The 144,179-nt window shown below is 40.2% G+C and overlaps 2 protein-coding genes across 3 annotated transcripts; one reads left to right on the top strand and one right to left on the bottom strand.

Annotated features, from left to right (window-relative positions):
* The first annotated feature begins 58,470 nt into the window (after nt 1-58,470).
* On the top strand, nt 58,471-134,214 carry PTER (phosphotriesterase related). 2 transcript variants are annotated; one of them, XM_027559853.1, is made up of 6 exons: nt 58,471-58,593; nt 66,219-66,445; nt 97,601-98,071; nt 100,768-101,033; nt 125,565-125,705; nt 133,369-134,214. In XM_027559853.1, exons 3-6 carry the CDS (start codon nt 97,640-97,642, stop codon nt 133,577-133,579), a joined length of 1,050 nt encoding a protein of 349 aa, XP_027415654.1. In that variant the 5' UTR covers nt 58,471-58,593; nt 66,219-66,445; nt 97,601-97,639; the 3' UTR covers nt 133,580-134,214. The 2 variants fall into 2 exon arrangements, with proteins under 2 accessions (XP_027415654.1, XP_027415655.1); XM_027559854.1 differs by lacking the exon at nt 66,219-66,445 and having other exon boundaries at nt 58,474-58,593.
* Nucleotides 134,215-134,317: 103 nt separating this feature from the next.
* On the bottom strand, nt 134,318-143,604 carry C1QL3 (complement C1q like 3). Its single transcript, XM_027559855.1, has 2 exons — nt 142,778-143,604; nt 134,318-136,983 (listed from the first exon to the last, which is right to left on the bottom strand). Exons 1-2 carry the CDS (start codon nt 143,363-143,365, stop codon nt 136,804-136,806), a joined length of 768 nt encoding a protein of 255 aa, XP_027415656.1. The 5' UTR covers nt 143,366-143,604; the 3' UTR covers nt 134,318-136,803.
* Between the last annotated feature and the right edge of the window lie 575 nt (nt 143,605-144,179).

Raw genomic sequence — 144,179 nt, 5'->3', positions numbered from 1 at the left:
TCAGGTCTCTGCTTAAACTCCATTGTAATCTGACTTTGCTAACATCTGTTGGATCATAGAAAAAGCAAGGGGATTCCAGAAAAACATCTACCTCTGCTTCATTGACTACACTAAAGCTTTTGACTGTGTGGATCACCACAAACTGTGGAAAATTCTTAAAGAGATGGGAATACCACATGACCTAACTGCCTCCTGAGAAACCTGTATGCAGGTCAAGAACCAATCGTTAGAATCAAACATGGAACAGTGCACTAGTTCAAAACTGGGAAAGGAGTACGTCAAAGCTGTATACTGTCATCCTGCTTATTTAACTTCAATGCAGAGTACATCATGTGAAATGCTGGGCTGGATGAAGCACAAGCTGGAATCAAGATGGCCAGGAGAAATATCAACAACCTCAGTTGTGCAGATGACACCACCCTAATGATAGAAGGGAACTAAAGAGCCTCCTGATGAAGGTGAAAGAGGAGAATGAAAGGCTGGTTTAAAACTCAGCTTTCAAAAAACTAGGATCAGGGCATCCAGTCCCATCACTTCATGGCAAATAGATGGGGAAACAAAGGAAACAGTGACAGACTTTTTCTTTGGCTCCAAAATCACTGCAGATGGTGACTGCAGCCATGAAACTAAAAGACGCTTGCTTTTCAGAAGAAAAGCTATGACAAACCTAAACAGTGTTTGAAAAAAGCAGAGACACCAGTTTGCTGACAAAGGTCTATCTAATCAAAGCTATCGTCTTTCCAGTATTCATGTATGGATGTGAGAGTTGGACCACAAAGAAGGCTGAGCGCCAAAGAATTGATGTTTTGAAACTGTGGTGCTGGAGAAGACTCTTCAGAGCCCCTTGAGCAGCAAGGAGATCAAACCAGTCAATTCTAAAGGAAATCAACCCTGCATATTCATTGTAAGGACTGAAGCTGAAGCTCTAATTCTTTGGCAACCTGATGTGAAGAGACAACTCATTGGAAAAGACCCTGATACTAGGAAAGATTGAGGAGAAGAGGGCAACAGAGGATGAGATGGTTGGATGGCATCATTGACTCAATGGGCATGAATGTGAGCAAACTCTGGGAGATAGTGAAGGAGTGGTAGCTGGTACGCTGCAGATCATAGGGTCACAAAGAGTCAGCAACCACTGAGCGACTGAACAATAACAACACTGAAAAGACTAGAAAAGAGTGAAGCATAAATGTTGAGAGGCAAGTGGAATATATGTAGCATAACTTCTAATTCCTCCAATCCTTCTCACTGCCTCCCGTATTTGAATTTTTCAAAGCTGTACAGGTGAGAGAGTAGCATTGACATGTATGTGTAAAATATCATATGTAAAATAGATAGCTAGTGGGAACCTGTGGTATAGCACAGAGAGCTCAGCTAGGTGCTCTGTGATGACCTAGAGGGGTGGGATGGGGGTGGGTAGAGGGGAGGCTCAAGAGGAAGGGGATATGTATATACATATAGCTGATTCACTTAGCTGTAAAGTAGAAACTAACACAATACTGAAAAGCAGTTTTATCCCAATTAAAAAAAAAAAAAATCTGTACAGGTAATCCTGATGACCTTTAAGTGACTGGTTCACTGCATAAAGACTACCTCTCTGCACTGACCATCAACAGGTAAAATTTTTAATATGGACACAGACACAAATTTTATGAGGTTTTATTTGTAATTACTTTTTAATACTTATTTGTAGGTTCCATTCACCTAAGAATGTAAAAAAAAAAAAAAAAAAAACCCAACAACACTGAATATTTGTAATACATGCTTTCTGGAAATCTAAGGAAGCCATTACAAAGGTACTTCAGTGACTATTTGAACAGGAAGAAGAATTCAGCTTCCTGTTCTCTGAGAGTTAAGAAGCTTACTACCTTGGTTGTTACCCTTGAAGATTCCCAAGGGGAGCCCTGAAGGTCATAAGAAATCAGCAAGGTCAAGGTACTCAAGTGCTTAACAAATAAGATGAGGGAGTCATCAGTCATGGGCAGGGGCATCTTCCCATAAAGGGAGCAGCTATTGGGTTTAAGGGATCAGTTAATCTCAGTCATACTTTATCTTATTTCTGCAGAAGGAAGAGGTGGTCTAGGAATAAGTAAGAGGGGTCAACTCACTTCCCAGAGTTGTTCAATTGTTCCTTTCTTTATGCAGAGCCTTTTCGTAGATGAGAATCAAAAGAGGAGAGGAGAAAGGTACTTGCTCTCAGGTGTTAGGATAAAAAGTTCAAGACTTTTCCCTTATGGCAGGTCATGGGGCCTGCACCAGAACCCTCTAGATTAATTTCACTGACACAATAGAATAAGATGACCTTTTTGGTTATCCATTTTAAACACAGCGGTGTGTTCATGTTGATTTGAAACTCCCTAACTATCCCTTCTCTAAATTCTGCTCAGTGTTATGTGGCAGTCTGGATGGGAGGGGAGTTTGGGGAAGATGGATACATGTATATGTATGGCTGAGTCCCTTTGCTGTCCACCTGAAACTATCACAACACTGTTAATAGGCTATACTACAAAAATAAAACAAAAAGTTTTTTTAAAAAATAGAGTAAGATGAGAAAAATACAGCAAACTTCAACATCAGCACAGACACAATCACATTTTTACAGATTTTTTTTTTTTTGGTAGTAGAAAAAGCTGTGTTTTTAAAATACTTAAAAGGAAAAAATAGAACTGAAATTACAATATAAATTCTGTAAAGAATGCACTTCGAATGTATTTTTGTCTTGAATTCACGTAATAGCAGTATGATGCATACCTCATATGAGAAGACGTTACTAACACAGCTACAATGCTTCCCTTTCATTTAAATACCACACAAGTAGGCACATAACGCTTTTGTTTGGGAAGAGTACATAAATACGTTCATCCCCACAATGACACGAAATGTAAGCAAGATTTTGTATAAAATGACGTTTAAGTGTTTCTAATTTTTCCCACAATAAGACATCAATTTCACTTTTTTTTTTAAGAAGCGTCGGTATTATTAATTCCACCCTCTAATTTCTTTCTGTTCTTTTTGATCAGTATTTGACATAGTTCTACTATAAAGGATCTGTTCTCATAGACAAAGACTGCAAGCTACAAAGGGAAGCTGTGGAAGTTTCTGAGATCAGGGAGCCTGAATATGGGACCATAATTAACTGACATAGACAGATGTGTGGATCAGCTTCTACGAGGTCAATGCAGAGAAAGCAATTTCTGTCATGTGGCCATAAAGGATGTTTCCATAAAGTCATCTCTAGAACTCAGGAGGGGAATGAAAGTAATCATTTCCCTGTGGGTGCTTCACTCTGATTCAGTGTAGACCTGACTCTGACATTTGTGAGACAGAAGGTTAAGATGACAAATACAAACAAGGATTACATGTGTAGAAATATTTACCCATTAAAAATCAGCCTAAAAACTATGAAAACATATGACCACTTTAACAAATTACCTTTATAATGACAAAGTAGAAAAATGTATAGAAAGCTGTGGCTTTTATAACATTGCAAATCAGTAAAACAGCAAATGACTAAATTTAAATTTTTGTATAGATCAGGATGTTTTGTTGATGCATCAGTAAGTCACAAGACATATAATTTGTAAATTATAATTAATTCCATGAAGTTTATTTCTCATATGTTCCTTTCCACAAAATCAATAATTATGGTGTTATAATAAAGATACATATATATACATATATTTGCCCAATTATATCAGTAATCACCCAAAGAATTATTTACAGTAGAGATCAAGTGACTATATTTCATCCAAAATGTAAATGAATGTTTACACAAAAAATACAAAATCATTTTATATACTTTATAAAGATATTTTCTTCCATAATAGAGTTATTAATTAAAACAAAGGTAAAATACGAATTTCATTTAAGATTTACCAAAACTTTTATCAATTTAAGTTGCTGACTATAACTAAAATTAGACATCCATTTATTTTTTGAAAATTTAATTAAGTACAGAAATAAAACTATTTGTAAATCCAGGGCTCAATGTTCATCTAATTTCCAACATAAAGAATTGATACCATATTTTACACACCTAGACCTACATATTTACAAATAAGAGTGGGCTTCCTTGGTGACTCAGACAGTAAAGAATCCACCTGCAACTTGGGAGACGTGGGTTCGATCCCTGGGTTGGGAAGATCCCCTGGATCTGGCATGGCAACCCACTCTAGTATTCTTGCCAGGAGAATTCCATGGACAGAGGAGCCTGGTAGTCGGATACAACTGAGCTACTAAGTACAACTGAGCTACTAAGCACTGCACATGAACTATTTGATGTCACCAAATTTTCCTCTGCCAACACCTATAGCTATTGTGAATATTACAAAACTGTGTACTTCAAAAACCAGGGACTGGAAAAGGAAGGGGAAAATTGAAACTGAGTGGGACACCCTGGGGCTCCCAGGCAGGGAAGTCTTTCAAGCAGTTGCCTATCAGGAGAGGGAGGGGATGCAGAGATAAGGGAGGAGCAGTCAAGAACAACACTATAGCCTTGGGGCAGAGTCCCCCTCAAAGGATAAACACAATGTCTTTAAACTCTTCTGCAAAAATAAAACCCCCACCAAAGAGAAAACCTAGAGAGAAGGTCACAGTTTGATAACCTCAAAGCTCATCAGGAGATCACCTGTTCAGTTCAATTCAGTTGTGTCCAATTCTTTGCGACCCCATGGACTGCAGCACACCAGGCTTCCCTGTCCATCACCAACTCCCGGAGCTTGCTCTAACTCCTGTCCATCGAGTTGGTGATGCCATCCAACCATCTCAACTTCTGGTGTTCCCTTCTCCTTAAAGCCCCTTTACACACCCTGAGCCTTATCAGCAAGCCTGCCCTTGAACCATTGCTATAAAATTTCTCACCAAATTTCCCCAGGATGGGACAAACAGTTTCTCAGGGCATGAGCCACCTGTGTCATCCTTTACCTGGCAAAGCAATAAAGCTCTTTTCTGCTGCTGCTAAGTCGCTTCAGTTGTGTCTGACTCTGTGCGATCCCATAGATGGCAGCCCACCAGGCTCCCCTGTCCCTGGAATTCTCCAGGCAAGAACACTGGAGTGGGTTGCCATTTCCTTCTCCAATGTATGAAAGTGAAAAGTGAAAGTGAAGTTGCTCAGTTGTGTCCAACTCCTAGTGACCCCATGGACTGCAGCCCACCAGGCCCCTCCGTCCATGGGATTTTCCAGGCAAGAGTACTGGAGTGGGGTGCCATCACCTTCTCTGAAAGCTCTTTTCTACTTTACCCCAAATTTTGTCTCTGAGATTTAATTTGGCACTGATGCACAGAAGTCAAGTTTTTGGCATCAAAATGAGTGCAGGTTCTACTGGGAAATTCATGTTACACAAAATCTATTTCCATCTTAGAATAAAGATGTAACTTGTCTTGACTTTTAAAGTGTTAGTTGCTCAGTTGTGTCCGACTCTTTTGTGACCCCATGGTTGTCTATGGAATTCTCTGGGCAAGAATACTGGAGTGGGTTGCCATTCCCTTCTTGAGGGGAATCTTCCCAACTCAGGGATCCAACCAAGGTCTCCAGCATTGGAGGCAGGGTTTTTTTTTTTTTTTTCACCATCTGAGCTACCAGGGAAGCCCACTTAATTAAACGTCTCACACATCAAAAGTCCATTCCCAGCCCCCAGCTTTCTCCAACCCACTCCAAAGTCAGCAAACCTTCAAAACATTCAAATTTGATGATCTCTTTTCTTTCAAATTGGGAGAGCAGGAAACCCGGCTAAACCTTCCCTGGCGCCTCAAGTTTGTTGATCACCACTCTGGATGTTTAGGACCTTAAGTAAGTGTAGCTGTGGGGATGCCAAGCACCAGCGTTCATTTGTCGTAGGTTTTTGTGATTGTATGGGGCCCCCTAAAGCTCAGGGCAAGGATTAAGGCTAGAGGACTCCATCCCACTACCCCACCAGAAAAGCTGAAACTGTTTTGTTTCACTAAATTCACAACTTATTTTTTGTATGAAAGATCAGAGGTCGGAGAAACATGGGTGTTGGGTAAAGGCTAATCCAGTAGGGAAGGTGGAGCCTGTGAGAAATTAGAAAGGTCAGGACTACCTAAAGTACGTATTCAAACTCAAAGGCAATTTGTAAACACTTAAGGTTTACTCTAAAGTATTCTCAACACACACCAACAGACACCCACAAACACACACACAAGGTCACTATTGAGATTTGCTGTTGTTATTGTTTAGCCGCTAAGTCATGTCTGACTCTTTTGCAACCCCATGGATTGTAGCCCACCAGGCTCCTCTTTCCATGGAATTTTCCAGACAAGAATCCTGGAGTTGGTGGCTGTTCCCTTCTCCAGGGAATCTTCCTGACACAGGGATCAAACCCAGGTTTCCCACATTGCAGGTGAATTCTTTACTGTCTGAATCACCTGGGAAGCTCTATGTGAGATTATAGATGTGTAATAAACTTGATTGTGACAAGCATTTCACAATGTACACTTTTTTAAAATCATCACATTGTGCACCTTAAAAAAAAATCACATTGTACAAGCTAAATATATATACTTTTTAATCTGTCAATCATAACTCAGTAAAGCTAGAAACAGAATTTGGGGCCAAATTTGAAACCACTGTGATCCATCCTATGAGACTACAGCAAATTATATGAAATAATTTGTTCTACAACAACAAATATGTATGTTACAGATGTAATGCTTATAGGTGCTACTCAGGAAATGTCTTCCAGCCCCCACCCAATCCCAACTGAAAAAGCACAATTCGAGTAAACCCTGAAGCTTGAATTTTGAGATAAGAGTTTCCTTCTTTGTCTCAACAGATCTGTTTATATATATATCACACACAGAGATTTACTTTTTTTCTGAAACTAATTATATACACATATCATTCATAAATTGTATATCTAGATAATTAACTCCAGAAAAATTTGAAAAAAAAAAAAAAAAAACCAGTGGATCTTTTAAATCATTTGGTATATTTGACTTTAAGGGCATTACCCAGGGTCTATTACCTCTCATAGTCACTGTCCCTGAAATTCAGGAAGGTTAAGAATCTATCTGCCTGCAATGCGGGAGACCTGGGTTCGATTCCTCGGTTGGGAAGATCCCCTGGAGAAGGAAATGGCAATCCACTCCAGTATTCTTGCCTGGAAAATCCCATGTAGCCTGGCGGGCTACAGTCCATGTGGTCGCAAGAGTCAGACACGACTCAGTGACTAAACCACCACCACCACCACTATCAGGTGGGCAATAATGTCCAGCTTAGGACCCCATGTTCCAAACGGCACAACAGAGCAAATGGAATTTCAATGACCCTCAGTTCATCTAATACAGTAGAAGGCACTATTTAGGCTAAAATTTAAATTAAAAAATATATTTTTGACTCTTAGCAAGTTCTGCTTGTATTGACCTGTTTATATTTCCAGATATAGGGGAAAATTCCTTTTCTGATTTACTTTGAAACTTCTTTATTCAAGGATAACCAAGGTTTAGCTTAGATTAAATTTCACTTAGTGTTAATTAAAATGGTGTTTCTGCTACAGCTCGGGACTGAGTTGTACCTATTTCGTTTTTTTCCCCCACCTCTGAGAAGATCTTGAGTCGTACCCTTGACAGCTATTAAGCACCCTAAACAATCAAGAGGCTTTCATCTAGATTTTAAATATCAACAAAAGCAGACAGTGAATAATAACCACCCTCCAAAATGAAGTATTTAGTAATGGCACGTGCCAAGCATACTGCTAACATGTCCTACTGTGTAATTTCTCGGAACCACCCTACACAGCCGATGAGCATTGTGACTGTCACCTCCGTTTTACAAGGGAGAAGGTCCAGACAGAGAAAAGGGCCAGGTCAGTCAATGCCCAGGGTCACACAGCTAGTAAACAGCTTCACCAAGACTCCAGATCATATTTGCTAGATTCCAGAGCTCAATCTTCACCCACCCCACTCACTTTTTTTTTTGGTTTTGTTTTTGCTTGTTGGACTTATATGAGCCTTCTGTTCTCTACAACTCTTCATCCATTCAGAATATTTTTTGTCATTTTTAATATGATTACAATGCTTAAGCCTGTATGTTCAAACAAATATAGCTTTCTGTCTGATATAGACTGCTCTTGCAAAATAAATAAGATAATGATCTCTTTCTACATCCTAACATTTTCAGCATACACCAATGGAAATTAGCCAAGAATTTAAAACAGAGGTGTAAACATATTTCTCTACAGAAAAGCACTCATAACAATAGTTCACATCTTAAGAAAGCCAAGGAATGACTTGGAAGATTAACGGAATTCACTTTAAAGTAATGAAATTTTCATCAAATGGAGATTCTCATAAGGTGTAAAACAAACAAATATGATTTAATGAATTATTAGAAGTGAAACTTCAGGGCTATCTGAAATTACCCTCGTCCAAAGAATCCTTTGCAAAGAAATAGAAAATCACACTGAAAGAAAAAAACTTTACTGGGAAGCAGAAACTTTCAAGACCACAGCAAACTAATTTGACTTAATTGTTGATCGATTTTTTGACCTGTACATCACTTTCTGCAATTTGACACAACCAGTGGTTTAACCCAGATCACACGGTTGACCTTTATTTGAAAACTAAATAATCATCTACAGAAGTTCTTGATTCAGAAATGACTCACTGGTGCCCACAGTCCACAAGCACTGTCCCGTATGGACGGACCCCAGTTTCATGATTAACCTCTGCTACGGGCTCAGTTGACTTAGAGACTGAGCAAATGACTAATGAGTGAAAAATGTTTTTCCCTCTGCTACTTACAGTGTCTGCACCTAGACGGAATGCTATGGCAACCAGAACACAAAGAAGTGATGGAAGGATGTTGCCGAGTAATAAGAAAAGCATTTTTCTGGAAGTACTGAAGCTGGGTAAATGAATATGAAACAGAAATGAAGTCTTGGGAAGGAAAAAAATGAAACAGAATGAAAGGAGAGGGAAAACTCAAGAAATCTGGACCTTTAGGAGAAAGAATAAAACTTTACAGACATGGAACAAAATGAGAATAATTTTCTGGGTAAAAGGGAATAGAATCCACAACTCAAAGAGTTTTGAGGCCATCAACTAAAATTAGGTAATTTCTCAATCACATGTGAGCAGCTGTGATTTATTAATCACAAATGTCATAAACCATCACCATCATCTTCCACAAGCATCTAGTAAATGTAAATTGTGCATGACTTGTGGTTTTGGGGCAAGAAAATTTCATATTCTTAGTTTTTAACCTACCAAGTCCCTTTGGAACACATTAAGTACATGAAAGTTTGCTGGTTGTTGTGTTATGCTGACAAAAATGGTCATGTATAATATAGAATAGGGAAAAAATTAGAAATGGTCCAAATGTCACTGCATCTTGGCAACAAGAATTTTAGCATATATAATCAAGACAGCATCAAGCAGCCACTGAGTTTGAGATGAAATGGTGAGCTCAGTTCTTATCTCTGGGAGGCCTGAAGACAGGAGGGAATTAAAGAGCATTTCTAGAAATGGATGAAACAGCTCAGTGTCCAGGAGAGGGGGCTAGTCGGGAGGGCAGGCTCTAGGTAGAGCCTTGGCCAGTTTAAGTAGGTGTGTGAATGACCGAATCCTGATGTATGTATTGATATGGGTCTGAGATAAGCAGAAGCCATGCATGGGCCGAAGAATTGATGCTTTTGAAGTGTGGTGTTGGAGAAGACTCTTGAGAGTCCCTTGGACTGCAAGGAGATCCAACCAGTCCATTCTGAAGGAGACCAGCCCTGGGATTTCTTTGGAAGGAATGATGCTAAAGCTGAAACTCCAGTACTTTGGCCACCTCATGCGAAGAGTTGACTCATTGGAAAAGACTCTGATGCTGGGAGGGATTGGGGGCAGGAGGAGAAGGGGACGACAGAGGATGAGATGGCTGGATGGCATCGCTGACTCGATGGACGTGAATCTCAGTGAACTCTGGGAGTTGATGATGGACAGGGAGGCCTGGCGTGCTACGATTCATGGGGTCGCAAAGAGTCGGACACGACTGAGCGACTGATCTGATCTGATCTGATCTGATGCATGGGCTGAAGTGTAGAAAGTTATCAGCGCACTTTGCTGTATAGTGGAAATTGGCACAACATTGCAAATCAATAAAAAGAATGTATAAAAAAAGGAAAGCTATTAGGTAAGATGGAGATAAGATGACTGCAAAAATCCACAATGAGGAGAAAGGATACTGTGGCATGGTAGGTTAAAATATTTTGAATATGATGCTCTTCTTCCTTGTTGACAGTCATAGTTCCTTTCAGTGATAGAAAAAAAAATGTGAACATAGAAATCAGCATAGGTAGAACTATGTTAAGACTAGCCCAATCCACATTGCATTCTGAAAATCTGAGCAGAAAAGAATAGCAACCACTGCTGATCATCAAGTGCATTTGGGTGAAGCCAAAAAACTTGAGTATTACTTACTTACCCCCCTGCCCCAACTCTAATATGACCGCTCAGGTCAAGTCACTGACAACTTTTCCTTCAGGGCCCTTAAGTTCAGCACAGAACAGTGTGCACTCTAACAGCAGAGAAATTAATCGATCAATCAGGTCTTGAATCCACCCTGATATCACTCTCTGAAGATTGTTGTAGGAGCTCAAGGAGGGCTGTGGTGCCCAAATCCACAACGAACTTTCTGGAACAGGGCTGATTAGGTAATGGTCTGCAAAGAAAGGGCCCAGTTTCCAAAGGCCCACAATGAGCCTCATGAGTGGTGTGTTCCCACCGGCAGAACTGAGGGAGGGAGGGAATATGCTCTCCAGCTGGGCTGATGTCCCATAATTGGTCTCTAAGAAGCAACAATTACTTTTCAGGTGTCCTGTCAATGAAGCCCTAAATACATGCTGCACTCTAAAAATGTCCCAACTATGTGTTATCTGCAAATCCATTACTGGCAAAGAGCCTATCGCTTTTGGCCTAAAACCCTGCGATTCACCCCCTTCCTGCTGAATATCTCAAAAGGCAGGAAGAGGACAATGGAGCAGAGTGTGACTAACCCATCCGTCAGGTCACTCCTGTGACTATTTCTGCAGCCCCTTTGTCCCCTCTCAGTCAGTATTAACGATACAGTCCAATTAAACCTTGCGCTGGTTGTCCACAGGGATTCCTTTCATACAAAAATGCAATTCTCTCCCAGAGTCTCAGCATTACCTAATGGCCTGCATAGAATCAGTTGGATGGTCTCTGGCTGATTCCTGGGGGACAAATTGATCACCATGGCAATAATCAGAGGCTCTCACCCTATAGCAGGGCAAGGTAAAATCCACAGTGTCATGGAGGAGGCAGACCTGATTATTTCAGAAAGGCTGCTTCCTTGGAGTAGGCTGCTGCTGCCAATTACACAGACACACACACACAGGCACACACACACACACACTCACACTCACATACTCACACACATACACACAACCCCTGCCAGAATGTGGAAGCAGGCATATGGTTGTAAACTGAGTGGGGGAAACATGCCAACTTCTGATGCAGCCCAGCATCCTCTACTCAGGAGGTCTGGGTCAGCTCTCTGTGCATAAGACCCGCTCAGCCCCAGGAAAGAGCTCTGATAGATATTTGCAGAAATAGAACTGGACTGAATCCGGAAACCACTGCACCAACCATACAGGAGGAGGAGAAACAGTCAGGAAATGTGATCCCATGAGAACGTTTGAAAAAGTAACACAAGCCTACACCAAAACCCTTTGATAATTAAAAACTGTTTGATTTTACAAGTCCTTTGCCGAGACTATAATTACTACAAGAGGAACTACATCTAAATTCAATACTTTTTCTGCTCTATTGCCTTCAAATAGATTTGCATCTTTGGTGGAGACATCCTCTGAAAAGAATGGTTGCTGAAGTATAAATGAGGAGAGAAGTGTAAAAGAAAGTATACACAAGTACTGCATAAATTCTGTTGTATGTATGGGTTTGGCCAAAAAGTTCGTTCAGGTCTTTCCATAAAATGTTACAGATGAACTCGAATGAATTTTTTGGCCACTCTAGTGTAACAAATGCCTAGTGGGCCAAACAAGACCAAAAATCTAGTTTCCTACTCTTATGTGAAATTGGCATGTTTGCACTGCACAAAGCTGGGGAAAAAACTGTTCCAAGGAGAAGTTAATGTATGTAGAATTATAGTCGTGGTGGCGGAAGGATGAGGGCAACGGACACTTAGGGAGTTTGGGATGGACATGTACACACGTACACACTGCTGTATTTAAAATGGATAACCAACAAGGACCCACTGTGTAGCACAGGGAACTCTACTCGGTGTTATGTGGCAGCCTGGATGGGAGGGGAGTTTGCAGGAGAATGGATACATGTATATGCATGGCTGAGTCCCTTCACTGTTCACTTGAAACTATCATAATATTGTTAATCAACTATACCCCAACACAAAATGGAAAGTTTAAAAAGAAGTTAATGTATTCATTTTTTAAATTACCTATTGTAAGGCACATATGTACTTTTCCTTATTACTCTGTGCATTCCAAGGCCTTCAAAACATGCATGCACAACCTTTATTTTCTTTAGTGTTGAGAACAATCTAGGGACAGTTCTCTGAAGATAATCGAGCAAGAGAAATACTTGTGAAGCCCTCATGGAAAGTTCCCCTCTTTGTGAGGTCAGAGGCTGACACCTAGATCCCTATGACAAGGAAGATGTGAGCTAGCAGTCGGACTGCTTCTCAGGGGACTGCCTGCAATCAGCTCTGGGGAGAAAGATGGGCCTTTGCAGGACTTTAATGAGCTTGCTGAAAATCGCACTGAACCCAAACACCGAAGGATTCCACAATTAGAAGTTGGAATTGTCTGTTCTCCTACTTCTCTGTCACATTTTTCAACTGGGTGTTAATAGGTCCTTCATACTCTTTTTGACTAATCCCTTAAATAGGCTGCAATTAAAGAATCTCAGTGATGCCATACCATATAGGATAAATTATATTTCAGATCTGTGAAAACTCGTCTTTTTTTCTTGTTCAAGAAACCACTATCTTGCATTAATCTATGTTAAAATAAATGTAGATTTGACATGGCGTTTTGTACAAAGTTTCTTTAAATTGCTGCTATTTAAAATAAATAGCAGCCTCTTCTTTGCTGGGATAGTAGTAGAGAGTTAACCTATTGATCTCTGAGTCTCAGTTTCCTCAACTGGTGAAAAAATTGAGATTTCTGTGTCTATCCCTTGGGTTTGGGATGAAGATTACATACTTGGCATGTAAGAGTTTCTCAGAATAACAAGTTACTATTCTCTCCCATTTACTAACCATCTTTTCGTCAAGACTTTATGTTGAAAGTGAAAGTGTTAGTAGCTCAGTCATGTCTGACTTTTGTGACCCCATGGACTGTAGCCTGCCAGGCTTCTCCATCCATGGGATTTTCCAGGCAAGAATACTGAAGTGGGTTGCCATGCCCTCCTCCAGGGGACCTTCCTGACCCAGGGATGAAACCCAGGTCTCCCACATTGCAGGCAGACTACCATCTGAGCTACTAGGGAAGACTTTATGTTAAATATCCTTAAATAATAAAGTTCTATGTTCATTCTACTTGCTATTTCATAAAAAGAAAATTATAAATGTATATTTTAAAACCTCTGAAGCATAGTTTAGTGAATCTTGTGGAAATTAATTAGAGGAGCCGAGGCATAACATACCCATACATAAACCTCATCATAAATTTCTTTCGAATCAACTAAGTGTCCTTTCTCACTTCAAATGCCTTCATTCTTTTTATAGTCCTCAATTCAGGGTGTGCAGAGACCTCCTAAGATAAGATTTCACCAAAACCAAGCTGGGAGCCAGGGGTGCATCTCATTTGAAGAGGTCCACTGTTACTTAGTTCCTTAGGGGCAGGGGGTGCAACCTTTGGCATGGGCCAGAGCTGGTTCAAATTCCAGTTCTGCTGTATTTGGCTGGTTGGTCACCAGCAAAGGGTTCCAACTTGCTAAGTCTCAGTTTCCTCAGTGATGCCATGAGCCATACCCAGCTATCTTCAAGTGTTGTCAAAGACTCAGGTGGATTTATGGTAGAGCTAATTAAGCTCAACTTTCAGGACTGTTCACAGGCATAGGTGTCTTCAAGACTCTCTACCTAATAATGTATTTCTACTTTTTATTCCTTTTCTTAAGCATGTCTTCTCAATTTGTGTAAACATCAGGCTCCACAAATCCTGGATCTACCCTTGCATGATGGTTAAACAGGATAATAAACATACGATAACTGGTCCTTTGCAATTATGCAATAAATGGTATTATTGTCATCAGATTCACAGGCCAAGTGACTGGATTTGATATTAAGCCAATGCATAGGTTATGACATAATGATATTGCTTACAGGTTACACAAAGTTTAACCTAATAACCTAAATGGGAAAAGAATTTGAAAAAGAATAGATACATGTATATGTATAACTGAATCACTTTGCTGTACATCTGAAACGAACACAACATTGTTCATCAACTATACCCCAGTAGAAAGGGGTATAGATTTAAATATAAAGGGGTATAATATAAAGGGGTATAAAATTTTAAAAGAATCAGTAAATTCAAAAGAATGTTCATTGATTCAAGAGTCATTTCCCAAAATTTACTGGATACGAAGTTTTAGTACAATAAAAGCAAATACAAAATAAAACTGAAAAAAAAAATTTAACTCATCTTAAAATATGTCACACCAAACCTGGAGAGATGCTAGAACCAAGCTCTAGGGACATGCTTTGGTTAAACACTAATATTAAATGTGTAACCATATTTGGGTATATTAGGAAGTCAGGCTTTAAGTTAATACGTCACAGGATATATGTGCTAAGTCACTTCAGTTGCCTGATTTTTTCCGACGCACCAGGCTCCTCTGTCCATGGGATTCTCCAGGCAACAATACTGGAGTATGGTCAATTTAAATGATGAGGAAGCAAATGTAAAAGTCTTGAGTAAATGACTCACAGTGTTCTAGGTGGGAAAGCCCAGGCTATGCCTCTCCAGGGACTCAGTATGACATGGTTTGTCCACACATGGTCTGTCTTCCATCTGCATCATAACATTCTACGGAATCTCAATCAAAACACAACTTCCTTGACCCCAGGATTGCCCATGAAATCAGGACCTCTGCAGGAGAAATTCAGGATTCTGCCTTTTCATTTCTTTTTAAAATTTTTGCCCCCACTGTGAAACATGTGGGATCTTAGCTCCTTGACCAGGGATCAAACCTGTGCCCCTTGCACTGGAAGGGGGAGTCTTAGCCAATGGACTGCCAGGGAAGTCCCCAAATTAACCATTTTAAAAGTGAACAATTCAGTGGCATTTAGTCCATTCACAGTGTCGAGAACTCTTACTTCTATACTGTTCTAGATCATTTTCATCACTCCAAAGTAAAACCCTTTACCCAGTAAGCATTTTGTCCCTCCGCCTCCTCTCCTATCTCGCACCATCACTCAACTGCTCTGTCTCTGTGGACTTGCATATTCTAGATACTTTGTGTAAATGGAAACATACAATATGTGGCCTTTAGTGTCTAGCTTCTCTTACTTAACATAATGTTTTAAAGGTTCATTCACCGTGTGGCAGGTATCAGTTCTTCATCAGGAGTCTGCTTTTCTTAACCAGCTACCGCACCCCGGTGATAGTTTGACAACACTTGCTTACAGATTAAACATGAAATAGATAACTGATGGATATTTTTCAGGAGTCCATATATGGTTATGCCTGGCCCAGAAGACAAGAAATTTTCTACCGCCAGTATAATCCTTCTCTTCCACAGTAAGAGGCGAGTGGTTTGTACATTTTGTCTCTTGATGCATTGCCTTTGTGTGTGCTCAGTCCTGTCCGACTCTGTGTGACCCCATGGACTGTAGCTTGCCAGGCTCCTCTCTCCATGGCATTTTCCAGGCAAGAATACTGGAGTAGGTTCCCATTTTCTCCTCCAGGGGATCTTCCCAACTCAGAGATTGAACCTGTGTCTCCTGTGGCTCCTACATTGGCAGGCAGACTCTTTACCACTGAGCCACCTGGGAAGCCCTCTTTCTTGACAGGTCTACGGCAATTGTAGATAAAGAGCATGGGAAGTTTGCCATTGGCATCTAGCAACAGGTAGAGGACAGGGATGTTGCTAAGAGGACCCTTCCCCAAAGAAACAACTATCAGTCCGAAATGATAACAGTGCCAAAGTTGAGAAACTCAGGTTTTAGCCCCTAGAGGACGTGGCCCTGAACTTGTCATTGCTGAAAGATACCATGTTAAAAGCGAAACTTTCCTAACTCCATAATCTAATAGGATGTCATAGCTGTTTTCCCTGAAATAAACTGAAATCAAAAGTTTTTTTTAAAGAGCATGCCATCCAGATATAAATCATGATTTTCGTAAGACTAGGTATCTATATACTAAGATGGTTTAATGTTAGCTGAAATATGGATCTACTGCCCAGAGGAATAGAATCTTCCTGAAGATGGTAGATTAACAGCCACAAAAGCCTGAAACAAAGTTTCTAGAGGATGGACAAAATGCCTGATCTCTGGGGTTTTTCTGTTTCAACCTTGCTATCAATAACAGATGGAAACCTAAGAAGCATGCTTACAAATAGTTAGACAACACAAAAAATATGGAAGGAATAAATGCCTGGGACGGGATAATGATCAAGCTACAGAACAATCCAAACAGGACGGAATGTGAAACAAAAACAAATCAGATCATGGAACGGATGCCAGCACGAGTGAAAAGAAAACCAGGACTGTCTCAGGAGGGTATTTTGAATACAAGTTCTGTTCAAGTCAACAGGAAAATGCTGTTAATTTAATGCTGTTGCTGCTACTTTTCTATGTGCATGTATTTTTAGTGTTTGGCAGAAAATAGTTCTACTCTATTCTGTGCTGGTCAGACTGTTTTTTGGAACAGATTCATTTCTGGGCATAATATTTTAGGAGGAGAAATTTTCAAATTACTATGCAGGCAGAAGGGGGTTGGCTAGGACGGTGAAGTCTAGCACCTAATGTATACTCCATGTGATAATTTGAAGGGAAAATGGCCTGTCTTTCTTCAAATAAGGTATTGTCTGTAGACTTACTCTTTTAGTTGCTCTGTTGTGTCTGACTCTTTGCAACCCTGCAGACTGAAACCCACCAGGCTCCCCTGTCCATGGGATTCTTCAGGCAAGAATACTGGAGTAGGTTGCCATTCCCTTCTGCAGACTTACGCTGTTGGTGCTTCCAAAATCATGACTCTGTGATGGATGTAAGAAGGCATATTAATAGGACTTCCGTGCTAACTCAGTGGTTAAGAATCCGTCTGCCAATTCAGGAGACATGAGTTCTATCTCTGGTCTGGGAAGATCCCAAATACTACAGAACTAAGCTCATATGCCACAGCTATTGAACCTATGCTCTAGAGCCCACTGAAGGCTCACATGCCTAGAACCTAGGCTCCACAAGAGAAGTCACCGCAATGAGAAGTCTGTGCACCAAACTAGAGAGTAGCCCCCACTTGCTGCAACTAGAGAAAAGCCCACGCAGCAAGGAAGACCCAGGGCAGCAAAAATAAATAAATAGATAGATAAATAAAATTATTCTTTTTAAAAAAGAAGACATATTAAGTTTAGGAAAATACGATGAAACAGTTAAGTATCTCCCAAAAACTCAATGGAGAATCCAGAATGGAAGTAAGCTCCCTGTTGTGAAGGTAGTCAAAAACAGACTAAGCAATGACTGAGCCAGAATTGGTTAAAAAAAAAAAAAAAGGTTTCTTTCTCTTGATACTGTTTGGAAAGGAGAGTGGATAAATCTGAGAGGCTTCCAACTCCATAGCAAAGTTTCTATGATTTGCTTTATGTTAGCTAGCTCAGTGTTTGGGCTACAAGCTGAGACTGGAGAATGAGCAGAAAACAACTAGGAGCAGGGGGAATTAAAAAAAAAAAAACAAAACGGAATACAGACATTCAGTAAGTGTGTATGGAGCACACACTAGGTGCCATATCTTATTCCAGGTGATGGGGATACAGCAGGAGAAACATTCCAACCTCAGTTCCTGCCCTCATAGAGCGTATATTCTATTAAGAATAGAATATATGTATGAGAGGTGTTCAGCAATTTCCTCCTGCTATGAGAACACAAAATACAGTAAAAAGGACTGGGGAGCATAATTGTGCTAAGAGGGACTTACTTGAATGAATGCTTTTCTTTCTAAATAAATCCCAAGATTGCTTATCAATGAAATCTATCCCATATTAAGATTTTATTGGCTTCTCTGAAGCACTGTAGTCTGTTCATTTAGAGAGGGCACACTGGCTGCCCGCACTCGCCTTTTAAACATCCCCAAACGACCATCTGACTCTATCAATATTGATTTCTTTACAGGAGGTCACCACCTACCAGATATTACATCCATCACTACAAACAAGTTCCCCTTGACATATTGACTATTTCATTTTTCTTGTCTTTTGGTCAGAACCTCCCTTCTAATTAATGTATTCTTGGTTCCATCAGTGTGTACATATTTGATGTCCCCAAGACCCTATTGGCTACCTGCATCACCAGCTGCTTCATTCTTATAACTGCCATTTCTCTATCTCTGGCTTAGTGATCTTCTTGAAGCCTGGCTCTGTTTGCCTTGCATTTTATCTAATTCCAAATCCAAGACTGCTTTGGTGTACCTGCCTATTTTCTATGGTAGAGTCTCTCTTCACGACCCACAGGCATCACTGGCAGTGAATGACTTGAATTCTCAGAGTCTTCCATAATCAGATTAACCCCCTATTTGCTTTGATCTCTGCTTTGATTTCTGGTGTCTGCTCAGTTCTGTTCACCTTCAGGAACAGTGTTAGTTATTGGGCTCTGGAGGTCAATGGTGAGGGTGTTTGAGTTAATAACCTCCACAAGCTACGATGCATTGATCTGCAGCCTCCGAGTGCACTCATATTTCTCTCCCTGGAATTAGACACTCAGCTGTCTGCCAGGGTGCCTCTTGCCAGACAGTCTCAGATTTGAACTATCTGAAGATTCCTCATCAAGCTGTTCAGGGAGAGTAACAACCCACATAGTTCATGCTAGTGCTCCACTCCTAGGGAACTGCTGCAACCTGACCAACCAATCCACCCAATACCTCCATCATGGAAGATGAATGTCTCTTTGCTTCTATCCTTGAAGGGGGGGAAAGTAGCTAAATGTGATTCTCTCCTTCCTGAAGGCTTCTATGCAATAAGTGGCCGGGATTAAATTATATAATCATGTCATCTATCTGTTCAAAAGCCCTGTCACTCTTCTGCTGCATGTACCAGCTTGTCCCTTTAGCAGAGGGGCTCAATACTGTCAGCAGTGGAAAAGGGAGCATTATGATGCCGAGTAATATAATTCTAAATACCATCAAGGCCATAAAATGGGAAGTGATAAATAATTTATATTTATCAGAATGACTGAATCTTATTACAAGTTCAGCAATATGATATCCTCCCAGACAGCACAGACATGGATAGAGAAAGAGAGCAGAATTTCAATAGTGTGGGCCAGGGTCAGATGGAATTCTTGTTTAAAGCCCTACGAACCTGGTGTGAACCTGGTTCATCTTGTTTTCACTGGTCCCTAGAAACGAGGGTGCTAGTCTTAAAACAAGGAAAAAAAGAAATTCAACTAAACAAGATAATCTGGAATAGATAAGAAAATATAGCACTAAGTATTAGTGCTAAGATGCTATAGTGGTTTCCATTCTTCATTCTGAGTTTACCTTTATTAATTCATTTCTTCAAGCATTCATTCACTTTCTTAAACACTTAAGACTGTGCAAGATACTGTAATATTAATAAGAATTATGGAAGAGGTAACAGTAAAGAATAGATATGATTCTCACTTTCAAGTACTTTAGACTCAGATACAACATTCTGGAATAACCCTTGTGGGAAGCAGAACTCCACCTTTATAAAGAATAAGTGAGTGTATTTCTGAACTAAACACTAATATATTGTCTGTTTCATCATCCTTCTATTTTGATGGTAATTGTCTAAACCAGAGACTTGCCAGGTGGATGAATGGTAAAGAACCTGTCTGACCATGTAGGAGGCATGGGTTCAATCCCTGGTTTGGGAAGATCCCCTGGAAAAGAAAATGACAACCCACTCCAGTATTCTTTCCTGGAAAATCCCATGGACAGAGGAGCCTGGCGGGCTACAGTCCATATGGTTGCAGAGTTGAACACGACTAAGTGACTGAGCACGTGTGCCTAAACCAGAGCTGCTCACTCTTGAAAAGTTTTCTCCTGGAACCAGGTCCCTGGTTTGAAAAGCAAAAGTTCAAATACACTTGTATTTGCTAAATAGGATAATCAGAACAAAGCCATTTCTCAAATAATCAATCAGACTTAAAACTTTTTATTTTTGGTGGGATATCTCTCACCAATGAGCACAGTGTAAGGTACAGAGTGATTTCTGATCATGTGTTTGATCTAAAACACCTGTCCCTTTCGCATTTTCTGCTTGGAATGAGAGTAGCAGTTCACCTGTGTGCATCTTCCTCACCTGGTATCTGGCTCTTCTTTCAGAGTTAGCTCCCAGGCTTCATTTTCTGGTCCAAAAGAGTTGGTTAAATAAACTAACACTAACATCAAAATATATTTTGGGGACACTTCCCTGGCGGTCCAGTGGTTAAGACTGCCTTCTAGCGCAGGGAGTGAGGGTTTGATCCCTGGTCAGGGGGCTAAGATCCTACATGCCTCGTGACCAAAAACACCAAAATATGAAACAGAAGCAACATTATAACAAGTTCAATAAAGACTTTAAAAATGTGCTCAGTTGCTCAGTCACATTTGACTCTTTGCACCCTTTGGACTGTAGCCCTCCAGGCTCCTCTGTCCATGGGATTCTCCAGGCAAGAATACTGGAGTGGATTGCCATTTCCTCCCCCAGGGGATCTTCCCAACCCTGGGATTGAGCCCGAGTCTCCTGCCTTGCAGGTAGAATCTTTCACTGCCGAGCCACAGGGGACCTTAATGGTCCACGTTAAAAAAAAAGATACATTTTTTGGCAACCTTTCTCTGAATCCCCGCTTTTCTGCAAGCCACACCTGAGAGACAACCAAGGTGGGAAAACCAAGGGACCCAGTGCTGCCATGAGCCACCAAAGTTTGGCAACAGTGAGCAGAGGTGTTGGGCTAGTCCCCTCTTCTAGGGACGGTGAGAGAAAGTGAACTCGCTCAGTCATGTCCAACTTTGTGACCCCATGGACTGTAGCCTACCAGGCTCCTCTGTCCATGGAATTTTCCAGGCACAAGTACTGAAGTGGGTTGCCATTTCCTTCTCCAGGGAATCTTCCCGACCCAGGGATCGAACCCGGGTCTCCCTCATTGCTGCTGCTGCTGCTAAGTCACTTCAGTCATGTCTGACTCTGTGTGACCCCATAGACGGCAGCCCACCAGGCTCCCCCGTCCCTGGGATTCTCCAGGCAAGAACACTGGAGTGGGTTGCCATTTCCTTCTCCAATGCATGAAAGTGAAAAGTGAAAGGGAAGTCGCTCAGTCATGTCTGACTCTTAGCGACCTCATAGACTGCAGCCTACCAGGCTCCTCTGTCCATGGGATTCTCCAGGCAAGAGTACTGGAGTGGGCTGCCATTGCCTTCTCCCTCCCTCATTGCAGTCAGATGCTTTTACCGCCTGACCCACCAAGGAAGCCTTCTAGTGATGGTAGTGGCTTACAAACGTATCCTCTTCTCCACACACATTCCACCCCATTCTCTCCATTACCCTGCTTCAACAGAATCTCCACATTGGATTAACAAGTGAATCAGCAAATTCTCAACATTGCCCAAAATGCATCAAGCACTTCTGCGCCTCTGAGTCAGTTCCTGACTCCTCTCTCTTCCTGGCCTGGCCTTTCCTTCCCCAACCCTCTCCTGCCTCCAGAATACCAACTTATCCTTCAAAACCCAGTTCAGGGACTTCTCTGGTGGCACAGTGGATAAGGCTCCACCTGCCCATGCAGGAAATATGGGTTCAATCCCTGGTCGGGGAAGATCCCACATGCCATGGAGCAACTAAGTCCATCTGCCACAACTACTGAGTCCGTGCTCCACCACAAGACAAGCCACTGCAATGAGAAGCCACTCCACAACTAGAGAATGATCCCTATTTGCTACAACTACAGAAAGCCTGCACAGTGACAAGGACCCAGCACAACCAAAAGTAAACAAAATTAAAAAACCCAGTTCAGGAACCACTCCCTCAAGCTCCATTCTACCATCTTTCTAATCACAGAGGAATGAACTCTTCCCTCCTGTTGGTTGCCAATTGTTGCTGAAACCAGTTACCATCATTGGAGGGACATAATTCTAACTGATGATCTTACCGTTCTGCAGGTCAGAAGTCCTAAACATCAAGGTATCAGCCAGACTATCTTCCTTCTGCAGGCCAGAGGGGAGAATTCGTTTCTTCGCTTTCTCCATCTTCTAGAGTTGCTTGCACTTTCTGGCTCGTGGTCCCTCCCCCAAGCACTCTACTCTCTTCTTTCCTCCCATCCCCCTCTCTCTCAGGAGAACTCTTAAGGCACCTGATTCTCATTAGGATCTAATTACATGCAACCCACCTAGATAAGCTAGTCTACTCTCCTCAGTTCAGGATCCTTAATATTAAAAAAAAAATTTTTTTTTTTAATTGTAGTTGATTCACAATGTTGTTCCTGGGCATGTGGCATTAGCAGATGCAAACTAGTATGGTATAGGCTGGATTAACAACAAGGTCCTGCTGCGTAGCACAGGGAACTATATTCAATATCCTGAGATAAACCATAATGAAAAAGATCCTTAATATTATCATGACTGCAAAGACCCTTTTGCATATAAGGTAATGTACTCCCTTACATGCAAACAGAGGCCGAGATGGTTAGATGGCTTCACTGATTCAATGGACATGAATTTGAGCAAGCTCCAGGAGATGGTGATGGGCAAGGAAGCCTGGCATGCTGCAGTAGATGGGGTTGCAAAGAGTCGGACATGACTGAGAGAGTGAACAACAACAACAGTATATTCCCAGGTTCTGGGGATATATTACAAATGTATCCTCTTCTCCTCCACACATATTCCACCCCATTCTCTAAGTCCTGGGGATCAGGACTTAGACATCTTTGGAGGTGCAGTTATTCTGCATACAGCACGTCCTTTTAAAGCCTCACTCTCCGGTTCAAAATGTCCACATTAGCTGCATTATATTCCAGCGTATTTTGTTGATAAAAGTCACCCTAACAGTCTCCTGGAGGGTGCTTGGTCTTTTAAGTTGTTTCTCTAATGCCTAGAATTTTGCTTATTACTTAGCAGTTGTTCAATAAATTGAATTGAATGTTTGTAGAGAAGAAACTCAGTGGAAAAAATAGTAAGGACAATTTAACTGTAAGGTTATTATTTGACAAGAAAATATAATAAGCGAATTTTTGCATTGACAGGATGCCAAAATAAATGGTTTGGAAAACACAATCAATTCAGCATTTTGGCATAGTGTCTCATAGGTAATCACAGAACAAAACCCAAAAGGTCTCAATCAGGGGTACGCAAACAACAGCTCATGGCTACCTTTTATTTGTAAATAAAGTTTTATTGGGACACAGCTGTGTCCACTTGTTTATATATTGTTTGAGGCTGATTTTGTGAGTCAGGGGCAGAGGTGAGCAGTTGCTACAGACACTACATGCCCTGCAAGCTGAAAAGATTTAGTATTTGGCCCTTTATTGAAAACGTTTGCTGACTTCTGAGCTAGATAATAAGAAAGGTTAAATCAGAATTTTGTTCTAGGCAGGTTGGAATTTTGAAAGCCAGATTCACCCATTCAACTACCATGGCAGTTGAACATCCCACTGTTTAGCTGGACTCCATCTTATTGCTTAGATTAGTAGGCTGACATTCTAATCCAGTCATGACATTATAAAGCTGGTCAGTTGATATATTTTGAATATCTTAATGATAGCCAAGATAAGATAGTGTTATATCCATTTTTTATCCAATGATCAAACTTCCATCCTTATATAAATGTGGATTAAATTCTTACCCATGCTTAACATCCTTAGAAAATTAAATATTTAATATGCATCATTTCTACTTCCTACTTGCCTCTTTTGAATGCATTCACAGGCAATAAGGAGAAATAGCCACTCAATTCTCTTTGATAAAAATTAACCTGTTTCAAAAGAAAAAGAATGAGGATGAGAAGAAAACTCAGGAAGCTAAAAAAATATGTTTCTAAAATATTACCTTTTAACAAAGATGGCTTTGTAGTTTTAAACAAATGAATAAACAAGCCACTATTTGTGGTATTTGTATGAAATTAGAATTTTTCATATATTTGGTCTGAGAAAATATATTTATTGGCCATTTTTGCCATATCATTTTAAATGATAACCCTTTAATTTTAATTAAAAAAAATTAAGATTGAACATCAGCAAGCACTATTATAAAACTACTAATATTTACCCTACTTTCTCATTCTCAGGAACTGAAATTGGGAGTCTTAGGTCATGATTTCAGTTTTGCTGTTAACTCGCCATGCAAACTACAAGTCACATACATTTCCATGGTCTCAGCTTTCCTGTATGCAAAATTGTTATAAAAATATCTTCCTCACTTAATTCATAGCACTGCTGTTATGATAAAATGAGGTAATGTTGGTGAATTTGCACAAACTCTATACAAATGAAAAATATTATCATTATCTGATTATCACCTTAACATCTTCCCAAACTGTCTCTGATAGTAAAAATGTTGTGGTCATAAACATCTATAACGGTGCTCCACAGTTGACTATGAAATAATTCTCCTTGTGAATTTCATAGTTTAGATTTTATTTTGATGTAATAAACGAGCATAATTAACTTTTATTGTGCGCATTATTTGTGGGAATGTTTTAACACGTTAAGTATAGCCATCTATCTCAGCATTACCCAAGGATTACCAAGCTGAGAAGTGCTATCTTTAAAAATGGGGTGATTTCATTTGGAGATTTGAGTTTGGTTTTATTGTTGAGATTAATAAAATGTTGTTGTTTAAAATGAAACTGTTTTCTTTCCAGCACTTCATATTTTTTCTCGGTTAAAGAAACAGCAGTAACATGATTAGATGTCAGTAATTAAATATCTTTGCTGAACAGTATCTTAATAGCATATATTTAGAACGCAGCCATACCAAAACATTCAATTACATAGATACAGCTTTAATATTTAACAGCTTGTCTCTTAACTACCAACCTTCTGGTAAGCTGATGTTGACTGTGGATAAAGGCAAGGAAGCAGCTTAGTGTCAAATTATGGGAAGTGGAATATATTATAATGGTGCTTTTTATGTTTTGCTATTCTCACATTCAGCCAAGTATAATGTTTTTACTTAATATGTTTAACTATCGATTCATCTCTCTTATTTTTAGCAACAGGGGCCTTCAATTTTCTTTAAACACAATGAGGGCTTATCCAGGGATCAAAGAAAGAAAAAAAAAACCTCATTTAATTTAAGCATCATGGGGAAACTAACATGTATAAAAAACAATAGGCATTTCCAATAAAATTCCTGGAAAATAACAAGTTGAAACCACTGGAAAGGCATCTTAGGGAGCAGGGAAGAAAGCTGTCTTGTACTCTTTCTTAGAGATGGGAATAGCAGAGGAATTGGGCTTCTGTTAACTGCTTCTGTGTTCCTCTTTTACACCTAACGTTAAATGTGAATTTGTAAATAAATGGAATTATCCCTAATTTATTAATGGTGGACTCTGTTTTAGAAAAGAACCTCATGGGACCTCCCTGATGGTCCAGTGGCTTAGACTCCCACTCCCAATGCAGAGGACCTGGGTTCCATCCTTGGTTGGGGAACTAGATCCTGCATGTCGCAACTAAGATTTTGCATGCTACAGCTAAAGATCCCGTGTGCCACGACCACGATTGATGATCCCATGTGCTGCAACTAATATCTGGTGCAGTCAAAAAATAAACTAAATACAAGTAAATATTTAAAAAGAAAGAAACTAGTGTTTTTCCTAAATTTTGACTCTGATTCCAATTTCATGACTCCTTACTCTAAATCAGGGCTCAGTTCTTTTTTAATAAAAAAAAAAAAAAAAAAAACAAAGAGCTAGCCATTGACTCTAATAGGTAGGGTAAAAGGTAGGGTAATAGGTCAACAATCCATGAAGGTAGGGATGTGTCTTATACTAAATTCTAGGTCCCCATAGCAAAAATGACCAGGATGGTTCGGGAGCAAGATGTCCATCAAAGACTGACTCACTGTGAAACGTCATGTATGAAACGAGATGCCAGTCCAGGTTCAATGCACGATGCTGGATGCTTGGGGCTGGTGCACTGGGACGACCCAGAGGGATGGTGTGGGGAGGGAGGTCAAAGACTGACTCACGTCTCTGGTTGGGTAGCACATAAGCCAGGCTGCCAGTAGACACAACTGAGTCTGAAGTTAAACTACAGGGATTCAAAGTGGAGTACCACCTACCACCACTTATTCCCTGTGTGACCCTGTGCAGGTGGCTAACTGCCAAATCAGTCTCTTATCTGTGTGCATGGGTGGGTGCTAAGTAGCTTCAGTCGTGTCTGACTCTGTGACCCTATGGACTATAGCCTGCCAGTTTCCTCTGTCTATGGGATTCTCCAGGCAAGAACACTGGGGTGAGTTGCCATGCCTACTTCCAAAGGATCTCCCTGACTCAGGGATCTAACCCATACCCCTTATGTCTCCTGCATTGGCAGGTAGGTTCTTTACCACTAGTGCCAGCTGATGAGAGCTAATCACAGTACCTACTTTCTGGAAATGTCAGAATGTCTAAGCCAGGTGTGCAATTAGTGCTCAATAAATAAAACAACAAAGGTGAAACACTGCTAGAGAAAAGTGAAGCAAAGGGGAGACATTATATAGGAAGAGAGTGCCTGGGACTTCCTTGGTGTTCTAGTGGTTAATACTCCACACTTCCACTGCTGGGGCATGAGATTCTACAACCTGGGCCAGCAAAACTAAGATACCACATGCTGCAAAGCATACCTGCCCTGCCCCCCACCCCACAAAAAAAGTGAGAGGGTTTGTTTGGATTAGAGCAAGTCTTTAGGAGTGTACAGAGAGGTGACTTTTCAGTAGTTGAAAGGAAGAGCACGCCTCATCAGTGAATTCTGGCTCCTTCTTGTCAATTACAGTTCCTGGGGTTTGATCTTGACTTAAATGCCTTGCACTTCCTCTTTGACCTTTGATCCTTAAAATGTTGTTCACTGCTTCTGGCCTTTTGAACTTAATTACGATGACAATAACGATGGCTATATATCCAGAGCAGATTACACCCTTTGCAAGTGAACCATTGGACACAATCCTGCTTCAGTTCAGTTCAGTTGCTCAGTCACTCTTAAAATTCTCCTTACTCTGGCTATTAGTGAGCACTTAACAGATGTTTGTTGAGTAGCTGATTTTCCTGATAACCTTGTAACTGTTCTGCACTGTTAAAGCAGAGTATCAAGTACCTTGTATGGAGACGGTGGGGGTCAGAGGGTGCCTAACGTTCTTTCTGGCAAATGAGGGCACTGAGCCCCCCACCCCACTGTCCCGTGAGACGTGTGCCTTGTGAAGGCAGCTCCCCTCCGTCCTTCTGGTCTATTCTCCATCCAAGATCATAATCAATATCCTTTAGCAGTGAATAGCCTATCCATGGCTGAAATGGAGAGAAAAAAAAAAGAACTTTATTTCTGATTCATCTCTCAAGAACTGCAGTGGAGGGGATTTTGATAAAGAAGAGCGGTAAACATTCTCAACAAACACTGCTCTCCTTCAGTCTGTTAGGAAGGGAACTAAGACGCTGCCATAGAAGCAATATTTCTATGAAATCCTCCCTGATTATTTCCACCAGGGTCTGCCCAGCTTCAAAGCCGCACTATTTAAAAAGAAAGAAGAGCGGGCCTTGCTATGAATAATGGGGACACGTAAAGGGAAAAGCATGGGAGAATAGTCAGAGAGATAGCATTAAATGCCTTTTCATATTTGGCACAGAAGAAATCTTATCTTCCCCCCCAAAAAGCCTGATGAATATGTAAGCTGCTAATACTTCACTATATCTGAGTTTCTATCTTGGAGGGAAGAAGAATGATTTCATTGTGGCGTTTTGAAAAGAAACACACAGAGAATGAAGAGGAGGTGTCTCCCCTCAAAGACTGAATGGTGTGTATCAGATTCTGAGGACTTGTCTCCTGTCCCTAGCTAGAATAAAATCCCAGATTTCTATAGGATGTGACACAAAGCCGGGGGCAGGGTGGGGGTTGCAGAGAAAGCACCCCCTGTTCTACCGCTGGTTTAAAAACAATGGAAAGAGTGTTTCCACCGTCACGTAGCCAAGGGCTATGTTTAAGTTGTAGTTAGTTCAAAGTCATTAGAGTCGAAGGACATCCAGGGAAGAGAGATGACTAGAAACTTTGCACCTATAGCATAATAGTGAATCAGCTATCAACCTGTCAGAAATGAACAAGCTGAAAATTGTTTCATTCAGTTTGAAATAATTGAAATCAAACTCACTTGAAGTAATACAGTGAAAACTGTTGGCTTCACAAAGAAAAACCAGTGTAAGAAATGAGCTAGTGAAGCTGTATGTCCCACTCTGTTACCTTCAAAGTGCCCCAGCCCAAGGTTCTCACTATTGAGATCTGGGACCAGATAATTCTTGGTTTTGGGGGGCTGCCCTGTGCGCCATGGGATGCTCGGCTGCAAGCCTGGCCTCTAACCAGTAAGTGCAAGAAGGAAGCCCCCCAACTCCACATCTCTAGACATTTGCCAAGTGGTCGCAGGGCAGGGGGAACACAGGAAGGCAAATCATCCCAGTAGAAAACCACTGCCCTAAACCCAGTCTGTTTTTTAATTGATCCATAGTTTTCTCTCCACTCAGATATCCACATAAGACTCATCTGACATCATGACCAATTTCCCAATCATCACAGGTGAGAAGTGGAATATTCCCTGCCATATCAGTTTAAAAAAAAAAAGGGATGTCACAGTCCTCAGCGATTGAGTCACCACGAATGGCTGGGGAGCTGGTAAGCCTGAGGGAATTCAGGAAGAAAGGAATACCTGCCATCTAGCAGCCAACAGACTGCAGCCACTCCCTAGAGTGAGCCCTGAGGAAACTCTGGATGTGAAAACACAGGATACTGGCCTCAGACAGCTGAGGTGCACATCGAAGGAAGGATTTCAGTGAGCTCAGACTCTTGCATCTTTCTACATAGAAAAGTACTAAATTCCTAACTTGAGATATCTGGTTTTCCTTTCACTAACAGTTATCTTTTGATGTTCAGACTACCTGCTTTTCGTTGCAAAACTTCTATATAACCTGGCTCCCCACCCCAACCTCTCACCTCCTTGGAGCAGTTCTCTCAGGGTTACCTGAGATGTTGTCTCCCCAGCTTAAAGTCCTAAAAATTCTTGCAGAATAAGCTCTCAACTTTTAAGCTGTGAATATTTTTCAAGTAGACACAGGCCTCATTTCAAAATGTGCTAGCCCACTCTATCCTTAGCTCTCTACCCTTTATTTCCTCTTTAGAGGGCCCTTGTGCAGACCCCATTGCCTTCTTAGGCACTGGGCTAAATTGTTTTAAGGCCTTTAAAGGCACTTGTTGCAAAGCTGGTGAGCAGTGGGTTCAAAGTCTGCCTCTGCCACTTAGAAGCTGTGGGACCTTTGACAAGTCATTTTGTCTTCTGAATCTTGGCTCTCTCTCTCTCTCCATATATATTTATACACACACATATACTCAGAACAAAATTATATCTACCTGATAGCAATGCTGCTGATTAAATGATATAATATGTGAAGCCCCCATCAGCATCTGGATGTACTTATCTTATGATAGCTTACAAAACTGGAAATACATTGCTCAGACATAAAGAAACAATTTGAGGGTAACAACAGGAGGCCAGCTGGAGCTGACACAGTATTTGAACTTCCCAGGTAGCATAGCGGTAAAGAATCTGCCTACCAACGCAGGAGATTTGGATTTGATCCCTGGGCCTGGGGAAGGAAATAGCAACCCACTCCACTATTCTTGCCTGAGAAATCCCATAATAGAGGAGGCTGGTGGGCTACAGTCCATGGGGGCTACAATCCATGGGATAACAAAGAGTTGGACACAGCTGAGCACACATACACAGCGTAAGAATGAACCTCAGTGCCTTGGGAACGAAGGAGTGGTCAGAATAATAGGAACACAGATGGGTACAGATCACTGGGCATTTGCAAGCAACTTAATGATTATGAAGGTCAGGGCCAGGAAATACAAAATTATGGTGTACAAACATGGAAATGAAAATAGCTGTTGTGGAGAGAAAATACTACACATGCCTAAAGTTGATACAAACAAATCAAGGTGTACATTGGTGATCGGTCCCTTTTTTTGTTTGTTTCCTTGTGTTTCACTAGCCGACTATTTTCATCTCACTGATTTTCCAGATAATTTTGAAGTTGTTACCTGTTTGTAAAAGAAATCCCTATTTCCCTTAGATTAATTTTTACCTGCTCAGTGTTTCTCTGATTGATTCATCACATCAAAATCAAAACATGTTATTCATGAAATATGACATTTCTATAGAACCTACTTTTCTGCTGCGCCTGAAAATGCCTTACTTGCAAATAAAGTAATTCTAGTCTATATTTTTTATTTAAAAAATATTTATTTGGCTGCACCAGATCTTAGTTGTGGCATGTGGGCTCTTTCAGTTGTGCCTTGTGGGGTCTAGTTCCCCAACAGGGATTGAACCCAGGTCCCCAGCATTGGGAGTCTTAATTTTTAAAGGAAAGTAAGTTTCAAAACCCCAACTAGTTAAAAGAATTTCAGAAAAATAACATAAAATGAATTGCACTGTAAACCTCATTTGTAGTTTCTTTATGTACCGAATAGTACACTAGCAATAATTAGGAAGGTTTGAAGATAAACGCATTCACAATCTTCCCTTTAAATCCAATATAAGTAGAAAATTTCACTGTTGCTCAATTAGAGGCTGAGCTAGTAGGCCAATATTTCCTTGTAGGTAACAATAGTCATGAGAGAGATTATTGTATAGGATCAGAAAAAATACAGCAGTAGCTGACAATTGCATTTTTCTATCAGATACAGTCCTAATAGCTCTGTATACAACCACTGTTAGACCAAGCCCTAGCTAGCAGTGTCAGGAAAATTAAAACAGACAGCTACCTCTTTAAGGCACTTGGTACAATTTAGTGTGACTTAATAGGGTCTGTTTCAGGGAGTCTGAATAGAAACATAAACAGTTCCACCAAACTGTTCAGATCTTATTTGTGTTAGAATCATCAGTTGCTTTTGACCATGTTGATCATGGGGTCCTTTAATTTGACTTGCACAGAGGTTGGGTTCCTACCAGGTATTATCTTGGTTCTCTACATACTTCAATGATTCTATGCTTTTATTTCAGTCTAAACAAATGCACATCTGGCAAGAAACCAATGAAATAACAGGGTTCCTCAAGTTGGTATTCTGTGCACCTCTTTTCAGGCATGTCTTTTCAGTTACTATGTATGTCTCTCTGTATCCATTTTTAGGTGTCATGTATGTTATTGCTGTTGTTCTTGTTCAGTCACTCAGTCCTGTCCAACTCTTTGCAACTCCATGGACTGCAGCATCAGGCTTCCCTGCCCTTCACCATCTCCTGGAGCTTGCTCAGACTCATGTCCATCGAGTCAGTGATAATATCCAACAATTTCATCCTCTGTTGTCCCTTTCTCCTGCTTCAACCTTTCACAGCCTCAGGGTCTTTTCTAATGACTTGGTTCTTTGCATCAGGTGGCCAAAGTATTGGAGCTTCAGCTTCAGCATCAGTCCTTCCAATTTATATTCAGGACTGATTTCCTTTAGGATTAACTGCTTGGATCTCTTTGCAGTCCAAGGGACTCTCAAGAGTCTTCTCCAACTCCAGAGTTCAAAAGCATCAATTCTTCAGTGCTCAGCTTTCTTTATAGCCCAACTCTCACATCCATACATGACTACTGGAAAAACCAGAGCTTTGACTAGACGGACCTTTTCAAAGGCCCTGAAAGAAATCTTTCCTCTTTAAAAATTACAAATGGGGACAACATATTTTCCATCTGAATAGAAGAGAAATCCTATGACTTTTCCTATCATATGCTACCTCTGTTTCAAATGTTTAGAACAAAGATGAATTTCACTTTTACTGCACTGTCTCTTCAGCTGTTAAAAACAGTTTAGGGTACATATCCCGACTGGGAAGCTTTCCATAACAACAAGATATAAGAAAGGGCGTAGCTTTCTTTTGCATTTTCTAGGCTAAATGCATATGAGCTACTTGGATTCTGGGCTTTTAAATGCACCCCTGCAACATTCACAGATGACACAACACCCCAAATTTATTGTGTCTGCCTCTAAATCGACTGAGTCAATAATTTTTATTTTCAAACGATATTTTAATTATGACCAGTGTTAGACTGCAAGGAGATCTAACCAGTCAATCCTAAAGGAAATCAACCCTGAATATTCACTGGAAGGACTGATGCTGAAGCTGAAGCTCCAATACTTAGAGAAATGCAATGTGATTAAGGAAGGTAATCTCTCTCTATCTCAGTTTCTGTCTCTCTCTCTCATACGTACACCTATATGACCACCAGGATTTGAACCATTCTGTAATTTGGTGAGTAAAGGAAGCAGTGAGGTAGAGTGTGTGTATGTCAGGGAAAATAGAGGCCACTGTTGATGAGCCAAGTTGATTTCCCATGCTGGGATAAAGGTCACAAGTTCTAAAATCTCAGACCTCACTCCTGTTGGGTTATTTTCCCTCCCTCACTAGACATTTTATATCCTATGAGCTGAGAAGCCTCACCAACTATAGGAAGGGGATAATGACTAATTAAACATTTTCTAAAGCCTGAAAGGGCTTCTCTGGTGGCTCAGTGGTAAAGAATCCACCTGTGAATGCAGGAGACGTGGGTTCGATCCATGGGTTGAAAAGATCCCCTGGAGAAAAAAATGGCAACCCACTCCAGTACTTTGGCCTGGGAAATCCCATGGACAGAGGAGCCTGGAGGGCTGTAGTCCATAGGGTAGCAAAAGAGTCAGACACAATTTAGCTACTAAACAACAACAACAAAAGGCTGAAAAGTCACCTATCAACTAGCTGTAGACTCCTGGGTTCAACAGTGTGGCCAAGAAACCCAGATTCAATGCTCATACAACCTAGTGTTCTTTGGAAGAGTAATTCTCGAAAGGCAGAGCCTGGAAAACAATATTCTAAAAATGAGTAATTGTACTTATTATCAAGGAGATGGGAAAGAATAAGCCCTAATTTTCAGTATTTGTGAATCAAAGGAATGTGTGTTACTCCAAGGTAAGACGCTAATAATATCTCTAGAGAGTGATGCTTAAGAAATCTGGCACCAAATTTCTGTGTTTGCAGAAATGCATAACTTCCACAATCCACATTTATACAGTTCTGGTTTGGCCAAGGTGCCTATTACATATTTGTTGATGCTTTCTTACCTTGTGTTGTTGATGCTGTTTTGTTTTTTATGAAGGACTCCCAAAGTACAAGGTTCTGTTTCATGTTTCTCATGAAATATCTGTTTACTTAAACATGAAAGTCTGTTAAGAAATAGAGAAAGAACATGGAAACACCATACAATAGGGGAGAAAATTTTACTCTACACAGATATGCATGTTCTCAACTTAGTTTTAGCTGTTTTTATTAAACACTGAATGGATACAAAAATTTAATTACAATATGTGCATAAGGTAGAGTGATTTACAATAAAACTGATCACCATGTGCCCACCACTCAAAATAAGGAATATGGAGTGTTTGGGACACTTTTAAGGGCCTCTATGTATCACTCCATGATGTCATACTGCTCTTAGAAGGAACCACCACCCTGAATCTTGAATTATCCTTACCGTGCTTTGACACACATGTTGATATTCTCACACAGTGGGTGATTTAGTTTCGAATGTTCTGAGTTGATATAAATGGAATCACTGTCTGAATTCTTCTGCAACTTGATTTTTTCACTTAATAATATCTTCTGAGATGCATCCAAATTGGTGTGTGCAGTGATATTTTATTCTTTTCACTGATGTATAGTACTGTTACATTACTAATATTTAAAAAACATACAAGATGGAAAATTGGCTGTTAAAAAAATACATCTTCAGTATCCGATATTTGAGAGAACTTCTAGCTTTATTTCCATCTGGCCATTAACTCAACTTTATACTTCCCCTGGAGAAAAAGGAAGAATACATTATTTATTAGTGCTCACAGAGAATTAGAAATTATTTTGCTCAATTATCTCACTTTTTGTATGAGGTACCTGAACTCTAGGTAGATGAAGGGACTAATGCAAGATTACAGAACACTTGGGGGTTTGGGTATCTAACCTCGACCTCCATTTCATATCTCCTCAAAAGAAAAAAGGACTTACCCTCTGCCATTTTCTTTTACCTTCTCTTTTCTTCAGGAATAATTCATCAAGATACTAAAAGCGAGACTGCATCTAAGTGACCACAAATCCTGATTTTCAGAAAAAAATACAATGATTTTTCTACACTTTGCTAATCCTTACCATATGGAAATTGGTAGAACACAAAGCCCACTTGATACTATACGAGCCCAAATATCAAATATTCACTTTCACCACTTCCCTTGCAGCCAAGCCTTGGTACACAGGCATCTTTAATCTGTCGATACCTAAACTCTTAACTTTGAATTGGGAGAAAATGTCTTACATCTTTGATTGTTGGTGGCAACAACATCTAATTTTCAGAAGTGGTAAGGGCTGATTTTTGTTGTTGTTGAGAATTTGCTGTTTTGTCTGACTCTTTGCAACCCCATGGACTGTAGCCCGCCAGGCTCCACTGTCCATGGGATTTCCCAGGCAAGAATACTGGAGTGGGTTGCCATTTCCTTCTCCGGGGATCTTCCCCACCCAGGAATCGAACCCACATCTCCTACGCTGGCAGGCAGGTTCTTTACTACTGAGCCACCTGGGAAGCCCAATGGCAGATTAGCCCTATATATATATACACACAAATAAAAGAGAAACATGAGTTAACATGGCAAAAATTTCCATGTTAGCTGTCAGCTGTCATGTACAACTATCTCAAGTTCCACATGAATTCATGAGTATCTTTAGGGCCACAAATGAGAACATTTGAAGTGCAGCAAGGAAAAGGACGTTCAGCATTACTAAGAAATGTTATTTCCTGATGTAATGCTATATTTCCCCGATAGTATGTGAGAACTCTTGGACATGTTAATTTCGCTATTCTTACACCTAAGTTCTTTGGCTTCCCCAATTGTCCCTGGGCTCTGAAGCAATGTCTCTCGTGTTGGTAGGGATGCAACACACAAACTTCCACAGCCTTGGGAACAGGCAACTTTCGTTTCAAAGTAGAGAGCAAGAGATGTGAACAAGTACTTTCCCAGAGCCTAAAGAGTGTCAGATTCAGGAATGCATGTTTATGACTCCTACACTGCCAGCCCTGAGCACCAGATCCCATATATCAGGGATGCCTGGGCATTCTTTAACGTGTGTGTGTGTGTAGTAGGGGGTGGGGGGGAAGAAGTGGAGCCCTCTAAAGGGCAGGACCCGGGGCAGGGGTTGCTCTGTTGCTCTGGCTTGGATGTGAAGGCAGCCCTATTCACAACACTGTTGAGAGTATGGCAGCAGTTATATGAAAGGCCACTTGCCCGGGGCTTCCCTGGTGGCCCAGTGGTAAAGAACCCTCCTGCCAACGCAGGGGACAAGGGTTCAATTCCTGGTGCAAGAAGATCCCACATGCCATAGAGTCACTAAGCCTGTGCACCACAACTATTAAGCCTGTACTCTAGAGCCCGTGCTTCTCAACAAGAGAAGCCACTGCAGTGAGAAGCCCGTACACTAGAGAATAGCCATCATGCCCTGCAACTATGGCCTAAGAAGCAGCCGTGACTGTGATGCCCTTCCCAGACTGGCTCTGTGGTTCTGCTCACTGCTTAGTCCCCCTTTACCCTTTATTTATGGTCTTACACCCACCTTCCTTGTGGTTGGATATCCATTTCATAAACATGGAAACTTTTCTATGGGGTTGGCCAAAAGTTCATTCAGGTTTTTCGGCACAGCTTATAGAAAACCCACACGAACTTTCTGGCCAACCCAATACTGAAATCCACCAGGGTTTTGCACGGGTTTGATAAAATCCCAATGTTTTTCAGATGCTAGATGTACTTTTGAATTTCTAGATCACAAGGTCCAAGCAACAGGATTACTTGCTTGCAGGTTAGATTAGCTAGAAAGTTTCTGTTTCCTCCTGGTAAATAGGTGTGGAGAAAGAAGATTTCCCTGGAATTTTTCTTTGTTTCCACAGTCTTTCAAGGCTCTTCAGGGGATTTTGAAACATGGCCATTTGTCTAGTTAATTTCCCTGATCTGAAAGAGTACTAACTTCTCTTACCATCCCAGGTGGAACAAATAGTTACAACTCTAGTAGGTCCCCAGGCTAAGCCCAAGATGTCTTGAAGACAGGTCCCTAGATTTTTGCATTTCAAAGAGAAATGGCCCTCAGAAGGCATTAGATGCTCAACATCGCCAAATTATTAGAAGAATCGAAAACAAAACTATAATGAGATACCACCTCATACCAGTTAGAATGGTCATCATTAAAAAGTCTACAAATAACAAATGCTGGAGAGGGTGTGGAGAAAAGGGAACCCTCCTATCCTATTGGTTGGAATATAAGCTGGGGCAGCCACTATGGAGAACAGTATGAAGGTTCCTCAGAAAACTAAAAATAGAGCTACCATATAATTCAGCAATACCGCTCCTAGATACATATATATATATATACAGTTTCATATATCTGAATGAAACTGTAACTCAAAAAATATGCAGGCACCTCTACATTCAGGGCAGCACTATTCACAATAGCCAAGACATGGGAGCAACCTAAATGTCCGTCAACAGAAAATGAAAGTGAAAGTCACTCAGTCTTGTCCAGCTCTTTGTGAACCCATGCGGTAGCCTGCCAGGCTCCTCTGTCCATGGAATCCTCCAGGCAAGAATACTGGAGTGAGTAGTTGTTCCCTTCTTGAGCCGATCTTCTCAACCCAGGGATCAAACCCAGCTCTCCTGCATTGCAGGCAGTTCTTTACCATCTGAACAGATGAATGGATATATAGATGTGGTACATATATGTCACAAAAAGAACTGCCATAAAAAGGAATAAAATTATGCCATTTTCAGCAATATGGATGCAACCGGAGATTACCATACTAAGTGAAATAAGTCAGAAAGAGAATGACAATGATATCACTTATATGTGGAATTTCAAATTTGACACAAATGAACCTATCTATGAAACAGAAACAGAATCATAGACAAAGAGAACAGACTTGTGGTCACCAAGGGAGAGGGGGCTGGGTGAGGGCTGGAGTGGGAGGCTGGGCTTAGCAGATGAAAGCTTTTATAATATAAAACAGATAAACAAGGTCCTACTGTACAACAGAGAACTTGTTCAATATTTTGTGATAGGCCATAATGAAAAAGAATACACAAAAAAGAATGTATATATACTGAGTTACTTTGTTGTATAGCAGTAATTAACACATCACTGTAAATCAACTATACTTCAGTTAAAGAAAAAAGAGGAAGGGCCTCCAGAACATAGAGAATTCTTAAGGTCACAAAAGCCAGGACACCTAGTCTCTCAGGTTTCTGGAGGAATTTAATAACATACAAAAGGATGGAGTAGGTGGAGGGGGGATGGAGGTGGAGTGGGACCAGGGATCTCTCATCACTCATCACATCCCCTCACAGATGAGACTGCAACAAGAAGGATGGATGAAGTTACTATTTACTATGAGGTGTTTAATATGAAATTTCTCTCTGATTCAGAACACCTAATATGTTTATGCAGAATAAATTAGATAAGGATGAATATTAACAACCGAACTACGAGATCCAGGCAGGGTCTGTCACATGCCTTTTCAGACCCCCTACATCAAAATCACAAGGAGTAGGGGTGGTGGTGAAGGATAAGAGGAGTAGGAGTCATGATATTTAATTAGGAGCATTTTGAACCTTATCTCAAATCAATCAGAATTTCTTGGTAGGGGACCCTGAAATATGCATTTCAACTAATACTCACCTGCTTTCCCAGCAATTCTTTTGACCCCCCTTCCCCTGCAAAATGCTAAAAGGACAAGACTTTTAAGAAAAAAGTTTCTATGAAGACAGTGGTTCTCAACCTGTGATCTAGGACACTTGGTGTTCTCTGGGTCTCTTTCTGCAAGTTCATGAGGTCAAAACTCTTCTGATAAACATATTTCAATGCTATCTGCCTTTTCCTCTCTTATTCTCTTACAAGATTACAGTGGAGCTTTTCACATCACACAGCCACCTGCTGTGTGATGGCTTCACTGCTCTGACAGCTCACAGAAAATGTGTTAGGCATTCCTATGTCCTAAAAAATCCCCAGTTTTAATTTCTTAAGTATGAGACAAATAGCAACATTAATAAAGGCACGTTGGAGCCCTCAGTAAGGTTTAAGAATGTAAACGAATCCAAGACAAATAAACGTTTAAGAACCACACTTCTAAGCTGTGTTGGACCTAGAGGTTCATCCTAGCCCGAAGGCGTTTGCACTCAGATTAGCTGAACACAGTGAGTTTTTAATTCGTTAACATACTGGGAAACACTTTGCAAATTAGAACTGTTTAATGCCAGTGGGGAACAGGCAGACCTCATTTTATTTCACTGCATACATATTACATTTTTTATAAATTCATGGGTTGTGAGAACCTTGCAAGTCTATCCCTGTCATTTTCCCAACAGTATTACATTTTAATTAAGGTAAGTACATTTTTTTTGGACATAATGCTATTGTATACTTAATAGACCACAGTACAGTGTAAACATCATAACTCTTTTATATACTAGGAAACCAAGAAATTCCTGTGACTTACTTGATTGCAATATTGACTTTATTATGACATTTTGGAACCAAACCCAAAATATTTTCAAGATCTGCCTATACTCTGTCACCTCTTCACTTTCTATTGTCAAACAAAAGGATTAAAAACTTCTACACTCCTTTTCTGAAAGGTCACTATTTGCCTGGATCTGAGTGAATGTTCACTAAAAGTCACTGTGGTCAGTTTCAACGTGGTTGGTAATTTTTAACAATAAACCACTGATAACTTCTGTGTGTGTAACTCCAGGTTAAGCAGGAAACCTTTATATTTCAATCCTTATTATTGGCCATCTTTCCAAAATGTAGCAGCTTCTTTTCTTAGAAGGTAAACAAAATATCCTTTAGTTCTTTTTAATCTAAGTTCTGCCTGTGTTTCAGGACAAGTGTTTAGAACTCAGATCCCTCTTTTTTGGGGGGTTATAGCATGTGGCTTGTGGGATCTTAGTTCCCTGATCAGGGGTTGAAGCTATGCCCTGACAGTGAAAGCAAGGAGTCCTAACCATTGCACCACAGGGAAGTCCCAGAACTCCAATTCTTAAGCTGAAACATGACTGTAGAATACAAAGATGGGTTGGTGGTATACTGGCATGGAGCTGTAGTTTTATTCTGCTAAGTTTTTCTAAATAGAATAGCTTTCTCTCTTATAATTTCCCCCTAAAAACAATTTGAATTAGACTAATAGTAGTGGTCATGTATGGATGTGAGAGTTGGACTGTGAAGAAAGCTGAGCACCAGAGAATTGATGCTTTTGAACTGTGGTGTTGGAGAAGACTCTTGAGAGTCCCTTGGACTGCAAGGAGATCCAACCAGTCCATTCTAAAGGAGATAAGTCCTGGGTGTTCTTTGGAAGGACAGATGCTAAAGCTGAAACTCCAATACTTTGGCCACCTCATGCGAAGAGCTGACTCATTGGAAAAGACAGAGGATGAGATGGCTGGATAGCATCACTGACTTGATGGACGTGAGTCTGAGTGAACCCTGGGAGTTGGTGATGGACAGGGAGGCCTGGCGTGCTGCGATTCATGGGGTCGCAAAGAGTCGGACACGAATGAGTGACTGAACTGAACTTGACCCACCTTGTATATTTCCTATTTAAAATAATTTCACATTCCCTTCCCTAGTGGCTCAGGTGGTAAAGCGTCTGCCTACAATGCAGGAGACCCGGGTTCAGTCCCTGAGTCAGGAAGATCTCCTGGAGAAGGAAATGGCAATCCACTCCTGTATTCTTGCTTGGAAAATCCCAGGGCCGGAGGAGCCTGGTAGGCTACAGTCCATGGGGTCGCAAAGAGTCGGACACGACTGAGACTTCACTTTCACTTTCTTTCTTTCTTCATATTCTTATAACCCATAAAACTTACTATATGCCTAGAATATATTCCCATCTGCATGCATGCTCAGTTGTGTCCGATTCTTTACAACCCCATGGACTGTAGCCCACAAGGCTCCTCTATCCATGGGATCTCCAGGCAAGAATACTGGAGTGGGTTGCCATTTCCTCCTTCAGAGGACCTTCCTGACCCAGGGATTGAGCCCTCGTCTCCTGCATTGGCAGATTTTTTGCCACTGAGTCACTTGGGAGGATAAAGTGAGATTCAGTGGAGTTCATTAAAACTTTTAACTGGGTTCTATACATATTAAAGTTTAATTTTAATTTATAAAAACTATGTTTTGAAAGTTAAGCTATTTCTCCAATCTATTTTTATTAGTAATATTTGAAATTTCTGAACAATATTTTTTTTTTAAATCATGCTAAATGCTGCTGCTGCTGCTAAGTCGCTTCAGTCGTGTCCGACTCTGTGCGACCCCATAGACGGCAGCCCACCAGGCTCCCCCATCCCTGGGATTCTCCAGGCAAGAACACTGGAGTGGGTTGCCATTTCCTTCTCCAATGCATGAAAGTGAAAAGTGAAAGTCAAGTTGCTCAGTCGTGTCCGACTCTTCGCGATCCCATGGTCTGCAGCCTACCAGACTCCTCCGTCCATGGGGTTTTCCAGTCGAGAGTACTGGAGTGGGGTGCCATTGCTAAAGGCTAAGGAAATACAAATAAATATACTTTTTCCATTGATTTAGGACAGCTACTAAGATTCTAACGTGTATCTCTTTCTCTAATTCTTGTTTGTTTTTCACTTGTTTTTGTTCTGGTTTGCTTTTGGAGGACAATATCTTTCCCCCCAGATTCTCAAGCAATGTTCAAAACAAGTACTGTTGGATGGTGAATGCCTTTCTTCAGTAAATTATTATAGGGTTATTCCATTTATAAGACAATGTATACTCACTTTTCAGTAGAAATGATACAGCCTATAGTAACTTAAAGCATTTGTGCTTCTGTTAATGTTTCTCTGTCAAACTTCTTTCCAACTTAACTTACGGAAGAATAAAATGACTGACACGACCTCAAGCAAGGTTCAGATTCACCAGATGACACCAATCCCTTAGGTAAAGGGTTCCAGTGCATTCCAGACAGAGGGGGAATAATAAAGGGGTCCTAGGTGACAAGTGGCTCTGTCCCTAATCTTCCAAAAAGCATGGAAGAGAGATGTGATTTCCTGTGCACAGCCTCCATCCTAACCCTAGATAATTGAAGAAACTGCTCCAACCAAAAGTAAGCCATTTCATACCCACACAGACTTGGACAGTTTAACTTTGAAATGCAACTCGATTCCTTGAGAAGCTATCACCCCACCACTTACACAGCTTCTCCAACAGACCCAATGCATTGCAAGGAAAATATATTACATACCTCAGTTTTCCATTTACAGCAATGATTGCTGGTTCTACAGAGTTTGATTGGGTGGGAGTTTTATGCTCAAAGCAAGGATTCTTGCTATCACAGATTCCTTTAACCAAACGAACAGAAACGGTCAGTGTTCAGCAGGGCGAGACTAGATGAAGCCTGTCTTTCTGGCTACACACTTGATCCATTCCATGTCTTGGATGAGCTGCTGCAGAGGGTTTTGAAGATCTGTGATGATATAAGGACATGTGAATGATTCATTTGAATAGACTTAAACCAGAATTGGCCAGTTATTAAACTCAACTGGATAAGAAAACCAACTACTACCTATGGGTAGAGAAGACAGAAATTCACAGTGTGACTTTAGAAATATTGAAAGACTCTAATTCCAAAACATTCATACAAGGTGCTGCCGTGGTATCTGAAATTTACACCATCAAATGAATCACTACTTTGGTTTAAGGAAGTGTATCTCTAAGTGGGCTTCCCTGGTGGCTCAGACGGCAAAGAATCTACCTGCAATGCAGGAGACCCAGGTTTGATCCCTGAGTCTAAGTGTGTTTTCCATGGAGCATTAAGAGGTGTTATAGTGAGGGAAAAAATGCACATAGACTTATATGTTCATTAATGTTCATAAGTGTAGGAAAAAAACCTCAGGTTTAAATACATAGCTCTTTACTATAGAACTTACCCATGCTGGGAGAAACTACAAACTTCTGATCTCCAATGCTGCTAAGTCGCTTCAGTCGTGTCCAACTCTGTGCGACCCCATAGACAGCCTCCTACCAGGCTCCTCTGTCCCTGGGATTCTCCAGGCAGGAACACTGGAGTGGGTTGCCATTTCCTTCTCCAATGCATGAAAGTGAAAAGTGAAAAGGAAGTCACTCAGTCGTGTCCAACTCTTAGCGACCTCATGGACTGCAGCCTACCAGGCTCCTCCATCCATGGGATTTTCCAGGCAAGAATACTGGAGTGGGGTGCCATTGCCTTCTCCTGAATCTCCAATAATGGTACATAAATAATTAGTATTTTCCAACTCTACTGACCATGGGACACTTTTTTTTTTTTACAATATATCTTTATTAGATTGCTTTTTTCCCCCCTTAGACTAGAAAATGCATCTTCCCTAGCTGACTGCTAATAGCATGCGAATGCCCTAACTAGATGGACAACGTATGAACCCACACTATTCATGAATATCTGAGCCTGGATTTTTTTCCCATTAAATTAATTAGCTGATCTGCTAATCCAGGCTCAAATATTCATGAATGTTATGAGTTCATAAGTTGTCCATCTAGTTAGGACATTTGTTAATAGATATATGTAAAATCTAAAAAAATGGGACAGATGAATCTATTTGCAGGGCAGGAATAGAGATGCAGACATAGAGAATGGACTTGACACAGAGAGGCAGGGAAGAAGAGGGTGGGATGAATTCAGATATTGGGACTGACGTATATATACTACCATGTATAAAACAGCTACTGGGAACCTGTTGTATAGCACAGGGAGATCAGCTCGGGTCTCTGTGATGACCTAGAGAGGTGGGGGGAAGGCTCAAGAGGAAGGGGATGTATGTATACATATAGCTGATTCACACTGTTGTACAGCAGAAACTAACACAACATTGTAAAGCAACTATATCCCAATAAAATTAAAAAAAAATAAGAAGTGAGGATAATGTAAAACAATATTAATAATTGGATACAGAGAACAGTAACTTGCAGTAACAAGGAATTTACATTTTGAAGTGATTGAAAAAGCACAGGTAGCACCTAGAGGTGCTGGCGGCAGGGGAGGGGTCTTGCCGGGCAGGTAATCTCAGGTACAATAAGAATTATTCCAAATCCCAGAGTGAGCAACGAAAGCATAATGAGTCCAGAGAGCATAAGCAAGAATCACCAAACGGACTACAACAGAAGTGAACAGGGGAAACAGTGGGTGACATTAAAAGTGATTTTTGTTCAGGGAAATCTTTTGCCTAACTACCCTTGTTAGGAAACAAACATGTCACTATTTCTGATTTCTAGAGGCAGCCAGCTATGTGAGGTCCCCCTGCCTATAAGCCCTTTGAATGTAATTCTTCCTGCCGTCATCGATCAATAATTATAATTACAGTGAGCAGAGGAGTGGAGACCTTCAGGAATACAAAGTTAATGCCTATCAGTCAACATGCCGAGACTCTCCAAGGCTCTGGAGTTTAACATCACCTGCATCTGAACGCCCCACTTCTACGGAAAATGGGTTAACTTACTATTTTAAAATCATTCCTCAAAACCATATAATTTTAAATTCTGTATTTAGAATTTTCTCCTATCATGAGAGTTGAAGATTCACCTCATACCAGAAACATCTATCGTGGCTCCCAGTGAGATGTTAATTTCTACTGTAAAGTTCTGTTCAAGACTCTGAATTAACACATGAACACCATTCTAATTTTAAAATTAAATTTCTCAAATATTTGAAATGATGAAGACTTTGCTTGTGCCTAAAAACTCTTCTGTCGCCCCTCCTTACAACTGAAAATAGTTCAAAAGTCAGTCGTGATGGAGGTTTTATTTGGGGAAATGAGTATATCATGTTAGCCCCACATTCAATGAAGACATGATATCTGTTGGGACTGTTACTTTGAACTGCAGACTTTTCCTACTGAAGGAAAACTGTGTCTTGCCATAGCAAGTATTTTTCTTCCACCCACCTAATGTCATGTTTTCCATCTTAATACATTCAATGAAATATTTTTATGTGAGGTTTCTACTGCCTGTCAAAAGGTACAATCTGCCTGTTACATGATGGGCTAAGATATTTGTGTCTTATCAACTGTTAATTAGTGTGACAGCCTGCAACTTTTTTTTTTAATTCAGTGCAGTTCTGGGGTGTCTAGGCTTAGGTTAAAAGAGCAGGCTGACATAACTGCTCTCCCTTTACACTTACTCTGTGTTCTCTGGAAACCGACAGAAATATTTTTTATACTGATAAGTCAGGCTGTCCTGTTATCTGAAAGAGGAAAGAAGGCAAGCAAAAAAGTTAGGGAAATGAACACTTCCATGATTTCACTCAGGCCAGAAGGAAAGTAATAATCTCATCTCTGAGAGGTCTAAGTGAAATCTCATTCCCATATGATTTATTTTATTTTATTTACTTTAAAATATTAAATTTGCCTGATGTTCCTTAAACAGTATGTTGTTTTCTTTTTTAATTTATTTTTAATTGGAGGATAATTGCTTTACATTGTTGTGTTGGTTTCTGCCACACAACAACATGAGTCAGTCATAAGTGTACATATATCACCTTCTTCATGAGCCTCCCTCCCTCCCCACCCCCCACCCCACCCCTCTAGGGCATCACAGAGCACCAAGCTGAGCTCCCTGTGTTTTCTATTACTACAATAAATGATGTGATGAAGAGCAGCTTGCCTGGGTTTCCCTGATGGTCTAGTGGTTAAGCATCTGCCTGCCAATGCAGGAGATACGGGTTCGATCCCTAACCCAGGAAGATCCTACATGCCGCAGGGTAACTAAGCCCGAGCGCCACAACTACTGAGCCTATGCTCTAGAGTCCAGGAGCCACACTACTGAAGCCCACGCACCCTAGAGCCCTTGCTCCACAACAAAAGAAGCCACCCCAGTGAGAAACCAGCACACTGCAAAGCAGAGTAGCCCCTGCTAACACAACTAGAGACAGCCCAGGCAGCAACAAAGACCTAACACAGCCAAAAAAAAAAGAGAGAAAGAGAGAAGCTTGTCCTTTAAAGTAAGTCTCCGATTCCACCTTTTCCACTTTTTCCCTCTTTGCCTGTCTCACTGATTAGAATAATCAAATAAGGCTGGTTTAGGATCATAAACCTCAGCAGAACCACAGGGCCGGTGCATCTGCTAGGTCACGTGTGATCAGTGAAGAGCCAGACTAGGTTCTCAAGCAATCTGCAGGCAAGAAACAACTGCAGAACACAGCAAAGGAGTTCTATGCAACCTGCTGACCAGGCAGAGGAACAGCACATTCTCAGTAGTGCTAGGCTACTTTTATGCAAAGCACGACTTCAACAACTATCTTAGGGCCAGTGCCTAGAAACCCCTGCATCTCCATTCTGAAAACTTTGCCAGTGTCATCACTGGAATATGATTTCCAGAGCACACGACTGAAATCACATAGAAATGTACAAATGTGTGCTACAAAATAAGATACAACCAACATTACCTTTTTAGGCTTCCCTGGTGGCTCAATAGTAAAGAACCCGCTTGCCAATGCAGGAGACACAGGTTTGATCCCTAGGTTGGGAAGATCCCCTGGAGAACGAAATGGCAGCCCACTCTCGTATTCTTGCCTGGCAAATCCTATGGACAGAGAAGCTTGGTGGGCTACAGTCCATGGGGTTGCAAAGAGTCAGACACAGTGCCTAAACAACAACATTACCTGTTAGAGCACTGATACCAAAATACTGCTCCAATCAAAATAATGAAACAAGCTCATCAACATTGTTGCCTTTTGTGTATGTGTGGTGACTTTATTTTAGAAAGTTCCTAGATACTGCCTTGTTTCCCAATCCTTTTTGTCCCTCTCATCACCTTTTTTTTGAACAAAATTCAACGCCAGGAGCACTGTCTTACATGTCTTCTCACCTCTATTCCCACTCCATTCCTGACAAAGTCACAGCCTTCTCATCTCATATCATCATTGAGTCCAAATCTCTGGTTACAAACTCCTTTCTGTTGGATGACATAGTTTAGGACATTTAATCCGGACAGTCCAGGCAGCACGGAGATGGAGCACCTGCCATCTGTGTTATTCCTCGGGTACCACAGAATTAACTGGAGTCCAGCGTGACCTGTGGTGGATCTGAAGTCCTTCCTGGTTGCCCCTCCAGCCTCTCCAGAGCTGTCCCTGTCCTAATATCGGCAGAACTGCTCTTATCAACTTCTCATCCTCTCTGTCCAACTTCCCTGCCCCACACTGCACCTACAAAAAGGGAGTCTGTGAGAACAACCATGTACACATTCACCAGGAAAAGCTTGGGACCTCTGATTTAAAGAGCAGAAAAGTAAGCCAGTATGTCTTCACCCTCACCCAAAATCTGCCAAATACAAAACAGTCCTTCTTGCAAATACCTATTTTGTGACTCTGGTAAGCCTCTGTACACACTTGCTCTGAACATTAGAGAATTTTGAGTGTTAAGGAGAAGAGGGAAACAGAGGATGAGACAGTTGGATGGCATCTCTGACTCAATGGACGTGAGTTCAGGCTTCCCTGGTGGCTCAGACAGTAAAGAATCTGCCTGCAATGCAGGAGACCCAGGTTCGATCTCTGGGTCGGGAGATCCCCTGGTGAAGGAAATGGCAACCCACTCCAGTATTCTTGCCTGGGAAATCCCAAGGATAGAGGAGCCTGGCAGGCTATGGTCCATGGGGTCGCAAAGAGTCAGACATGACTTATTGACTGAACGACAACAACTGTGTTAAAACAGTCTTCTCAATATGTAACTATCTTGGACATTATTTCTTGGGGAATTCTAATCCCCCTAAGACTGAGACCAAGTCAAGCTCATTAATGGGTAACAGAATTTGACTTGCAGACGGTGTGTTTAAGTCTGCTGTTGGAGAGGATTTTTAAAGTCATTTCTGCCTGATTTTTTATGTCTGTGAGAAGCTAGTACCATTATTAACTAATTTTAGAAACAAGCTAAATTTGGGCAAAACTGTTAAGAAATGTGGCATTTGTTGTCACTTCACAACTCTGATTTTTAACAGTAATACTTTTCCTACTCTTTGGACTCCTATATCCAGGAAATGGTGATGGTGGAGGTGCCAGAAATGCTGGGCATCTCTGAGAACAGCAAGGGAGTAATTAACCTTAAATTCTGGAAAGTGGTTGTCCCTGGTTGGGGGTGGTGGGTAATAATATCAAAGAAGAGATTGCAAGGGACATCTATGGTATCAGTAATGCTGGATGGTAGGTCACAGATGTATATTTTATTATTATACTTTTTACTTTCTGTAATTTTTATTAAATATGTGAAGGGAAAGTTGCTTAGTCTCTTTGTGAACCCTTACAGTCCATGGGATTCTCCAGCCAGAATACTGGAGCAGGTAGCCCTTTCTTCTTCAGGGGTCTTCCCACAGCAGGGATCAAACCCAGGTCTCCTGCATTGCAGGCAGATACTTTACCAGCTGAGCTACCAGGGAAGTCCTTATTATATTCTGTGTCAATTAAAAATGCTGTGTGCCTAATATTCAAATAAGACTAGTACGTTAAAGCTTCCACGCAACAATGTTGTTGTTCAGTCGCCCAGTTATGTCCAACTTTTTGGGATCCCATGGACTGCAGCATGCCAAGCCTCCGTGTCCCTCACCATCTCCCGGAGTTTGCCCAAGTTCATGGTCATCACATTGGTGATGCCATCCAGCCATCTCATCCTCTGACGTCCTCTTCTCCTTCTGCCCTCAATCTTTCCCAGTATCAGGGACTTTTCCAATGAGTCATCTGTTTGCATCAGATGACCAAAATATTGGATCTTCAGCTTCAGCATCAGTCCTTCCAGTGAATATTCAGGGTTGATCTCCTGAATACTCTATGCAACTTTTGTTTAAAAATAGTTTTTTAATTTAAAATGACCACACCATCCTCATACCCTATTACCACCTACACATCAGAATAATGAAATGCTTGCCTGATGATTCAGCAGGTAAAGAACTCACCTGCAATACAGGAGACAAGAGGAGATGTGGGTTCAATCCTTGGGTTAGGAGGATGCCCTGCTGCTGCTGCTGCTAAGTCGCTTCAGTCGTGTCCGACTCTGTGCGACCCCATGGACGGCGGCCCACCAGGCTCCCCCGTCCCTGGGATTCTCCAGGCAAGTACACTGGAGTGGGTTGCCATTTCCTTCTCCAATGCATGAAAGGGAAAAGTGAAAGTGAAGTCACTCAGTCGTGTCCGACTCTTCACGACCCCATGGTCTGCAGCCTACCAGGCTCCTCCGTCCATGGGATTTTCCAGGCAAGAATACTGGAGTAGGGTGCCATTGCCTTCTCCAGGATGCCCTAGAGAAGGAAATGGCACCCCACTCCAGTATCCTTGCCTGAAAAATCCCTTGGAGAGAGGAGACTGGAGGACTCTAGTCCAAAGGGTCACAAAGAGTTGGACACGACTGAGCAATTAAGCCCAGCACAGCAAGAATAAGGATGCTAGCACCAAAAATAGAAGTTTTCTGATGACATGTGTTACTATTAACCCATATTCTAACATTAATCTCACACATATGCTGTGATTACAGAGTGCTTTCTGAATTGCTCTGCTTCTCTCAAGTTAAAACCTTCCTCTGGGACTTCAGATTCTTGGAGTTAAAGGCTCTTTTGAGTTTGCTGAGTTTTCTCAGCAGTGGGTGATTAAAAAAAAATCCCACTGAATGTCCCTTGCCTCCTTCCAAAAGAGAGGGGTAGATACTAGGCTTTAAAAATTTTTTTTAATTTATTTTTTGTTGAAGGATAATTGCTTTAGAGAATTTTGCTGTTTTCTGTCAAACCTCAACATGGATCAGCCATATGTATACATATATCCCCTCCCTTTTTTCTCTGGCTCTAAACATCTCTGATTCTGGGACAATCAAGGGAAGCATTAGCTTTTCATTTCCAGCTTCTCTGTTCTCGAAGAATCAGGTTCCTTTTCACATATGACTGAAGAAAAACAAGAGTGCTTGGAATTGGGAAGTACTTTGCTCCCTGACTTCTCACTTCGTTACCTTCTATGTGACTTATCTACGGAATACCCTATAGGTTGTCCCACCTCCCCAGTGCTCTCTCCTACACACACGTGTGCACACACACACACACACACAGACACACACACACACACACACATATGCAAACACACTGTATACAGGGCACCTAGGCTCACAGTCTCTCCAGCTCACATCTAATCCTGCTTCTACTGATCTGTGCCAAGTCTATACTCATTTCCTTGTCTGAATGATCACAACTAACATTTATTGATCCCTTTGCTAAGCCCTGTGCTAAGGATCTGACTTGGATGACCAGGTAGTTAATTCTTAGCCTTTGGATTTTGGAGCCAGCGAGTCCTAGATTTGAATCTCAGCATTGCCCTTCAATATTTATGAGACCTTGAGCAAAAAGACATCACATTTGTGAGCCTCAGTTTCCACATTTGTAAAATGGGGATTATGCAAATATAAAATCTTACAAATGGTTACCAAGGGCTACCAGAATAGAGACTGGCACACCAACTGTCAATAAAAGATGGCTATTTTTGTAACTATTATTAGCTTTATTCAGGGCCACTGTTTCTGTGTTCTTGCTCCTCAGCTTCTCACCCAAGGATCTGATGCTTGATTTTCCTGCCTTTAGCCTGAGTTCCAAATTTCCTCTCCTGACTCTGGTTCCTGAGCCTCTGTCTGATGCTCCTCACATGGTTGTTTCATAGAGGACTGTACCCTGAGGCCCCACCTACCCTCTTACCTGAAAACATACTATTAACTTCACTCTATTTACTGCTTTCCCCCCCCCTGCTTTTTCCACTTTTATTGAGGTATAACTGAAATATAGCACGGAATACGTCTAAGATGTACAGCATAATGATTTGACTTACATATATCATGATGATCACAAGAAGTTTAGTGAACATCTATCATCTCATACAGATACAAAATTAAAGAAACAGGAAAACATATTTTTCCTTGTGAAGAGAACTCAAGATTTACTCTTTTAACAACATTCACATATAACGTGGAGAAGGAAATGGCAAGCCACTCCAGTATTCTTGCCTGGAGAATTCCATGGACAGAGGAGCCTGGCAGGCCACAGTCTATGGGGTCACAAAGAGGTGGACACAATTGAGCGACTATCATTCACTCATTCATATATAACATACAGCAATGTCCATTATGTTAATCATGTCATATATTCTACCCCTAGTACTTATCTATTTTATAACTGAAAGTTTGTACCTTTGACTGCCTTCATCTGATTCCTCCTCTCCCCAACCCCTTTCCTCTGGTAACTACAATTCTGACCTCTTTTTCTATGACTTTGTTTGTTCTTGAAGTATCATTGACCTACAACACTACTTCTCTATTCTTAAACCATAATTACCTCTCCTGTCTAGCAAACTTCCCAGTCTTGCTGTGAAGCCTCCAGAAAAGACAACTTCATATAGCGCAGCACTTAATTCACACAGCAACCTATGAAGACACAAGGTCTCTGCCATCCTCAACACAGAAATTCTATCTCTAGTCTCAAGACAGCTTCTTCAATTTCCATTTTTTCCCAGTGGGAGGGGTCACAAATCAAATCTGCTAAGTCACATGGCCAAGCTTAGTTGCAAAAGAGGCAGTTAACATCTTTAAAGATTTTAACTTTCATAAGTTACTTAAAAAGGTGTCCATGAATCCTGCTAAAATATTAGTGTGAAAGCAAAGGAGAAAGGATCTAGGGACAGCCACCAGGCTGCCAGGGGGAGGTGATCATGTTTCCATTTCATATGAGGACAGTGTGGCTCAGGGATATGAAGAGGTCCCAGGAACTGAAGTCAGGTTTATCAGACTCCAGAGCTGCTTCTGAAGATACTAGTTGGTTCTACCTGGTTTTCTGTGTTCATGGAGGATAGAGCTGCCTCCAGCACACTCTGTCTAGAGATTCGTTTTAAAAGAAGGCCTGACATCCCCCACCCCTCTGATTTTATCTAGAAATGAAAGCAAACTCCTCTCTTCAGTTATTTTAGCTACAATATGATTTTTACATACCCCAGTATACCGTTACTTCTCTTAACAATATTTACTAAGTCAGACACAATTTTGCCAACTACTCACAGGAAAGAGTTCTTTAGCGTAAGGTTGCACAGGCTGTGTTCCTTACATAGCACAAAATATTTAAAACCAGTACTTAAACAAGGTTTCAGAAAAGCAATTTAAACTAAATCCATGGTAAAACACACACACACATTTTCAAGCTCTTGAAATGAAAACAAAGAAATTATCCATATTACTTAAAAGGAAAAAATAGTCAAGTTATTTGAATTATACATTCAAGTCATCCTTTTAATGTTTGCTTCAAATCCACATTGTTTTGTTTTTCAACACTGAGAAAACTACCATTTGGCATTCTTAACAGACACACATGCTTGTACTTACAGTTAACAAATAACTTCCTTGCAGAGTTGTTTTTTTTTGGGGGGGGGGCGGTTCTTTAACATCATTCTGTGTCTTTCAACACTGTATTTAATATTAGAGACCAATAATTATGTTATCATGTACTAACAGATGCCTCTAACACTTAAGTAATTTTCTCAAGAATTCAGAAGCCATCACAAAAGGCATTTAGTATTAGTTATTAACAACTGGCTAAAGAGGGTCATCTTCAATTTGCAAATGGAACCACCTCATTCTTCGACCAGGACAAATACTGTATTAATCAGGGTAGGCTCTCTGTGGTAACATATAATCCCATCTCAGTGGTTTAAGATATTAAAAGTACATTTTCCACTCATTTTCTGGTAGTTAAGGTTGGTAGGAGGGCTTTCCTTCACTTGGCCATTCAGACACAGCCTAATTCTCTCCTGTGGCTCCATGACCCAGGTTTGAGGAATTGTCTCCCTCCTGTCAAAGAGTGGAGAAGAAGTGGAAGATGTTTGGGGGGTGGGGAGTCTTTTTGATAGGTCAGTTCATAAAGGCACTTCTTCCACATCCTATTGGCTGGCACTCAGGGGCAGGACCATATCTAACTGCAAAGGAGCTTGGGAAATGCAGTGTCTTTATGTGCCCAGGAGGAGGAAGAGAAGAACATAGGTTTAGTGAGGACCTAGGCTTCCCATGTGGCTAAGTGGTAAAGAATTCACTTGCCAATGCAAGAGACAAGAGACATGGGTTTGATGCTTAGGCCAGGTTGGGAAGATTCCATAGAGAAGGAAATGGCAACCCACTTAGTATTCTTGCCTGGGAAATCCATGGACAGAGGAGCCTGGCAGACTACAGTCCATGGAATCATGAAAGTGTTGGACATGACTTTGTAATTAAATAAAAACAACAACAAACTACAAATACCATTGAGTCTCTGTTGCAAATACCAAAAGAAATTGCTAGGCCAGAAAAAAACAGAAACAAACAAACAAAACTCAACCAATCAAACAAAAAAAAACAAAAAAAAACAGACAATTCACTTTAAAAGTTGTTTCAAGTTAATGATGATGTAATTAAAAATTATGACCTTTTACTTATACTAGCAAATCTAGTGTAAGTAATAGGTGTTCGAAATTCAAGTTAACCTTCATAAGTTATTTACAGTTACCTAAAGTCAAATAGGAGAAGGCAATGGCACCCCACTCCAGTACTTTTGCCTAGAGAATCCCATGGACGGAGGAGCCTGGTAGGCTGCAGTCCATGGGGTCGCTAGAGTCGGACACGACTGAGCGACTTCACTTTCACTTTTCACTTTCATGAGTTGGAGAAGGAAATGGCACCCCACTCCAGTGTTCTTGCCTGGAGAATCCCAGGGATGGGAAGCCTGGTGGGCTGCCGTCTATGGGGTCGCACAGAGTCGGACACGACTAAAGCGACGCAGCAGCAGCAGCAAAGTCAAATAATTTTTATTGTGTTGAAATATTCAAAACATACAATTTATCATTTTAACTATTTTTAAGTGTCTAGTTCAGTGCATAAAGTATGCTCACTATCCACCTTTATAATTTTTTCATCTTCTCCAAGTTGAAAGCCAGCACTCATTAAACACTAACTCCCCATCCTCCTAATCCCAGTCTCTATTCTACTTCCTGTCTTTATGAATTAGACTATTCCCAGGCATCTTATGTAACTGAAATTATACAATATTTGTCATTTTGTGTGTCTGGCTTATTTCACTTAGCATAATGCCTTCACGGTTCATCCAAGCTGTAGCATTATCAGAATTTCATTCCTTTTTAATGCTAACTAATATTCCATTGTATATACAGACTATATTTTGTTTATCCATCCATCCATCAATGAACATGTGGGTTGTTTCCACCTTTTGGCTATTGTGAATAACACTACTATCAACACAGGCTACAAATATCTGTTTGGTTCTTTGCTTTCACTTCTTGGATTTACACCCAGTAGTGGAGTTGTTGGATCATTTGTTAACACTAGTTTTTGAGGAAATGCTCTACATCTCCAAAGTAGTTGTAAATCACAATAGCTTTTGAATACAAATCTGTGACTGGCTTCTACAAATGGCTTAATTACTCCTTTGTAAAAGTATAGTCCCTATTAAAAAGTTTTCTGATGTAAGTTGGTGTAGGCCCTATGGAAAACAGTGTGGAGGTTCGTCAGAAAACTAAAAATAGAATTACCATATGATCCAGCAATCCCAATACCACTCTTGGGCATATCTGAGATAATGTCACACCATGCTAAGTCGCTTTAGTTGTGTCTGACTCTGTGTGATCCCCATGGACTGTAGCACACCAGGCTCCTCTGTCCAAGGGATTCTTCAGGCAAGAATACTGGAGAGGGTTGTCATTTCTCTAGGGGATCTTCCTGACCCAGGGATCAAATCTGCATCTCTTAAGTCTCCTGCATTGGCAGGTGGGTTCTTTATCAGTAGCACAACTTGGGAAGCTTCACTGAGATAATACTATGATTCAAATAGATACATGTACCCCTATATTCAGAGTAGCACTATTCACAATAGCCAAGACATGGAAACAACCCAAATGTTCATCCATAGATGAATGGATAAAGAAGATGTGGTACATATACACAATGGAATACTACTCAGCCATAAAAAAGAACAAAACAATGTCATTGGCAGCAATATGGATTCAACTAGAGATTATCATACTACATGAAGTCAGAAAGACAAAGACAAATACCATACACTACCACTTATATGTGGAATCTAAAATATGGCATAAATGAACCTAACTACAAAACAGAAACAGACTCACAGACATAGAGAACAGACTTGTGGTTGCCAAGGGAGAGGGAAGGACTGGGGCTTTGGGATTAGCAGATGTAAAGTATCATATATAGGATGGATAGACCCAAGGTCCTACTGTTTAGCACAGGGAACTATATTCAGTGTCCTGTGGTAAACCATAATGGAAAAGAATATTTTTTAAAAATGTAAAAATAATTCCCTGGATGGGGATGAGGGTGGGGTTATGTTACTCTAGTTCTTTAGGAACTAGAATAGTTCTACTTTCACTTTTTCTTTGCCTCTAAATAATAAAATACATTGAATAGTTAGTTGTATTCTCTGAGAGGTAAAAAGAATAGGAGTTTGATGGAAAAATTGTGTGGAAAGCTCTGTCCTATCTCTCTTGTGACACTGGCATCTAACAGATTTCCTAGAAATGATGGGACTAGTTTATCACACCATGACCAAAAATTAAACTGAGAAAAATTTCTGTAGCAGTGTAAGTTTTAACTTCTAATTACCAGTTAAAACCTGACAGCAACACTCTTCAAGAATTGGTATCATTAACTGTGCTTTTTCCCTGCCACTCATGATAATTATCTGGATTACTTTTTATTTTGTCTTCTCCAGATTTTTTTCCTATAGTCTATTTCTGCATAAATGTTTAATATAGTTAACTAGGGTGATGAAAACCTGAGTGTCTTCTGGAAGTTGAACCCAAACAGCAAGGGGTACTGGATGTTTGGGTTGGATTCTATTCTCTTTGCCAATTTAGTGTTTCTCAGTATAGGTACTGTCAAAATTCAAAGATACTACGAAAATAAAAAGCAGGTACTGTGGAAATGAGAGTGTATTTGAACTAAACCCTTAACAGAGAGATTGATTTGGGAAGCTTTGGTTCCTTAATAATATGATTTTTAACTCAACTATTTCATCACAGAGAGATGATAGTACAGTGATATTCTAGGTTTCAAAAAATATCTCCAAGTTAAGCTTTTCCAGGAAGAAAGGCTGGAAAAAAATGACACTGGGTACAAGGCTTGATGGCAGATTACGATTTGTCACGGCAGGACATCAGAAAAGACCTCTTTCATCCATTCTTGCCTACCAGTCATCAGGGCTGGTAGATCTGGGCTCCAGTTCTAGAGCACGTTTATTTTCATTAGTTTTAAATAGGACCACATTTGGTGTTTCACTAACAATAGTGCTTACATCACATGTGACATGAAATGGAATTAGAGTCTATAAACTCAAATGCTACACACTATGAAGGGTTTTCACTGCTGTACATTGAATTTGCATGATTTCGCTCCCCGTGTTCAAACACACGTGTTCACGATAGTTTGAGAAATTTCCTGAAATAAAACTCCTACCTATTAATTTGAAGTTTCTTTGAAGCTGCTTCTTTCAAAACAAAGAGAAATAAAATCTAGAGCAATTTCTCTTTAACACTATCTTTTTAAGGTGTTAAGTCCTAGAAGGAAGAGCCTGCATGTGAAATCCATCACAAATCTTCCACCATGGGTGTAATGTGGGCAGTGGAGAATTTAGTAACTTCCATAAAGGAAAACTGGAGTCATTTTTTTAAACATGAATCTTGTGTATAATTTCATGTCTGGCAGTGTGGACTAGTGAAATACATAACATTATAAATAATGGACTTTTAGGCCTCTCCTTAACAACCACAGTCAGGTACACATTTATAGGGCGTCATGGCGATGATACAATCAGAGTGGTCGGCAGTACTGAAATCACTCCAGAGGCTTCCACTGATCCATCTATTCATCATATAATCTTCATATTATATGAGCCCCAGTCATTCCTGGTAATAGTCACCTCTCCAAGACTCATACCCCTGGAGTTCTTAACCTCAGCATTTTTATTCTTTCTTCTGCCACCCCTGGGTGCTATTTTTACCCCCTTCTTGGTTCCTAGGATGTAAAAAGCCTGCTCTCCCAGTATTTTCTCTCTGCCTGGCCCTCACCAACCAACTTCTTATACTTTTTACCCTCTTGATAAAACAAAAACACCCCTTGCCAAAACCCTTATTTTTTTTCTCCTCTTTTTCTCATTATATATATTTTCAAAAAAATTTTTGGTTATTTATTTAGGATGCACCAGGTCTTACTTGAAGAAGGCAGGATCTTCATTGATCATGCAGGCAGCATGTGTCAGATCCAGTTCCCTGACCAGGGATTGAACTTGGGCCCCCTGCATTGGGAGCATGGAGTCTTAGCCACTGAACCACCAGAGAAGTTCTTTCTCACTTAAATATATTAATGTATTTCCTAATGGCAACCCACTCCAGTATTCTTGCCTGGAGAATCCCAGGGACGGGAGAGCCGGGTGGGCTGCCGTCTATGGGGTTGCACAGAGTCGGACATGACTGTAGCGACGTAGCAGCAGCAGCAGCAGCAGCATATTGAAGTTCTCGGTCCTCTACTAAGAGGGCAGGTGCTAAGACATCACCAAACTGGGTTCTAGCCCTGACCTTGCACAAGGCACTTTTCTGTCTGCTTTCTTATCTGTAATCGGAGGAGAAATTGATCCTATCATGTAGACTGTTCTAAAAGTTAAGATAACAGACGGTCCTTAGAGTAGCAGAAGTGGCCTCAGGAAACATCTATTACTATGAATATTATTATCATTATTAATGTTTGCCTTCATTTCAAATGACACCTGGAGGTTCTTCCCATCTGAGTACTCATCCTTTTTTTTTTTCTCAGAATTCAGGATAAACATAAAGCAGTGCAAAGAGCAGTTACCACAGAGTAATACTGAAACTCTATCCAGTGGTAACTGCTCTCCGCACTGTTTCCTAGACTGACTCACAAGTATTCAGGAAGCCTGTTTGTCACATCAAGTGCCTGGCCAGAGCTCATGTGAGTCATTCAGTTGTGTCCCGTTCTTTGCCACTCCATGGACAGTAGCCTGCCAGGCAATAATACTGTTCTCCAGGCGAGAATACTGGAGTGGGTTCTCATTTCCTTTTCCAGGGAATCTTCCCCACCCAGGGATCGAAACTTGGTCTCCAGAACTGCAGGAAGATTCTTTTCCATCTGGGCCACGAGGGAAGCCTATCTGGTCACATCAAGTGCCTGGGCCAGTGCTCGCAGCATCACTCTCATTTTAAAGATGAGAAGCCTCAGGCCCAAGGACATGAAACAATGAAGGAATAAACTAATGTCAAACATCATGAATTTACTAAATGCCACCTAATTGTATGCTTTAAAGTAGTAAATGTTATGTATATTTTACCACAATTTAAAAAATCATTTGGGAGGGAAAAAGAAAAAAAGAAAGAAACTCAACGTTGTCCGTATTCAGGATGCTGATTCAAATTCTCTTCTTGCCATTAAACTGCCAGTGCACTCCCCCTGGCTTGCTGTCCTTGCAGGAAACTCAAAATAGCTTCTAGGGCCTCCACGTTCCAGACTTTGCCACGGAGAACTGGGATCTGGGGTAAATGCAACTGCTTCCTTTCTCCCTGAAGGCTCTAGTTCCTAATTCTTCAGACTCAGCCAAACTAGAAAGAGGAACCTCTCCTTCCAGAATATCTGGCAGATACAACAGACTCGCGCAGAGGAAGTGGGTTCTTAGCTCAGCAGTTGAGCTGATTCTCAGACTGTAAGGCTTCTGCCTGCTCAGGGGAAGGCCCAGCGTACAGAACTTGAGCTCAAATAGCCTGGAGGCGGGAGGGGCGGGGGCGGGGCCGAAGGCGGGAACCTTCGGGAGGAGGGGGCAGGAACCTGCTGGGCGTGGCCGAGTCAGGAGCGCGGCCCAACAGGAGCCCATTGCGAGTAGTCTAAGGTAGGGGGCGGGGCCGACGGACGCCCAGTGGGCGTGGCCGAGGGCAGGTGGGCGCGGTCAGGGCCGGAGGGCGGGGAGAAGACTAGACCGGAGGGTGAAGTGGGCGGGGATTGGGGACAAGTCAAAGACCCGGAAAGTTGGCCCTGCAGAGGGTCCTCAGGGAGAAGGCGGCGCGCAGCGAGTGGAGGGAAAGCACCCAGGAACCGGAGCGGGCGCGGGAGCTGTGGGCCCGGTAGGAAGGGTGCGGTCGCTGCACAGCTGGGCGCGTGAACTCCTGCAGGGAGTTGGCGAAGGTCCCGCCTGGGGAAGGAGTTCCTAAGGCTTTGGCTTCTTTCTGCCTTTCTCCTATCGCTCTCGGGGAAGTTGCAAAGACAGGGATCTTGAGGCTGCGGGAGGCCTGGGAGACTGGTCTAGGCTTGCCGGTGGCTTGTTGCCCCGAAGTCTGGTGGTGGTGGTTTAGTCGCGAATTCGTGTCCGACTCTTTGAATCCCATGGACTGTATATAGCCTGCCAGGCTTCTCTGTCCATCGGACTCTCCAGGCAAGAATACTGGAGTTTCCATTTCCTTCTTCAGTCCCGAAGTTTAAAGTCCTGCAGAGTCAAGCTTGAAACCCGAGATTCAGAGTCCTGCGCAGAACGAGGCCGAGGGCCCCTTGTGGCTCCAGCTCAGGGTTGGTGGGCAGAAGTGCTCTGGGGTCGTAGTTGGGCAGCTGTGCTGGCATCAGGGTTATCTATTCCACGCTTGTTCTCCTTATAAGCTTTGACATCATACCTCTAAGCCTTGGGCCTCAGCTTGCTGATTTATTTTACTGTCGTGGTCCTTCCATTGTAAAGATACTCCAGATACAATATGATCATGGTATTTACAGCCGCGATGTGATATTTTGAAGACTCCTCAGGTGCAGGCACACCTGGGGTGGGGAGACGTATAGAGAACTTCCTCCATGTGTAGACACACGAGTCTATTCATCTTTAAATCACTTCTCCAGTGGAGAAAACTGACAAGCATTGACTCCTATCCTAAAGGACCTGTCACATTCACTGTCATATAGAATGAATATCAGTAAGAAAAAAGCCCTAAGAAGTAGAACTCCTCCTTGGCCAGTTACATTTTATTTTATATTGGCAGAAGGGGTGTACAGCTCTTATCCTGAAGGCCTGATGTAATTCCAGAAATAACCAAGCCCCTTTGAAAAGAAATCTCAGTGCAAGAGGCAAAGAAAAAGAGATCAGACAGCTGACTGACTGTTGATAGCAAGATAGCAACTTAATTTTTAAAAGGATAAGAGTTCTACTTTATGAAATGCTGTGTTCATTTGTGGAGGCTAGATGCTGCTTTATTATTATAAAAGTGACTAAACTATATGTAATGTAGATTTTTTAAAGTAAATATTCTGTTCTTGTTCAGTCGCTAAGTCGTGTCCAACTCTGCGACCCCATGGATTGTAGCATGCCAGGCTTCCCTGTCCTCCATTATCTCCTGGAGTTTGCTCAGATTCATGTCCATTGAGCTGGTGATGCTATCCAACCATCTCATCATCTGCTACCCTCTTCTTTTGCCTTCAGTCTTTCCCACCCCACCATCAGGGTCTTTTCCAGTGAGTTGGCTCTTTGCCTCAGATGGCCAAAGTATTAGAGCGTCGGCTTCAGTATCAGTCCTTCCAAGAATATTCAGGGTTGATTTCCTTTAGGATTGACTGGTTTGATCTCCTTATACACTTTGCAGTGCGCATAGTTAAATTTTGACCCAGACAGGAGCAAAGAACAACAGATCATTTACAGTCTTGAAAAGTCTATCCCTGTGTATTTAATGCCTTCTTAGTCTTGTGCTTGGCCCTAAGATCCCTGGTATTGTAGTAGGTAGTGGACCCCTATGTAAGGCTTGTGGAAGTTGTTCTCAGAAATAAGCCTGAAGACAAAATAATGAACTACAGAGAATGGGAGGAGCTTTCTGACCTTAGAAAATATCCATTCTTGTTACCATATGCTTTAAAGTGTTACTATATGAGGAATCTTTCTTCTACATATCTTAAATACCTGAGTGAACCAAACAGTAACACTGCTGAGAAGTCCTTAAGCTGTGTACTGCCTATGAACATCACTGTTAATAGGAAAACCTGAGATGGTTGTTGAATACGTTTTTCATATACTGAACACGGCATCGTTCTGTTTCTCAGTGGTTCGTGTTTTTCTAAAAATGTTTCATTTAAAAAAAGCCTTCTCATTCATAGACTTTCCTCCCTCACTTAAAAAAAGGAAGACAAAAAATAAAATATCTGCTCCCACTTAGTCATCTGGCATAAACTGGCTCTGTGGTTCTGACGACCTGTTTCATGAAACCATTATCTCTCTGAGTACAACTGTCTCTGCCTGCTCAGCAGGGGAGTCCTAAGTGTTATCCATTTCTGTGTCCCCTTCCAATGAGGCATGGCCATGGAGTTGCTTTGGTTAATTAAATACAAGTGGAGTGACGTGTGTCACTCCCAGGTGGAAGCTTTAAAAGCCAGTGAGAGGCATACCCCACTCTCTTTCCCACTGCCAGAGTGACCACCGGTTTTCTAGACAATGGCTGTTCTATCAGCCTGGAACATAGAATGAAGACAACCAGCAGAATCCCCATCTCTCTGTGTTAGACACAGTGTGAGCCAGAAATGAGCTTCTGGTGGGTTTAGGCCCCAGGGTTTGGGGATTTGTTTGTTAAATCAACATAACCTAGCCTATCCTGACTAATACACTCAGGTAAGGTCTGAGCCACATGCCTCCAGGGATTACTGGTTTCCAGCTTATCAGATATCTTGGGAGCCTAAAAGAGGGAAGGTTCTGTAAGAAGTGTGCTACTGTGACCAGTGTTTCTTTAACTATCAGATGAGATAGCAGGTAGACTTATTTCCAGAACACTCAAGTCAACTTTGTGATTTTAATCAAAGGTGACGAAGATGGCATTTAGATGTTTAATCACATTCTCTAAGGGCAGCAGGTGTTAAAGTGTAAAGTACATAAAGGTTCAATGTCCGTGAGGGATAGGAATTAAGGCTGTCATTTTCATTTTGAAAAATGCGATTTATATATAAATATATAGGAAGCAACAGTTAGAACTGGACATGGAACAACAGACTGGTTCCAAATAGGAAAAGGAGTTCGTCAAGGCTGTATATTGTCACCCTGTTTATTTAACTTATATGCAGAGTACATCATGAGAAACACTGGGCTGGAAGAAACACAAACTGGAATCAAGATTGCCGGGAGAAATATCAATAACCTCAGATATGCAGATGACACCACCCTTAAGGCAGAAAGTGAAGAGGAACTCAAAAGCCTCTTGATGAAAGTGAAAGTGGAGAGTGAAAAAGTTGGCTTAAAGCTCAACATTCAGAAAACGAAGATCATGGCATCTGGTCCCATCACTTCATGGGAAATAGATGGGGAAACAGTGGAAACAGTGTCAGACTTTATTTTTCTGGGCTCCAAAATCACTGCAGATGGTGACTGCAGCCATAAAATTAAAAGACGCTTACTCCTTGGAAGGAAAGTTATGACCAACCTAGATAGCATGTTAAAAAGCAGAGACATTACTTTGCCAACAAAGGTTCGTCTAGTCAAGGCTATGGTTTTTCCTGTGGTCATGTATGGATGTGAGAGTTGGACTGTGAAGAAGGCTGAGCGCTGAAAAATTGATGCTTTTGAAGTGTGGTGTTGGAGAAGACTCTTGAGAGTCCCTCGGACTGCAAGGAGATCCAACCAGTCCATTCTGAAGGACATCAGCCCTGGGATTTCTTTGGAAGGAATGATGCTAAAGCTGAAACTCCAGTACTTTGGCCACCTCACGCAAAGAGTTGACTCATTGGAAAAGACTCTGATGCTGGGAGGGATTGGGGGCAGGAGAAGGGGACGACAGAGGATGAGATGGCTGGATGGCATCACTGACTCTATGGACCTGAATCTGAGTGAACTCCAGGAGTTGGTGATGGACAGGGAGGCCTGGCGTGCTGCAATTCATGGGGTCGCAAAGAGTCGGACACGACTGAGCGATTGATCTGATCTGATCTGATATCTATAGATACAGATATATTTATAAATACATAAAATATAAATATATTTTATATATTTAAAATATGTAATATAAAACGTATATTTATAATATATAAATATATCTTACATACTTATAAAATATAAATGTATTTTTCTATATAAATACATTATTTAAAATTTCAGCATTCTTCCCAAGTTTTCCGATATAGAGGAAGGTTCACAGATTCATTGTTAAGAGACAGTTCTTTCCAAATGTATTTGTATCAATAGATGCATTGCAGAAACTATTTTGTCACCAAGGGACACTTGAAATGAATCATCCCTACTTACCATTGACTACTTTCTAATTTTTTTTAAAGCAGCCTCGAACAAATACTTTAACTATCATTTCCTTGCTTCCTTATTTCAGATCCAAGAGGATCAGACCTAGACTTTGCTCTCCCCATGCAGGAAGCAATGTGTTCCCTCTTCTCCTCTGACTTAAACAGAAGCGAAGCAGGGAGCATTTTGCTTAGGGCAGAGCCATGCTGCCTTCTTAGGGATGTTGGCTATAAATCCAGTCTCCCTAGAGGTTAACAATCAAAGTTCTCCCCCTCTCTTACTCAGACAAATGATATGATGATGATAAATTGCTTGGACATGACTGCCCTGAGCACTGGTATGATGAATTATGTTGTTCAGGGCATGACCAAAGATCCTCCACTGTCAGTCAGTCACACTGAATATTGGCAGTTTTCATAAGTAGCTTTCTGCCAATTTTGGTCTCTGTTTTGCATATTAAATTCTCTGTTCTCACTGGTCATGGTTTTAAGTTCTTAATCGTCTCTGTCTTCCTCTGAATTCACTTAGCTAATCAACCTTTTGCTTTTTCTGTTCCCTGTTCACTAAAAGGCTGGTCTGTGTCTCACAGTTGTGTTCAGTAAACACTGAGTCTTTCTTCACAGAAACTGTTAAAATAAAAATTATTAGTCCTTTCCACTAAATCCAGAGTAATGACAGCTTATCTCGCAATGGCTTAATTGGGTAATTATTTAGTGTTTGAAAAACACTTTGAAGACTCTATTGGTAAATATTATTATGAATTTAATGTTCTGTGTGCAATTGAAAGTCCATTGCAACCACAAAATCCTTCGTATTTTTGTGTACCAAAAAAGGTGTCTTTCTTAATATTGCTTACTATTTTCAAACTTGTATATTATTGATTTTTGAAATATTTAAAATATTTTATTTCATACAATCTCAAAGTTATCACGTTTATCCTGTCACATTTCTAGGTCTCATCTACTACATTCCTTATGTCTCTGAAAAGTTAGATGTCATATTGTTGGTCTGTGAAAGTTTGTAGGAAATATGAAGTGGATTCCCTGGTTCAGGGGTATTTCACATTATACAGCTGCCACATCTGTTGTGTGTGGTATCTGCTTAACTTTTCAGCAAGCTTTTCTATTAAGCCCTGACAAATAACTGCAATAATGATTTATTTCCTCTCAGTCTATACACTGAGCTGTCACCTCATTGGCATCAACATTTGTCAAAAAGGATTAGATTATATTGCATATGCCTGGCCAGACTCTTGACAAATTTTCTACTCACTTGATAGACCCAGAGCCCCCTGGTGTAATTAAAGGCCACTTCCATGGCTTGGACTGCACGACCTCTATTACAGACTGTATTGGTTTGCTAGGGCTGCATAACAAAATATCACAGGCTGGGTGACTTAAACAAAAGAAATTGATTTTTTCATTTTTCTGGAGGCTAGAAGTCTGAAATCAAGGTTGTAGGTAGATTTGGTTTCTTTTGAAGCTTCTCTTTTTGGCTTGTTCATTACCCTGTCCTCCCTGTATCGTCACATGGTCTTCACTCTGTGTCTTAATCTTTTCTTCCAACTACACGAAATAGTCTGTTAGATTAGGACCTACTGTAACAAACTCTTTTTAATATAGTTACCTTTTTTAAAGACCCTGTGTCCAAATACTGTCACATCCTGAGATAGTGGGGGTTAGGACTTGAACCTAAGAATGTTTAGAGGGGGTACAATTCAGCCCATCAGACTAGCCTACAGTAATAATGGTCTGTGTGTGTGCATGTGTGATTAGTCGCTCAGTTGTGTCCAACTCTTTGTGACCCCATGGACTGTAGCCTGTGAGGCTCCTCTGTCCATGGAATTTTCCAGGTAAGAATACTGGAGTGGGTAGCCATTCCCTTCTCCAGGGGGTCTTCTTGACCCAGGGATCAAACTTGGGTCTCCTGCATTGCAGGTGGATTCTTTACTGTCTGAGCCTCCAGGGAAACCCAGTGGTCTCCAGAAACTACCATTTTTGGAGGGCTTAAAAAAAATTATCAAATTTGAACAATCAAGTGATAACTACAAATTTTTGGAGAGTCTACTCAGTTTAGGAACCTCTTAACATTACTTTGAGGAGAGCTTTATGTTTGTGACTTAAAAGATTGAACTGATGAAAATCAAAGCAACATGATTAGATAAATTCTACATAGTGTATTAAGCTATTAACCATAAAATGCATGTAAGCAAGTATATCTTGCTGTCTGAACTATCACCATCCAGATATTTGTGATGAAAACTAGCACATATTTTTAACCTAAAATATCCTCTCTGAATCAAAAACATGCCTTGACTAGTCTGGCATCAAAAAGGGTAACAGGATATAAAATACACTTTGGTCCTATCGCACATCTTTTCCCTAGAGGGTGACATCTTGTGCTCCTGCTGTAAGATGTGTTCTGAATCTCTGCCTCCTTATTATCAGCTGAAAATGTCCATGAAAGCAGAAGAGTCTCTGAAGAAAGATGATAAACCAAGAGGAAGTTAGATAAGCTCTTATATTTGAAGAAATATTGGGAACGTGAAAACCTCAAAGACGTCGACGTGCCCTGTCTGCATCAACCATGCATACTAGAGTTGATACTGGAGAACTTCACCATGTTCAGCTTCAGAACAGAATTATAGTTTTTTTTTGTTTTTTTTTTAAAGCTCTTTTTAAAAATGCCTTTTGCAGTAAACGGATAGCCAGAAATCCTTAGAGGATTGTTATGTGGGTTTATAAGAGTATGTTAGTAATATTTGGGATAATTGGTTGAATGGTTTTGCATGAGCTGTGAAACATTAGTTTTCCCTTCAAAAACTGTAGTTGGAATTACTGTTGAAGCTGCTACTGATGATACATAGGGGTTCATTACACTGCTCTTTCTACATTTGTAAACTTTTAAAATGTCCATATTAATAAGTTCAAATAAGAGAATTATATAATTATAATTACATATAATTATGTAATCACATAATATAATCATATGAATATATAATTCATTTCTTCTTTATATATAATTATATATACATAGATATATATCTCTCTCTCCTGTAATGCAAAATTTGATACCATCACATTTAGAGGGACAGATTAAATTTGAATGGTAAGGTATGCACGTTTACATAAGAGAATACACACGTGGGTAGAATGTGGTTTTCACTACCCGTTGCTCCATAGAAAAGTATTGTGAAACCTTTACCCAGGAAAGGCTACAAGGACGTCTTCGCTAGTTTTAGCCTAGATTATTTGACACATGTTCTTATTTATCACTCCCTGGTCTATGGCACGTCTATCATTTCATGAGTCAGTGCTTTTCTACAAGTTATAGAGTTTCCCAGGCTGCAGTTTCTCCAAGTTCAGTTTTTAACTTCCGCGCCTTCATTTGCTACTGCACAAATTCACATAACACAGGAATTTCAGAAGGGGCCGCTGGCCTCCAGTGCAGATCTAAGGCCTAAAACTGATTCCGTTTGGCTTCTGTGTTCTTTTGAACTTGCCCCAGTATCAACCAGGAAAGAAGAGTTTCCAAGTATTCTTCTTTCTCCTGTGGAACTAAATATCTGGGAGCAGCGGAGTGCATAAGTAGTGAAGATTCTGCTGTTTTAAGTACAGACAGGACGGAGACTCTGACCTTACAGCTGCATCTGCCCTGCTACGTGTCCAGGGAGATAGAAGATCCCAGCAGATCCAGTCGCGGTGTTTCTTCCTGATCTTCTTCATTCCTCCCAGGTATTGCCTTTTTAACTTTTTGTCTATCAGAGTATTTCAGTGGAAAAATTAAAATATGTCAAGCAAAGAGATTCAAGTTTAAACAGTCTCCATGCAGATTCTACATAGTTCTATATATTCTTGCCTACTGAATGTCATTGAATTGTTAGATTTAAAATATATACAAGAACATATACAGTTTCTAGCATTAGGGATATTTCATGGGCCTTTGCTAGTACGTATTCTTGCCACAGTGAGGTCAAAATGATTAGTTTCTAAATTATTTTGCTTTTAAAATCAGAATTGCAATTTTTTTTTAATGTGGAGTTTTCATAAAGCATTATGTAAGGATACTGTGTTATCTGATGAAGGTGTTTGCACTTACTTATTTTTATATTTTTTTTAGTAATACTTTGGCTAAAATAAGTTTTCGTTAAGAAAAGTGAAAGTGTTAGTCGCTCAGTCATGTCTGACTCTTTGCTACCCCATGGACTGTAGCTTGTCAGGCTCCTCTGTTCATGGGATTCTCCAGGCAAGAACAGTGGAGTGGATATCCATGCCCTTCTCCAAGGGATATTCCCAACCCAGGGATCGAACCCAGGTCTCCCACATTGCAGGCAGATTCTTTACTGTCTGAGCCACCAGGGAAGCCCAAGTTTTCAGGAATTATTCCCACATAATGTGATGATTTTACAACACTGTCACTAAAGGAGAGTTTATTTATATCTTGTCTCTCTAAAAAGAGTGATGTATTAAAACTTTAGAGTTTTACTCTGTAAAAATTGGAAAACTTACTAAGTAGTTGTACTATGTCTGACCACAACGTCTCGATCTATAGTTTTTTACACCATATAATATCACATTTATATTTTTATATCCACAGCATTTAAAATAATGTCAATTATAGGATCAATGAAAAGGTCTGAGAATTAAAACTGGATAATAACTTTCTCTGACTAATTAGAAGTCAAGATTATATTTCTGATGTGTTGTGGGGAACTAACAGGAGTTAGTTCCTTAGTAGGCCAGAAAAATTAAATGTGTTACAAGACATTGCAGAGATGTTAAATGTCATTTTAAAAATTTATTCATTTTCAGTTGGAGGATAATTGCTTTACAGTATTGTGCTGGTCTCTACCATACATCAACAGGAATCAGCCATAGGTATACATATGTCCCCTCCCTTTAGAACCTCTCTTCCACCCCATTGCACATGTCTAGGTTATCACAGAGTACCTGATTTGAACTCTCTGTGTATAATGTTCATCAGAGTGAATGAGTAAATTCATCATTCACTGGTATTCATCAAATTTGATTCACTCTCATATCATCTTTAAGAGTATTTGCCCAACAAGGACCTAATGTACAGCACAGGGAACTCTGCTTAATGTTATGTGGCAGCCTGGATGGGAGGGGGTTTGGGGGAGATGGATCCATGTATCTGTATGGCTGAGACCCTTCACTGTTCACCTGAAACTATCACAACATTGTATAAAATAAAAGGTTTAATTTTAAAAAGTTAAAAAAAGAAGAATGTTTGCTATGCCTATATACTAGCTTCACTACTAATGACAATATTTTTCTTTAAACCAACCCATTGTTTTTCTTTGGCCTCATCCTAAGCAAAAATGTCTGAAATCACAGGCTTGCAGTGTTTATTACTTTCTCCCCTAACATATGTTAAATAAGTAAATACTTTGTTTAAACATTTTAAAATGTCCATATATCACCTAAAATCAATTTGAACACCAGTGATGTATATATCACTTTCTGAAAACAGTGACAAAAAACAAGCAAATTGACTGTTTATACTTATCTCACTGCCCACTAAAAAGTAAAATAATTCTTAGTTGAGAAGTTAGCACACAGTCATTTTCAGAATAGTTTCTGCACCTGTACTGTGATGATTAGAAACTCCGAAAACAATAGAAAATGTAATTACCTATGTATGCATATGTATCTGTGTACACATATACTTAGATAATGGATCATTTTAACCGGTACTTGGGAAAAAGCCAAGTTTTCAGTTGCTTAGACAAGTAGTCCCCAACCTTTTTGGCACCAGGGACTGGTTTCATGGAAGACAATTTATCCATAGACCCAGGGTGGAGGTGGGGTGGGGTGAGTGGGGGATGGTTTCAGGATGATTCACATACAGTAGGGCGCATGCTCCTATGAGAGTCTAACACTGTCCCTGATCTAACAGGAGGCAGAGCTCAGGAGGTAATGTGAGTGATGGGAAATGGCTATAAATACAGATGAAGCTTTGCTTGCTCACCTGCCTCTCACCTCCTGCTCTGCAGCCCAGTTCTTACCTGGGGGTCCCAGTTTAGATAGTCAGCATCATTTATCTGAGGGCTAATCACCACCATTATTTTATACTAGTGCCTCTATTTACTCTTAGTCATAAGCAGTATAAAGGGTGACCGTAGAAAAGGAATCATCCAGGTAGCAAAATATTTTTCTTTCATTTGCTAGTAGTAATCTGAAGTTAACAGTAAATACTGTAGTATAATTTGTTATAGGATGGTTTGCCTTGGTGGGAAATCAGAAAAAGAACTAGAAAGATCAATGTTTTTCTGTTCCTTGCATAGCAATGTTTTGCCTGATTTTCTACTACATGTATGTCCCCATTTGTTTAACACCTAAACACAGTGAACTCTTGGAGGGGTGCCTACAAAACCAGTTTACAGGTCTTTGAATGTTACTTCACATAGAATCAGAGAAGTTGTATCTGAAAGGAATGTTAGAAATCACCTTGCTTATTCCTTTGTCTTATTAATGAGAAAACAGGCCCACAGACTAAGTGATTTACCCAAAGACACACTCTGAGCAGGTCAACTTTTTTTTTTTTTTGGTAATATGGATGTAGTTGGTAAATTTCTAGCTTGTCTTTCTCTTTGGGAAATTGTGATATTTTCATAAAGTAGTATGCTGTCCCATCTGTGTGTATTTTTCCACTTTTGGAATACAGCACGTTAGCATTAACTTTTGATGGCACTTAATATATTATATAGCTTCTAACTTTTAAAAAAATCAATGTATAGTTGATTTACAATGTTGTGTTACTTTCTGCTGTACAGCCAAGTGAATCAGTCATACATGTATATAAATTCTTTCTCATATTCTCTCCTATTATGGTTTATCCTAGGACATTGAATATAGTTTTCTGTGCTATACAGTAGGATCTTATTATCTGCCCTTCTATATATAATAGTTTGCATCTGTTAATCCAAAAGTCCTAGTCCATCCACCTGCCACACCCCCTCCCCCTTGGCTACCACAAGTCTGTGTGGTATGTTTCTATGACTCTATGTCTGTGAGTCTGTTTCTGCTTCACAGATATGTTCATATTTTAGATTCCACATATAAGTGATATCATGGAGCTTCTAACTTTTGTTTGTATCAAAAGATTAACCTATTGCATATTATCATGAATGATGTCTGTTGCCTTCAATACATTTGAACAAGAGAGGGAAACTGGTATTTTTTAAGCAGCATCAAGATTTCAATATATTTCCCATGATAAATAAAATTTCTGTTCTTATGGTTAGTGCTCTTGGATTCAAATCTCCCTGAGTTCCTGATTTTTTAATCTCAGTATGTCTGATAATGAAATAATAGAAAACTGATAACCAAAGGTAATCAAAGTAATTTTCGATATGAATTCATAAGGAAAAGCATATGACATGAGTTACTCTGAGCAACAGCCTGAGAAGTGAGTTGAATGTCATGTGATGCCCATGCAAGAACTCAAGGAAGACTAGGTATCAAGGGCCATAGATTTACCTATGAAATTAAAAATCACTTCTAAAGGAAGGATAACTAATTTCGTTTATGTAATAATATTGCTCCACAGCCTGTCAGTAAAAGCAGCTTTGAGCACTTAGAAAGCACATCTGTATCTCATTGCGCTCCAATTTTAAAAGTGTCTTTAGTTTTTTTGGGAAACTGAGCCTTGGCGTAGTTCTGAGATTTCCCAGGCACATATAACTCAAGAAGGGCAAAATTTGCAACCATGAAACCTCTGAATGCTGATATTTGCCATCACTAAGAAAACAGGCAATCTTTAATAAAGTAGGAGACATGGCCAGTTGGTAATTCCTCTGCCATTAATGTGACCGGAGAGTCTGTATTCCACATCTGCCCCGTGCGTTTTCAGACCCACAGCAGCTCTGAAGCCTGCGTGTTCTCTCCAGCCATGATAATGAACTCCTCCATCCATCAGCATCTCTAGAACGCCTGCCACAGGCCTCTCACCATGCTCAATGCTGGCTGTGACCTGACTCTCACTGAACATTGAGCAGAAAGAAGGATTCCTTGAGAGGGAGGATAATCCGTTTGCAATTCCCCCACAGTGTCTCCAGAGAAGATCAGAGGCTCCTCCAGCGAACACAGTGCCCTGCCAGGCTCTGCATCACATGTCATTTGTCACTGACACACACAGGCAGTTCACTCTGTGGCTTCAAACCAAGGAGAGTGTCAGGGCCTGGGCGGTGCTTTTCTGAGCCTTGATGTGGTGCTTAGGGAGACCATCTCTGCTCATCCCTCTATTAGTGAGAAAGATCAAGGTCCAGCTTCCATGCTCTGCTCAGACCCCAGCAGAGGAGCGGTTTCGTGCCCACAGCCTCTTTTTGCTTCATCCTTGGGTGGGGCTGTGGCTGTGAAACCCACTAGTGTCTCTGGTGGCCTTCCTTTTTCCCTTGGTTAACGGCTACAGAGATGCCAGCTGGACTGTAAGGAAGGCTGATAACCTGGACTCCATTCCTGCCATACAGTTTTTGTCTGACCCTTTATTAATTGGCAAACCTTTTCTTTCCAGGAGCACCTTGTGTGACTGTTCTTATAGGTATGTAACACCAGTTACTTCAGAATTTCACGTACGGGGACTTCCCTGATGGTCCAGAAGTTAAGACTTCACCTTCCAATGTAGGGGTGTGTGTTAAGATCCCACACGCCTCATGGCCAAAAAAACCCCAAACATAAAACAGAAGCAATATTGTAACATTGGGTTTCCCTGGTGGCTCAGCTGGTAAAGAATATTGTAACAAATTCAATAAAGACTTTAAAATGGGCCACATTAAAAAAAAATTCTTTTAAAAATTAGCATAAGAGTATTAATGCTGCATGTAATTGGTCATAAACCTGACTAAATTACAAAGTCCTTAAAGACAGGGACAACGTCTGCTTTTCCTTTCTGTACCACAGAGGGAACTGACCTCCTTTCTTACAGAATCCTGAACAAACACAGAGAAACAATGAAAACAAAAACCTCACCTCCTGTGAAAGGAAATTTTTTCAATTAAAGGTCTCAAGGCCAACCTTACTGTAAAATGCACTGACCTTTTGAGAAGTGAAATGCTTTACTGCTAAGCATCACTTTTTAAAAAATATTTTTAAGCTTTCATATCACAACGACAGGGCTCCATCACAATTAATCTTATATGGCAATGTAGTGACAATGAGATGATTTCTCTGGAGAATCTATGCTAATACTATTAAAATGCTCTTACAATGTCAAAATGATTGCAGTGGAAGCGTGTGGGGACTGTGCTTATGTGATTATGATATTCTAGTGATGGGTGATTACCATAGGAAACTAGTAATTCAACTCTGCAGGGACTTGCATTATGAAGCCATTATAACATGAGATTATAATGACACAATAACTTGGATGCACATTCGTGTTGTGAAAACGAAAAGCTAATTTGAATGCAAGTAGTGTTTCCATTAAGTTGTAATTAAACACTGAAAGCAATGCTTGTTTAAATTTAAGGAGGAGACATACAAGCCAGAAATGAAAATGGTGGGAAGGAATGCATGCCAAGTAGAGGTTTAGGAATGGCTAGAACCATTTACAGTTCTGCCCTTTAGTCCTTCAGGGTGAAAGCTCACCTTGACTTGGCCTCCTGAGACTTTCTCCCCGTCTGCTGGCACCCTAAAATAACCAAGAACCACATCAGACCCAAGAACCCTGGAGGCAACTCCCATTTCTATCACTGCCATCATTTAACACGTGAAGCCTTCTGGTTTTATTTTGAAGTGGGCATGAGAGTACCTTACCTCCCTCAACACAAGAAACTAAAGCAATGTTTTTTGCCATTAAAAATAATCTTTTTAAAAATATGATACACTTAATCCACGTTCAAAATCCAACAAAACAGATAAGCACAAAGGAGAAAAATAAAACAACAAAAAATTCTACCCTTATAGTCGCTATATGCCAATACAAATTAAAAAAAAAAAAAAACCTACTGTATAGCTTAGGGACCTCTACTCAATATTCTGTAATGACCTGTATGTGGATAGAATCTAAAAATGAGTGGATATATGTATGTGTGTAACTGACTCACCTGGCTGTACACCTGGAACTAATACAACGTTGTAAATCAACTAAACTCCAATAGAGATTTAACTAAAAAAATTCCACCTGTAGAGATAACCTCTATTAGCACCTCTGGGTATTTTCTTTCTTTCAGACTATTTCCTATGCATAGTATATGCAGTTTATCCCTCAAAATATATTTGTTTCTTTTTTTTTCCCACAATACTGTAAAAAGCTACTTATTCATTCTTCCCATCCCTCGAAGTTGCAAGATTTATTTCTTATCCAAGAGAATCTAGTTGATAAGTTTTTATTTTCTAAAGGTCAGCTCAAACTGGACGATTTTACATGTCACCCAGGAAATTATATTTTGCTATTAGAGAATAGTATTTGGCAGGGTTTATGCTCTGCATGTATCAGTTACAGGATAGTTCTCTAGTAAATTTTTCAGATTCTTGGCAACATTACAAATGCTTCATTAACATTTATCTCTGTTTAGTAATGAGTAGTGCATTTGATAAGTCACAGAGTTCTAATTTGTTCTTAATTGATAATTTCTATATGGTTTAGGTCAACATAAAGACAGATTATGAAAAACTAGGAAAATTCAGGAGCTGCTGAACTTGTTAGATAAAGCCCTGCCTTAGCTTATTCAGATGGCATAAGGACTTGCAATAGCTAATATATACTCCCTCCTAGTGATGACTCAAAGAGGTTATTACTCCTGGGTTTAAATATAGTTGAGATTTTTGTTATTAAGTATTTCGTTTGCACTTAGAGATGCTGGATGCTTTATCATCATTTTTTATTACCACTACTTGCAACAACCAATTTAGGTAGATACATGCAAATTACTCCAGTCCTTATTTTTATAACTTGCACTTAATGGCTTGCTTCATGCCATCTAGGCCACAGCTGAGGCGGGATTAGATTTTCTTCTTCCTGAGGCCAGTGAGTGATGTTCCCTCTGAATGGTATTTCCACATTAATGGACACCAGGATAACTTAATGTGGTGTTTACAGTAAATATCTACGTGGTTGAATAAAGGCTGCTGCTGCTGCTGTGCTGCTGCTAAGTCGCTTCAGTCGTGGCCGACTCTGTGCGACCCCATAGACGGCAGCCCACCAGTCTCCGCCATCCCTGGGGTTCTGAATAAAGGCAGCACCAGACTAATGAGTTAGGAGACTGGATTCTGGTCAAAGTTACCAGGAAAAAAAAAGATTCAGTTTTTACATCTGAAAATGAAGCCTTTGCTGGGACTTCCCTGGTGGTCCAGGGACTAAGACTCAGTGCTCCCAGTGCAGAGGGGCCTGGGTTCAATCCCTGCTCAGAGAACTAGATCCCACATGCCTCAACTAAGAGTTTACATATCACAACTAAAGAGCCTACATGCCACAATTTAGGCCCAGCACAGCCAAATAAATTAATAAATATTTAAAATACAATAAAAATAAAAATGAAGTCTTTGAATTAAGTAATCTCCGTAGTCCCTTAGAGCTCAAAAATTTCAAGATCAAATAGTATGTAACATTAATTGAAGCTTTCACATTTTAATTATAAATATTATACATTTTAATATTTAATCTTAATGTTTATTTTAGCTGCTTCAAAGCCATTCATCTAAATGCAAAGCCCTACCTTGTTTAGATACAGCTAATAATTTGTCATGTTTTAGCAGACTTGTAATTTGAGTTCAAAAGTCTTTTCTATTTAGGAAATTGATGGAAATGATGAAAGTTGCAGATGCAAATCTAATGCAAAGAAGAGATTAAAATTATAGTGCTTTGGCATATACATACTTGTTAAAGTACAGTTAGAACTCAATGAAAGGAAATAGTGTGTTGAATAATACTTAAAATATATTATTTTCTGTGAATTCTTAGAAAGCAAGTAACAGCAATGATTTGAGGTATGAAATTAAATTATAATACTAGAGAAACTTTCTAAATCTTTTAGGGTATCTTACTTTTAGGAGGAAAATAAATAATACATTTCCTTTATATTTAAATGCATATACATGACTAGGGATCCATTAAGTTTGTTTTGGTTGTAGGTAGTTTTCCTAATTTTGTGAGACATTATCTAGAGAATTTGGAATTCCATTAGAGCACTTTTTCTGCCATCTCAAAGATTGAGAAAGAGTGATTGTTGCTCTAAGACACAGGTAGTTATTACAGACTTGCCCTGGCTCCCATTGTAGTAAATCAGTTTTCAGGAGTAGAAATAAGCTGTCTGTTACTTTATTTTTAGTACATCAAATACGAGTCTTTCCCCAAAAGAGGTTTCTGTGTCAGATGCCACCCTCTCTTAGGACCAAGCAAAATTCGTTATCTTGTCTTCTTTCCTAGACCCATCAGTGAAGATTATCTCTAACACTATTTTTCTCAAACTTGAGGATCTACAGATTCTCAACAAAATTTTTTATGTTTTTCTTTCCATTTTTATGATAATCTAAATAACTGTAAGCATAGTCTGGATCATTATGGCATCTTACAACTGATCATTGCTGTAAGATTTCATTATTTGTATCTCCATTTGTTTTTTAGACTTCAGTGATAAATTATTACCTAAAACCACAGGCAGCATCTATCTTTTTTTCTGATTCCCTCTCCCACCCACAAACTGTCTTTGTTTCCTTGGGAGCCATGACTGTGGTTTGTAGGATGTTCAGTTCAGTTCAGTTTAGTCTCTCAGTCATGTCCGACTCTTTGCGACCCCATGGACTGCAGCATGCCAGGCATCCCTGTCCATCACCAACTCCTGGAGTTCACCCAAACCCATGTCCATTGAGTTGGTGATGCCATCCAACCGTCTCACCCTCTGTCGTCCCCTTCTCCTCCTGCCCTCAATCTTTCCCAGCATCAGGGTCTTTTCAAATCAATCAGTTCTTCACATCAGGTGGCCAAAATATTGGAGTTTCAGCTTCAATATCAGTCCTTCCAATGAACACCCAGGACTGATCTCCTTTAGGATGGACTGGTTGGATCTCCTTGCAGTCCAAGGGACTTTCAAAAAGTCTTCTCCAACACCACAGTTCAAAAGCATCAATTCTTCGGTGCTCAGCTTTCTTTATAATCCAACTCTCACATCCATACATGACTACTGGAAAAACCAGTAGTTTGTTAGGAGGTGGTAAGATCGAAACAGTGTTGATATAGTCTGGTGAAGTGGTTTTGGCCCTTTAATTTCCTTCATAAGAAGTGGATTTAGTTTATAAACTAGATAATATATGATAACTGCATGTCTATTTTTTAGAGTCTGACTTTAGAATCCATACCACTATCCTAAGAGTAGAACCAAGAGTCAAGACTTACTCAGTTTTCTAGTCTTCATTTTTCCTAGTTTTTGCTATTTGTAACTGTGTCTTTAACATAACCAACCTCCTTAAGACTGGTACCCAATCTCTGTGTTGCTAAGGGAAGGATGAGGATATGGGGAAGGCAGCCAAGCTTCTGACAAGCTCGCCAATCAGAGCTAAGAGATTGGATATCATGATACATTTGGATTCTTGTCCTGAGTTCTTTTGCAAGAAAAGGACGATGTCTATTTTTTTGGTGCCCATTTTAAGTGTTCGTTAATAAGTGCAGGTTAATTATGTGGGAATCAAATCTAAGAGTAGCTGTATGTATATTGATAACTGACTCTGCTGTACAGCAGAAACTAATACAACATTGTAAATAAACTATACTACAATTTTAAAATAAATAAATAAAAAAAGAAAAAAAAGTAGCAGTTGAATTGCGAAGAAGAAACCTGAGAGATTTCTCTTATACTATTTTTAAAGGCCTCCTAGGGGATGCTTCCAGGGACTAGAGCTGTACATTCTGCCTTCAGTGAAAATGGAAGATAGCCCATCATTCTTATCTGAATAAACCCCATTTCCTCCTTGGTGAAATGGGAATAATAATAAAAGTGGATTTCAGCTAAAAGTATGTCCAGTGGTCCAGTCTTCTTGTCTTCTCGGTGGCTCACCTTCTAGTGATCCCTTGTTCATGTCACAAGGACATTTGGAGATTTAATTAAAGTGCAGAGAGAGTCCTGGGCTTTTCAGAGAAATGCATGACATTATCATTGTAGATCATACTTTTGATATTTCATAATCTCTTGAAGGTAATGAAACCAGCAATATGGAAAGTTGGGACTGACGACAGTCACAGTTTTAGGGAAACACATTCATACCATGTGATATTCGTAGTGGTCATTGTCGTTTGAGAGTTCAGAGTTCAGTTACTGGGAATGTTCTAATTGCTCAAAGTATTTTGATTTCATTTTTTCCATCAGTAAGTTTGAGAGGTCAGTGAGTATTCAAGTCATGCTGTGTTCAGTCAGTGTTTAAGACTTTCCAATCTGTTTTCAAACTATGATTGGGAAAGGTATTTTACGCAGCTAGCATTGTAACACTTTTGCAAGTTAGTGGAGAAAAAAGGCCCATGTTCATCCAGAATTCCTTTCCTCTGAAATGTACTCCTGCTCTTAAAGTCTCTGAGGAAGGATGAAAATTCACTTTTGTTTCCTAACTCATCCTAGCCTTCGGTCTCCAGCATTCAGCCTATCCTTGCGCTGCCCATTTAATTACCATCCTAATACAAGTCTCATCCTCTGGGGCTAGCCCATGCTGTAGTGTCTTCTGCTACAGACCTGCTGTTCAATCCTTGTTTGAGCCTCTAAAGATTGCTTACAAACCCCTAAACATGCCTTTCATTGCTCATGCTACCCGAATGCCTTTTTGCTAAAATCTTAATGTTCTGCAGGCTTGCCTAAATGCCACCTCCTCCAGGAAGCCCTCGCAGTCCCTCTAGCACTGGTGAACATTGTCCAGACAGTACTCTCCAGGGCACTTGCTCTGTACCTCTCTTCTAACATTTACTGCACTCTGCTTTATACCATAGCTGTGCCACTAATACACAGAAAATAGCAATCTTGCACTGGAAGCTCGCCCTGTATCACACACTTATGTTGGAATGCTTCAGCTTCCTAAGGCACAAGTGTTCCTTTTCATCTTTGTGTGTCATAGTATCCTCCTCCTTTGGACATGGTAGATCCTCAGCAAACACCTTCAGCAGACGTCGAATTGAAATGTACACAGGTGAAACTTGTGGATGTCCGGAAAGCAGGCTCTTTTATGCCACATTTCAATGCTCTGAGAACTGAAGGCTCAAATTATCCCCTCAAACCTACACATCAAAGTTGCTTCTCTTACTATTTCAAGACAAATAACAATAGCTGATCACAAGCTGATAAAGAGGCCACAGTGCTGATGAGAGCATCAGATTAATTTTGGCTGAAATTATGGTCCATCAGTGTGGAACTGAAGGGTGGGTAGAGCTCAAACTGTTCACTGGTTGAACAGACACTTTATATATATATATATATATTTGGCCACACTATGGGGCATATGGAATCTTAGTTTCCTGATCAGGGATCGAACCCATGCCCTCTGCATTGGAAGCATGGATTCCTAACCACTGGGCTGCCAGAGAAGTCCCTGTATAGACACTTTTTGGGCATCTGCTTCTTGCCTATAACTAATACTGCTCAGAGGTGGTACCTACTTCTCCATGTGTGGGAATGGAATTAAAGTGGTTATCAAAGCCAAGGTAGTTATGTGTACAACACATCTCAGTATTCTTGCCTGGAAAATTCCATGGACAGAGGAACCTGGCGGGCTACAGTCCATGGGGTTGCAAAGAGTCAGCCATGACTGAGCACATCAGCACCTCTTCCTCAAACATGGGTGACATGTCTCATACAGGTATCCAGGTAGACAACAGATAGTGTTTTGGAAGTTTCTAGAATAAGACAAGGGCTAGATTCAGGTGAAGAGTCCTCTGGCTCTCCTTGACCTTTTTCTGCAAGACTACTTTTTTTATACCGAACAGGCTAAGCCTGATGATCTAAAAGCACATACCTCATACTGAGTCTTTAAGTCTGAACTAGCTAAGCAGGATAGTGAAACTCAAGACTCTTCTGTGTCTAAGACACAGAAACTAAGACAGTCTACTGTGTGGTCTTCAAAGTACATGGCCTGAGATGATTTTGTGGGCCATACCTTTTAGATAGACAGGTATTTGTGCAACAGAAAGACTTTCTGGGATTCCAGGAAAATTATTTTGAAGTTTAGCTATCCTAAAGAGAAATTAGTGTGGATGGCCTATGTATTAAAAAAAAAAATTAGTTGTAAGAGATGTTATCCAGTTTTACTCATTATAAAGGAGTGGTTACTACTATGAATCACTTGTAGCAATTTTACTAAGTATTTTTAGTTGCCTGATTTATATTTGGTGTCTACAAATTCAGGCAGGAACATCCTTGAAGAAAAGCCACTTCATTTTTTTTTTTTTTTTTTCTTTGTATGTTCAAGAGTCTTGCTTTTATTTCATAAGGGAAAGTTTTTTTTAAAGTATATGTATTCCTATGTAGTATTGCATGGGGTGCAGAAGGATTAAGCTACAATGGCATATTTGCTATGTTCTGAGAACTTGGAAGGCACATATATAGGAAAGTTAGAAAAACAAACAAGACATCAAAATTCATAGCTCCCAAACTTTGGGGAAAACATTTGCCATACTTTTAAATAAATTTCAGTGGTTCTAATTTAGGAAAATAATGTGATATGTCATAAAAGGGGCATGCTATGATCTCAGAATTACCTATATCACATATATATTTATAAATATTCCAGGAAGAAAATTTTCAGCCATTTTCTAACAACCACAAACCTGTTGTTCTCTTCTGGTCCTAATTCTACTTCTGCTTATTATTTCCTTGCCTTGGCTTTAGTATTTGTTTTATGTTATATGTCTTTTGTGTAAGTTACCTCAAATCCTTAATGGAAAAAGGCTGGATTAAAACCAGCAAGCATATAGTTATTAATTAAGTACCTCTGTGTGCCAGATACTGCCAGGGGCTGAAAACTGAGAGATAAGACATGGACTGTGTCCTCAAGAAGCTCAAAGTCTGATGGAGAGACATTGAGACAAGAAGTGAGTTTCAAGGGTAACCTCAGACATGAGAGCACCTGAAGTGGGCATCTTACCCAGATTGCTTGAGCAACAAGGAGGAACATCAGGAAAAGCTTCCAGTTAGAAATGATGCGAAAACTGCCTCCTGAAGGCCTTGTACAAGTTAGTCAGGAGAGGACACGGATTGAGGAAGTGGAGGTGGAGTAGGCTGGGTTTGTTATCTCAGAAAAAAAGAGGCAGACACACAATCAAAGGCTTTGAGATAGGTGCAAGCATGTTGAGTATTTCTCATAGGCTCTACCTGCCAAGCACCAGGTCTTACAGTTAAGGGATACACAATAAATATTAAAGGAATCTGATAACTGGCTTTTTTAAAGAATGGAGAAACTGGGTGTGAAAGGGTTAATTTCTGGAGGTTTCTGGAGAGAGGTGGACAATGGGAGAAGGTACCTGAAGTGCACTGTGGCAAGGAAGGGGTGAGGGGAATACACTTAGGGCCATTCTCAGGTGCCCTCAGGACCGCACAAACTTGAAAATAGAGAAGGCATCTAAGAAAATGACACTGGGTTGAGAATTATGTCACAAAATCAGGGAGGGAGAAAATGACACAAATCTTAGAGTCTGTAGGAAGATCTTGAGTTGAAGAGTTTGGCCTTTTTGAGTAATTGAAAGGCCACGGAGGAGAATCGTTACAGTGAATGGGTGGAGTAGAGTGAAATGGTTGGAGAGGTAGACAGGAACTTGACCATACCATGTTTTACAGGTCATGCCAGGTAATTTGGATTTTATCCTAAGGGCAATGGGAAACTTTTAGGGGGGTTTTAAAGGAGGAAGAGACATGATCAAATCTGTTTTCCATTTGCAACACCATGGATGGACCTAGAGATTGTCATACTGAGTGAAATAATTAGGAGAAGGACAAATACCATATGATATTGCTTATATGTGAAATCCAAAAAAAAGAAGGGCGTAAGATGAACTTAACAAAACAGACAAGCTTTTTATTTTCATAGCTTGAAAAAAACATTAACTTGCAACAAAGAAAAAATTTATCTTCACTATCTACTGCCCAAAGATACACAATACATTTTAGTATTTCTAGTTAAACTCTACATATATGTGGCTATATACACTTGCCATAAATTTACAGTTTTGCATTTTTTTCACATGTTAAAAGAGCATTTTATTCTATCATTAAATATTGCTAGATTATAGGGAAACATTCCTATATTATTAGATATTTTGGCCACTCTTTAAAATAATGCCTTAAAGAAACCTTTGGGCATAAGTATTTTTTACAGGTATCTAAATATTTCCTGAAGACAGATCTCTAGGAACACTGTAACATTTAAAAACGCTAGCTGCATATTGCTCAACTGCTTTTCAGAAAGCTTGGGCAAATTTGCACTCTGACAGGGTTACAGAAAGGAGGGCCAGGTGTCACCATGTTGACTATATTACTCATTTTTCACAAACCATCTGGTTTGTTTCAACCATCTTTTTTTAAGCATCTTTGTTCTAACCATCTCCCAACTGCTGCTTTCTGCTGGGTCCCCCAAAATGTGGCCACTTCTGCTAACTTTTAGGACTCAGTTGTCATTTATAGTGGAAAGGTTTTTCTTTTTTAATGTGATGCTAGATTTCTACGAAAATTTTCAAATGGTTATCTGTGTCTCCTGTGTTGCAGATGGAAGTTATGTTCCTTAAATGTGGTATATATTTTAAATACTTTTTAAAAACTATTTTTATTTAGTTATTTGTTGCATCGGGTCTTAGTTGTATCGTGTGAGATCTTTCATTGCAGTGTGAGGACTCTCTAGTTGGGGCATGCGGGCTTGGTTGACCCGTGGCATGTGAGATCTTAGGTCACTGACTAGGGATCAAACCTGCGACGCATGCATTTGCAAGGTGGGACTAACCACTGACCCACTGAACCACCAGAAAAGTCCCTAACTACTTTTATTATTAAGCACTGTTTGCAAAAAATTGAAATCAAGCTCCCCTCTCTGCCACCACATTTTGGGGATTATCTGGCAGCAGTAATTTCAAATAAATATCCTAGCTATTTGATAGTTGGACAGCTGTTTGAAATTTGGACAGTTTTCTATTATGCTATATTTGCTGGAAACTATTTTTTTAAAATATATCATGCTTGAGGTTTAGTTTGCAGGCTTGAGAATTTTATGTATGTAGCCACTGCTCTCTTCATTTCTCACTAAGAAGGTGTAATTGAAACTAGACTGTCACATTTGTTTGTATATAAAAGAAAAGTAATTACTTGTGGGATAATCCATCGGGATTTGGGGTATAGTTCTACATATTATGTGCCCTTTCCTCTTGCAAACTAAAATGAAAAAAGTGGAGGAGGGGGGAATCTTATTGGAATCATAGAGTTCGACTAAATTTTCCTTTATTCATGAAACTTTTTCCTCTTTCACTCATTCTTTAATGCACAAACAAATGACTTTCTCTCTATTCAGTTCGGTCCACTTTCACAGGTGCAAATTACATCCTAGATACTATATAAGCCTAGGGGATAAAAGAGAGATTCCCTGTGCTATACAGCAGCTGCCCACTAACCATCTATTTTACACACGCTAGTGTGTGTGTATGTCAACTGTACACTCTCAGTTCATCCCACCCTCTCCTTCCCCCTGTGTCCACAAGTCTGATCTCTATGTCTGTGTCTCTATTCCTGCCCTGCAAATAGGTTCGTGTGTACCATTTATCTAGATTCCATATGTGTGTGTGTGTGTGTGTGTTAATATGCGGTATTTGTTTTTCTGACTCATTTGTGTAGCACAGGGAGCTCAGCTCCATGCTCTGTGATAACCTAGAGGGGTGGGAGAGAGACTAACAGGGAGGGGATATATGTATACATACATCTGATTCAGTTTGTTGTACAACAGAAACTAACACCACACTAGCACAAATAGTCAAAAATATCAATTATACTTAAATAGTCAAAAATAGCAATTATACTCCAAAAAAAGGAAAACAGAAACAGATTTTTAGGGAAGTTTACACTATGATGAAGCACAGGCTGGAATCAAGATTGCTGGGAGAAATATCAATAATCTCAGATATGCAGATGACACCACCCTTATGGCAGAAAGTGAAGCAGAACTAAAGAGCCTCTTGATGAAAGTGAAAAAGGAGAGTGAAAAAGTTGGCTTAAAGCTCAACATTCAGAAAACTAAGATCATGGCACCCGGTCCCTTCACTTCATGGTAAATAGATGGGGAAACAGTGGAAACAGTGTCAGACTTTATTTTGGGGGGCTCCAAAATCACTGCAGATGGTGACTGCAGCCATGAAATTAAAAGACGCTTACTCCTTGGAAGGAAAGTTATGACCAACCTAGATAGCATATTAAAAAGCAGAGACATTACTTTGCCAACAAAGGTCCATCTAGTCAAGGCTATGGTTTTTCCAGTAGTCATGTATGGATGTGAGATTTGGACTGTGAAGAAAGCTGAGCACTGAAGAATTGATGCTTTTGAACTGTGGTGTTAGAGAAGACTCTTGAGAGTCCCTTGGACTGCAAGGAGATCCAACGAGTCCATCCTAAAGGAGATCAGTCCTGGGTGTTCATTGGAAGGACTGATGTTAAAGCTGAAATTCCAATACTTTGGGCACCTGATGTGAAGAGCTGACTCACTGGAAAAGACCCTGAAGGTGGGAGGAGAAGGGGATGACAGAGGATGAGACAGTTGGATGGCATCACCTACTCAATGGACATGAATTTGAGTGAACTCCGGGAGTTGGTGATGGACAGGAAGGCCTGGCGTGCTGCAGTCCATGGGGTTGCAAAGAGTCAGACACCACTGAGCAACTGAACTGAACTGACACTATTAAGGAAAAGAGATTTCCTCCTTTCCCCTACTACTACTGCAGCTGCTACTACTATTACTACACACACACACACACACACACACACAGAGCACATAGTCAAATAGAGACACATATCTTCATAGGTCAATCCAGTGCAATGTGACATTTGCTGGGATCTACTTTTGAATTTCATTCTGTGATATATTCACTATGAGTACCCCTCCCCCTCCAACATTATCAGGTTTAGATAAACCAAATCTATACACTAATGAACTGACCATTCAAAACCTAGTTCCCATTTAAGCATGCCTACTTCCATCATCCCAATTTCTGTTCCTGCCTTGAATCTGATTATCTTTTTCTTCATCTCTGTGGATTGGCACAAATAGTCAAAAATATCAAGGAATAAGATGCAAATAGATTGCAAACTGAAATTGAAAGTTAAAAAAAGAGAGATGCTGTTGTATCATGAAGTTGAGGAAAGTGATACTGGAGAAATCCTACGATATATACCCACACAAATCCTATGATATATACCAACCCACACAAATGAGGATGTGACAGAATTAGACCTTTAACAGTATCAGGATCACTGCTTCAAAAGAGAATATGAAGCATAAAACTGGTTAATGGAGGATTGTGGTAAAAAAAGAAAATGAAAACATCTTCAGAAATAGTTTTTCAAAAATAACCTTTTTCATCACTGGGGTGCAAAAGTAAAGAATATCATCATATCCCCTTACGATTATACAGTGGAAGTGACAAATAGATTCAAGGGATTAGATCTGATAGACTGCCTAAAGGACTATGGACAGAGGTTCATGACATTGTACAGGAGGCAATGATCAGGACCATCCCCAAGAAAAAGAAATGCAAAAAGGCAAAATGCTTGTCTGAGGAGGCCTTACAAATAGCTGTGAAAAGAAGAGAAGCAAAAGGCAAAGGAGAATAGGAAAGATATACCCCTTTGAATGCAAAATTCCAAACAATAGCAAGGAAAGAAAAGAAAGCCTCCCGAAACAACAGAATGGGAAAGTCTAGAGATCTCTTCAAGAAAATTAGAGATATACCAAGGGAACATTTAATGCAAAGATGGGCAAAATAAAGGACAGAAATGGTATGGAGAATGGCATAACAGAATGGTATAACAGAAGTAGAAGATATTAAGAAGAGGTGGCAAGAATAAACAGAAGAACTATATGAAAATGATCTTCGTGACTCAGGAAACCACGATGGTGTGATCACTCACCTAGAGCCAGACATCTAGAATGCAAAGTCAAGTGGGCCTTAGGAAGCATCACTATGAACAAAACTAGTGGAAGTGATGGAATGCCAGTTGAGCTATTTCAAATCCTAAAAGATGATACTGTGAAAGTGCTGCACTCAATATGCCAGCAAATTTGGAAAACTCAGCAGTGGCCACAGGACTGGAAAAGGTCAGCTTTAATTCCAATCCCAAAGAAACGCGATGCCAAAGAATGTTCGAACTCCCACACAATTGCACTCATCTCACAAGCTAGGAAAGTAATGCTCAAAATTCTCCAAGCCAGGCTTCAGCTGTACATGAACCATGAACTTCCAGATGTTCAAGCTGGATTTAGAAGGCAGAGGAACCAGAGATCAAATTACCAACACCCTTTGGATCACTGAAAAAGCAAGAGAGTTCCAGAAAAATATCTACTTCTGCTTTATTGACTATGTCTAAGCCTTTGACTGTGTGGACCACAACAAACTGTGGAAAATTCTTAAAGAGATGAGAATACCAGACTACCTGTCCTGCCTCTTGAGAAATCTGTATGAAGGTCAAGAAGCAACAGTCAGAACTGGACATGGAACAACAGACTGGTTCCAAATCGGGAAAGTAGTACGTCAAGCCTGTATATCGTCACCCTGCTTATTTAACTTACTTGCAGAGTACATCATGAGAAATGCTGGGCTGGATGAAACACAGGCTGGAATCAAGATTGCCAGGAGAAATCTCAGTAACCTCAGATATGCAGATAATACCACACTTATGGCAGAAAGCAGAGAAGAACTAAAGAGTCTCTTGATGAAAGTGAAAAAGGAGAGTGAAAAAGTTGAGTTAAAGCTCAACATTCAGAAAACTAAGATTACAGCACCTGGTCCCATTACTTCATGGCAAATGGGTGGGGAAACAAGGGAAACCCTCACAGACTTTATTTTTGGGAGCCCCAAAATCACTGCAGATGGTGACTGTACCCATGAAATTAAAAGACGCTTGCTCCTTGGAAGAAAAGGTATGACCAACCTAGACAGCATATTAAAAAGCAGAGACATTACTTTGCCAACAAAGGTCCGTCTAATGAAAGCTATGGTTTTTCTAGTAGTCATGTATGGATGTGAGATTTGGACTATAAAGAAAGCTGAGCACCAAAGAATTGATGCTTTTGAACTGTGGTGTTGGAGAAGACTCTTGAGAGTCCCTTGGACCGCAAGGAGGTCCAAACAGTCCATCCTAAAGGAAATCAGTCCTGAATATTCATTGGAAATACTGATGCTGAAGCTGAAACTGCAATACTTTGGCCACCTGATGCGAAGAACTGATTGATTTGAAAAGACCCTGATGCTGGGAAAGATTGAATGCAAGAGGAGAAGGGGACTACAGAGGATGAGATGGTTGGATGGCATCACTGACTCAAGGAACATGAGTTTGAGTTTCTCCAGGGGTTGTTGATGGACAGGAAGCCTGGCGTGCTGCAGTCCGTGGGGTTGCAGAGAGTAGGACACGACTGAGTGACTGAACTGAACTGAATTTCATCAAAAAAATTACATGCCTTCTTTCCCCAAATCCAACATTTGATTAATTTTTTCATCCTAAGAATTAGGACCTATCTATATTGACTTCTTTTTATAATATTTTGTGTTTCTAATTTGAAATTTTAATCAAGTCCTTTAAATATGACCTATTATTCAATGTTGGTCTCTGTGTATTTTGATTACCCACTGCTGTGTAACAAACCATCCCCCCAAAACACAGGTTTTAAATAACAGCCTTTTGATTATCTCCCATAATCATAACTGTGTGGGTTAGCCAGACTGTGCTGGGTTGGCTGTAGCTGGGCCAGCAGTCAGGTGGGATCTTAGCTGGGTTAGAAGTTCAAGACAACTCATTCATGTGGTACCTTCCAGAGACAGCCACAAGGCTGAGCTCAGTGGGATGATGGTGTGGGGATAAGCTTATTTCACTATACATGAAGTCTTAGGGTCTCTTCTTCTCCACATGAGAGGGTAGCCAGACTTCTTACATTGTAGCTTAAGATTTCCCAAATCACAAAAACAAGCTATTTCCGAAAATGTGAGTCCCTAACTGACACAGCATCATTACCACCGCATTCTGTTGGTTAAAGCCAGCTCAGGTTGAGCCTAGAAACAGGCTGCGCAAGTGTATGAATATGGGAAAACATAGTTCACTGAAAGCCAGCTATGGAGACCAGCTAACACACAGTGTGAAGTGCCTTCATTTAAAGAGGCATTTCTAGGACCAGTTATCCGTGGATAATGAGGACCTCCTGTAGCTGTAATCACTTCAGTCAGTCATTTCCAAAAGCCCAGTGAGTTGTGATGTCAATTCCAACAGTCAATCTGCTTTTAACAATCATGGGCCTCAAGTGAAGGAATTCCTTTCTAAGCAAATTAGTCTCAGTTTGATTCATCAACTCCAATCTCTTATTGTTAGGGTTTTTTTTTTTTTAGAGAGCAAGTTTAGCTTCATTTGCCTAAGGATACTCAGCAACTATTTGGAAAAGATACAGTTGGGCAAATAATAATAATAATTCAGGACATTTGTCTGGTGCTTTATAATTTACATAATGCTTTTGGGTACCATCTTATTTGCTTTTCGTTTCAAATATTAAGCAGTAGATCAGGCAAATCCACCACAGTTTTCAAGTGAGGAGACCAACATATTAGCTCATTGTAAGCTTTAAAATTTTTCACAATTACACTGGTAGGAAACACCGGAGCCAGAACTTCAAGTTTGGGGTCCTTTCAAATCATCCATCCCTCCTAGCCTCCTGGAGAGTCCTCTTTTAAGCTGAACAGTAGCTGAAACTGAAATTAATTAATTAATTCTCTGTCTCTGACTCTCTCATGTATGTAAGTATTCACATGTATATAAAATGTACATTTTTTGGTTTTGGCAACAAGGTTTGTGGGATCTTACTTCCCCAACCAGGGATTGAACCCAGGCCATGTCAGTGACAAGTCCTAACCTCTGGACTTCAGGGAACTCCCTAAAATGTACATTTTAAAAATTGTCCTTAAAGTACAGCCTTTATTCATAGTGAATGAATAGCACTGATATTTAATGAAGTTCATTCTTTCACTTTCTTATTATATGTATGCATGTATGCATATCTGTCCATTCCAGTATTCTTCTCTGGAGAGTCCCATGGACAGGGGAGCCTGGCGGGCTACCGTCCATGGGGTAGTAAAGAGCTGGACATGGCTGAGTGGCTTAGCACATGCATATATACATATATAAAACATACATTTTTTAAAATGTTACAAAATGTTTAAAAAAGTACTATCTTCATGGATAATGATCTCTAGAAAGTTAGTGATATCCATTTCAAGTTCAAAGATATCACCAAAACATGGATGTCATCTAGAAGTCATCTGGTCAACCCCTTCATTTTACAGACGGGGAAACTGACTCAAGAGTGTGAAGTTATCTAACCAAAGTCACACAGCTGTTTAGTGGCAGAGCCAAGAGCTTTGACACTAACCAAACTGTTCTTCCAATTAAACCAAGCCACCTCAAAAACAGCCTCCCAGATGAAATTGTGTGAGGAATAGAGATGTTTTGTGGTTAAGATATTAATTTAATTTGCCAGGAATTAAAAGTAACACAAATTTTAAGACTCTCAATGACTAAATACAGTTAAGGACCAGCTGTGCAATTTGCTCAAAATATTGCTGTTTCCAAGAGACAACCTAGTGCTGGGAATCCACAGAAGAAAAAAAAAATCCTCTATAATAAGCTGAGCACTAACTTCACCTAAGAGAGTTCATTACAAAGAAAAAGAAGTTCTAACTATTGCATCCAGTAGCTGGTCCTGTGTTTCATTTCCAAGAGTATATGTTAGCAAAATCAAAAAGTTCACATCAAACATTCTCAGCACTGAATGTGGAAACTTCTTCTGAGAATGAGAAGGGCTAAGATGAGTTAAGATCTTAGTTTTTCAAATGAAGAAAAACACAAAGATCCGTTCAGTTCTGCAGACAGCATTTTGCCAACATTGCACAACTACTACTCATATTACAACAATAAGCAGTAAGCAATATTGTATTTTGGCCTCAGTCGAAATAATTTTTTCCTCTCTTCCACCCTCTTCCATACACCCCTCCTCTCTCCCTTTCTTTTATTATTATTGTTGTTCAGTTGCTAAGTCGTGTCCGACTCTTTGCGACCCTATGGACTGCAGGACACCAGGCTTCCTTGTCCTTCACTATCTCCTGGAGTTTGCTCAAACTCATGTGCCTTGAGTTGGTGATAGCATCCAACTGTCTCATCCTCTGTTTCCCCCTTCTCCTGCTGCCTTCAATCCTTCCCAGAATCAGGGTCTTTTCCAGTTGAGGGGAATATATTTTCTGTTTGTTGCCTAAACAGGTAATAAATTCAAGAAGCCAATGGTATGATTATCATAGCTATAGTGTGTGTGACTTGAAGAGTTGACCAGTTAGCACATGTCTGACTAAATTAGAATCAATGAAGCTACAGGCTCTATCTATCCCTTTACTCGAGAGCCCCGTGTAATTTCTGAGTTTAATAATCATGTGAATGATTTATCAGTTCAGAGGAACTGTTCGCATTAAGGAGCACAGGATCAGGAAGGGCGGAGCTGACCTAGAGGAGGGTCCCTTTGCCAAGCACACCTGTCTGTGACCAAATTTTTCTAGGAAATGTCACACCTTGGGTACATCTCTGCTGCCATCTTCATATTTGGTGTTTGAGATTTAGAAATGTCCCCAGTTTGTCTCTTTTACTTTCTTGCTGCTACTGCTGCTAAGTCACTTCAGTGGTGTCCGACTCTGTGTGACCCCACAGATGGCAGCCCACCAGGCTCCCCCATCTCTGGGATTCTCCAGGCAAGACTTTCTTAGTCAAATAGAAAAAAGAAATTGGGGGATCAGTTCAGTTCAGTAGCTCAGTCATGTCCAACTCTCTGCGACCCCATGAATTGCAGCACGCCAGGCCTCCCTGTCCATCACCAACTCCCGGAGTTCACTCAGACTCACGTCCATCGAGTCAGTGATGCCATCCAGCCATCTCATCCTCTGTCGTCCCCTTCTCCTCCTGCCCCCAATCCCTCCCAGCATCAGAGTCTTTTCCAATGAGTCAACTTTTCGCATGAGGTGACCAAAGTACTGGAGCTTCAGCTTCAGCATCATTCCTTCCAAAGAAATCCCAGGGCTGATCTCCTTCAGAATGGACTGGTTGGATCTCCTTGCAGTCCAAGGGACCCTCAAGAGTCTTCTCCAACACCACAGTTCAAAAGCATCAATTCTTCAGCGCTCAGCCTTCTTCACAGTCCAACTCTCACATCCATACATGACCACAGGAAAAACCATAGTCAATTTCAGATATAAGTTGCTCATTTGTATCCCTGAGTGTTTTTTTTTTTTCTATTTTTTGGCCTCACTGCATAGCATGTGGCATTGAACCTGTGCCCCCTGCAGTGAAAGCCCAGAGTCCCAACCTCTGGACTACCAAAGGAAGCCCATGGCTTTGTTTTATGTATGTCACAGTTTGAAGAGCTTGCTGGGTCCCATTACAGCTCTGCATACTGAGGTTGTCGGATTTCTTTTTCTTTATTCAGGCATGGCTATTGATCTTTGGACAGCATTTAATAGGAAAACTTATAAATCCGCACACAGTAGAGCCACGTAACCATAAATATTTGGGTAAGTGGACATGCGGTGCCGTGTGTGAAGAGAGATTCCTTGTGTCACTACTGTTCAGCCACCCGACCGATGCTGTCTGAGAGGAGGCGTGTCAAAGGCTTGAACCTGCGCGTGATGGAAGTATTCCAACAAGCTTGAAAAAGTATTAGGTGGTGTTTAAAATATTTTAGTCACAAATCAAATGTCAGCTGTAAGTGCAGGTTTTATGGAGCACTGCTGCTCTGTATGATGTCACCCATAAAAAATAGAAGTGCCCACACATTTCCATCAGACACCACTTTTCTCTACGGAGCCCATTTATTTGGGGGATTCTTTTATAGCATCAGCAAGGCCAGTGAGAAACTTCCATCTGCTGTACTTCTCTCTGCTTCTGCTGGCTCACCATCTCCACTGGCATCCAGCTCAGACAAAGCCACCACCTCATTTTGTCCAGATTCTACCCACACCCCGCTGGTCTCCGCAGGCACACTGGCCGCCCTTCTGTCCATTCTGCACACAGTTGCCAGGTTATTCAGATCATATCTTCTCCTTCAAAAACTCTGAAATGCTTTCCCATTTTTTTTTTTAATGTGTTAGGGTTTGATTAGGGAAAGGAAACAACTCTAAGTGAGATGGACCAAGAGATTTATTCAGTCAGTTCAGTTCAGTTGCCCAGTCATGTCTGACTCTTTGCGACCCCATAGACTGCAGCATGCCAGGCTTCCCTGTCCATCACCAATTCCTGGAGCTTGCTCAAACTCATGTCCATTGAGTCAGTGATGCCATCCAACCATTTCAACCTTTGTCGTCCCCTTTCCTCCTGCCTTCAATCTTCCCCAGCATCAGAGTCTTTTCTAATGAGTCAGTTCTTCGCATCAGGTGGCCAAATATTGGAGTTTCAGCTTCAGCATCAGTCCTTCCAATGAATATTCAGGACTGATTTCTTTAGGATGGACTGATTGGACCTCCTTGCAGTCCAAGGGACTCTCAAGAATCTTCTCTAACACCACAGTTCAAAAGTATCAATTCTTCGGCGCTCAGCTTTCTTTATAGTCCAACTCTCACATCCATACATGACTACTGGAAAAACCATAGCTTTGACTAGACAGACCTTTGTTGGCAAAGTAATGTCTTTGCTTTTTAATATGCACAGTCTAAGTTGGTCATAGCTTTTCTTTCAAGGAGCATGCATCTTTTAATTTCATGGCTGAAGACACCATCTGCAGTGATTTTGGAGCCCAAAAATATAAAGTCTACCACTGTTTCCATTGTTTCCCCATCTGTTTGCCATGAAGTGATGGGACCAGATGCCATGATCTTTGGTTTCTGAATGTTGAGTTTTAAGCCAACTCTTTCACTCTCCTCTTTCACTTTTATCAAGAGGCTCTTTAGTTCTTCTTCACTTTCTGCCATAAGGGTGGTGTCATCTGCATATCTGAGGTTATTGATATTTCTCCCAGCAATCTTGATTCCAGCTTGTGCCTCATCCAGCCCAGAATTTCACATGATGTACTCTGCATATAAGTTAAATAAGCAGGGTGACAATATACAGCCTTGACATACTCCTTTCCTGATTTGGAACAAGTCTATTGTTCCATGTCCAGTTCTAACTGTTGCTTCTTGACCTGCATACAGATTTCTCAGGAGGCAGGTCAGGTAGTCTGGTATTCTCATCTCTTTAAGAATTTTCCACAGTTTGTTGTGGTCCACACAGTCAAAGGCTTAGACATAGTCAATAAAGCAGAAGTAGATATTTTTCTGGAACTCTCTTGCTTTTTCAGTGATCCAAAGGGTGTTGGCAATTTGATCTCTGGTTCCTCTGTCTTTTCTAAATCCAGCTTGAACATCTGGAAGTTCATGGTTCATGTACAGTTGAAGCCTGGCTTGGGGAATTTTTGAGTATTACTTTGCTAGCGTGTGAGATGAGTGCAATTGTGCGGTAGTTTGAACATTCTTTGGCATCATGTTTCTTTGGGATTGGAATGAAAACTGACCTTTTCCAGTCCTGTGGCCACTGCTGAGTTTTCCAAATTTGCTGGCATTATTGAGTGCAGCACTTTCACAGTATCATCTTTTGGGATTTGAATTAGCTCAACTGGCATTCCATCACTCCTTTCTTCTAGCTTTGTTCATAGTGATGCTTCCTAAGGCCCACTTGACTTCGCATTCCAGGATGTCTGGCTCGAGGTGAGTGATCACACCATAGTGATTTTCTGGGTCGTGAAGATCTTTTTCCATAGTTCTGTGTATTCTTGCCACCTCTTAATATCTTCTGCTTCTGTTAGGTCCATACCATTTCTGTCTTTATTGTGCCCATCTTTGCATGAAATGTTCCCTTGGTATCTCTAATTTTCTTGAAGAGATCTCTAGTCTTTCCCATTCTGTTGTTTTCCTTTATTTCTCTGCATTGATCACTGAGGAAGGCAGAGCTTAGAACTTAAAAAGTTGTTGAAGAAGTGAACTGAAAATCAATTCACCAAACATCAACTTGCCAATTTCACCATTGCTTCTAGAATTATAATTGTGTATCTCCAATCTAGTCTAGTACCTGGCACAGAAGACATAAGGGCAGAAAGAGGGCTTATGTCTGTGGAATAGGATAGTGCATTGCCATTAAAGAAATTCCATTCAGGCATATGTAAAATATTCAGAGTTCCAGAAGTCCTACTCTGAAATATGAAACATAACTGAAATGAATCTCACTCTAGGTAGACAGAAAAATCTTAAGCATAATGATGAGGGGGAAAGCATGTGGCACAATTTCAATGAAACAAAACTAAATTGCTCCCAAACGACCCACTTACCTCCCGACTCTAATAATTAGGCCGATTTACTCTATATTTTATAAAAGTTCATTGACACATATATTTTCAAAAAATACTGAGCCTACATATTGTCTCTAGTTTCCAGCTCAATGGTATAGTGCCGTTCTCTGAGTCTGTTCTTTTTTTTTTTCCTTTAATGTTCTATGTTCTTTTTATCTCTCTCTCTCGACTCCATACCCATCAGAATTGGTAGTGCTGTTTTCTCTGACTGGGCTCTAATAGTAATTGCAGACTTTCCTCCCTCAGTCTCTCTGACTGTTCAGATTTCATATGTGAAGTACAAAAATCTTGTGGCAATTGTGTTTATAGCTCTGGCTAACCCTTTCCCCTCCCGGAGAAGGAAATGGCAACCCACTTCAGTATTCTTGCCTGGAGAATTCCATGGACAGAGGAGCTTGGCAGGCTACAGTCCATGGGGTCGCAAGAGTCGGACACGACTTATCGACTAAACCACCACCACCACCACCACCACCACTTTCCCCAGTACCTTCTGGGCAGGTGTATGCAGCGCTGAAGTTTGCAAGTCTTCTGTAAAGTGCCAGAAGCCTCCTTTTTGTGTTGGGGCTGGGGTTGGGGCCGGAGGGGTGTGGGGGGGTTGGGGCGGGGAGGTCACTCCTATTTGCACAGTTGTGCACTGCAGCTTTTATTGTGCACTTATCGTCCTCTGTGTTCTGTGCTCTCTCTCTATGGCAGAAGGCCATTAATAGCCCCATGCCTGCCGATTAAGAAGAGAACAAGTTCCAGGCTGAAAATAGACCCCAAAGGGCTGCCTCATAGAAACCCCATAGTTTCTGCACAGAAACTATGAAATCTACCTGCATACTTTAATCTCACTAAAACGGGGGTCCTCAACCCCGCATTACCAGTTGAGCTCCACCTCCTGTCAGATCAGCCTGTCAGCATTAGACTCTGGTAGGAGATCAAACCCTGCTGTGAACTGTGCATGCGAAGCATCTAGGCTGAGGGCTCCTTATGAGAATCTAAGGCCTGATGATCTGATTCTGTGTTATGGTGAGTTGTATAATTATTTCATTATGTATCACAATGTAATAGTAACAGAAATAAAGCACCCAATAAATGTAATGTGCTTGAATCATCCCCAGACCATCCCTTCCATCACACCACCCCACCCCTTCATCCATGGAAAAACTGTCTTCCAAAAAACCAGTTCCTGGTGCCAACAAGGATGGAGATCACTGCGCTGAAAGACACATTCTAGCTTAGAGTGGTGTTGGGTCTAATTTGTTCTTTAATCTTTTCTTATCTTTTAAGTATGGGCTACATTGTATGTGATCATAGGAAGCATCAACTAGTTCTGCCTGAGAACGTTAGAGGAATTTCCTGGAGGAGACGACATTTCTTAAGTGATATTTTTTCATGAAGACTCACAGCTTGTGAGCTTGAAACTTACCAACATTGCTCTTTCAAATCTATATCAATTAAATATGTGGTTTGGCACTTTTCTAGTAAAAGCAATAGTGTTTTGTCAATTTATCAAAGTTTCTGGCCCCTGGAGATACTCCAGGAACACATCTGTAAGATCACCAGCAGGAAGGAGGGAAAGAACCAATGAACCCATATGGAACGTTGAGTCTCTTATTAAATGATACTTTGATTCCATAAACTGAAGGAACTAGCTACAGTCTCAAGGAATAAAGCATTGAACAGTGGGTTCTTGGACATCATCAATGGAAAATATTGCCCTCTGTAGTGACTGGCAGCTACAGAGTGATTCTATAAATAGACAAACATCTTCTGTTATGACCACCATGTGAAATATTTAGCTGTTGGAAGCCTGACTTGCAGAAGAGCACTCTCAAGCAAAAATTAATGGCCATGCTAGCCACAAGTCCTAAAGTTCTCTGTCAAACAGTCTAATCAATCCTTTATGCATTGCACACCAATATATGTCAAACACTTGGATTCCAGATGATTGCAGTGGCTTGATATAAAGTGGCCCCATAACTCAGTATTCCTCTTTCTCTCTTTATTTTCACCTTGTCTTACATATGCGCTGTACCCGTTACAAATTTGTCCTATACCCACTGTGCCCCTAAATGATGACTTTTTTAATCAATCACTTCCTCTAAAAAGGAATAATGCAGGACATATATAAGAGTTTCCAAAGTCAGCGTAACAAAGGTGTGTGCTGGGTGCCAGACACGGACAGGTCATTTTACCTGGGCTATATAATTTAATTTCATTCTTATGACAGCCTATGAATGTGCACTGTTGCTCTGATTTACAGATGGGAAAACTGATGCTCAGAAAGTCACAAAGGACCATCCTCAAAGGGATGTGGTTCTCTGGCAAAGGGGGGAAATGGTTTCAGAATTTCATTTAAAGGAACAAAGTGAAAGAACAAATATTTAATGAAATATTTAAAAGAGTTAAACTCACTGGGACACAAAGTCAGTTAGTAGTTATCAGAGTCTTGAGAAAGAGAAAATGGGGAATTATTGCTTAATGTTTACAGAGGTTTTGTCTGGAGTGATGAAAAAGTTTTGGAAACATGCTAATGGTGGTTGTAAAACATGGTGAATGTAATTAATGCCACTGAACTGTACATTTAAAAATTATGGTCTAGTGGTTAAGAATCCACCTTCCAATGCTGGAGACGTGGGTTCAATCCCTGTTTGGGGAGCTAAGATTGCAACTGAAGAGCTGCAACTAGAGAAGCTTGAGTACACTGCAACAAGAGAAAAAGCCTACATGCCTTAACGAAGACTCCACACAGACAAATTTTTAAAAACCCACAAAACTGATAAAATGGCAAATTGTATGCTGTATATGTTATGTGCTTCCCAGGTGACTCAAATGGTAAAGAATCTGCCTGCAATGCAGGAGACCTGGGTTCGATCCCTGGGTTGGGAAGATCCCCTGAAGGAGGGCTTGGCAACCCACTCCAGTATTCTTGCCTGGAGAATCCCTGTGGACAGAGGAACCAGGCGAGCTACAGTCCATGGGGTCGCAAAGAATCTGACATGACTGAACGACTAAGCACAGTAAAGGTGGCTCAGTGGTGAAGAATCTCCTGCCAATGTAGGAGACTGGAATTCAATCCCTGGGTTGGGAATATCCCCTGGAGAAGGAAATGGCAACCCACTCCAATAGTCTTGCCTAGGAAATCCTAGGGACGGAGGAGCCTGGTGGGCTGTAGTCCATGTGATCGCAAAAGAGTCAGACATGACTTAGCAACTAAACAACAACATATATATTTTACTATAATAAAAAAAGATGGGAGAGGAGGAAAAAAAAAAGCAACAATGTGAGAGCTTCAAAGGACACTCCGCTTTCCTCAGTTCCCAGTAGATTTTTTCTGCCATCCCTTGGATGTGTCTGGTTGGTGCTCCAGCGGGACACTGTCTCTGGCCGTGGTTTTGTCCTTGACCGTGTACCTTCATCACTTTCAGGATATCCTTTCTTTTTTCCAAGTGAAACCCCTTCATTTGTGAAATGAAAAGCTGTGGAATTGGGATCTTTGCTGATAGAAACTTGGTGCAGACTTATTTGTGTTACAAAAGAAAGTAAACAGAGGATAAACAGTGGCATTTGTTCTTTTCAGAGATAATAGATTTCCGCGTTAGAATGCACAGTCGCTTCCATTAAGCCTAAGAATTTTGCTTTTAAAAATTTTGAAGTGTATTTCTGACTGTGTGCTCTAGACAAAATAAAACACCTAGAATGGAGAGGTTTGTTTGTTTTTGTTTTTTCATTATTAGGCCTAGACATGCTCCTCCTAGCTGTTTTGGGGGGAATAATCTGTGAAATTGTCATAGTCAATTTTATTGTATACCTTTTTATATCTCCAGTTTTGACACAGTGGACCTGGCTAGTAAATGAGTCATGGAATGATCAGTCATCACAGTATATTTAATTTAGCTGAAAAATGGCAAATGAAACAGTTCTGATATATGGCTACTTCGGATACAAGTTATTGATTATGAAGTTTTTTTAATGGAAATTATTGTTGAATTATCCAAGGAAGCATAGCTCTGACTAATGAGATAAAATTAAGCAAAAGAAAAATGTGAACTGAATATCAAGAAATACTTCCAGTAGATGAGCTTGGGATTAAATCGGACGGAGAAGTCCCAGTGGAAGTGGCTGGGGGACATTTAACACCATACATGTTACTTTGAGCTGCAGTGAACTTAAACAATTTACAAGCGACAGACTCTGACTTTGGCAGGATGATGAGTGAGATCATATCTCTAGTTTCATTGATTCTCTTACCCTGGTATACATTCACAGCCTCACATCCCCTATGGACAGAATTTATGTGTGTGTTAAATTTTCTGATTATCGTTTTTTTTTTTCCAGGAAACACTCTTTTTAGAGCATCGCCTGGTCCCATCAGAAATGTCTTCCTTAAGTGGGAAAGTTCAGACAGTCCTGGGCCTTGTGGAGCCTGGCACACTGGGCCGCACCCTGACCCACGAACATTTGACAATGACCTTCGACTGCTGTTACTACCCACCTCCTCCAAGCCACGAAGCTATCTCCAAGGAGCCTATTATAATGAAAAATTTATTTTGGATCCAGAAAAACCCTTATTCCCATAAAGAGAATCTGCAGCTGAATCAGGAGACTGAAGCCATCAAGGAAGAACTGTTGGATTTTAAAGCCAAAGGTGGAGGAGCTTTGGTGGAAAACACCACCACTGGGCTGAGCCGAGACGTGCGGACCTTGAAGTGGCTTGCGGAAGAGACTGGCGTCCACATCATAGCGGGAGCTGGCTTTTATGTGGATGCGACTCACTCTTCAGAGACCAGAGCCAAGTCAGTGGAGCAGGTATCAATAAAAGCCTTCATTTCTTGGACAATTGTTGTTGTTGTTCTTTAGTCTCTAAGTCATGTCCAACTCTTGCAACCCCATGGACTGTAGCCCACCAGGCTCCTCTGTCCATGGGATTTCCCAGGCAAGGATACTGGAGTGGGTTGCCGTTTCCTCCTCCAGGGCATCTTCCCGATCCAGGGATTGAACCCTTGTCTCCTGGTTGGCAGGTGGATTTTTTACCACTGAGCCACCAGGGAAGCCCTTCTTGGACATTTGTGTGTAAATTCAGAACAGTCAGCCCTTCAGACCTTGGATTATCCCTACACGTCATCTACATTTGGAAATGTCATTGGCTCAGAGGCATGCTATGGAAATTTGCCAGCTAGCAAAGACATCTGTCACTGGGACCTAAATTAGGAACATTTCATTTTACAAAGAAACAGTGTCCTGGAAGAAGATCTTAATGCATGGGTCACCAAAAAACCTGATATGTTCATACTTTGATTCACGTATATGATATCGGCTCAGTAGTGGTGGCACAGATTTGTGTAAATCTCAACTTTCCATTGTAAGCTTCAGTTATGCAACCTCAGTTTTCTTTCTGGATTTTATAATGTAACCAGCAATAAAAATTCACTCTAGGGTGAAACTTGGCAGGCAGAGACTTGGCACTTTTGCAAATATGTTTCCTTCTCCTTTTACAAAACAAGACGGGTAGAAGAAAATCCACTTTCCTGTTTTTGTTTAAATAGGATCTTAAGCAAGAATGGGCAGAAGGAAAAGTAAATCTTTCAGGGATTAAAGAGAAAGAATAAGCCAAAAAGCTTTTTTTGCATGTGTATGTGTGCTCCTTCTATATATACACATAATACAAATGTATATGTATTTACATGTATATGTATATATTCATGTGTATCTTCCATTATCTGTTTCATAGGCATAGAATGTCAGCTGCAGCCTTTGTAAAGAATCAGTCTTTAAAATACTTTATATTTCAGATTTTTATCTGCATTTTTCCAATAAGGCCGTTCTCTTTTTAATTGGTGTCTTATTTATTGATTGATTTTTGGCCACACCATGCAGCATGCAGGATCCTAGTTCCTTGACCAGGGATTGAATCCAGACCCCCTGCATTAGGACACATGGACTCCCAGTCTGTGGGTGTGCTCAGTCATGTCCAACTCTTTGCCAACCCATGAACTATAGCCTGCCAGGCTCCTCCGTCCATGGGATTCTCCAGGCAAGGATACTGGAGTGGGTTGCCATTTTCTATTCCAGGGGATTTTCCCAGGAATCAAACCCGAGTCTCTGTGTCTCTTGCATTGGCAGATGGATTCTTTACCACTGAACCACCAGGGAAGCCCAGGGATATATTCAAATATATATATATATATATATATATATATATTTAATTGGTCTCTTTATATACATTGATATTATTTGAAGACTATCCTGATATCAGGGATTACACATTCTTCTAACCACACATAGCAGTAAATATAAATAGGAACTCCCCCAAAATGTCATCTTAGAATTGTATGCTGTGAATTTGCTTTGCTGCATAGTGTAGCTTCCCTGATGGCTCAGATGGTAAAGAATCTGCCTGACCCAGGTTCGGTCACTGGGTCGGGAAGATTTCCTGAAGAAGGGAATGGCAATCCACTTCAGTATTCTTGCCTGGAGAACTCCATGAACAGAGGAACCTGGAGGACTATAGTCCATGGGGTTGCAAAGAGTTGGACATGACTGAGTGACTATACTTTCTTTTTCATAGTGTAAAGGGAACTTCCCAGGAGGCTGAGTGGTAAAGAATCCACTTGCCAATGCAGGAGACATGAGTTCAGTCCCTGGGTCAGGAAGATCTCCTGGAGAAGGAAAAGGCAATCCACTCCAGTATTTTCACCTGGGAAATCCCATGGATAGAGAAGCCTGACAGGCTACAGTCCACGGAATCACAATGAGTCAGATACAACTTAGCAACTAAACAACAAAAACAGTAGGGTAAAGGACAGAATAAATAATAGAGAATTAAAGAATTACTTGTTAACGGTTGACACAGACTCAAAGACAGTCTTTTTACATTCTACATGCCCCTGAGATTAAATTATGGATTTTTATCTCAATGAATGAATGAATGTACAAGGTATGTACTCTTCTTAAGTCACTTTTCCCCATGTAGCTTCCTAAATCCATGAATTTCTTGTAAAATAATCACAGTAAGATACTATTAAATCTTTGATTTAGAGTAACTTGTATTTTTTATGTTTTTTTTTAATTAAAATTTTTTTAAAATTTTCTTTGGAGTATATTTGATTACCAATGTTGTGTTAGTTTCAGATGTCCAGCAAAGTGATTCAGTTATACATATACATGTATAACTTTTCAAATTCTTTTTTTTTTTTTTTTGGCCACATTTGCAGCATGTATCATCTTAATTCCCCAACGAAGGATTGAACCCGGGCCCCCTGCATTGGAAGCATAGAGTCTTAACCACTGGACTACTCTAAAATTCTTTTAGAATAACTTGTTGAATTTGAGATTTTGCCAGTAAAATGCCTTTCTCATTTGCCAATATTAACTGAACGAATGTTGAATATATTTATACATTTTTAAAAGAATGAGTGACTCAATGAATAAATTCATTCACATACTGTATTGACTCTCTGTTGATAAAATCCAGTTTATAAATTTTCATTCTCACTCTTCCTTAGCTTACTGATGTCCTTGTTAATGAAATTCTCTGTGGAGCCGATGGAACCAGTATCAAGTGTGGTGTTATTGGGGAAATTGGTTGCTCCTGGCCTCTGACTGACAGTGAAAGAAAGGTTCTGCAGGCAACAGCTCACGCCCAGACTCAGCTTGGCTGTCCTGTTATTATTCATCCCGGAAGGAATCAAAGTGCACCGTTTCAGATTATCCGAGTGTTGCAAGAAGCTGGAGGAGACATCTCCAAAACCGTTATGTCACACATCGATAGGTAAGCAGAACATCTACCAATTAATGTCAACCATCTCATGATTCATGGATGATCAAATAAATAGAATCATCAGACCAATGAAACACTAGAGAAAACTACTAACTACACGTTAGATAGTATTTAGAAAGTTTTACCATAAACATTAATAAAAGTCACTGATGCCATTTTTGTGTCCCTACTCTGTGTTAGTACCCTAGGTATTTTGCGTAAGTCATTTCTTTTAATTTAGTTAATCCTTCATAACCCTTCATGGTATTCATGCTGCTGCTGCTGCTAAGTCGCTTCAGTCGTGTCCGACCCTGTGCCACCCCATAGACGGCAGCCTACCAGGCTCCCCGTCCCTGGGATTCTCCAGGCAAGAACACTGGAGTGGGTTGCAATTTCCTTCTCCAATGCATGAAAGTGAAAAATGAAAGTGAAGTCGCTCAGTCGTGTCCGACTCTTCGCGACCCCATGGACTGTAGCCTACCAGGCTCCTCCGCCCATGGGATTTTCTAGGCAAGAGTACTGGAGTGGGGTGCCATTGCCTTCTCCAATGGTATTCATAATCCTTCATAATACCTTCAAAGGTATCACTGCTTTGCCTCAAGGTATGATGTCACAGTTGGTGTCAATTCCAACTGCTTAGTATTTACCAGTAGATAGAGTGGTAGATTTATCTGCAAATATAAAGGGAAGGCAAATTGGTTTCATTCTGAGAATAAAAACACGCATGTAAATGTTGAGGTTTGCTGTTGTGACTGATGGTTTGAATTATCTGAATTTTGGAAAATGCAATGCTAAAAAAGTAATAGTAATACATATATTATTTGTTTGGTGGTATTATATCTTAGTTTCCTATCGTTCTGTAACAAATTATAAGAAACTGGGAGGCTTCAAGCAGTAGAAATGTATTCTCTGACAGCTCTGGAGGCCAGAAGTCTGAAATTAAGGTGTTGGCAAGGCTGTGCTTCCTCCAAGGACCTACAAGGAGGAGCCTTCTTTGCTGTTTTCACCATCTGGTGGTTCCAGGCTTTCTTTGGCTTGTAGCCGCCTAAATTCAATTTCTGCTGTGTCTTCAGATGGCCTCCTCAAGCCCGTCTGTGTCTCCTCCTTCGTTTCTTATGAGGACTCCCATCATTAGATTTAGTGCCCACCCAGATCATCCAGAATGACCTCATCTCAAAATCATCCACTTAATTACATCTGAAAAGACCCTCTTTCCAAATAGGGTCACTTTCAAAGATTCAGAGAGTTGAAACATGGACATGTCTCTTTGAGGTCCACCACTCAGCCTCCTCATATTATATTAGATGTGTAGGGTCAGTAAAATAACTGACTATATAAACAGACAGTAGCTACAGTCATCAGAATGAAAACGTCCAACAATGTTGCAAAGGCTAGACACTGGTCCTTGCACTGAATTGATGAAGGAATTAACATAGTACCAATGAGAATAACAATACATTACAATTGCTTCTATCTTGCAAAGTGGAATAAAGTCATGTTAGCAGACTGATAAATCCTGACAGTCTGCTATTTAATAAATTAATGTTCCTATGGAATGTATTGGCAAAATGCTTCATCTTGATAAAAACACTGTAAAATCTTGTGCAGAAAAAATATTAAACATGTTACAGTTGTGGCAGAACAGAGAAGCGAGTGTTAATGGGAAAACTGAGGGACATGGAGGTAAAGGCAGTTGTTCTGGCAGCTGGTATCCAGATCAATACTTGGCAATCTTCAGGAATCTTCTGGTTGTACTGATAAAATACAAGGATGCTTCTCGATAATGGTCACTGAGGTAGTACATCACAGTGTGAAGAATACAATCTTTGGACCCAGAGACAACTTCTTTTAAATTTTGCCTCTACCATTTGCTCTGAGGTCTTGGGTAGCTTCATTTGAATTTAAAATAATGTATTTTTTATCATATTTTGTATGATATGGAATATATGTAGCACCTTTAGTCAATAAGATGATTTTTAATTCTTTTTAAACAGTGTGAAATATATCAGACATGCAAAAGTATATAAATAATATATATTTTTAAAATTTAAAAATATTTATTAGGTTTTTGAAAACATTGTGTTTTGCTGTTACCATATAAACGCTCTCTATATATCCATTAGACTACAGTTGTTAATGGTGGTGTTCAAATATTCTATATTTCTACTGACTTTTTGATTTCTCAATCTATTGGTTACCATGAGAAGTATGTTAAAATCCATCATGGTGGATTTTTAGTTTCTGATTGTACGTATTTCAATTTTTGCATCATATATTGTGAAGCTATGTTATCACATGCATACAAATTATTATTTTTCCTGGTGAAATGAAATATATCAACATATATTGAGCTGCTCTACATTGTAATGTGAATACTGGGGAGGGGGTTTTAAAAGCTGTTTTACCTGATGTTGATGTGCCTATACCAATCTTTACATGTTTGTCTTTATAGTTTATGTGTGTCTTATATAAAAAGCATATGGCTGGGTTTGGAGTTTTACCCAGCCATATTCTTTTTATATGGTAAACCCAATTTTTTACATTCACTATGTCCACTGATTTTTTTGTCATAGTTACTGTTAAAATTTCTTGATTTATTTTTATTGTTTCATTTTCATCTCCATATTCTATTTTTCCCCTTCTTTGGAAGGTATGTATACTATTTATATTCTATTAGTGGTTACAGTAGAAAACTCAACCTGTATATTTAATGCATATAATTTTAAAAGTTTCGAATACAGTAAATATTTTTACCTTCCTTCCTTCCTTCCTAGTAATACAAGGACTTTAAAATCCTTCAGCCTCAGATATAATCTAAGTTATATGCTAAATTTTTCAGGACGTGGGGTCTACTTGATTTTTTAAAACCCAGTGATTAGATATTATTTTGTTATTAAAAACATGGTCAGTGTATATTTAGATTAATGTTTTTGCTTTTTTCCTTTGCTTACCATTTTTTCCTCACATGTCAGATCTTTATCCTTAAAATATTACTTATTTCCTGAGGTACATCATTTGATCTTCCTTTACTGAGGGTCTGTTTTGGTAATAAATACTTAGGTTTCATGTGTCTGAAAATGACTTTTTTCCTTCGTTCATAAGGAATAATTTAATATAATAGATAATTTATAATAATGGATTAGAATGGATAATTCTATTTAAAAGTTATTCTCCCTAAGTCCTTTAAAGGTATTCCATTTTCAACTGACATGTATTATTGCTGTTATATCAGCTTTAAGTAATTGTGTTTCCTTTTAAGTTATCTGTCCGTTTTTCAGATTACTTGTACCATCTTTGTCACCTGTTCTGTATTTTACCCTATGAGCTATCTCGGTGTGAATTTCTTTTTTATTTTGTTGCTTGGAATTCCTGGGTAGGAAGGTATTTTCCATTGTTTCTGAAAAACTTCAGCCATTGTCTCTTCAAATATTGCTTCCTATTTCCTTATTATATATAAGTTGATACATGTAGGATCTTAATACCTGTACTTCGTTATCCATTTGTGTCTTTGAGCTGTAATTTCTTCAGTCTCATCTTCCTATTTACTACTTCTCTCTCCAGTGGAATCAATCTGCAGCTTAGTCCATCCGTTTGGTTTATAATATTAAGAACTATAGATTTTTTCTTCGATAAGTTTCATTTGGTTACTTTTAAGTTCTCCTTGGTTAATTTTGATCATTTATTTTTCCTTCATCATATTTTCAGCTTCATCTTTTAAAAATTATCAAAAATACAATCTTAACTTTGTAGTTAATAAACCTAATTTCCACTGTCTTTTTACTCTGACTTTATAGTTCGTTGGTTCTTCTGGCCCTCATTCATTATTTCCTTGTAAAATATTACTGTGATCTTAGATTGTTTGGAAATTATTATGAGTTCTAGGTTGGAGGGTATTTTCCTATTTTTTTTGTTTTGTGTTGTTTGTTTCTTATAGGGAGTTAGCATTACTAACTTGAGACTACTTTAAACTAAATTTTTAAAAATTATAAACCAGTTTTTACTGTGGTAAAATACATACTGCTGAAGAATTGATGCTTTTGAAGTGTGGTGTTGGAGAAGACTCTTGAGAGTTCCTTGGACTGCAAAGGAGATCCAACCAGTCCGTCCTAAAGGAGACCAGTCCTGAATATTCATTGGAAGGACTGATGCTGAAGCTGAAACTCCAGTACTTTGGCCACCTGATGTGAAAAACTGACTCATTAGAAAAGACCCTGATGCTGGGAAAGATTGAAGGCAGGAGGAGAAGGGGACGGCAGAGGATGAGATGGTTGGATGGCATCACCAACTCAATGGACATGAGTTTGAGTAAACTCTGGAAGTTGGCAATGGACAGGGAGGCCTGGCATGCTGCAGTCCATGGGGTTGCAAACAGTCAGACAGGACTGAGTAACTGAACTGAACTGAAAATACATATAACATAAAATTTACCACCTCAACCATTTTGAAGTGTCAAGTTTGGTTGTTTTTGGTACATTCATATTGTTTGGCAACTAATATCTAGAACTCTCTTCATCTTGCACAACCGAAACTCTATGCCCATGAAACAACAATATCCCCTCTCCCCTCGATGCTCCCTACCCCCAGTCCATGGCAACCACCATTCTACTGTCTCTATGAATGTGACTACTGCAGGTATCTCATATATGTAGAATTGAACTGTATTTGTCTTTTTGTGACAGCTTAGATGTTTGAGGGTTTTAGAACCACACAGATGCTATGAATTTTGGCCCCTAAATTCAGTAAGTACAGGTTTGTGGTTATTGATTCTCATGGAAGACTCTTTTCCTGACTACCTCCATTCCACCAGAAGACAAGACTGAGGAAGAAATAAAATCTCTAAAAACTCCTTCTGTGGGCCAGGTTTTTACTGAGTCCACCCACATGGGTGTTTTTGGGGGGAGTGAAAGGAGTACTCCCTTTATGTACTGGTGGAAGCTATATCTCTGATTGATCTCTGTTCATCCCCAGCACTTTCTCACTTCACCCTTTAAAACCCTCCAGGTAACAGAAAACAGCAATCTGATTAAAAAATGGGCAGAAGATCTGAATATATATTTCTCCAAAGAAGACATAGAGATGATGAACAGGTACATGAAAAGATGCTCAATATCATTAGTCATCAGGCAAATTAAACCACAGTGAGATATCATCTCACACCTGTCAGAATGGCCATCATCAAAAAGAACACAAATAACAAATGTTGGCAAGGATGTGGAGATAAGGAAACCTTTGTATAGTGTTGGTGGGAGTGTAAGTTGGTGCAGTCCCATGGAAAACAGTATGGTGGTTTCTCAGAAAACTAAAGATAGGAGTATGTGACCCAGAACCTTCACTCCTGGATATAAAGCCCCAAAGCCAAAAACAATTATTCGAAAAGATATGTGCCCCCCCAATGCTCACAGTAGCATCATCTGCAATTGCCAAGATATGGAAGTAACCTCAGTGCCTGTCAACTGATGACTGGATAAAGAAGTGATATACAGTACTCCATTATATATAATGGAATACTGCTGCTGCTAAGTCGCTTCAGTCATGTCCAACTCTGTGCAACCCCAGAGACGGAAGCCCACCAGGCTCCCCCGTCCCTGGGATTCTCCAGGCAAGAACACTGGAGTGGGTTGCCATTTCCTTCTCCAATGCATGAAAGTGAAAAGTGAAAGGGAAGTCACTCAGTCGTGTCCGACTCTTAGCAACCCCATGGACTGCAGCCTACCAGGCTCCGCCATCCATGGGATTTTCCAGGCAAGAGTACTGAAGTGGGGTGCCATCGCCTTCTCCGAATGGAATACTACTCAGCCATAAAAAGGAATGAAATTTTGCCATTTGCAACTACATGGATAGATAGTGTACTACTAGAGAAAGACAAACACTATATGATATCACTTATGTGTGGAATCTAAAAAAATACAATAAACCAATGAATATAACAAAAAAGAAATAAGCTCACAGATAAAGAAAACAAACTAGTGGTTACCAGTGGGGAGAGGATAGGGAGAGGGACAAGGTAGCAGAAGGGGATTAAAAGGTATAAACTACTATGTATAAAATAAATAAGCCACAATGATATTCTATACAACACAGGGAATATAGTCAATATTTTATAACTAATAAATGGAATACAAGCTTTAAAAGTTGTGAATCACTATGTTGTACACTAGAAAGTTACATAATATTAAACATCAGTTACACTGCAATAAAAAAAAGCACGTGGGAAAACGGCAGCTCTGGGTCACCCCTACACCTCATTTCTCTGCTCTCTCTTTTGTTTCTGCACCACCACCACCCACCCCCGCCACCCCGAGCAAGTCCTTTGCTTTCCTACCAGCTTAGACAGGCATTTTAAAATATGATCTTTTGTCCCTTTTCATTTTATTCATTATTTTATATGTACTCTGCTTGGAAGTTTTCCTGTGAATGTTCAGCCTGCCCTACTGCTTAAACTGGCTCCAGCTTTCTTAAAGAATCTATCTGTTTATAGCTAGACATGTAAGCAAGTTAGAAAATGATGCCTGCTCAGTTGCTCAGTCATGCCCGACTCTTTGCAATGCCATGGAGACTATAGCCCACCAGGTTCTTCTGTCCATGGGACTGCCCAGGTAAGAAGAGTGGGTTGCCATTTCCTTCTCCAAGCCAGAAATTCAACTCACATCTCCTGCATTGGCATACGGATTCTTTACCACTGAGCCATCAAGGAAGCCCTAGAAAATGATGCTTGGCCTTAATAGAACGTAACCTTTCACTGGAAATTGTGAGATAAACCTTCACTTCTAAAACAGTAGGCCTTCTCTGTTCAGAAAATCAAACTATACGCCTGATCAGGGAACTAAGACCCTACATGCCATGCAGCCAAAAGGTTTAAAAAATAATAAAATAAAATGGAGTCTTTAAAAATATTTTAATAAAAAATATATAAATATATATATGCATACATATATATGTCTGTATATATATCTGTTTATTTTTTGCTCATAAAATCAACATGTATAGGTACACATATGTGTACACACACTTGTATATGTATTTTCTTTTGAATGATAAAGCTACACTGTCTCAGTTTCATTGACTGCCATTTCATTGCCTCTTTTAAAAATGGCCTGAGATGGAAGGTGGAGCTTGACCTGACATCAGCCAAACTCAGAGCATCCTAGAAAATCCTGAGACCAATCCTAGAACAGCCACCCATTCTGTACCCATACAGGGATGATTCAGGGTTCCAGTGTCTAAAAAAACAGTACTGTACCTATAAGTATGAATATTTCAGAGCACAGGCAAATTAGGGGAAATGGCCTCACAAAAAGGAGTGCACTGGGGAAAACAAACCAAATAAAGTAACAGAAGAAAAAAATCAGGGGGCAGAGGCGGGCAACGTTAGCTTTTTGATGTGAGCGTTCACAGCAAGACAGTTGCCAGGCTAACGCTGGACTAGGTCATCTTTTCACAGACTCTCTGAGGTCCACTGCTGCACACACAGTCTGATCTGTATTGAAAGGGCAAGGACTTCAGCTTCTATAATGGGGACACATCACAAAAGAACATGTATCTCGTGTAACAAAACGCACAGACAACACACACAAAAAGAAGAGAATCCTGAAAACAAGCCTTCCAGGAAAACAACAACAGAAATTTGGGGGCATAAAGGAGAAGGTTCTGAACCCACGGGCTGTTGTGATTGCTGGTAGCAAGTTAAGATGCTGGCTGTGTCCTGTGACCCTTTTTTAGGACACTGGGCTTTCTAGCTTTTAACAGGCTTTCAATCCCTGTAAAACTGTTCATTCTTCTCTTTAAAGGTAGGATTTCTATCATTTGAGAATACAAAATGCAATTACTTCAGAGTCAGAGTACTTAATGATAGGGAAATATAAGTAAATACATGATATATGATAAAAAATAAAATACTTCAGGGTGTCCATAATCCTGGACACCTTTAATTTATTAAAGCAATAAATATTTTCGAAGATATGTAACTCTTCACTCACATTCAGACATAAGGCATTTTATCTTAAAATACGTGCATGTACACATAAAACAACAACAAAACTGTGATAGGCCTAGCCCAAAGAAGCAGTTGGGACCCTGAGAGGGAAGGGTTAATGAATGGCCATCGCCTTAGGACACTCTAAACCACATTGTTGTCACATGACCATTTGTGACCTGCTTCAGGTCATTTGCCTGGAGACAACAGCCTGACAAGATAAATCTGCTTCTGTGTCTAGTCCCCTCCCCTAACCATCTGTTCTCTTTAGGAAATGCAGGCCGGTGGAAGTGCCCAGGAATGCAGCAGGTGTAACTCTAGGGAATATCACAGGGGGGTGCCCTTGACAGTTACAGCCACCCAAAGTCAACATTTGTCAGAAAATAACACCAGCACTTCCGTGATGCTGTCTGGGTTTTTAATCCACAAAGGCTTTGTGCCTTTTAATCACTTACTAAAACTTGACTATCTGTTAAAACTCCAGCCACATTTTCAGGTGGCACGTTATCAGAGCCCTGCCTCTGGGCCTGGTCTGATACAGGATATATGTGATGGAAGAAGACAACACAGGGAGAGTCTTGTTGCCACCTGCCTCCAAGGAAGTTTTCTCTGCCGTGAACTATAGAGTAGCTGTAGGTATTTTTATGACAACAAAATTCTTTCATTACCAACGAAGGTGGGGTAGAGAGACATGGTTGGAAGGTATTTGGGCATTAGCTATTTACTGATCAAACTCCAAGCCCTTGGGAGGGCAACAGACAGGTGCTGTGCCTCAGTCTTTTTCTGCTTAATTATGTATTTAACAAAACAGAGGGCTTTGATGGAAACCCAGGGCCTAGAGTATGATTAGGGGCACAGTGATAATTAAGTGCAGGAACACAGCACATCTCTCTGAAAATTTCTCCCCATGGAAGGCAGAGGAATTTTACCTGAGGGTTTCTAAAAGAGAAGGCAGAGCACAGGGGATGGACTATCAACACATATTATTCTCTTTAGCCCTGATTATTCATGCCAAATTTGCCCACCTCTTTAAAGGATGCAATTTTGATACATTTTTTATGCTCTTAATTAGATGAAGTAATGGAGTGAAGAATAATTTCATTTATTCTTTCATTCACCAAATATTTGTTAAGTGTCTAAATACCATATATCAGACACTAGGATGTAGCAAGGAGAAAGACCCACTTTCTGGCTTCAACATGAGTATTCTATTCTAATTATGGTGGCTTAACCTTAAGGGTCGGACCCGACTGAGCGACTTCACTTTCACTTTTCATTTTCATGCATTGGAGAAGGAAATGGCAACCCACTCCAGTGTTCTTGCCTGGAGAATCCCAGCGACAGGGGAGCCTAATGGGCTGCCGTCTACGGGGTCGCATAGAGTCGGCCAGGACTGAAGCGATTAGCAGCAGCAGCAACCTTAAGGGTGTTTTTGTAAAGCCATCCCAAAATAATCATTTGGGATCCTTGGAACTGCATCCTTTTAATTCCTATGAATACTAGTGAATTAAAGTGAAATCATTCAAAAACAATTCCAGGCAGAAATTTAGCAAACTTAAACTTGACCAAAATATTTTAATATATGTAAATAGAATGGAAATACTTTAAAAAAATCGGAATGTTTTGCACGTGAAATGGTTTATAACATTTAGAATTCTCTGCATACAGTACTATATTTCTTAATAGTTTATTGTTAGGACTATGCTTATGCATGCATTATGTATGAAATGTATGTGGGGACAGAAATGAGTATGCATTGTAGAGTGTATACTTTATACACATTATATATAGTAAAGACAACTTATTTAGTCAAATTGGCTCAGATCTAACTACTGAGTGAGAAATGCAGGCACTTTCCTGGTACTCCAGTGGTTAAGAATCCACCTTGCAATGCAGGGGACATAGGTTCAATCTCTCTTCAGGGAACTGAGATCCCACATGCTGCAGGGCAACTAAGCCCGTGCACCACAACTAGAGAATCCGTGCACCACAACGAAAGATCCCAAAGATGCAACAAAGATCCCATGTGCCAAAACTAAGACCCGATGCAGTCAAATAAATAAATATTTTTTAAAAACCAAAAACAAGCAAAAAAAGAAATTAATCAGGAACAAAGGGTCTGATAAGCACATGAGAATTTTTAAAAGCAAATAATTACTAATGACACTGCTTCTTTCCCATTTCCTAATGTCCACTGACATTTCTTCTGTTACCACTATTGCAGATGATAGGAAAATATAAGAAAAAGTAGATGCTTTTAAACATGTCATCATAGCTACTGTATAAACTTAGTTTTTTCTGCAGTTAAATTTTACATAAGAATCTACATTGCAACCTGCAGAATGGGAGAAAATATTTGCAAATGAATCAAACAACAAGGGATTAATTTCCAAAATATACAAACAGCTAATGCAGATCAATTAAAAAAAAGAAACAATCAAAAATGGACAGAAGATCTAAATAGATACTTCTCCAAAAAGACTCATGGATGGCTAAGAGGCACATGAAAAGATGTTCAGCATCACTACTTATTAGAGAAACTCAAATCAAAACTACAATGAGGTATCACCTCACACCAATCAGAAAGGCTATCATCAAGTGGGGTAGGACAACTAAGAAAGTAGAGGGTAGGACAAATTGAGAAAGTAGCATTACATATATACACTGTGCTGTGCTTATTCGCTCAGTCATGTTGGACTCTTTTCAACCCATGGACTGCAGCCCACCAGGCTCCTCTGTCCATAGGAATTCTCCAGGCAAGAATACTGGAGTGGGTTGCCATGCCCCTCTCCAGGGCATCTTCCCAACCCAGGAATTGAACCCAGGTCTCCCGCATTGCAGGCAGATTCTTTACCAGCTGAGCTACCTGGGAAGCCCCGTATATACACTATCATGTGTAAAATAGCTAGCTAGTAGGAACCTGCTATATAACACAGGGAGCTCAGCGTGGTGCTCTGTAATAACCTAGACGGGTGGGGTGGTGGTGGAGGCAAGGCTCAAGAGGGAGTGCATGTGTGTGTGTGTGTGTATATATATATATATATATATGGCTGATTTGCATTGTTGTACAGCAGAAACCAACACAACATTGTAAAGCAATTATCCTCCAATTAAAAAAGAAAAGGAAAAAAAATCTCTTCAAACAACAAATGCTGGAAAGGGTGTGGAGAAAAGGGAAACCTCCTACACTGTTGATGGGAATATAAATGGATACAACCATTATGGAGAAAAACATGGAGGTTCCTTAAAAGCTAAAAATAAAGCTACCATATGATCCAGAAATTCCAATTCTGGGCATATATATGAAAAAAAAATAATTCAAAAAGATACATGTATCCCAGTGTTCATTACAACACTATTTACAATAGCCAGGATATGAAAGCAACCTAGATACCCACTGACAGAGGAATGGATAAAGAAGATGTGGTATATATCTACAATGGAATATTACTAAGCCATAAAAACAAACAAAATAATGCCATTTGCAGCCACATGGATGGACCTAGAGACCACCTCTGTCTCAGAGAAAGACAAATATCATATGATATCACTTATATGTGGAATCTTAAAGAAATGGTAAAAATGAACTTATTACAAAAATGGAAGTGGAGTCACAGACATATAAAGCAAATTTATGGTTATCACGGGTGAAAGGAGGGAAGGGATAAATTGGGAGGTTGGGATTGACATATACACACTACTATATAACTATATATAAAATAGATAACTAAAAAGAACCTAGTGTATAGTACAGGGAACACTACTGAATACTATATAATGACCTATATGGGAAAAGAATCTAAAAAAGAGTGGATATTTTATATGTATAACTGATTCGCTTTGCTGTACAGTAGAAACTAACACAATATTGTCAAATCAACTATACCCCAATAAAATTTTTTAAGAAATCTACATTGATTTGTAGAGAGTACTCAGTGAGACAGAAACACACACAAAACATGAGCACATTTCAGTGTGATGTTGTGTAGTGACACTGGCCACAGCTATCCCTTCACGAATGCAGTGCATGTTCTATGCATCTGGGACAATGGAGAAAGAGAGGGTGCTGGGAACACAGTGTCTGATCCTACCTCTGACAACAGCACCTGCTTTCTGAGTGACCTTGAGCAAGTCACTGAAGCCTCCAAGTCTTTTACTCATCTGTCAAAGGGGTTAAGAAAAATTATTTTTTAACCCTTAAAGTGTTAGACAAATTTCCCCAAGTATTGCTTGTCATAGTTTTCCTTTTACTGTTTAAGAGAAGTAAAATAAAAGTAAAGTAAAAAGAGCTATTTAACAAGAAATAGAAAATCCAGACAAATATTGGGCAACCTGAAATGGAGCAAAACTACATAGTATACCTAAAAGTGCTGAATAAAATGCAATTAATTAACTTATGCTGGTAATTGGCATGTGTTAATTATCCCAAATTGCACTCTTTAACACAGACACTTGGGCAAATCAGCCCAATGTCAACAGCAAATGAAGACACTGGTCCTGTCTTCTCTCCAACACATTATAGCCACCAAAACCTCCCACAAGTAATTTTTTCTTCTAAAGCCATTTTTCATGCCTCTGACACCATTCCCAAGAAATGTGACATTTTAACAAATAGGATTGCCATGTCTATGAGATTTATCTTCACTCTCCTCAATACCATCATTCCATGAACTATGTATCGCTTTACATGAAAAACGCAACCTCTTTTGTGCTCTGTGGCAGCTGCAAAGTTCATATGGTAAAAAGCTCTTCCTAGGGTGGATAAACTGTGAAATGCATTTTAAAATGAAGTTTTAATTACATTTTGCAATTCAGAGCCAACTTCTGGTTTTAGTGTAATTTAAACAAGGGTTTTTCTCTCTTGCAGCCATCTGTTCCTTTTCCTTAAGCTTAGACTTATGTCATAATATTGAAAATGTGACGTCATTCTCTCCTATGACGTCATTAAACATCTCTGTAGGATAATGTACCCAAGCAGACAACTGAATCATGTTTGTTCAAATATATAGATAATGGGGAATATGCAAAATAAACACATGGCAATCTAAATTATTTCCCTATTGCTTTTTATTCCCAGTTACTCTCTACAGTTGAGAAGCATAAAAGTAATCCTTTATCACAAAAAGAATCCTCTAAAGAAAGACAAAAGAATCTTTAAAATACCTACATGTATGTGAATAAACTAGTATATTAATGTGAATGTACCATGTGAATTGATGGTTTTGAGTTTGTGTGAAACCAAAGTTCCTGGTAAATATTTACTTGACGTAATAAATTATACTTTCTGGCTATAGACAATGTTTAGGCATTGTTGAGGGAATAGTCTTACATTTAAAACTTACACCATTCTATTCAGTTTCTGTTTTTGACATTAAAAATAAATTAATTGAAATTCATCAATTAAGAATTTTTCAGATTTTGTAATTCAGCTGTAACTGCCACTAGTAATATAGGAATATATGTGACTAATGTTTTAGAATTATAGTAACATTGAATTTATCAGATTATAGTAATTTATATATTAATTTCTTTTAGACATTATATTATAAATATTTTAAAAATTATTTTAGTTATTAAATCAATAGTTCTAGGTGAGTTTAATAATTCTTTTAAGTAGCTGTTGAAGAACTCTCATTAAATTGAAAAGAATCCCACATGGTATGATCTACATAAATATTCACTGGTTTTAAATTAAGAAATTCAGTGATGAGGGAGACAGAATTTTGGGGGCGTTTCTTTTGTGGTAAACAATTTTTATAATAACCAGTCATTGAAATTCAACATTGTTTTAAATAAATCAGTTGTCTATAAGCATCCCCTTATTACTGTATATTTAAATTAAAGAAAATTTTAATTACTTGGTCAAGTTCGTAAGTTTCAGCACTGAATATATTCTGTGTTTCTGGATGTGTCAGGCTCTGAATTCAAGTCTCAAAATAGACCAACACATGATGCTTACCGTCCAGGCCCAGGAAGTCACAGGTTGGATGTCTGATGAATTCCAAAAAAGTCACTGCACAATATAATGGAAAGTGCGCTAGCCTAGGAGCTAGAATTCCTGGATTCCTGATCAGTTAAGAGACCCAAGCTTTGGTTTCTTCATTTCTGCATTCGTGTTAATACCCAGCATCTGTATTTCACCAGTTCATTATGAGTTTCAGAACCTGCCCTTTCCATGCTCTTGGTAACATTTAATGATGCCAACATCTAATGAACTGCCCACAGCAGGCCCTGGTTTCTCTTTCTCCACTTCTGTCATGATGGGGACCAAGTCCCATCACTTGACTCTTCCTTCTTGCCCTGTTCTGGTCTATGACAGCATGATTCGCCCAGATGCTAACCTAAATTCCCCTGCCATTTGCACCCTCACAAAATAATAACTGTCTACCCCACTAAGATCTCCAAATACAGCCCCTCCTATCCATTCTTCTGTTGTTAACTTAACTCAGATCCTCATTTGTCCCCTAAACCACTGTAATTATCTCCAAACAGGAAATCACTCTGTTAGTTTTGCTCCCTAATCTAGCCTCCATGTTGCTACTATTTGGATCTTTCCAAACACAAATCTGCTTTACGTATCTCCATCCTGATTTACAACTCTTCAGAGGTTCCATGTCACCTGCAGCACAAAATCCAAACATCCTGGTTATTTGGTCCCTACCAATGTTTCCAACTCATCTCCCGTTCTTTCTAGATGCACAGGCAGAAGCTGGGCTAAAGCCACACTGACCACGATTTTGAGTAACCTGTGCTGAGTGTTCCTACATGCTTCTCACATGACCTCATCCCTCTGATGTGAATACAGTATTCTCTGATCTACTAGGCAGAGCCTGTCTTCAATATACATCTCATCAGAGATGTTTTTCTCTATCAAGCCTTTCTTGAATGAGCCAAGCAGTGTTTGGTATCTCCTCTGTGTCATCCCAGATCCTAGGAGTACTTTCTTAGACTCGGCAAGGTCTGAAAAGCAATGATCTGTTTCCATGTCTATTTTTCCTATTGGACAGTGATCTTCTTGAAGGACGGGATTCCATATTATTTGTCTTTGTTTTCCCAGCTTGTACATCATAGTAAATAAATGATCAACAATTTCTTATCAGATGGATGAATGGATGGATAGATGGATGCATCTCCCCTCATGCACGTTACTGCTGATAAATTCAGCCTTATCTTCCAGAAACAACAAGCTCTTTTACCTCTCAATAGGTGTTCTTCTGGATTATCCATTCTTCATCTGACACTTGAACCCCACCAACCTACATCTGAATAGTTTTCTTCAAGACTCAACTCAAATGAGTTGCCTCTTTCATTATCCTTTCACAATATTCTGTATGTATTATGGTTTTTCCTGTGGTCATGTATGGATGTGAGAGTTGGACTGTGAAGAAGGCTGAGCGCCGAAGAATTGATGCTTTTGAACTGTGATGTTGGAGAAGACTCTTGAGAGTTCCATGGACTGCAAGGAGATCCAACCAGTCCATTCTGAAGGAGATCAGCCCTGGGTGTTCTTTGGAAGGAATGATGCTAAAGCTGAAACTCCAGCACTTTGGCCACCTCATGTGAAGAGTTGACTCATTGGAAAAGACTCTGATGCTGGGAGGGATTGGGGGCAGGAGGAGAAGGGGACGACAGAGGATGAGATGGCTGGATGGCATCACTGACTTGATGGACATGAGTCTGAGTGAACTCCGGGAGTTGGTGATGGACAGGGAGGCCTGGCGTGCTGCGATTCATGGGGTCGCAAAGAGTCGGACACGACTGAGCGACTGATCTGATCTGATCTGATTGTACTATAAAAAGCTTTCAATGACAACAACTGTAATTATTAATTTAAATATGTGTTTGCTTCCATGACTTTCAGTTCTTTGAGACTGCTGTTTAAATTTCTTATTCATAGGAGTATTCCCAACACAAAAGCTAGCACAGGGTAGGTAGCAGTACAAGACAGTAAATGTTTGCTGAATTAATTCATGAAGGTGTGCTTGAGTGTATGAGATGAAATCATATATTTGCAAGTTCTTTGAAACCGGAAAAGCCCAAGACAAATGTTAGGTAATGTTATCATCTGGATCACACCCACGTATCATATCCTTTCCTCTGCTTCTTAGTTCTTTCTTCCCAGAGAGCTCACAGGCCCTTGTCTAAATTATCACTTCACACAGATTTCCTTGCTCCCACTCAGAGTGCATTTTGACATTAAACTAAACCCCTCAGCTCTTGGATAAAGATCTAGAATATAAAGAGGTTTGAAAAAGAGAATCAATCGTCTTGCGTTTCAGTACTGGCCTTAAAAACGTACGTACGTGATAACCATATTCTGAAAATAAAGACAGCCAGATGGTGTCATAGAACTGTTTTCTTAGCTAATAGCGATATATTTGTCATCAATGTATGCCTGTTCCTTATAAAGAGAATCTGTTTACTGGTTGAAGAGCAAACAGAAGAAATGATATAAATAACAAGAATAAATACTTGATACGAATATTTCATCTTCCTCTTGGGAAATTCCAGGATATGTTACAGATAACATTTGTGGTCAACATGATTGACCTTGAAGAAGGGACTTTCTCCAGTGTGAAACGCAGCAGCTCTTCTGCATCTCAAAATCACCACACTATTTAGGGCAAGAGGTGAAAGATATTTACCTCAAAGGCTGGGGAAGACTGCAATAAGAAAGAATGTATTTATTCATGGAAATAGACAATACGGCAACCCACTCCAGTATTCTTGCCTGGAGAATCCCATGGACAGAGGAGCCTGGCGGGCTACAGTCCACGGGGTCGCAAAGAGTCGGACATGACTGAGTGACTAACGCATATAGAATATGGAATGAGGAAAACTGGCTTGAGGTTGACACCTTCGCTCTTGTAAGAAGTGCTCTGAGATCACTGATGACCAGGAGGGGCAGGACCTCTGTTTAAGCCTCATCTGAAAGACGTCAAGCAGAGTATATTTTTCCCTGGTACCATTTTGACATCTGGGGTCAATCCTTTCTCCAAGCGGAAAAAAAAAAGTCACATGCATAAATGCAACTTCAGTAGCATCTTGACAGTCCCTGGAAGTCATCCAGCTGATTGTCAGTTGAGTGTAGTTAAGTCACCTTGTTAGACTTTCTGTATGCTGGGTGAGATGCTGTTGTGATGGGGTGTATTTCTCCATAGGGAAGTGCTGTCGTAGGGAATGTGGTGGTGGAAGTGGGTGGATGCTCTCATCACAAAAGGAGCAGTGGGGTGTAAGACCGGGACATCTGAAGACGAATACAAACTGCTCTTATTCACCAGCTGTTCATTTCAGAAGTTAAGGACTCCCAAACTTCTCTGAGACTTAGTTTCTTCATCTATAAAATGAGGACAATCACTGAGGGTGGGGCCCTCATGATGGGATTAATGCTCTTCTAAGAAGAGACACCAGAAAACTTGTAAGAATGTGGCTGCCTGCAAGCCAGAAAGATAGCTCTCACCAGACCTGACCATGCTGATACCCTGATCTTGGATTTCTAGCCTCCAAACTATAAAAAACAATATATGTCTATTGTGTAAGCCAAAAAAGAATAAAAATAAAATGGGATGCTCATACTTTTCTCGTGTAGTTTTTGTAAGAATTAAATGATACGGGGCCATCTGAAATGCCAGAGGATTATTGTTTTATTTTCTTGCTTCACCTGCTTCTCCATCCTACCACCTCATTAATATCTAATCCCAAACTCTTTTTTTTTTTTTTTTGCAGGGCTCTCTTACGAAAAGTATGTATGACCACTGACACTATTTTTTCCCATAGATTTTATACTGTGTTCCCTTCTTTAATAGGGAGAATTTAAGTCAACTCATTTCTTAGTTGCCTTCACACTAATGTTCAGTTATCTAGGCTGTTTCACATCACCAAATGTCACTAATAATAATATTGGGTTGGCCAAAAACTTTGTTTGATTTTTTCCATAACATTTTATGGAACTAACTTTTTGGCCAACTCAATATATGCATGTATATGTGTGTCCAAGGCTTCTCTGGTGGCTCAGTGGCAAAAAAGACTGAGGTTAGATCTCTAGGTTGGGAAGATCCCCTGGAGGAGGAAATGGCAACCCACTCCAGTATTCTTGCCTGGGAAATCCCATAGACAGAAGAATCTGGTGGGCTACAGTCCAGGGTTTGCAAAAGAGTCGGACGCAACTTAGCGACTAGACTAAACTAGAGACATATGTGTGTGTGTGTATATATATATATATCCTGGCTTTTTAATGACAGCAAATTTGTCTGTCTCCTTTTTTAACTTCATTTACCCAATGTCTAAAACACGAGTCTAATTGCTTCTTTTCTGAAGTCTTCTCCCCTATACATTACTGTGAAATTTTTAACAGTGTTTTACAGAAGGACCATTTCCCTCAAGTCGTACTCCTTTCTAATTCCCAGGGATTACATTTGACACTTACACGTAGATGAATCTTACTGCACATGTTCATCTTCCTCTAGAAACTTACCACGCCATATTTCAGATGACGTTTACAATCCAGGCAGGATTTATATGTAACTGATGCTGGAGGTCTGGATGCCTGCATTCCCCATCCCTCCCTGAGATAAAGCTTTTGGAAGACCACATACAGGAGGATCACACAGGGTTTCATGGGCCACTGTAAGGCCTTGGCTCTTTCTTGAGGAAAATGAGGAGCTGTTGGTGGGTTGTGAGCAGGAGAGACCTGATTTGACTTAGTTGTGAAGACAGACTTTGGTGGTTGTAATTGAATAGACAGTAACAGAGCAAAGGAAGAGAAACAAGGAGAGTGTTTGAGCATCTATTACAAGGATCCTGCAAAAGGTGATGGACTTTTGGACCAGGAGGGCAGCAGGGAAGGTTGTGACGTATCTGGATTCTGGTCATATTTTGAAAGTCAAGCCATAAGTCTATTTGATGGGCTAGATGTAGAGGGTTTTACAGGAAGAAAGAGGAGAAAACCCCAAGGTTGTTGGTCTGAGCAGTGGATGGATGCAGTTGCTATCAACTTAGACAGGGGAGGGTGCTGCAGCAACTGGTTTGGGGTGGGACATGAGGGGTTTAGTTCAAGGCATGTTAAACTTTAGTTGTCTATTAGACATCCAAGTAGAGATGGCAAGCAGGCAATTAGACATTCAAGTCTGAACTTTGGAAGAAAGGACCTCAGCGTAGAAGACCCTTAATATGTGACCCTTAATATTTGTGAGAGGCTTAGAGAAACCTCAGGTTCTAAGCAACAGTCACGATTAATAGAGCTTTTTCTCCTTCTCTGACCATATCACCGGAAATATCCAGAATGACATAATGGTCAAATCCTGTCTGTTACATGCAGTGATTGAAGACCTCCACAAAATAATCCTTTCTTATTTGGGGAGTAAATTTCTCATTTTTCAAGTGCAGTTTGAAGGTACAGTGGGGAGGGAATTACATTTTAAAATAAAAATTAAAAAACATGATGCACATACAAAGTCAATGCAATTCTGGGAAAATGTCCTTTGAGGATAAACTATTTAGCCATAGGAGATGTCACACAGTAGGATGATTAAGGAAGTAGATTCTAGCCTCGAAATGAATTTACATTCCAGCACATCACCTTGCATATCTAATCTCTATGCCCCAGTTTCCTCATCTAAAGACCTGAGACCAGATGGGATTATAGAGAATATTAAGTGAGATAATAAATAAAAAGCACATAGCACAATGCCAGAAGCATAGTAAGTTCTTACACTTGTTGGCTATGATGATGATAAGCAAATTTTTCAGTTGGAACTAAGACTGAAAGATTTTCTTATAGTTTTTCATTTACCATGGATATAGACTCACTATATCACTTAAATACTTATAAAACTGAGTCTCAAGGAATTTAGGCCTAAAGAAGCAAAAAGACATTGCAACTGGAAATAAGAGTCCGATCCAACCTGTTATGGGCAACTCCATTGCTTTTCTTGACTCCCCACCCTGACCCACCCTGGTATTTTGCCCATATTGGTAATTAACAATTGGAGTTAACAAACCAAATGAACTGCCTCAAAAGGAAAAAAAAATACTAAACTTATCTCTTCCCCCTTATGTTAATTGTGTATATTTCATTTTTAAGCACGATTCTTTGGGGAAAACAGAATATGTTTACTATAGAAAAACACATATTCTTTTAGCCGAGTAATTTTGGAAGCAAAAATGGTCTCCATGGTAAGAAGAAAGAAAAGGAGTAGTATTAATAGAAGGTGGCACCGAGCTAATGTGCATTTTATAGTATAAAGGAAAGAGTTTTTTTAGCCTCCCTGCCTAAAACAACATCACGAACTAGAAGTTATGCTAAATTGGTGGAGAGAATAAAAAGGAACCAGCTACAGTATGATTGCTCAGAATCAGAGTCAAGAGCCAGCTACCAGGAAGTAGCCCGGGACAGCAGAATCCTCTCACTCATGGACACAGAGGCTTAACTGGTCCTCCTAGGGTTTGGAAGAGAGGCTCTGAAAATACTTCTGACCTCTTAGAAGCAGATTTATAGACATATAATAGTGCTTTAATCCTGGCATCCTGATGTTGCTAAAATAATAGAATATCATAATGGAAAAAAGTCTAATAAGACAATGATTATCTGATGTTCCACGTCTCCAGGCCAGCTTTGGATCCTGAACAATCTCTTCTTTTCTCTTAACTCCCTTCATGCAATGTTTAACGAGGCTTATTTTCCCTTCTTATTTTTTTCCATATGGTCTCCTGGTAGGATCCTTCCTTTCTTCATCCTTCTTCCCTCCCTCCCTTCTTTCCTTCCTTCTTTTCTCTCTTCCTTTTTCTCTTTTCTTTCTTTCTGTTTTTGAATCTCTACAGTGATACTTTAGGGATTAACTTTCAGCTCAGTTCAGTCACTCACTTGTGTCCAACTCTTTGCGACCCTATGGACTGCAGCACCCCAGGCTTCCCTGTCCATCACCAATTCCCGGAGCTTACTCAAACCCATGTCCATTGAGTCAGTGATGCCATCCAACCATTTCAACCTTTGTCATCCCCTTCTCCTCCCACCTTCAATCTTTCCTAGCATCAGGGTCTTTTCCAATGAGTCAGTTCTTTGCATCAGGTGGCCAAAGTACTGCAGTTTCAGCTTCAGCATCAGTCCTTCCAATGAATATTCGGGACTGATTTCCTTTAGCATGGACTGGTTGGATCTCCTTGCTGTCCAAGGGATTCTCAAGAGTCTTTTCCAACACCACAATTCAAAAGCATCAATTCTTCAGTGCTCAGCTTTCTTTACAGTCCAACTCTCACATCCATACATGACCACAGGAAAAACCATAGCTTTCATTAGACGGACCTTTGTCAGAAAAGTAATGTCTCTGCTTTTTAATATGCTGTTGAGTCTGGTCATAGCTTTTCTTCCAAGGAGCAAGCATCTTTTAATTTCATGGGTGCAGTCATCATCTGCAGTGATTTTGGAGCCCAAAAAGATAAAGTCTGTCACTGTTTCCATCGTTTCCCCATCAATTTGCCATGAAGTGATGGGACCAGATGCCATGATCTTAGTTTTCTGAATGTTGAATTTTAAGCTAACTTTTTCACTCTCCTCTTGTACTTTCATCAAGAGGCTCTTTAGTTCTTCTTTGCTTTCTGCCATAAGCGTGGTGACATCTGCATATCTGAGGTTGATATTTCTCCTGGCAATCTTGACTCCAGCTTGTGCTTCATCCAGCCTGGCTTTTTGCATGATGTACTCTGCATAGAAGTTAAATAAGCAGGGTGATAATATGCAGCCTTGACGTACTCCTTTCCCAATTTGAAACCAGTCTGTTGTTCCATGTCCAGTTCTAACTGTTGCTTCTTGACCTTCATACAGATTTCTCAGGAGGCAGGTCAGGTGGTCTGGTATCCCCATCTCTTGAAGAATTTTCCACAGTCTGTTGTGATCCACAGAGTCAAAGGTTTTGACATAGTCAGTAAAGCAGAAGTAGATGTTTTTCTGTAACTCTCTTGCTTTTTTGATGATCCAAAGGATGTTGGCAATTTGATCTCTGGTTCCTCTGCCTTTTCTAAATCCATCTTGAACATATGAAAGTTCATGGTTCACGTACTGTTGAAGCCTAGCTTGGAGAATTTTGAGCATTACTTTGCTAGCATGTAAGATGAGTGCAATTGTGCAGTAGTTTGAACACTCTTTGGCATTGCCTTTCTTTGGGACTGGAATGAAAACTGACCTTTTCCAGTCCTGTGGCCACCACTGAGTTTTCCAAATTTGCTGGCATATTGAGTGCAGCACTTTCACAGCATCATCTAGGATTTGAGAGAGCTCAACTGGCATTCTGTCACCTCTACTAGCTTTGTTCGTAGTGATGCTTCCTAAGGCCCACCTGACTCTGCATTCCAGGATATCTGGCTCTAGGTGAGTGATCACACCTTCATGGTTATCCGGGTCATAAAGATCTTTTTTGTATAGTTCTTCTGTGTATTCTTGTCACCTCTTCTTAATATCTTCTGCTTCTGTTAGGTCCATACCATTTCTGTCCTTTGTTGTGCCCATCTTTGTATGAAATGTTCCCTTGGCATCTCTAATTTTCTTGAAGAGATCTCTAGTTTTTCCCATCCTATTGTCTTCCTCTATTTCTTTGCACTGATCACTGAAGAAGGCACTCTTTTCTCTCCTTGCTATTCTTTGGAATTCTGCGTTCAGATGGATATATCTTTCCTTTTCTCCTTTGCCTTTAGCTTCTCTTCTTTTCTCAGCTATTTGTAAGGCCTCCTCAGACAACCACTTTACCTTTTTGCATTTCTTTTTCTTGGGGATCGTCTTGATCACTGCCTCCTATGCAGTGTCATGAAGTTTTCTGTCCATAGTTCTTCAGGCACTCTATCAGATCTAATCTCTTGAATCTGTTTGTCACTTCCACCATATAATCATAAGGGATTTGATTTAGGTCATACCTGAATGGTCTAGTGGTTTTCCCTACTTTCTTCAATTTAAGTCTGAATTTGGCAATAAGTAGTTCATGATCTGAACCAGAGTCAGCTCCTGGTCTTGTTCTTGCTGACTGTATAGAGCTTCTCCATCTTTGACTGCAAAGAATATAATCAGTCTTATTTCAGTGTTGACCATCTGGTGATGGCCATGTGTAGAGTCTTCATTTGTGTTGTTGGAAGAGGGTGTTTGCTATGGCCAGTGCATTCTCTTGACAAAACTCTATTAGCCTTTGCCCTGCTTAATTTTGTACTCCAAGGCCAAATTTGCCTATTACTCCAGGTATCCCTTGACTTCCTACTGTCGCATTCCAGGGGTTAACTTTATGTATCCTTTTTATCTGTTAGAGTTTAAATTTCTTGAGATAATCTACTCTTGTTCCAGACTTGACTTTTCTGTCTGAAGCCTGCACTTATCCTATATTTTTCTCCTTTTCCATTCATTTACATAGTCTTACAAAGAGTGATATTTTTGCTATGATCTCTACTGAAGTGAGAAGATACCCATAAAATTAGCATAAAATAATAAATTCTATTTAAAAAATAAACACACCAGAACATAAATATCTATAGGAGCATTTCCCCTTTTAAAAAATTGCACTGATATTCACGTAGGCTTTGGGATTAATTTTAGAACGACTTTATGATTGTCACAAGAAAATCACCCTGTTGCCTTACCTTGGCTTCATGTTTTATCCAGATCAGTATTATTCACCTAATTCTCCAGTCCTGGGCAAATTTCCTTCTTGATAGTTTCCATAGTTCATATCGGAAGAAGGCAATGGCACCCCACTCCAGTACTCCTGCCTCGAAAATCCCATGGACGGAGGAGCCTGGTGGGCTGCAGTCCATGGGGTCACTAAGAGTTGGACACGACTGAGTGACTTCACTTTCACTTTCTACTTTCATGCACTGGAGAAGGAAATGGCAACCCACTCCAGTGTTCTTGCCTGGAGAATCCCATGGACGGAGAAGCCTGGTAGGCTGCAGTCCATGGGGTTGCACAGAGTCGGACATGACTGAAGCAACTTAGTAGTAGTAGTAGTAGTATAGTTCATATCAGTCTCACTAAGGATTTTCAAAAGAATATAGAGCCTACCCTGAAGACAATTTTGGAAAAGAATTACAACATTGTTTTTGAGATGGCAGCATAATTAAAATGTCTATAGTTTTGAAGTCCTTGAGATGAGAAAACTCCCTTTTGGATGAGAATGTTCCCTAATTTCTGGGCTTTCCTGGTGGCTCAGACAGTGGGGGAAAAAAAAACAAAACTGCCTGCAATGCAGGAGACCCATATTCAATCCCTGGGTTAGGAAGATCCCCTGGAGAAGGGAATGGCAACCCACTCCAGTATTCTTGCATGGAGAATTTCATCGACAGAGGAGCCTGGTGGTCACATTCCATCGGGTCGCAAAGGGTTGAACACAACTGAGCAACTAGCACTTTTACTTCACTTTTCCTAATTTCTAGTAACAATTGAACTTAATATTTTATAGTTACATCCTAAAAGCCAACTCCAAAGTTCTTTTATTTGATTTCGACTATATTCCAGTACATAGTGTGCTTAACACTTTTAATCTGTATGTGTGGAAAACATGGTCTTGATAGTAACAAAATGTCTGTCTTCTTGTCTCTAGGACTATCCTGGATAAGAAGGAACTACTGGAGTTTGCTCAGTTTGGCTGTTACTTGGAATATGATCTCTTTGGTACTGAACTTTTTCATTATCAGTTCAACCCAGATATTGACATGCCCAATGATAATAAAAGAATTAAAAGGTAAATATGATGAAATCTCTCACAGCATTTCCTTTTACCATTTCTTCTGGACTTTCATATCTGGGTAGGAATTAGTAAAGATTCAGGAAACAATAAGCAGGCGGAACCAGAGACTTGCAAGGGAAAATATATCAATGCTGTTTCAGGAAGGCAAATCTCTATATATTATTTCAAGGAGAAAATGAGTCAAGCTAAGTAGGTAAAAGCTTAGCAGAGCCTTAGAAGTTCAGTGCAGATGGGCAGCTGATAAGAAACACAGATAATACTCAATCTCTGCTCTGACAGTAAAAGAACAAAAGACATTTCCCTGTTTTTATTCCTAATGAAGTAAGCTGTTTCTTTCTCAGGTTGATCACACTAAAGTCCTAACCTCCTGCAATGAATTTTTGAAATGTTTATTAAAAATATTCACCATATGGCAAAACCAATACAACAATGTAAAGTAATTAGCCTCCAATTAAAATAAATAAATTTAAATTTAAAAATAAATATATAAATAAATAATAAAATTCCTACAGAGCCAGGATACTCGATTAAAAGTTGATGGAATTTGTTTGTGACAATGAGCCAAGTCTGTTCAGGTATTTATTAGAGATGAAACATGCTTTTCATTAAATGTGGGGACCTAATTGGTTATGGAAAAAACCTGCTTTCAGACTACATAAAACCTTCTACAAATCCAAAAAAAAAAAATTCACTAAAGAGGTAATTGCAACTGAAAGGCTGTAAGGTCAAACATTATACAAAGTCCAACCTCTCAAAATTGTTCAATATTTGTGAGGGAAAACAAATAATTATACAAGTCATTCTCTGCACTCAAGTGGAAATTTTTGAGTCAAGACTAGATGGTTACCTGGTTTGCCTTGGTTACCTGGTGATATGAAGAATGAATGCACCAAGTTAGGGAACCTGGGAGGTGAAATAGATTTGGGATCGGCAGGATGACTTTAGTTTGGGAATATAGTGTTGCTACTCCATGAGGCCATGGGAAAAGGGTGTGAAGCTCAGGACAGAGACTCGGACATGCAGCTAGACACTGTTGGTTTGCATGTGACAGTCAGTAGCGTGGGAATGAATTAGATCATTCCAAGAAGCAAATGAGGATAGAACCCTGGTGACCACCCACATTTAAGGGATGAACTCAGAAACAGTCCCTCAAGGACAGGTTGAGAAATATTCAAAGCATTAAGAATATCAGGGAAATATCAGGGAAGTCAGCATTGTTATGGAAGTTGGTGGAGAAGGATACTTAAAGCAGAAGGACTTGAACCCTTGTACTAAGTGGCAGATACCAAGAGAGATAAAGAGGGAAAAGTATCCATTGGATTTCACCATCAGGAAATTTCCATTTCACAGTCAGTAAGTGCAGCCTTGGCAGAAAAGGCTTGAGGAAAGACTAGAAGGTGAGCAAGAGGACAGAATATGGAGGCTACTCTTTCAAGAAACTTGGTAGTAAGGTGAAGCAGGGTTGTAGAGCTAGAGCTAGAAGACCAGACAGGGGATTCCCTAGTGGTCCAGTGTCTAAGACTGCATGCTGTCAATGCAAGGGGCCCAGTTCAATTCCTGGTCGGAGAACTAGATCCACATGTTGCAACTAAGAATTTGCATGCGACAACTAAGACCCAGCACAGTCAAATAGATAAGTAAATAAATATGGAGAAAAAAAAAAAAAAAAGACCAGATAGGGCAAAGAAAGGGTTTGTTAGGAGACCGAGAGAATGAATCCAGAGACTTGGTGCTTATTCTATAGGGTTGTTGTAGAATTTATATGAAATAAAGCATGCAGTTTTTAGCTGAGTGTCTGGCTCAGACGGTAAAGCATCTGCCTACAATGTGGGAGACCTGGGTTCGATCCCTGGGTCGGGAAGATCCTCTGGAGAAGGAAATGGCAACCCACTCCAGTACTCTTGCCTGGAAAATCCCATGGATGGAAGAGCCTGGTAGGCTACAGTCGGTAGGGTTGCAAAGAATCGGAAACAACTGAGCGACTTCACCTTCACCTGGGGTATACTATGGAAGTGATCAGTCAGTGTTGACTTAAAAAAATCTGGACAGATAAGAGATACAGAGCAAGACTCCTGAGGAGACAAAGAGATGGAATTTGGGCAGCAAATAGAAGGTTGGGTAAATCAGCCACAGGCTGATTCATGTTGATGTATGGCAGAAACCAACACAACATTGTAAAGCAATTATCCTTCAATTAAAAATAAACCAATATTTTTAGAAAAGGAGGTATGCTATTTCCGTAGAAATGAGAGGAGGCGAGGCAGGTAATGGAGTGAGTGCAGATCAATGTCTTGGTGAAAGGGACAGAACACTGAGGACAGATGGTCCCATTTGATCTCAAAAGCGCCTGTGAAAGAGACATGGTCGTCTCCTGTGAAGGAAGGAATAGATTCAGGGCAGGACCCTGTATAGGAGGATGAAGGCTGGGAGTGGATGGGGAGTGACTGAGAGAGATACTGGCTCAGGACATGTTGTATGGAAGACTCAGTGGAGGCCAGAGATCATTACTGCATGACTGTCTATGAGCACCAAGCTGCATAATCTGGTGGTTATTTTCCTAAAAAAATGTTTTGTGAGTAGAAGTAATAGATGTAAACAGAGAGAAGGCTGGGATTCTGTCTGAAGCATGTGCTTGATATCCAAAGGGGACAAGGGCAGGGTTGAGATGAGGGTCATGAGGTCCAAGCTGGAGGGAAGAAAGTATAGAGAGAGAGATGGAGAGATATCTAGCAGTAACATAGCAGGGGTAAATCCCTGGATGCTTTAATGAAGTGAGTGAATACAGAACATGGAAGAGGGTGAGCAAAAAAGTAGAAAGATGCAACTCGTGCTCAGGGTGGAAAACAGAAGGTTGAGCAGAGAAGTAGTTCTCCATGATGACAAAAGCAGAAGAACGTTTTGAGTGAAGAAAACTCGTTGGAATGGGAGTAAGCCAAATTGGAGTAAAGAAGTGATGTCAGAAAATGTGAGGCTTGAGCAGCACATGAACTACTATGACCATATGTACACATACACTGGGGTATGGGGGAGGTCCAGCAGCTTTAGGGTCTTTCCCCTGGGCAGTTGATCTTTACATGTGTGTCTTCTGCTGTCCCGTGAACTGACATACCTCCTTGATGAGCTCATTAATTAAAATACCTTCCAGTTTAATATTATTAGAGAAAGATAGCTGAGCAATGTCACAGTAGTTACAAAAACATGAGACACTCACTCTACATCTTTAAACTGCCTTGAATGCCCTGACTAGTATTACTAGGTCTTTTTTTTTTTCAACTACTCAAACCAATTCTTTGATTAACAGATTTATTGTTTGTTTGTTTTATAATTTAAATTTACTTGCCCAGAAGTACTATTCAGTATTGGCAAACCATACTAGCTTGAACCATACTCAGAGGTGAATATTCTCTGGAATTTAAGATAAGCCTGTGTGGTACATCTTTCTCATCTTTCATGATCACAAAATCATGACTTCCTCATGAATGCCCTAAACACATATATTACAATTCATCTTGGAAATAGGAAGCTTGCTCCCAGGGTTCGCTTCCTTTCTCTAAGCCCCCTTGTGGCAGTGAGGTGTATCTTTTCTATCCCTATGCTTTGCATAAGGCTCCTAGACTTTCAGTAAAAGAGGGGATCCATAGAGGGAGACCGATGGAGATATGAGCTTTCATTGTGCCAAATGTAAACATTCTAGATGTATGGAACGACATAAAAATTTTATGTATATATACACATCTGTGTTTGTGTATATCTATGTGTCTGTATATGTACATATCTTTAATCTTTTGTAAATTATAAGTCAAACAGAGTGAAGTAAGTCAGAAAAACAAACATCATGTATTAATGCATACATGTGAAATCCAGAAAAATGGTATAGATAATCTTATTTGTAAAGCAGAAATAGACACACAGATGTAGAGAACAAATGTATGAATTCCAAGAGAGGAAGGGAGGATGGCATGAAGTGGGAGATTGGGATCGATGGACATACACTACTATGCATAAAATAGATAAATAATGGGACCCTACTGTGTAGCACATGGAACTCTACCCAATGCTCTGTGGTGACCTAAATGGGAAGGAAGTCCAAAAAAGAGGGGATAAATGTACAGGTATGGCTGATGTGCTTTGCTGTACAGTAGAAATTAATACATTGTAAAGCAATTCTACTTCACCAGAAATTAATTTTTTAAAAAGTCATGCATTGAGTCACTGGACTCCAGTACGGCTCATGGTGATTGTTAAATGACCTTTGGGGTTGTGTATGCCCTGGTTTATTCCCTGTCCCCAGGTCTCGGGTGCTTGGTTTTCATCACTCATCAACAGTCCTTCTCCGAGCTTCAGGAATCGTAAAGCTTTGCAGTGAACAGAGAAGCATGCTCCTGCCTACCTCTGGTTTTCAGCACCAGAAATTCTGTGTCTAACACCTGTTTTCAATCTTCTGCTCCATTTCTCAAATCTTATTATATCGCTGCCTTTTCACACTTTGTAGTCTCTCTCTAATATTTGTTTGCAAAACACTAACTCATTTATATTTCTATAATTACTGTGATTTTTTGTCTTCTCATCTGTAGTGGTTCCTTCCTTCTGGCAGCCTCTAACTACTGTTCGACACAATGGCACAGCATGTGAGATGATCCCTTATTTTAGGAGCAACCAGGCAGCTTTCTTGATAGTCAAGATAAAATTATGTTTCTAGAACCAGAACATTCTCTTTCTCATGAGATAACTAGTCTTCAGTTTCTTGACTTACTGAGTTCTAACGGTTCCCATTTTCAAATGAGTATCTTTCCTTGCTACTGCGAAATTTAGTAACTTTGTGTTCCAGGATATGACTCAGGCCTCTTACAGGTATCTGTTTATCTATATGATATGCCTCTGTAGTAATAAGATATCATTTTTTCACAGACAAAGAAAAGAGACAAAAATGTTGAGAAACGCTCAGAAAATACAGGGGGGAAAGTATACCTTAAAATTTCCTGTAATGGGAAATTCCTTTTTAATTGTGGATCAGGGCTTGTCACCCTAAGTTTCAGCATTATGCATGCATCTGTGAAATATTTCTCTTCCTTCATAAATGATGATATAGCTGTCTTAGATAATTCCCTTAAAGAGAGGTTGTTCCAAAAGCAACTTTAGATCAGAACTTTTGGACATTATACAAATTTTAAAGACCCCCCCCATATAGGGGGAGGTAAGGGTACACGGATTACAGAGGTGGGGGATTAAGAGGTACAAATATTAACTATAAAATAAGCTACAAGGATATATTGTACAATGTAGGGAATATAGACAATATTTTATAGTAACTATACACAGAGTATAACCTTTAAAACTTGTGAATCACTGTACTGTATGCCTGTAACTTACATAGCATTGTACATCAACTATCCTTCAATAAAAAATAAAGAAGCAAAAATACCTCCAAGTATTTTTAGGACACACTTGGGGTACATGTGGTAGGACTGACGATTTCTAGACGAAACAGCCAGGTTGGCTCTTTTTTGGCATCCCTTTAAGTGTAATTTGTTTTAAAATGTATGTTCTCTTATAGAATAGGTAACTAATGAGAACCTACAGTATAGCTCAGGGAACCACACTGAAAGCTCTGTGATGACCTCAATGGGAAGGAAATCCAGAAAAGAGGGGATATATGTATACATGTGGCTGATTCACTTTGCTGAACAGCAGAAACTAACACAGCATTGTAAAGCTACTATACTCCAATAAAAATTCATAAGAATAAAATAAAATGCACATTCTCAGAAGGCAAAGCTTTGTGTTCAAGTGTGTTGAACACATTTTGCTTACTATTGTTGTTGTTTAGTTGTTAAGTCATGTCTGACTCTTGAGACCCAATGGACTCTAGCCTGCCAGGCTTCTGGCATGGAACCATGGGATTTTCCAAGCAAGAATACTAAAGTGGGTTGCCATCTCCTTCTCCAGGGGATCTTCTGAGACCAGGGATCAAACCCCCATCTCCTGTACTAGCAGGCAGATTCTTTACCACTGAGCCACCAGGGAAGCCCTTTGCTTACTGTAGTATTTATTACATATGACTCATGCACTAGAATGCCAAGAAGCACTATCGAAGCAAAAAGGATACCTTTCAAATAATTAGCCTTTGGAGGAAAGTGCTGCCCATCTATCTAGATCCATTGGGGGATTTAGGGGCCAACAAGATAATATAGAAAAGGTCAGAGAACAGCCAGGGTCTCCAAGCTGCATGTCCTGCCCTCAGAGACCCATGGAAGTCACGGCAGACACTGCCCAGCATCCAGACATCCACAGATGGTGGCTGTCACGAGGGGACTGATTCACACTACGGATTACAGCACTTAACAAAGCAAACAGGATTAGATGTTTAGACAATAGGCAGAAAGCTGTTCTATAGTTCACTGACTATAAATTTAAAGGAACAGTTCATTATTTATAGCAATCTCACCGACATAGAAGGAAGACAGAGTAAATTTTTATTGGTCAATTTAATCCAATGCTCCCACACTACTACTAAGTCAAAAGACCCATCAGCTTCAAAAGGACTAACGCAGAGGGACTGAAACTGACCTTTTAAAAATGACGATTGATCTAAAATATGACACGAATGAACTATAGTTACAAAACAGAAACAGACTCCAGACATAGAGAACAGACTTAAGGTTGTCAAGGGCGGGGAGTGGGGGCCGGGGAGGACCAGGAGTTTGGGATTAGCAGATATGCAAACTTCTAGAAATAGGATGGATAAACAAGGTCTGCTGTGTAACACAGGGAACAACACTCAATATCCTGTGATAAACCATCATTGAAAAGGATGCGAAAAAGAACATATATTTATAATGGAGTCATTTTGCTATACAGCAGAAATGAACACAAACTGTAACACAAATTGTAAATCAACTCTACTTCAATAAAATTAATTTAGAAAAATGACAACCAAAGGATTTCCCTGGTCCAGTGGCTAAGGCTCTGTGCTCCCAACGCAGGAGGCCCAGGTTTGATCCCTGGTCAGGAAACTAGATATCCCCCATGCCACAACTAAAGATCCTACATGCTACAATTAAGACCCAGTGCAGCCAAATAAATAATAAAATAAATAAATATTTTTAAAGACGTCTACTGCATCACATGCCCTTCATTTTAAAACCAAACAATTTTAGTTTCAGAACATTTTACTTGTACGAAGATTCCTATCGTTTTGCTATTTTGATCCCAAATAGTCATTGATTTTACTTGCTAGAAAACAAAAATAGGAGAGACAGAGAGACTGAGATCTGAAGAATGGGTTCACTAAGTGAGGTATTTTAGAATGGAGAGCTGGATACAAATTCAGGATACAGTTATTTAATGAAATGCTAAAGTGGCCATTTATTCAAACTGGCACATCTGATTAGAAGCTATCTTTAATGCAGGCTTGCCAGGCATCATCGTAAATATCACAGGCTAGGAATTTCTGTGTGCATGGAATAAAAATCCTCTTCCTAGTACGACAGGATAATATCTTTAGCATCACCGCAATATTTATTAAGGGTGTCTTCGCAATGGAAGATGGTATCTTTACGACCACACAATAGGTTTATGAGTAGGAAAAAGTTTAAAGCATTCTGAATGTCGTAAACGTGAAACCAGTGCCATATAATGAATTGCCATTTTTGCACAGGGTGCGACTTCTGGTGGATGAGGGTTACGAGGATCGAATCCTGATGGCACATGACATACACACGAAGAATCGGCTGACGAAGTATGGAGGTCACGGCTATTCCCATATCCTCACCAACATTGTTCCCAAAATGCTGCTGAGGGGCATAACTGAGGGTGCCCTTGATAAGATACTGATCGAGAACCCCAAGCAATGGCTAACTTTCAAATAGGATGGTTGCTACGAATTCACACCTTGAGTGTAAAGCTTGCCAGGGAACAGAGAGTGATTTCAAACCCACTGTGAGATATTAATCAGATCCACAGAGGACTAATGACAGGATATTTCCTTTTTATGAGAAGCAGGAGACTTTTGCCTTCTCAGAAACTGGCTATTCCATCTGTACCTTCAGGGAGTTGCCGAGCCTAATTAAGCCCTATTGTTTTTCCTTCACAAAATAAATACAAAAGTAGCCATTTCCAAATGATGATTTACAGTTTAGATCCCCTGAGTAGAGTTTTGCTTCCTTTTGTTTTGTTTTCTTAATCCATCAGCAGCACTCCTTGAGAAAATTTAAACTGTTTTTAGTTAAATTACCCCCGTCTGGAGCAATCTAATGTTTCTTGTAATATTGATGATTCTACTAATTATCCTGCTGTTCTTTAATTAATGCTTAATGAATAATATCCCACTTTAAAATAGCTTCTGCAGCAAAGGAAGCTAAATTTTGAGACATTTATTTTAAGGATACTGTAATACAATAACCAATTCACAACAGTAAAAATATTGTGGAAGGTTAATTATATCTGTTCACCTATCTTCATATACTTAAAATAAATCAGTTTTGTTGCCTGTGCCTTTCTGGTATCCAGTTTTCCTATATTTTCTTGTGATTTGAAAAATTTATATAAGGGGATATGAACACACAGCATAGTATTCTATTATAAAAATTCAATCATAAAAGTCAAAATATATTACATAATATAGTTTAATGAATCATTACATTTATAACAAAGGCCACAATTTAATTAATAATATAGAATGCAAAAAAAGAGAAATGTTTGCCTTATATATATAATTCCCTTTATTTTCTTTACCTTTCATTTGTCTTTCCTTGGGCCTGAACAGAAAATAATGCTTATTTATCTGAAGAAAAGGTCAGATCTATTAGAAATGACAGTCTGATTCTAGAGCCAAATTTTTAAAAGGTACCCAGACCTGATGTTTAGTGTAAATAAAACATTTTTTGAAACTCTTAGTTGATGTATACCGCTGTTTATAAACTAATCTTTTGGTTGAATCCTTCATTATACTATTTGCTACCTAAAAAAGAAAAGTCTCCAAACCCTTACTGCTAATTCCTCTTCGATAAATACATATTGTTAAATGGAAATAAAATCCACTGCAACTCCTTTCTAATTTATCTTACATATTAGAAAGGCCAAATAGAATTAGTCATTAGTGTTGATAAAGGGGCTAAGTGTTGCTAATCATGTAAATCATGAGAGTTACTCAGACCAAGGCATTTAAACCAAGCAAACAGCACCTTCAGATAGGAACACCAGGTGTAACTCATTCAGAAAGTTGAGGTTCGTGAAATAAAAGATATTTCTGTGGATCAAGGATGATCAAGCTTTCTGTGTATTAGAACAGAAAGCACCCAAGAGGAAGGAGCCAGGAGAACAAACTAATTCCTTTAAATGAAAAAATGCAAATGCCCTTCACCAGTAAAAGAGACAGATTTTTCAGTCTCTGTTTTTGAAATCTAGTTGTCAAAGAGTCTTCAAAGGCAACTGAGAGTGGAACAGATTTTTCACTGTAATAGTGGAAGTAGTCTGATAGTTAGGGTATATCAACATGCATTTCATATCTTTTTCTCAGAATAAAGAGATGGCTTTTGGCAGTGTATTTTAAACAGAGAGGAAGGATTTGCACTACTCTCAAAATCTACCTTACTGTCAGCTTCAGGCCACCTGAGAAAAAAGAAAAAAATTGATCATTCAAATGCGTATGATTCATAAACATTGCAAAGGACAGCTACTTTATCTCTGCAGTCCTCACAGTAACAGTCACAGAATGTAGTCAAAGTATTGATTGGCATATGGTAATAAAGAAGCCATAGGCTTAATTTACAGACATGTGATTTCTGGGGCATTTTAACCTGATAAAATTTAATTTTCTGGATCACTCTTAGAAGTCATCTGAATGATTTTGCTACTTCATATATTTTTGTCTTCCAAAATATATTTCAATCCAAAATAAGTAATTTATGCACGTTTGTGTTTGTGCCTACATGTACATATTTTTAAATTAAATTTTTGGGTCTATACAGCCACTGTACCTATGGTCTGAAGCCATATATATATATATTATATTTCATCTAACATATATATATATACATACACATATATATATGTAGCAGGTACTTGTATAAAATATATACACTTTGTTGTCATATTGGTTATATGTGAAATGGTTTGTTTTGAAATAACCTCAGGCCATGACCTGTTGTAACTACCTGAAGGCCTTATTTAGTGTCTCCTCGGTGACGCATGCAGCAGTGCAAATTAAACCTATGTGCATTGGGTTATGAATAATCTTTTGTTTCAGAGAAGGCAAAAGCCTCTGTCTGATTTAACACCAAAGAATAAATTACTCTGACTTGTCCAAGTAAACCTAAACACATTCTATTGACAAACCGGACACGGGATTTTTCTAAATACCATACATAATTACACGTTTACACACTCAGAGGGTAATCCTATGATACAAGTTCAATCTCTATTTTTAAGGACTATCACCCAAAAAGAAAAGAAGATTCCTAAGTCAAAGGAAATGTGGAAAATGACCCTAGGCTTGGGAATTCCCTCAAATCCAGAAAATTCCAGGTTAAGGCTTGAAGTTGAATCATTCCCAGGTCTAAGCTAAAGTTAACAAGAATACAAGGCAAACGATTTCTTTGGGGACAAAGCAGCATTGTGTCAATGAGACCCTCTCCTGCAGGGTAAAAGTCATTCTTCCCCACACTGTAAATGGACCCCGAGTTTCATAATTAGCAGATAAACTCACAGGAACCAAAGCTGACATATGGATAAAAGCAGCGAGATCACAGTACACCAAAGTATCATATATATCGAAGAAATAATTCAGTGTCTTAGATTTTTCTATAAAAATTTGTGATCTATATATAGGACTTCATTCACATGGACACTAACAATAAGGAGTATTTGCTTTGGCAGTAGTGGATCACACATCTGCTTATCTTGATTTTAATATATTTTTTTTACATCATGTTCTGAGTACACAGATGTGAGTCAGGTAGCATTTGAATCCCCCACATCATATACACAGCTGAGGTGCCCCGCATCCGGCATCCCCCGGGGTCCTCGGATCACTGACGTTAGCCACATGAATCCAAGGTCTGAACTCAGAGCAAGAAGCTTAGTTTTTGCACAATCAGTCAGCATAGATAATAAATCCAGAAAATGTGCTGTATTTGTTGTTGTTGCCTCCGTGGGCTTTCCCGCCATCTAACTTGATGTAGACTTCATCTCCGGGCTCCAGATGAAGAACCACACTGTTACTGGCATAGTCGTAATTCTGATCCGCATCTTGGGCAATTGCACTGGCGCGCACCTGTGTGAAACAGACAAGAATTAGAATCTGCAAAAGAGATTTTCTTTTCTTTTTTTTTTTGCCATTCACACAGCACCATAAATAGACTGGCCGTCAGGGCCCTGAATTTAGCACAGCCAAGTCCACCTTGGCCTTGGGGCTTTATGAGGATATCTTTGCAACGGTTTCAACTATGCTGTTGGAAAACAGAAAATAGCGCTTTTCTGACGGTCATTGTAGCAGTCTTTTTTTTTTTTCAACTATATGTGGTAAACAATGCATGCCAATCTCTTCTCTTTCTAAATCAGGACTTTTCTAATTCCTTGTATCTCTATGCCCAGTCACTTCCTGAAATGGCCATTGTTTTCTGCATTTTAATTTAAACCAAGCAGCAGTATTCTAACCTTGTCTATGAGTACAGAAGTTCAAACCAAACTTCAGTTGGTCCCTCTGATGATTAGAAAATTGAGATCCATGGTATGTACAGACTGAGAGAAATCTGACTCTTCTAACTCTACTATACAGAAAGAAAAAAAGAAGAAATCTTTTTGATTTGGGGCTTTCAAAATCTAATTCAAGGAAAAGCCCCTGTACCTGAATCAAACATTATTGGTTTAAAAGTTTTCATAGCTCTTACTTCTATTTGTGCCTTTTTATCACTTACTTGTGTACACTTAAACTATTTAATTTCAGTACATCTAAAACTTATAGAAGGAACAACACTCCCATGATTCGATGTCTCTAAAATTTCTAGAATTTCTGAATGATCTCATGGAATACCCTTTTATATTTAGGTGATTCTAAATGTGTGGTTTGCTCTGAGGATGGAGCTTTGCTTATAATCCACTCATATTGAGCCTGTGATCTCATTAGAGAGCTGACAGACACTTGCAAACAGTCCAATTCCCCATCATATCAAGTAATATGGACATTCTGTCACATTCTCAACTCCAATTAGGCTTCACATTCATTTAGTTGTATTCTGAGTCTACCTTGGAAAAAAATTTTTCAATAGGCAGACTTGTACTTGATTTATTTCAGTAAAACATCTACTTTGTGGCTTGTTTCTATTCCACTGTAATGATATTTCCCCAAATAACACAGCGAGTGATTTAGTGGTTTTGTAAACCTGTACTATGTAATAATGCATGACTTGGGGTGCAATATGTGGGATTTTATCACTTGGCAAAATGAGAGAAATGAGACATAAGTCAAGCATTTCCATTCCTTTCTTTCAAAATTTAAATGATAGGTTTTCAAATTAAATTTTCATGTGGTATGTTCTCACAGTAATGCTGAAATGTTAAAAAAGGAGAAGGCTCTTTGACACTGCTGAACTTGTAATTCAAGTAGTATTTTCAGCATTTCTTTCTGGATATCATATGGCAAAAGGAGAAAAGGGCTTAAAGATTTAGAATCATTTAACACTGTGCTAATTGACACTACTATAGTGAAAGCAATATATCATTATGCTGAGAAGCACTGATTCAAATGTATACACCACTTTAGTGATCTGTTTTGACCATTAATAAAAATACAACTTAATGTCATAATATTTCTTAGGAATTAATCCATTAGATTATAGGAGTTGGATGCTTTGATTCACTAATTTCATCTAGTCATTACATTCCCAGGAGAAAATAATCTACAAGGAGGACAGCATTCTTAGGACTTGATTTTTTTTTTTAATGTGTAGATTTTTAATGAGTGAGAAAAATTAAAATACAAAATAATAGCTAGCCATATTAGTAATATATGAATTATCAATCTATAATAGGTTTCTCACCTAATAATCAGCCACACATTTTTATTTAGCGCTTTAGGTATTTAGTATGAAATTCTATAGGTATTATGCTTTAACACTGTTTTCTTCAGGAAGGCATTTGAGAACTGGGATTATCAAAATCAGTTGATTTAGAGATAACAGTCTTAAACACATACATAATGCAATTTTTATTCTATTGCATTATGGGGTCTAACCACAAACCCATGTAAATGTTACCATTTTTATTCAGTAGGTGTTACCATGAAAATCTGCAAATGCATTAGGGTGATCCCACAGACTGGAAGGTTACCCTTAGAGTTTTCACTTCCTTTGTTGGATAAAGCCAGTGTGATTGCTTTTTAATGAAAGTGATTCTCTAAGATTTTAACCTGTACTGTACCATAATACTCTCCCAATTAAATACGTGCCATATTCTAGTGTACTTTGCCTGATTTTTGTGTGCCTGCTCACCTGATCATACTATAAAGGTATAATGGAACGTGAAATTTCAAGCTCTAGTATCCAGCCCAGTAACTTCCAACAATTCTTCCTTTAAGCCATCAAACTATTGAGGAAAGCAATGTATCCACCCTGGAGACTATTTTCAGGTTCCAAAATGTATACTGATTTCAGCATTTTCTCTGAGAGGTTGATGCATTCTTTTCTTTGCCCCATATACCCATTTCTACCTAAATGTACTCTAATATCTTTTCATCTTATAAGTTAACTATTTAGATTCTGCTGATCTTTAGTGCATGTTTCACAGCCCCTAAAAAGATAATTAATTTGACATTTCATGAATCTTGCTAATAACTTAGTACCAGCCCACAAACTGTCCATCATTTCCAATATATCTCATATTTACTGGTGCCATGACTAATAAATTCTTAGAGTAAAAATGGATCTTTAATTATTTTATAGTTCTAATGTTAAGCCAGTTCTATTTTTTATTACAGTAGCTTATTATTTTTTTTCTTTACAGAAAATTAGAGGAGCTTATTATAGTGGTATTATAGTGACTGGATTCAAATAGCTATATTTTTTAATCAGGTTTCCTGCTAAAAGTATACAAACTTAAAAAAAAAAAATTCCTGTCTCTGTTAAAGCTATTTGAGTCCAACTTTTGCCTTTAATATGCACTGTCATGGGCTTTTAACACATGGTAAGATTAAATTTAGGTTGATGGTTTCATGGGGAATATGAGAATGATAGTCCTTTTAGTTCTGTGTTTGTGAGGATATAATAGGTTATGTTGCTTTAGCATTATCTTATTAGTGAGGGTTTATCATTAGAGACAATATTTATGGTAACATTTGCTAATTTAATTAATCGCTACTGATGCTCTCATAATTTCATTTTCATTGTACTTCTGTGGAATCATAAACAAAAGGTTAAGTGGTGTATCAGGTTAATTTACTGGCCTTTGACGTTTCCATCTGTGATTCTGCATTCAAACACAAAGCATAAATAAAATGGTTCTCATATGGTTACGGTCCAGAGGCATTCCTCTATCCTAGAGTGAACTGCTTTTTTAGTTTAATTTTTTGTGCTTCTCAAATCTACTTAATCCATAGAACATTACACTGACATGGATCTCTTGAGTTTCTGTTTTATGAAAACAAATTAGGTCAGCTCAGAAGAGGGAACTGCTGTCTAAGAAGTGATCAGACAAGAGTAAATTTGAAAATCAAGGATCAACTCTTTCTTTAATATTAATTAAAAAAAAGATTTTGTAAGATTTGTCATTTGTAATGCCTGCAGACCAGACTTTACAAAATAGTTCTATTCTGGAGATAGAATTTCTTAACACTAATATTGTAATAACCATTTTGCAAAACAGTCCTTGCTGAACTCGAAAATATATTGTTTGCTACGGTATTTGTTTTTCTGAATAACTTGTTGCTCACCTTTTATAGAAGCAGCAGCTTAACAATGCCAATGAAAAGCATTATACATTATCAGGTCAGCTGTTTTGCCTTTTTTTTTTCCCCTGATCCTCACATAATGCATATCCTAGGATGATACAAAGAAGCCTTCTACACTCCAAACAATGAAATTATTAAAAAATACAAACTGCACACGGAACACATATATGGCATGGTTTTCCTGGAATCTAAATCTGGCCTCAGCGTCAGCATTTAAACTAATTTAAATGTACTGCTCCCCAGCTTTTCATGCAATTGCAATTCCCAGAGACTTAAAGATGTGTGTTTTTATACTCTGGCTGAAACAACTTGAATCATTTTTTTTAATTTGAATTAATACCTCTAAAAACAATCTCTTCAGCCTGACAGTATTTGCTAGACTTAATCTTTGAGTCAGAAGGCAGCCAAATTGTAAATAAATGGGTGCCTCATCACTGCCTCCTGAGGGGCTGTTCACAAATCATTTTGTTAGGGTGACATAATAGCTCTATTTTGGTACAATGAGTCATGCCCTTTTTAGCCATTTACCTATAATGAAGCCACTGCTCTGTGAATAATTTTTATTTATCTTAATATTATTTTCATGCATAATAAATATAATAAACAACCCTGTCAGTGCCTCCTGGTGGCCATTTTTCCTCTTTTTGTTCTATCCGACCTTAGGGTCCCTTAAGCCATTTACTTCTGAATTCTTTTAGAAGTGAGGGGTAATAGGAAAGAGAACGGACAGGATATTTCGCCCTTTCTCTTATTTATTTAGAGCATTTGTGTTTCACTTTGGAAGAATTCTGACACTGTGAATTGTGTGTTTGGAATAAATTCTGCTTTAATGTGGCTTAATACAAACCAGGGTTATAGCTAGAAAGGTCTCAATTCAAGGGACAAGCGACCTGAAGCCTGAGAATCCTTGTTATATCACAGTTGGCCCTCGCAGGGTCATGGGGAGCAGGGTAGCGGGGGTACTCTGTGCCACTTGAGAAGCAAAGTTAAACCCAAGAACTCAGCCCAGACTGCAGGCTGCAAGGCCTCCCTCAGCGGCTGATTTACCGTGTGCAGAGGGTCTGATTATACTTTGAGGTAGATACAAATATGATTTTCCTCCCCTGACGAAGAGATTAGACACACTACGGTTTTGCAATGACCGCGAATTTCTCAAGGCAACGAGAAAGTGGCCCCAGCCTAACACCGCAGACCGGTGGCCCTTGGAGCAACGCGCAACGGCTTGGCTCAGGGGAGCAAGTCGTCTGGCCGAGGGCTAACCTGAGGCTATTTCACAGTCCAAGCCAAGGCCACCGCTGCTTGTGAGGGAAAGGTTGGGTTGGAGAGACCCTCACGAAGGCGCCCTGGGGCTCGCTGGCAGGGAGGCTCATCGCCCCGGGTTTGGGTTGGCCCACCAGCTTCCTGACCACCCGCCTGTGCGTCCTCCGGCTCCAGCCAGTGGAGTTTGGGCTCTGTGTTTGGGAGCGTGTTTTATGGCACAAACCCAGGATTCTCAACTTTTCCTTTTGTTAGCAGCACTCATTGCCTCTCCCCCTTCTTCAGCTGAAATCTAAACCAGAGTTTTGCATCTCGAATTTGACTACTTGTGAGTTTATCCGGGCCTGGCGATGTGGTCCTGCCTTGGCCCCGGGTGCGCCCTCCGCTCGGACTCACTCCTCCGCACCCCTTCTATTTTTTCCTTTGGGCCCAGGTCTTTCTCCCTCGGGTTTGTCACGCTGGCACGCCCACTTCTGGCTCCCCCAGCCCTCCCAATTCCTGGCAAAACCTGACAGTGACCCCCACCCTGGTGAGCATCCCACAGCCGAGGGGTCGCTTTCTCCTCCGGGACTGCCCGAGGTGCACGGATTGTCCCGGGACCGAATCCTGCTTCCCGCTTATTAGGGTCGCGCGCAAGGAACGCAGGTGCCCGGGCTTCGGGAGCCACCTTCGCCAGGCCTCCGGGCGCTCTTTGGCGTACGACCCCCCGCCTCCCCAGGGTGGGGACAGCATTCCCCCTCGCTCGCAGCTCCCTGGAGCGGGAGCTGCCGCGCCCATCCTCCAAGGGCTCCCACCCCCCATTTCCGGGGTCTCCTCCCTCTCGCCTGCACCTTCCCGCGCGCCCTCCCCGCCCTCCGCCTGCTCTCACCTGGTTGTTTTTGCAGAGATCAGCCCACATGCTGGTGCCATCCCCTCCTCGCATCAGAACGTGGTAGGTGAAGAAGTAGATACCCGGGATGGAGCAGGTGAACTTGCCCGTGGTGGGATCGTAGTGGTTCCCGAGATTGGTGACCACGTCGTCGAACTTGAGCACCTCGTAGCCTTCGTGCTGCCGCTTGAGGCCGGCGTAGAAGGCAATCTTGGGCACCGTGCTGTAGGTGGCGGCGCTGATGGCCCCGGCCGCGTTCAGGCCCGGCGCCCCCGGCGGGCCCGGCAGGCCTTGGCGGCCGGGCTCGCCCTTCTCGCCCGGGGGGCCCACGGGGCCCGGCGGCCCGGGCTCACCCGGGGGCCCCCGCGGGCCCGCCTTCCCCGGCCTGCCGGCCTCGCCTTTGGGGCCCTGGATGAAGGTGGGCAGGGACTGCATGAGGCCGCGGTCGGGCGTGGCGGCCGTGCTGGGCGCCTTGGTGCCCCCATAGGGGTCGCAGACCATGCGGCAGGTGCCCAGCATCTCGTAGTGCGCCGACGTGCCGGCCGAGCTCACCAGCACCGGGATGAGGATCACCAGCAGCAGCACCATCACCACCCCCAGCGCCCCGGCTGCAATCAGGCGCCTCCTGCTGCCCACCAGCCGGCTCAGCGCGGGGCGATCCTCTTGTCTGCTTTTGGACAAAATTTTGAAGGTTGGGCGGGGACCTCCTCAGAGCCGAAAACAACCCCCTGCGAACCCCAAGTCCCCTGGGCAGGCGCGCGCCGGCCGCTCCTCGCGGGCTCTGGCTCTCCCCCCAGCTGAGGCTGCGGCTGGGGAGGGAGCTCGGACGCCAAGTGACTTGAGCTGAAGTCCCGAGCTGGGGGGTGCGGGTGGGGGTGGGGGCAGGGGGAGGGGTGCGCAGGGCGCCCTCTCTCCTCCCGCGAGCCCCTCGCACCTGTGGCTACCGGGGCGCCGGCGCGGCCGCCCTGAGTGCAGAGCAGCCGCCGCCTCTCGCGCTCTCCCGGGCCGCTCACACTTTTATGCCTCCGCCTGCGATCGACTTTTCCGTTTTTGCCGACTGCGCCAGTTCGCACCAACTTTCCGTCTGAAGTTGCCTTTTTCTGCCTCCTCCTCTTCTTTCGCTCGCTGGGATCGCCCTTCTCCTGCCTTTTCTCTTTCTTTTTCCCCCTCCTCGGCAACCACCAGAACTCTAATAGATGCGCATCCCCAAAACCCCGCGCACCGGCTAGGGCCCGGCAACCCCCGGGTGAGTGGAGCGGCGGCGCTGGGCACCAGTGGCGGCTCGGAGAGGCTCCGGGCTGGATCGGAGGAGCTGGCGAGCAGTGACGAGCGCCTCACGGCCGGGAGCGGAGCGAGAGAGAGACTGAACGCAGAATTCTGCCTGGGTACCACCTGCCAGGAG

This window comes from Bos indicus x Bos taurus, chromosome 13, assembly GCF_003369695.1.
Source record: "Bos indicus x Bos taurus breed Angus x Brahman F1 hybrid chromosome 13, Bos_hybrid_MaternalHap_v2.0, whole genome shotgun sequence".
Classification (NCBI taxonomy): Eukaryota; Metazoa; Chordata; class Mammalia; order Artiodactyla; family Bovidae; genus Bos; species Bos indicus x Bos taurus.
Note: the sequence above shows the minus strand (reverse complement) of the source record. Positions and strands in the feature narration are given on the sequence as shown.

Excerpts from the sequence above, each read along its gene's own strand:
- PTER (XM_027559853.1), top strand. The coding sequence starts at position 97,640 with ATGTCTTCCTTAAGTGGGAAAGTTCAGACAGTCCTGGGCCTTGTGGAG. Across the intron at positions 98,072-100,767 it reads GAGCCAAGTCAGTGGAGCAG|CTTACTGATGTCCTTGTTAA; the intron begins GTATCAATAAAA and ends ACTCTTCCTTAG. Across the intron at positions 125,706-133,368 it reads GATAATAAAAGAATTAAAAG|GGTGCGACTTCTGGTGGATG; the intron begins GTAAATATGATG and ends ATTTTTGCACAG.
- C1QL3 (XM_027559855.1), bottom strand. The coding sequence starts at position 143,365 with ATGGTGCTGCTGCTGGTGATCCTCATCCCGGTGCTGGTGAGCTCGGCC. Across the intron at positions 136,984-142,777 it reads ATCTCTGCAAAAACAACCAG|GTGCGCGCCAGTGCAATTGC; the intron begins GTGAGAGCAGGC and ends TGTTTCACACAG.